We start from the raw sequence: 136,988 nt of genomic DNA on the forward strand, positions 1-136,988 counted from the left end.
GAGGTTAAAGAGAAAAAAGATATAATTTACATTGTTATTTCATACTTTACTAAATTGCTTGTAGTGTACACATCCTTTTTTCTTGCAGTAAGTGTTGTAGAATAGTAATGGTTCATTAAGATTCTGGGCAATGCCTTCCACAGACTAATGCTACCATACTGATTATTATTCTAAAAATCATTCACAGTGCTTGATTTCCTTCAGTGTACTTGTCAGAGGATGTAATTGCAGTATATATCTGCATTTCTAACAGTGTTTTGAGTATAAACCAAACATTATAACTCCTCTTACGTTATCTGTAAATTGGGTAGGTTTCATGTGTTACTTAAATCTCATGGCTGTATCTATCACAGAATGTCTTAAATTTACTCTAGTTGTGAGATTAGAAGGCTGTTTAGGATCTCTGTATTCATGTTCCTTTAAGCTCTCTTTCTTACCTAGCTGTCCAAGCAGGAGTGTAAAGAGTACTCTTCTGCACTGATGCAGTACTCATCTCCTCACACGACAAATATAGCAATTCTCTTACTGATGAAGAACTTGTTGAGAATAAATTCAGTCTTACTGAAAGACTATTCAGGATACTTGGTTTAATAAACCCCACCTTAGAGCATTACTTACCTAATGTGTAATTTAATTTTCTGTATTTATTCAAAATTGTTTTTTTTTTCTTATTAGAAAAATCCTTTCTTTCCTCCTAAAAAAAAAAAACCAACCAACCCTCCCCCCCCCAACAAACAAACAAAACCACAAACAACACCAGCACCAGCAAAACACTGCGAACTAGGGGATAACCTGAGACTGTTTTACAATAAAAAGCAGCTTAACTATCTGTTCTTTATAACTTAAGAAACCACCCTGATTGTATTCAGAAAACATTTGTTTGAAAATTAGTGCAGGTAGAATGAAAGTTCTGTGATTGTGCTGAATATTATAATTATGAAACTTAACCTGCAAATATTTTGCTTTCAACTGGCCTAGAGCTGCTGTTTCCAACATATCCCTATGATATGTTTCATATGTTTGTGGGGCAAGGAAAGGAAATGTACTGTAAAACAAACTGTTATGAAAGCTCCAGCTGAGCATGTGTTTTAAATGCCAGTCACTCGAGCAGGTGGGTGTCTGCTAAAGCTAAGTTGAACCTTTACTCACTGCTGAGAAAGAGAAGTGTGATGGCTTTCTACTTTGATGCTACCAAGTCAGATTTCAAAACCATCATATGTTTCTCCCTCAAGGGATTAACGAAGGAAAACTTAGGAAATCTGATATTTTAGATATTTAGATATTTTCTAGTGCATTACTCTGTATGCTTTTCAAGATCACAGTCCCCTATTCTGCCCTTTTTATGAAACCAGAACTTGGCCCTTCTGTTTTCATTTTTTCTTGAAATTGTTTTTAACTTTAGCTTGTGGAACAATAGCATATGTATGTAGTTCTCCTTTTTTAAAGCTGCCTCTTAGTATTTAGATATCATTTACTACAAAATTGCTCAATGGCACAATTAATTTTACTTTTTATCAGGTAGAAATGCTAAAAGAAAAATGTTTATTGTCTGTGCAAAGTTTAAAAAATGGTACCATTGTCTAAGCTTGTCATTATTTTGCTGACTTCCCTGCTATATATTCATGGTCAGGCACCCAGGATCACACAGGCTTTGAGCTTTACTTTGCTGTGCTCATTTAAGTCCTTTATGCTGTCCCTCAGTGGCAAACCTAGAATGATCCTTTGCATTCTGGTACTAGTATTTGCTGGAGTTACTTAATTTGAACCTATATAATTTTCTCTGATGGAAGTTAAGAATTCTGCTTTATTAACCAGAGAAATATATGAAATAAAATGTAATTGTTTCATGTGTCTTAGAAAAAAACAGTCTCTGGTGTTTCTACCTGCTAGATCCAGACTTTAATGTGTGTAGCAAAAGATGGTATCTGATCTAGATGCACGTTGCATGACATAAAATGGCATGTCATAGGCTGTATGGAAAGTAATGACTTTTTTTAGTCTAAATATAGTAATATATTAGTACTTACTAGCTGTATCTATCAGCGTGTGTATATATATACACACTATGTATGTATAGTTCTGTAGTGAAGTAGCACAGTCCAATCCTGTTCAGATAGGACAATCATAGCAGTGTAGCTAATTTAAAAGAAAATGTGGATTAAATCAAAGGGGGAAGAATTGCTCCCTTTTGTTCATGTTATAACTGAGAAGAGTCGGACTGCTTATGCATTGATCTCCTTGTTTCCATGGTTTCAGATTTACACAGGCTCAAGAACATTGGTTCTCTTATGTTATATTTGGACAGGACACTTTTCAGTGTAGATGCTGACACTTCATCCTCTGACCCTACACCAAGCCTAAGTCCCTGACTGTGGTTAAGTTTTGTGTCTGTGAGACAATACTGGTTTATGGAACTGCTGTGGAAATGAGTAAAGGGTAGGGAACTGGAGGAATTTGTTTTGTTTTTAAGCTCACTGCAAAGAAAAGCCTGTTTGACTTCTGAAATAAATGAAATGAGCATTCAAAAAACACCTATGTTTTGTTTCTGCTCACTCCATTATTTTTAACAAATATGGCAATGCATCATAACTATGTTAAATTGTTATTTTGACTTATATAGCCATAGTTAAATTAAAAAAAAAAAATAAGGGTGAAAATCAAAGGTGGAACAGTATTCAGTTTGGTTTTTTAGCGGTCAACAGTGGCTCAGTAGTTAAATTCTGCAGCTACGAGGAACAGGTTCACACAAGCTTGTTCGTTCTATGAACATAAGGATTTGATTTCTCAGGCAGCCTCCTGGGAGATTAGACTTGGCCACAACAGTAGCCTCAGAGTGTTCTGTTGATCTCCTTGCATCTGGTACATATTAATGTGGATCAAAATAAAGACTTGTTTACACTGTATATGTGTATTTGTATCTTACCTTAAAAATGAAAGCAAAGGTTAGAACAGCTTTAGCTACTCCCACGTTCCTAAAGCACAAGCTAGCCTAATGCCTTTCTGTAGTGCATTTTCTTTACTCATTCATGTCTTTCACCCTGAAGGAAAACCTAGTGCAGATGCGTATGCCTATATCGAGTGCAAAGATCACATGAAGTGTAAATGCAAAGCTTAGAGTAAATCTGTAAAATCCCCTCTTTGCATTTTAAAACACTGTCATAAGTACATGTCTGTAACTTCCCTGACAAATCTGTTAATGTCTGTTACAAGTGACACGTCTTCCTCTTTGCACCACGTGTGTGCACAAACGTTAGCTCCACTCCTTGTGTCACCTGCCACTCCAGTCTGTTCCTATCAGCACTTTTGTGCGGTACTCTACTTATTCCCCATGCTTTAACTTCACTTAAAGACATGTCAAATGGTGATGTTTGTGTGAGATGTGGCCGTAGTACTTTTAATAGCAGGACTGTAGATTGAATGAGTTACTGATTATTGGGACTATGTTCACAAAATTACAAATTATTTGGGAAAAAGCTCAGTGCTCTTTGAGAGGCATTCTATCTTGTTTGCAGTCCAAAGTTCAAGATCAGTGAGGTGCTCAGCATATTTAAATATTGTTTTCAGAGGCAGCTCTGTACACTGAACATGTGGTTATTTCCTATGTATGAATAATCTCATCACTTTCAATCTTTCAATTAGATTTTAAACATATAAAGTAAATGCCTGAATACTTCACTGAATTGAGCACCATATTTCTAACAATTAGTGATGCATCTGTCAAAAACCAATGTGTTTTCCCTTAATCTGAGACAGTAAGGATGACTATTTCATTATTGTGCTTAAGCACTGGCAGAATTAGGTTGTATTTTTAAGATGTGTTTTGTGACCTATTCACTTTACCTTAACGAAGTCCCCCCCCCCCTTTTTTTTTTAACCTGTAAGGATTGAAAGTAATGCCTTACTGTTGTGGGTAAACGATAAATTTTATTGTTGTTCAGAATATCAGGGAGGAGAAACTAATGCATGTTTAACCCACGTACCCCTCCTTGTACTGCTTTGCTGCAATGCTGAACTGTTGTTTTGTGTAGCAAGCAAAACAAATGATTGATATCTATAAAACAGTATTACTCCAAAGTGTTCCATAGCTCATATTCACACTCCTTGCTATAATTACAGATTAAAGGCAAGTTGCACCTCCCTTTTCACAGATTTCTAAAACACTTCCTTATAATACTTGTAATTGTTAATGGAATTACGTCTGATGGCTTTTATACCTAAGGGAATGATTTAAGGAGGCAGTGAATGGTAATGAGCTGATAGCTCCACCAGGTATAAAGTGAGAACATATGCATCTACTTCCAGTAACAAGAGCCTTTATTAAAACAAAATGTCAGTGGTGATACCATGAGTAACATGCTTTGAGATGCTGTTAACTGTTAAAGATATAGTACATCTCCAAAATATCCTCTTCATTCATTTAGTGACAAAGGGTAGTTTTACTTTTATTTGTAACTTTTTAAAGCAATACTAAACAAGAAAAGTATTTAAAAAAAGCTTTGAAGGCAATTAGTGATAATTTCACAGGTGTTGGAGAGGAAATTTGGTAATTTTATATGCATTCCAATAGGTTGTGCATCCTTCTCTTGTGATTTGCCTTTTTTTCTTAAACTTTCTCCATTATGATATCACATTGGATCATTTTGAATACTGGTGTTTAAATTATGCAGAATTTATTGCTTTAATTTACAGTATCATTCTCAGAGTACCATTCCCAGTTTTCAGGTAATGAGTACTGTCTGGTTACAACAGCTTTTAATTGCAAATGGTGTTAAATATAAAGAAGCTCTTTTTTTTTTTCTTTTTTTAAACCAAGATATTATTTTCACTAATTATAGATTCCTTTATCATTCAGTAGGAGAAATGACATCTGTAGAATAATCACACTTTTTAAAAAAACATTTCTCTAGAGAATGTACATATATTATCCACATATTTTTAGAGAAATGGGAGCATATAAGAATATGTAAATAAGTCGTGCTGAACTTCTACTTGTTTTTAACTGATGTCAGTGGAGCTGGGAGCAGACTTGCAGTCAAAATGATGACCACACTATTAGTTAAGTAAATGCTGCTGAATGTAAATGTATGAGATCTGATTCCTTTTATTTTCTGGAGATGTTATTATTTGTCAGTTGAGTTACAGAAATATTTCCCCTGAAAAATAAGCTTTATTGTCCTGTTGGACTATGCCAACTTGTTTTATATGTCTAGTAAAGTGCCATTTTACATCATTCTGTCAGTAGAATGAAGTCTTAGAGAAAATGTTAAGGATAAAATTCAGTTTACAATACTAAAATGATGTAAAACTGCTATCATAGAAATGCCAATTAGGATTTTTTGTTGTTGTTCTGTGCTAATATTTAGATACATGTTTGTTGTTGCTTTTCCACATTTGATGAGATTATCATTATATGTTAATGTATTGTTAATCTTAAAATATTTAGGAATCTTTCTTAAAATGAGTTTATAACAACCTTAATACTTTGCATGTATTTTGTGATTTTTTTCCTATTTCTTAAATTATTACATATATTATGCAATAGTAGTTCATAGTTATTTTGCACTAATTGCTTTTTTAAATATACTTTTTGTTCTTGGTAAATATCTTTGTATTGTCAAAGAGGTGTTGGCAAACTTCTTGTTTTACTCCTTTGAGACTGACTTGTTATTGCATCTTTTTCATCTTGTTTTTCTTCATGTAGTGTTCAGCAGCATTAGTACCTTTATTTTACCTCAGTTGGCATTCTTTTGCTATGCCTTGAGAATGATGAACTATTTCATGATTTTATCAAAAAAACAAACAAAAGTTTTCCAACTGATTCTACCATTCCAGGCTTTTGGGGGTTTGATTTATTTTTTGAAAATGTCAGAATTTTTGGTGGACTAATGTATGGGAGAAAATACCATACAGGGATTCCTGCTATCACTTATGCTTAGTGGATGTTCATTCCTTAAATATGATGTGGAATACTAAGCATGCAGTAATTTATGAAAAATTATGATGATGAAAAAAAAGTGCCAGTGAGAAAAGACAAATAGGAAGTTTAAGGTCTGAGTCAATACTGCTGAGGCCAATAGGACAATTTAAGTCAATCTATACTGGTCTTAATGGAAATGCACCACTTGAGTAGTGGCTATTTTGACAACTCAGATGACATGTGGGAACATATCACACATTTCCATAGTTATACACAGGCTTGCAAAAGCAAATCAGGTATTGGGAAACTCCTTATGTGAGTTATTAAGGGCGTGGTTGCTTTTGTTCTGTATACGCTCTGTCCACGTCAGAGGTTGCATATGGACCACAGGGAAAATTTCTTGCAATTTTCTGGGAGATGAGATGGATTTTGCTCACTAAAATGCTATTCAGTATTTTTCTTATATACTTAATTGGATGAGGATTTATTACAATCCTTTTATGACTCAAGATGGTTATTTTTGTAGTTATTTTTTCTAAATTTTCAAAGAAAAAAATAGTCAAGTGATATACAAAACATAAAAATGTATTAAAATTGCAATGATTTGTGTGGTATTATACTTCAAAGGCAGTGGTGAAGCACAGAAAAGAAAAAAAAAAAAAGATTTGCCGAACATCATGCAAGATCTTTGGATTAACAGTAGAATACAGTTTTCCAAGTTGGTATTCAAAGACCATTTCCATTTGGCCATTCTTTACTTTTTCTTTTATGTTTTCAGATAATGGAGTCCATTGCATTCTCAACCCTTGCAGAAAAATGAAGCAAGGTCTCTAGATTTTTGTTCATTATGCATCCCCCTTTCATTCCTTAATCACTACTTGCCCTTTCTTTGCATTGCATATTTTATTATCATAAGAACACTGTTTATCTGAGCTGCTCAAGAGGTTGTGGTGGTGTTTTTGTTCATTTGATTTTGTTTTTTGACTTAATCATAGAGATTTGTGGAGAATCTTTTGCATTTTTCTGTACGGGTTACACTGGGTAACACTGCTTTTTCAGAGAAAAGAAAAGGCATCAGACTGTTGAACAGCTTGGTTTCATGGCCTTTTCCTAAGGAAGGCTCCTGCACATGTCCTGCTGTCTCTGCCTGAAGCATGACAACCATTGAGCTCCCATGTCAGGCATTTTTGCAAGTAGAGCCAAGATGTGAGTTTCTTGTACTGTTACTGCTGCCCTCGATATCCTTTATTTAGGAAACCATTGCAATTAATCGCTCAGAGAACCCTTCAGCAATGTACAGAGAATGACTTGGCAGGGAAGTGGGGAGGAGGGACAAGTGACCTGTAATTGTTTCAGTATGTTGGAAAGTCTTTTACTTCCCAGCAGGCTTTTAGTGTGTTATAGTTATGGTTAGATTACAGAACTGAGTTTTTATAGGAGCTATCAACCTTTATTTTCTGTTTAAGAAGGGGAAAAATCATTTAATTAAACAGTAGAAAGTAGAACTCAGGATATAAACTTTAAACTTTATGCACCTTTTTGATTTTTCATGGTGACTCATTAAAAACGAGTGGGTACAGAAAGACTGGACTTGAAAAATTGCCTCCTCTTCCACCTCCTTCCCCCCCATCATTCTTCTGTCTTCTCTTATTCTGCTTTATAGTGGATTCTGTGATATCTAAAATGCTCTGGGATCTGTTTTGTCTGTTTTGGTCCTCTTCTCACAGTATATTGATACGTGGAGTGTTAATGTTATGGTGGATCATATTCATCAGTAGGGCATTTTGTAAGCTGTTACCTGTAGTGGAAAATATTTAAAGTGATCCACAGAATATTGATTTTATGAAAACCATAGAGCAATTCAGTTTGAAAGGGATCTTAGGAGGTTTCTTGTCCAACCTGCTGCTCAAAGCAGGGGCAGTCCTGAGGTCAGCCCAGGCTGCTCGATGCTTGATCCAGTCGGACTTTGAAAGCCTCCAAGGCTGGAGACTGCACAGCCTCCCTGGACAGCCTGCTCCAGTGCTCAACTGTCCTAACAGTGAAAAAACATTTCTAGTTCTTTCTATGCTTCAGTGTATGTCTCTTGTCTGCCACCCTCCTGCTGTGTGCTGCTTGTGGCTCTGTCTTCTTGGTAAACTTGCCATTGGTACTGGGGGGCTACTGTTGGCTCTCCCCAAAGCCATCCCTTCTCCCAGGTGAAAAAGCCCTGGACCCTCAGCCTCTTCTCACAGGATAGCTGCTCCCCCCCAGCTTGGTGGCCCTCTGTTGAACTTGTTCCACTTTATCGCTCTTTTTTGGGGGGAGGGAGCAAACTGCAGTACATAGTTGCAGTTAGTGAGCAGTAGTGAGTGTTGAGTAAAGGTGGGGCTAATGCAGCCCACAATGCTGTTGGTGTCCCTTTCTGCCAGGACACACTACTGCCTTGTATTCACCTTTTTCCCTTTTGTAAAAACAAAAGAAAGAAAGAAACAAACAAAAGGACCCAAATGTCCTTTTCCAAAGAGTCACTCCCCAGACAGTCATCCCCAGCTTATATTATTACAAGGAGCTGTTTCTTCCCAGAAGCAATATTTTGCATTTTTCTTGGTGGAATTCCATGTGTTTACCTCTGGCCCATTCTTCCAGCCTGTCTAATTCTCTCTGGATGGCAGCTCTGTCCTCCTGTGTAACAGCTGAGGGTGTCCCCGCAATTTTGTGCCATCTGAAAGCTTGATGAGTAGGAATCCTGCATTCTCCAGGCCATTGGGGAAGATGTTAAACACAACAGGTCCCAGGAGAGAACAAGATGGGAAGGAGCACTGAAAGACTTGTTGAAGTCAGAATAAAGACAGGCCATCCAGTGCTCTCCCCTCATCTACAAATCCAGTCATTTTATCATAAAAGGCAGGCAGATTGGTCAGGCGTGATTTACCCTTGGTAAGTCTGTGCTGTCTGTTTCCAGTCACCATCTTGGCACGTACGAAGCAATATGAAAGCTGAATAACTTCTCAAATGCATGAAATGTGACAGTTTTGTAAAGCTATTGCACTAGGGAGTAATTTCAGTGGAACTGTGATGTGTATGTTGGAAACACAAATGAGAGTGTTTTGAAGGTCTGGAGGGTACTGTTGACCTTGTACTCTTTTCCTTAGATTTGTAGTTTTTTCATGTCTTTGCATTTAATTTCTATTCTTGGTGTAAGGTCCTAGGCACAAGGGAAAATGAGAAAATGTGCTATAGATGTGTTCACTTCAGAATGTGAGTACTGATTTTTGTAGTTAAATATAAAATTTCTGACAGCGTCTTGTCAATCTTGTTAAAGCTAAACTGTCGCAGTTCTGAAATGTCTCTGAGCCACAAAAAATCTTTTCCTTAGCATTGCAGTAAAAATAATGGATATTTTAGGAAAGTCGTGGTCACGCAACTGATAAACCTATCTAAAAGAGTGAAACTTTCCTGCTGTTAACTAAGAAGCAGTTGCCTATAAAAGCAGCAATACTTTTAGAAGTGAAATCTGACATTTTGCATTTACCTTTTTAACTGTGTTTTAGCTATATGGCTGACCTAAAACCAATTTGTATGTTCTGTTACCATGTTTGTACATGCAGTGTTCCTTTCCCCTACTCTTTTGGCAGCATTCTGAATAGAAGAACTTGAACTGCATTTTGCAGCATGATGTAACTGAAGTCAAGGTGGTAATATAAATGATTAAGCACATACTACCAGAAGGGATTGTGAGTAAAGGAAATTATGTACTAATAATTCAATTGGAAAAAATTGCACTCTAGTGGATTATTACATATTAATTATCCAGAGGCGGTTTAATTTATTCGGATTATACTAGTACTTCATGAGGCCTCCATGTATGAAATCCCTAGAGCATGCACTGCAAGAACAGCATGATTATTTCTTTTAAAGCCTATGTATATTTAGAGTCTCCAATGAGAATATTTAAGTTTAACCAACTTTCAATGAGGTTTTATTGGAAGAAATACCCTGCATTTTCTTATTTTTAATGTTTTAATGTTTTCTTTCTATTCCTTTTAGTTTTATGACATAGCCCAATAGGACATGACTAGGCTCAAGCTCCAAGGGAATGACATATTCTGTTTTCTAGTCAAAATGTTTAAATGTCATGTCTCAATTGGGACGGAAACCAAAAGATTGCATATAGATGTACTTTACAGCCTGGCTGTCAGAGATATATGGCCCATAGGTAGATGTAATATATTTTTTAATGTCTAAGGAGAGAATTAATGAAATAATTTTTAAAACCTGTTTGGCAATGGATTATTTTAGATATGGACAGAAATGAGAAAGTCAAGGAATGGTCTGTGGGAATTGTTGGAGGCATATAGAGAGAAGTGGTTAGGAACTTAATTATTAGGAAGTGATTGAATTAAGTAACATCTGAACGAAGGTGTAGCATGTAACTTTTAAAACATAATAGAACAACTGTAGCTAGTAAATCAGTTATACATGTAGTAGCCTTTCCTTTGAGCCTTTCTTTGTCAGTCTAACTCTCAAGTATGTTTAACTTTGTTGGATGCATTACAGAGCAGCTAACTAAAACATCCTCAATATTTCTAAGGGAGTATAACCTAGTGCAGGACGCGGGTTCCTGAACTAGTGACAAACAAATGGTTCATGAAGTCAATCTTCATTCATTAGCATGGAGCTAATGAGCTAAGTTTTATACTCCAATGTAAATATTACTAGTTTAACGAACAATTTCTGTTTTGTATGAAATACAGCAAGTGAACCATATGTCGTATATGCTTAATGAACAAAATTTAGATTTTGATAAGAAATGACTTTTTTTTTTCCTTCCTTTTTGGGCAGAGCTGTTGGCAGACCCTTGCAGTCACATTCTGGGTTAGTGAGTCATTCTGTTGCTTAATGTGCAGTGAAATGAAATAAATGAAGAACACAGGAGTTACAGGCTGGTGACAGTGCTTTAACTGTGCCTAGTATATCTTACAACGCACTGACTATGGGGGTTATTCCTTAGAACACACTTTCACAACTGTAATTGCAGCTCCCTTTCTTATGTCTGTCCTGTTCATCTTAGCTTTAAAATCTATAGTAGGGTTTTAATTTCATTTGCTCATTTCAAAAGTGCAATAAATCTACAGCTAATACAGAGGAAAAAAACAAAACAACAAAAAAAAGTGGTTTTACTCGGGTGGGTGGATGAGCTCCACCACAACCGCTCTCTCACTCCCCCTCCTCAAAGAGGAACGGGGAGAAAATACAATGAAAAGGGCTCAAGGGTTGAGATAAGGATGAGGAGATTGCACAGTAATTATCGTGACAGGCAAAAAAGACTCAGAATAGGGAGATAGTAAGATTTATTACCTATTGCTAACAAGGTAGAGAAGTGAGAAACAAAGGAAAGAAACCAAAAGCACCTTCCCCCCCGGCCACCCTCTTCCACCTCCCCCCCGAGTGCCGCAGGGGAACAGGGGAATGGGGGTTATGGTCAGTCTGTAGCGCTTCCTCTCTGCCGCTCCTTCTTGGTCAATCTCATCCCCTGTGCTGTGGGGTCCCTCCCACGGGATGCAGTCCTTGGTGAACTAATCCAACATGGGCTTCCCACAGGCAGCAGCTCTTCAAGAACTGCTACAGGTACGGGTCTGTACCATGGGGTCCATCCCTCAGGAGCAAACTGCTCCAACCTGGATCCCCCACGGGCAGCAGCTCCTGCCAGACCCCCTGCTCCTGCGTGGTCTCCTCTCCACGGGCTACAGGTCCGGCCCGGAATCTGCTCCGGCAGGGGTCTTCCACAGGCCGCAGCCTCCGTCAGCGCAGGTCCACCTGCTCCACCGTGGTCTCCTAAACGGGCTGCAGCGTGGAACCCTGCTCCACCGTGGCACTCCATGGGCTGCAGGGGGACAGCCTGCTTCACCATGGTCCTCACCACAGGCCGCAGGGGACTTCTGCTCCGGTGCCTGGAGCACCTCTCCCCCTCCTTCTTCACTGACCTTGGCACCTGCAAGGCTGTTCCTCACTCCTCTCACTCTCCCAGCTGCGGTGTGACGCAGCATTTTCCCCCCCCCCTGTCTTAAATATGCTCTCACAGAGGCACAAACAATATCGCTTCTTGGCTCAGCTCTGGTCACCAGTGGGGCCCTTACCTAACATGGGGCAGCTTCTAGATCCTTCTCACAGAAGCCATCCCTATGGCCCCCTGCTACCAAAACCTTGCCATGTAAACCCACTACAAGCACAAAGGTGGTGCTAATGACAAGAAACAAAACTAGATAAATTCCAAAGACAGCAGTAGTTGAAAGTCACCAAGCTGTTTGGAAATGGGATAATATGTAATTGTAATGGACATGTCTAGTTAGAGGCTTATCCTGTGACTCTTATTCCTACTAATTGTTTTTATTTGCAACTCAACTTCTAGTTCTGCAAATCTTGCAGAGTTGGAAATTTAAGTGATTTGCTTTATTTGGTGTTTGGAATTCCTTGGTTTCAGAGTAAAATCACCAAAATTGGAGGTAAGGTGAAAAAAGTTGAGAGCTTGTAGGATATTTTCTTTATGTGAATAAAAATATTTGGACACAAGGGAAAAAAGAAATTATGGTTTAAATAACATCCATCACGTGGATGTCACAATGCAAAAGAATATCTGATGTTCCTTAACTTTTTTTAGAACTAAAGTGATAAATTTCTCCTAGAAAGTGTAAAACACCTTGCAGGGTGATGTCTAATGGTCCATCATTAGTAATAAGTATTTAAAGCAGAGAAATAAACTTATAGGCTTGACTTTAAATTCTGGTGAAAATAAACTGTTAAGAGAGAAACTATAAAAAATTTAATTCAATTCTTATTGATTTGAGAAGAGTTTTAGATATAGTACTTTTATTCTGGTCTTTTTAATGTTTGATTTGCATATTACATCACATCTCTTTAAAGGTGCCTGACAAAGGAACCAGAAAGAATGTTGATATTTGACTGTCTTCTTAATTATGAATGTTATCATTCATTCAATTTCATGCAGCAGCAAACTTTTAATTTATATTTTGGCATTCTGGTTCTTACCAAATTGTGACCCATTTTTAAGCTTATAAATACATTGTTTTAATAATAGGAGAAAGTCTTATCAGTGAGCTGGTAAAACACATTGGAAATGCAAATTTTCTTACATATTTGTGAATTGGGTTAGGGAAAAAAGATTATCTGTAGCAGGACTGTACATGCAGCAGTTTTGAATACAAATACATATACCAACTTTTATTCTTTCTTATGAAGTAAGAAATCACCATCAAAAACAAATAAACCCAAAGTCTTTAGTGATGTAATTACTGGCACTTCTTTAGGTCTTTCCCTTTGTACTGCCAGTGTCTTTTCTCAGTGCCTGGTTGTTCTCATGGTGAATCTTTTTCTAGAGAAATAGGTAGAACACTGAAAAGAAAACAAGGCTATTGTCTCATTTGCTTGTACTCTTTAAGAGAAATATGTTGAGAAAGATCAAGGGTGCCTATTACCTGGCCAGTCAGAAATTAAGTTTATACAAGTTCTTTTGTGGAGTAGCTGAATGGTAGAGACACAGCCCCAAGCTGTGTAGGACCAGTACTTCTTTTATGTGCCAATAATTTTCCCTCCCTATAACATAAACAATTATATAAAGCCCATAGGAAAGTTTTTTTCAAAAGGTAGAAGACTGGCAAGCTTCAGTAGGAAGGAATCATAAGAACAGAGATAGATGTAAGAAGAATTACTGTCTGTGAAGAATGATGAGTCAGTCTACCTAAAACCAGATGATTTTGAAATACATGAGACATGCTGCACACTTACATCGTAGGTCTTCAACATAAGATACGTAACTTGTGTTGAAGCAATTTAATCCAGATATGATTTAAATGTTCCAAATCCAAGCCTCGTGTGTGAAATTATAGCTAATAGCATTTTTTGCTAAAATTCAAAATTAAACTCCTGTGAATAAGGGTTTGCAATATAAACTCTGACAGACTGCGGAAATGTAAGCAAGCCTTACTATAATTAGAACTTTATTGTGATTAGGAAGAAATTTCAGCTAGATTGAGGAGAGAGGATTTTTTGTTGTTGCTGCTGTTTTTGATTCTTTCTGATGAGAAACTGAAACTATGCAAAGCTGATCCAAAAGCTGATCCATTTTGAATAATCAGTCTTGAATACCAGCAGTCTTTTGTCATTGATAGTTGATTGGTGCTGTTCTTATGAGAAATTTTCATTAGGAATCAAAAGCTTCCCCCCCCCCCCCCCCATTTAGAATCAGGTGTTTTTGTTTATTGTGAGAATGTGATCTTACTCCTGGTCATGATTCTTTTTTTTTCTTTAATCTTTTTTTTTTTTTTTTGGGGGGGGGGGGGGAGGAGTTGCTTTTTTGTTGTTGTTATTAAAGAATAAAGGACAATATGCAATAGATCACAATGTAAACAAGGTTATTTTCTTGAAGATTTTTTGCTGTGATTTTTCAGTAGTACTCTGACGCAGAATCTTTATGCTTTCAGTTAACCCTGAATACAGGATTATTTTATCCTTCCTGACCTGCTGAAAGACATTTTCATGACAAAAGCCTTCTGCCAGGAGAAGGTAGAAATTTCTGCTGTTAGCAAATATTTAAAGGGTTTATAAACTCTAAAACTAAGACAGTTTAAATGTTATATTTATTGCTATAATTTGTGTAATTTATTGAGAATCTGTAGAGGTTGATGGACAACTTATTTCTCATCTGTTTTGCATGGTTCCTGAATCTGTCCTTGCAGACCTATGCATTGAGGTCTGAAGTGAAATCCTGTGTGTTCAGGTAAGCAGGTTTAAGAGAATCAATGCTCTTGTCTGAAAACCATATATTTCAGGAACCCCATGTTAAACTTCAAGACTCTAGGTCTATTTATGCACATATATTTAAATATGGCATAAGTGTAGGAACATTGCTTTAATGTGTATGTTTTGTGCCTGTTTTTTCTGATTTATCTTCATAATTTTTCTAGCATCTAAGACTTGCACAAGAATTTGAAGCTTTTTAGTATGCTGAATATGTGCTAGAAAAATGAATGTAAAGCAATGACTTTATGAAGGTGAGATGTTAATAATGGCAGATGACTTCAGGATTTTGAGAGCTGAAAAATACAAAAATCTGTCTTAAAGAAAGACTTAAAGACATGGTTCAATGGGTGATAGTGGTGGCAGGGGGATGGTTGGACCAGGTGATCTTGGAGATCTTTTCCAACCTTAATGATTCTATGATTCTAAATGGATTACAGATGACTATTGGGAAAGAACTGAGGAAGTAGTCCATGCACCTATGAAGAGAATAAAAATGAGTTCATATAACTATATACTGAAATATATATATATAATATAAATAATATGTAAATACAAATTGAAATATATATATACACATATATATGAGTACTTATATATTATATATATTATACATATTAGTTTTCTAGGCATACATTTGTAAGTGTCTTTTGTTAGACGTCCTTCACACCACTTACTGAAATAATAATTCTAGGAATCTATTTTGCTTCACCAGAATCAGCATTTCCTCAAGCATAAGAGGTATTTTTGATAATAAACAGGAAATCTGTTAGAAAAATAAAAAACGTGAGCTAAGCTTTTTTTTTTTTTTTTTTTTTAAACCATATTGACAACCCAGATGTTAAGGGAAATAAAAAGAGAAACTTTATTGTTTTCATTGGTCGGCTATGATCCATCAAAATCTGCATAGAGGAAATTTATGTTGATTAGAAGTCTAATTATGAATCTTATTTTGAAATCTAATTGCTTATAAAAGGTACGAGAATGAACAGATAGGTTGTTACCCTCTGTACAGGTTTGGTAAAATGCCAGCTGGCAGGGCATTGCTTTCCCTAACTAATTTATTCTCCATGCTTCAACCTTGATGAGGTTATTAGGTTGAACATAAGACAAGAGACAAGATTCTACTATTTGGATTTCCCCATTCGCTGGGAATTATTCCTGGTCTACAGAAGTGTAAGGGAGGTAAAACTGTAAGAACCTTAAAAGAGAATTGGGATTTGGAAGTTTAAAAAAAAAAAAAAAAAAAAAAAACTGGCAGCAGTTCAGATTCATCTGAGTTTTTTTTTTTTTTTTTCCTTCTGATCTTAGGTCATTCATTAGTAGGACGATATCTCTACTGAGATGTAAATGTCTAGGAAAAAAAAATGTCAGATTACAAGAGTGCTTAAGTATATAGCGGGAGAGAGTTTAAGGTTATTAATCCCTCAGGTGTGTAAATGTGAATGATCTTGTTTGTATTTATGTGTAAAGGTTGTTTAGCAAAATTTCAGATGTTATTGAAGATTTGAGGGCAAAACCAGAAAAGTCTTGTGAATTCTGTCAGAATTAATTAGTACAATAACACACAACCACATTATGACACTCGCAGTGTAGATCGGGATCTATGTCCCTTTTCAAAACCTGTCACCAGTCCTAATCAGAGGCTGCACCCAAAATGAAGAACCATGTCCTGGAGGAGGAAGTTCTCAGGGAAGCCTGAGAACTGGCGCTGGTGGCCAGTACCTCCTTGTCGGCCGCACTGCAAATCCTGGCATTGTCTCTCTTCCAGGCCTGACACTAACTCTAACCCTTTTGAGCCTAAACCCAAAACTAACAGGCATGGTAGAGAGGAAGAAGCTGTCAGGAAAGATTTCCTTTGGCAGCCTCCCTGTGCGCTGACAGCCCCTTTCTGGCCCTACTAATGCTGGATCTCTGGAATCTCTCTGCCAGCTCTAACCCTCTACCCAAGACCAACAGCCATGACCCAGAGAAGGTTTGCAGGGGAAATTAATTTTGGCAGCCTTCCCTTGTTTGGGGCCCTTTTAGACCTACACATGCTGCAGCATACAATCTACCATTCAACGCTAAGCCTAGGCCCTCAGCTGAGCCTTAACCCAAAACTAAGAGCTATCAGAATGTCTTGCAGCCTACGTCTTCTTTTGGAAGCCCCTTTCCAGCCTAACATACACAACAGCATTAGGCTTGCTTTCTTTCTGAAGCCAGTCAGACTAAGATTAATCGGAGGCCTTAAGGATATTTTATGTGAGTGTACTGGGCAACTTTTACTCTTTTAGGAAACTGTATCAGTCTTTCATCTTTGTACTGAATGTTCTGTAAATTTATATTTCTGTACTCTGGAAGGGCAAACAGTTAATACTAGTCTTCTCAGATACCTGTTCTTACATATTAGAGTTTATACTAAAATTTGTGCTGGGGGTGTAGTTATTTTATGGTATGAAACAAATGGAAAGATCTGTCTAAAGCCTGTGTTTCAGATGAAAAAACGTTTAATCTACAAGTGTGTGTAAATGCTGTGTAAAGAGTATTGTCATATACTCTCCAACTGTTATATTCTCTCCATCCTCCAAAGTAATTGAAATACCTAATTTTGTAGATGTTGCATTAATGATGCATACAGAGCTGTTGTGTATTCCAAGGGTGTAAATGGTTCTACATTTCACTTCAAGGAAGAAGCAGTTTTGTGATTCCAGTGGTATCACAATTACAAGTATTTTAAAAAATAACCACAACTTTAACTTGTAGATGAAGCTTTAACATTTCATAATATATTTCACTATAGTATCTGTCAAGAAACAAGCTTAATTTCTTCTCTATGGCTAGGAATAAAAATAGTATTTGCATATTTATCAAAAGCAGAAAGTAACTTTATATAGTGTGTCTCATTTGTTGGCAGATTATGTAATATGGCTGGAGTGTCTAAGCTCAGGACAAAGTGTGCAAGAGTTTAACTGTCTGTGTTTTATTGCTTAAAACACAACTTGATGTGTTTTTTTCTGAAATTCAGGATGATGTTTTCAAGTCATGGGAAAAACAACAACAGAAAGTATGATTAGGCTACTTCATATGGAAATCTCTAGCAGAGGTGGAGTACTAACTTTTATGAGGGTAACTCCAGTTAGGTAAAAAAAGGCTGAGAGTGTTTATGATCAAGGCCTACAAAAGCACAAATATGGCAATTTAGGAAGGTGATGACAAGCGGGTGATTACTCCCCAAATTCCACAGATTCCACAAATTCTGGAACTTAGGGACAGTCCCTGAAACCACCAGGAAAGACAGTTTAAAACAGATAAAAGAAAATACTCTTTAACACAGTAGGTAAAAATTCAGGAATTTTTCACTCCAGGAAGTTGAGTTTTTCTTTTTTTTTTTTTTTTTGAGAACATATTTTGATTGGAAAAAATACTTTTTACTTGCACTAAAAGTTTAGAGACGATTTTCTTTTTTTAATTTCCCAGAGGAAACATTTCCCTCAGAGTGGCATTAGTTTTCTCTGAGAGCAGCAGTAGCAAATTGCAGGAGCAGTATTTTCAGCAGAACCAACAATCAACTTATTTGTACTTCTATCTCTAATCACTTTTTTATACTTTGGCTAGGAGAAAATAATTTCCTACTTAAATACACACATAGGGTCTCTGCAGAGGGTGCAGTAGGCTCCAGCTGTCTATTTAAAGTTCCATTAAAACACAAAAGCAATATCAACAATGAAAGGGAAATATATTTGGCAAGACCATAGAGCTTTATTGCTAACTGCAGGTAATGAGATAATATTTCTTCGATAAGATTTGAAGATAAGATTTCTTAAGTTGCAAATTTGATGTCTGTTTGCATCCAGCCTCCCGTTTTGATTTTATTATTTGTGTGTTATGTTTTGCTCTGTCCATTGTATTGACTTTTTATTTATTTATTTATTTATTTATTTTTACTTTATTTGCATTATGATAACTTCAGGACACTATCTTTTAGTTGATCAGATGGAGTGTTGCATGATACATTTTACTTAAATTTTATAAAATATTTGGGTCTTCTCACTTCCCCAAAGTTCTTGTCAGTAACCTTCTGGTTAATACACTCCTAGTCTGAGCTTGACATATCTGTTGTGGAAGCTTCTCATGAATGGCTGAGGTATAAAACAACAGAGAATATTGTCTTTCATCTCTAGTAATGTGTCCACTAAATAAATGGACACTTATGTATGACATTAAAGTGGATTTCTAGCTATAAAATAGAACAGTCATTTAAGAGAAAACTAAGCAAAATAATTAGATGTAAATTAGATATGTTCTCTATGTGCTTAATTTATAAGTAGACTTCTCTATTTCATTTTGCTTTAGAAAACATGAGACTAAACGTACTTGGAAACCATCTGTACTGTTTTTGTTTTTTAATCTCTGCAAGCTGTAAAGTCCTAATGCTTTATTGTAGGCATGCAATTTGACAATCATGAAATGAAACTGGCAAAGTGTGAATTACTATAAGATAGCAAAACCCAAAATATTTATGTTAATAGAAATATATATATGTATAACTGCACAGAGTTTACTTTAATATAGCACTTGACTGTGCATATTTTTTCCTCTGAAGGCAGGATGAGAGAATCAATCTATCTTAATTTAGTCCTTTAATGAACTGATGAAAGACATCTTGATATTGGAGTGCTAGGTGTGAGACAGGCCTATGAGAATGTCAGAAAACTTTGCACTGTGCTCTTCAGAACTGTGAGGTGCTCAGCTTCCTTTACTTTTCTGAGAGTGAGACATGTATGGCTAAATGGAGAGTACTGTGACTGTATGCTAGAGCGAATAGCATATACTAGCTTTATTGTTAAGGTCCATTGTTGTCTGCTCAAAAATAACTTTTCCCAATAAGATGTCTCTTGAAGAAATGAGAAAACAACAAAGAAAAAGATCATTGAGAGAAACTGTTGCTATTTAATGAAAGACAACTGAGTCTTGATTATTCCTCAAATTAATTATGTATCTTGACGATCAGGCAAAATGTTTTGCTGTAACTACAGTCATTTCTTGTTACTGTTAATGTAACAGGCACCAGTAGGTCGCCAACACATTTGTTGTTCAAGTCTGGTCTTGTACATATTCAGTTGGACTAGATGATCTTTGAAGGTCCCTACCAACTGTCCTGTCCTGTTCTATATCTACATTCGCTAAATCCAGAAAGAAGAAAAAGGAAAGGTGAAAAGAACAACATATTTTCAATACTTGTTTCTCTATGGGCAGATGGTCTAGGTTGTAATTAAACATGGTGCAAAAGGGTGCAAAGATGCTGGCACTGCCTTCACATTAAGTAACAGTCCCAGGAGACCTATAGGCACTTTTTGCTGAAAGCTGCGGTGAGACGATTTAATGGACTATGTTGCTATTATCTCAGGCATCTCCCCCTCTTAGGTGCTTGTCATAAGCTGGTATTATTTTTGGTTGGTTAATTATCTGTTTGGCATCAGTCATCGTTTTGCTTCATTCGTTCTCTCCATCATTCCCTGGTATAACTGGTAATGAGCTGTGGCTGATGACACATTGCCCTCTGACATGGTGCATAAGACTTGTCCCATATGCTTCCTGCTACCACAGGGATGCACCAAGCAGAATTCTGCTTATGCATGCTGCACTGCCAGTGTAGTGGAGACACACTGATGTTTCATTTAGAAAGTGTATACCGCAGAAAAATTGTTTTAAGACAAATAAGGAAAATTCACTTTCTCAGTGTTTTTCCTTTTTTAATATTCCCCTTGCAAAAGGGGCTATAAGGCAATAAGAGATGTGGCTAGAGATCTTCAATAGTATTGTCTCTTCAGCTTAGTTCTAAGGAAATGACTAATATTGAGTCAAGTATATCTTATAGAAGCATGCTAATTTCTGAGTGATGACCCTTTGTGATGAGGACATACTGACGTGTCATCTTTTTGTAGGCTTACATTAAAAGCTTGTATCAGAAAAGTTCATGCTTGCTATTTAATTGTGAATTATTAGAAATACCCCAGCTTTAGCTTACATGCTAGTAAATAGGATATAATACAAATTTGTCTCCTCAAACTGAGATGCATTTTAAGGTTCTTTCATTTTTTGTACAGTAATTGTTTTCAGACTGTCTGTTTTCCAGAGAATCGTCCCTGGTGATAACTTTCAGATTCTTTTACACAAAATGTCTTCCTTTGAATGAAAATACACCACTTACTTTTAATAATACTTACATCTCTAGCAAATAGACAATATTTCAGGTTGACCCATAAAGTGAGAATTTTAACTTACTTCTTAATATTTGGGCTTTGACCAGTTCTCCTTGAAATACGAGGGAATAAGGGTTTATTCCTTGCAGACATTTGTATTTGAACCCAAGTAGGTTTTAAGTAGTCTGTCCCTATAGAACATAAATTACATTCCTATTCTCTGAATGTTACATGGTCTAACTTAGTATATTAACCTTTGCGTGCCATGGAAAGTTTAATTTTGTGTAACCAGTTTGTATACAAAGGAATAGCATACTTTCTCCAAAGGACTCAGGTCCCAGCTATGGGGTGGTGTGCCTGACTAATTACTGCTCAAATTCTGGTGCTAACTTGCCTTCGGTAAAAGTTTTCTAGGCATCCAAGCACATACAGAAAGCTAGTCATGGTATCATGGTTAAAGGTGTTGGCACCTGTTTGTCAAATACTTTCATTTTTAGACTGAGATATTCAATAAAAGCAATAAACGTAAGCCTAGAATAGCTTTAGTCTTGCCATCAAAAAAAAAAAAAAAAGGCTGTCTTCAAAGTATGTGTGTGTGCAGAGTGGTGTTTTTAGAGAATGTACCTCAAGGGGTCTGGCTCATCTAAAGTTAATTTATTTTCTTATGCAACTTGATTCCTTTTCACCGAGGCTGAAAAAAAAATTAATTTCTATGATACGTTACCCCTTCAAAGTCATAACCAACCCTGCTGATTCATGACAAGATTACCATGCCTTCAAAAGTTCAATTAGCTCAATCTGAAATAGAATTTCCAAAAGCGGTGTTGTCCTTTGAGGTAATATAAATGTCAGAAAAAATGTACTAGCTGAATAAATATCATCCACTTATAGTTAAATACTAAGGCTGCAGGTGGATTCTACCTATGGCACTTAAATAAATAGAACCATATTGCAGAAAAGATTGCAAATAAGCTTTTTAACCCTGAGCAGTCTTTTCAAGAAGAATTGATTATAATAAAATAAGCTTGCAGATTCCTAAACTAGGGTACTTCTGAATTAAGTATTTCTTTGTGAAACTTTTTCTGCTTTGATTGAAATTAAAAGCACTAGACTCCATTACTTGCTGGCAATGGATTTTGTGTGTTGGACACATTTTAAGCTTAAGTTTAACTGAATTCTGACTAGAGCTTCACATAGAGTTAAAGTGAGAGAAACAAGAGCTTTTCAGTTTCGTAAGAATTTAGTTAGCTGTTTTGGTGCTTAGAAGTTTTAGTGTCCAGCAGCACAGAATCCCCAGACCTGGGCTGGGCTCTTCACTTTTGCACATCATGGATACACCTCTGGCTATTCTTTGGAAAGGGTGTTAACTGCATGGTTTGTACAGACTTCCTATCTGTTAATCTGTTAATGAAAAAAAAAAAAATTACCCCTGCTTTCTGGAGGATAGCTGTAATTCTGTGCCCTAAATGGAGCTGAGACACTCTCCACTTAAACTGTGCAAAAAACGAGTGCAGTGTGTATAGGGTCAGGAGGAGAGCAGCAGGTGGTGGGGAAGTCTATGGCTCTAACTTGGAGTGCTTGCTTGAGGTGAATCATGTACTCTCTCACTGCTTTGAGCATTGGACAGTAGGTGATAAAAGTAGTCACTGGAAAGGGAGACTGAGGCACAGCGGGCCTAACTGTGGTGTGTGTGGTTTTTTTTTTTTGTGTGTGTGTGTGTGTGTGCTTGTGTTTTAATTTTATTTTATTCTTAAGAAAAAAAAAAAGTTATGGCAATGGGGGCAACCATAATAAGCTGACGTGGTAGTGTTCAATCAATAGGTTTGTTTGAATGGTGTAGTAAAGTATTTTATTGCATAGTAACTACAATGTAACAACTCTTGGATTAATGGCTTTCCTAGATGGTCTTGAAGACTTTCAGTTGGTTGTCCCAACAGTTGTGTTTCAGCATTTTTTTTGTACTGCTCCTCTTCACAGTGCTGGGAAAATTATATGTGTTATGCAGTATATACACTTACTGTTACAGATCTTAGTATCATACATAAGCACCATAGCAGTGAAAAAGTGGGGGAAAAGTGGAAATCCTTACACCATGTTGCAGAAACAATGTACTAATTGGCACTTGGATTTATGGGGGGTTGAATCACACAATGTTCCCCAGACTGCATATGCTTCATAGAATATTCTTCTGAGTGCTGTGTAGACACACAACAGTATGCTATGTTGCCAACATCTTGGCAGCCTTTCTATATAATACCTCATTTTAAGAAAACATAGAAAGGAGACACGAAGTGAGGAAAAGCACTGTATTTTGTAAACTAACTTGCTTTTGAGAACGCCTTGTTCCAACAGCAGCTTGAAAAAACATGTATTTTGAAAAATACACAGAAAATGATTAATGGTGCATTTTTGCTTCTGCTAGACTGCGATACGAGGAAACATTTTGGGATTCCAGTGTTACAGATGCACAGCTGAAATGCGTGGGGCAAAGAGGAATAATTTTGTAGGGATGCTTCTTTTTCTTGCATTAAAGCAATTAAAACAGGTTCAGCATTCTGATGAGCAGTAATTTCTCAAAGAGCCAAAATGGAGAACAGGACAACCTCTCTGTTTTCTAATCCTGTGCAGTGAAAATGGGGACATTATTAACCAATTACTGAAAATTGCTAGAACAATCAGGCACAATCTGAGTGCTGCAATCTGTTTTGAAACATTGTTCTTAATGGCAGATTTTAATATCAGTTGCCATCTTTCCTTCTACTGATGGTTGTTAATGTTTCCATGGTGCAGAACTGTGATAATGATGCACAGAATAAGGCATAAGACCACAAGTATTTTTCCAAGGAATAATGGAGGGATTGTTCATATGAACAATTTGATTTTAGGTTTAGCGTTGAAAGAAGTTACTACAAGGTAACTTGTAGCTGCTGCTGTTTTCATTTTGAACGTTAAGTGATTATTCCAGAACAATTTAGGATGAAATCTGGTTAGATTTTGATAAAATCCTGAATAAAGATTCACCTGTGAGAATCAAGCTTTATCTTAAGAATCCAGGAAAAATTTCTGGATCTGTAGGACAATAGAAATAATTAGTGATAAAAGAAAACAAACAACACTTCATATTTCTTACATTCATAAAAATGACCGTATTGCTGCAGAAGATTTAGGAATCAAAGGAAATGAGCTAGGTGCTGGTTCAAAGTTTAATTTTTTTTTCCATGATACATTAGCTTTAAAGGTCATGCGATATTAGTCCTAATACATATTGGCTTTTTCTTGCTTGAAAAATTAAAATATTATCTTAAAAAGAAAATAAAAAATGACTATTGTATTTTGTTCTTTCCTCAGTGACACCAGTTTTTCCTTATGTTTTAAACTTGAGTGAGAATCGTATTAGGCTAGTGCACAATCAGAATAAATCAGAACTAGTGGTAGAGTTCTCAAATATCTTAGATCTGTAGAGAACCCAGGTTCATTAGTGCGGGTAAGAAAATTCTCAGTTGATCTGCAATGAGCCTAGTGATACTAACTCAGTTAACAGTGTTAGTGTTAGAAACCTGGAAATTTCCTTTGATCCCATCTATGCAATATGATGTAGGAACCGGCTTTGATTTTTTTTTTCTCTTTTGTATTATCAGAAATATTAAAATGAGAACAGCACTGCAGGAGGTCAAATTGACAGCTTTGTTATTCACAAAAACCTACAACTTTGTGATATCCTAATTTTGTCTGCTGTGGAAATGGTTCCAGTCTTATACAAAGAATTGTGACTTCAAGTGTTGCATAAGAGAAGAAACAGTTTAACACTTTAGTGGAAAAGTTTCTAATTTTTGAATGATCTCAGTAAGAGAAATAACTATCTTATATTTTTCCTACAGGAATATTTTCCAAGTTTCTGAAAACTGTCAAATTTAGAGTAAGCCCTTTGTTCTTGACAGGAGATCCACTTAATTATGTCACATGACTTTCTGCAGAATATAAGCTGTACAACAATAAATATTGTGAAGAGCATGTGAGATGGAAACAAAAAGAATTTGGAGAGGAAACATAGTGCATCAAATATCAGAAGTATTTATATAAATTAGATTAATAGGAAATTGGAGCAATGATATTTTTCTTAAAGCTTCAAATAGCCTGAAAACAATAAACTTCTTTCAAACCAGTCAAAAATATTCATAATTTTGTTTCTGGTTTGGAAGTATACTTTTCTTCAGCTTAGATACATGTTCTGATTATGAGTTGTGACGTCAGAATCGTAACACAAATCCCTACATAAGAGAGTAAAATCAGAGCATGTTGTAAAACTGGCTGAAGTTTAAAACAGTTCTAATTTAAATTAATATGTTTATCCAGAAATGGCTAACTTCTATAGGGAAAGACAGCTTTTTTTTTTCTTTTTTTTTTTTCTGTTGACAATGTTGAAGCACTGCTACCACCAAACCTGTGAACTACTTGATAGGACAATGCTATTTAAGGAGAACACACAAAGCTATCAAAGAAAATACATAAAGAAAGGGCAGATAGCTTACTTTTTTTTTTTCCTTTACAAGAGATGACCACTAACAAACATAGTTTATCTGAAGCTTGTAAGGAATGTGATAGTTTAGGAGATCAAACATGGAAAAGGAAAGTTATATCACCTGAACCTGGTAACTTTGCTGTTTACTGCATAATAAACATTGTTTTGCTTTATGAAAGTCATATTCTGAAGCCTTTGACTTAAGCTATTTAGATGGGAATTGCAGAGTCAAAGTTACATGATTTAGGAATAAAAATAAATGCCACAGCAGAGGTCGATTGTGGGCTTTAGGATAAGTATGCTGTGAAATGTATGCTGAGTTTGATCAGTTTTATAAATAACATAAATTGGTAGAATTTGGTACCAGCTGATGAAAACTTACTAAATATAGGTGCTACATGTGTCATTGCTTGCTAAAATCACTTCAGAATTTCTTGAAAGTATTCAGGACTGAATGCTGCTGGAGGTTCCATGTACTCTTAATGATGTTCTTTCAGTCTTCAACACTCACATTTTAGTTAATTTCATGAATTATTGCATACTTTTTAATTCTGCAGTCTTGCATTTCAGTGTTTTTAACTATGTGAGTACCAGATAATTTATCCCTCATTAACTGCATTAATGTAGCAGCAGTCCTAAGGTTGGGTTTCCAATTATTTCGTGCATTTTCTGAAGCTGAAACACATCAGAGTGGATGGTTCCAGTTGTCAGGTATTTTTTTACTTTAATGAAGTTAAAATTGAGTTCTGTGGTATAACTTCTATATAATGACTTTTGATTTGATTTTGAATCCTCTGTCATCAGTGATTGCGTGAAAAGGCACTTCTAATAATATTCCAATCAGCGAAGTATATGGCTTAGCAATGTATCAGACTGGAATAAGGGGGGGGTATCTGGGTTCTCTTCACTGCTCTGTCATTCAGCTAAAGTAATGAAAGAGGTGCTTCATCTCCCTGTGCTGTAGTTAACTGCCTGTAAAATAGCTGTAACAATGCTAATGCACATGAAATGTTAGACAGCTGTAGGTGAAAAGTAGTATTAAAGGCAAGATTCCTCTATTATTCTCTCATCGGTGCGAATCCACAATCTGTCTGTTATAGAACTGTGGTGTTTTGGATAAACTAAATTACTTGATACTCCTGTGCACAAGGTTCTTCATTTATTTCAAAAGCAAGAAGTAGGTGCATTCTTTTAAAGGAAGCCAAAGCACAAACTGTAAAAATATAAAAAATAAAATAATGTGTTTAAAACACCCTGTGAAATTGGTCAGATCAGTAATCTAAATTTGGTATGGAAATAAGCAGTCCTCTTTCATCTAAAAATATAGAAAGATATAAAATATACAAAATTTAATTCACATGCCTAATTTATTTTTTTTTGTGAGGGTAATTCTCTTTGTCTGAATTTCTGTCTATACTTGAGGAATATGCTTCTGGAGTTAGGAGTTAGGAGGATTGTGCAACTAGAAATTAGTGAAATATTGATAATATACAGTTCTGAGTAAAAGTATGAATATGAGCTGTGATATGCCCCTACCAAATAGAAGTAACATGGAAATAATATGTTAATGAAAATGTCAACTATATCTCCGCTCTTACAAGTAGTGAAAAGTTCTTGATCTTCCTACTTTGTCACATGAAGAACATTCTTAGAACAATTCAAACAACAACAACAAAAATTTGCTTTTGACCTCACTTCATTATGGCTTGGTTTCCAGGGCTAGCTGCTAGTACACTAAGGCTCCAGCAAAGACTGACAGGACAGTAAAAGAGATACTAAACTCTATCACCACACCAAAAAACAAGGCTATAGGATGAGAAATAATACTGTAGAGAGAAACTAGAGATTATTTTTGTTCACTGACTATAAATTTTTTTGTTTCATGTCTCACCAAGTTGGATAGGGGACTCCCAGGACTCCGATCTACGTTACTGGGTGGCAGCATTGTAAAACAGGGTGGCTGCTATTTCCAGTGGCTTACCTAATGAAAACAAAAGAATACAACCAGTGTAAGAGTAATAATAAAAGTAGTATGTAATTACACTAAGAGTTTCCCTCCCATTCACGTCATGCAGTGGTATGAATCATAAATTTCTTTATCCACAGAGTAGAAGAAGAAAACAAACCAATACAAAAACAGCACTGACAATAAAAAATAACAAAGATAATGAAGAGTTCTTTTCTGAATAAAAACACAATATTTTGAGCAGTGTTATTTATATAAAGTAGAACAAGGCTAAAGTCAGGAAAAGAGCAAAATCTTAAATTTTGCATGTACAAAAAGTAGGTCAGTAACTGTTTTCCTATTTCAAATAAGCAATAATAATAAAAACTGTTACATTTCTGACATTTAGATAAGATCCTAAAAATTAATGCTAGAATGACTTGTAAGAGTTTCCTGAAAAATTTTGTTTCTGACTCTATTTAACATGCAGTGTGGTGGTCAGATAATGAGAATGTGAGGCACAGTGCAATGGTCAATTAGGAAATTAAGAGAAACTTTACTGCAGGTTATGTATGATTTCAAAGAACCTTAGGTTGTTGTTACACTGTGTAAGTGGAAAATAATAGTTTAAATCTGTAGATCTAAAGTTCTCTAAATCTAAACCGTGTACGTATGCAAGAAGGAAAATATGGTGTCTAAACCAAAACAAAACCATTCAAATTCACCTACTAGTTTTGCTTCTAACCATTTGTATGGTGAAAGGGTAGAGGGAGATTAGGGGTTTCTTTTCTTTTATCTATTTACTTATTTATTTTAAGAATAATTTAAATTGTTTCAGGTAATATTTTCATTAGCTCTAGGAAAACATTGGGATGAAATAACTTAATAGTACCCATGTAACCTGTGAAATGAGTAGGTCCACAGCCACAATTACTGAAGAGCTTTCATGTGCGAAGTGCATCCAAAAACCTTAAACAGAAAATGTGTTCCAAGTCATGCCCATCTGATAACAATTCAGTTGTCTCAGCTGAAAACATCGATAGGTACGAAAGCTATTTTCTGTGTTGTCAACAAATGGGAAATCAGTGACATTCAGTGGAAGAATGACTATACAAAAATTTGTCTAGATAACTTTGTATCCTGTAGTATAATTCTTGATATACCACATTCTCATTGTCTAAACAATTCATTGCTAAATAACCTGTACCTGTAAAACTTCATGCAGGTATTTTTCCCCTCTTTTTCTCTTTAAAAAGGTCAATGTATAAACACATTTATTTATGTAGAAATGGAAGCAGCAGCTGTTCCCCATATGTTTTAGGAACTTATTTAAATTAATTTTTTAACCTCTGACAAGATTGGATTGGAAATTCTAATTAGGCTTCTGGATATGAGTGTTACAATATAATACATAATGTACATAGCAACAGTGGCAGAAGTAAGAGGTTCCCCATTGCATAAATTTAATTTTTTGTTGTTGTTAATTGTTACCTTTTTGGTTTTAAAATGAGCTTCACAGTTTCTTAATTTTCTGTCAGACGCTATAAAAACTATTTTATTCTTCCTTGGGAAAAGTAAATTAGTGATAAAACAAATATATTTCATAAAACTCCTAAAAATCTCAGCAGTTCTCAGCTGATGTGATATGTACGTATGATGCAGTCAGTAGATGGTGACAGTCAGTATCCTGTAGTACATTCTATACAACTCTGTAGAAACTGTAAAATATGTAGTAACCATCTATTTTTGATAAAATATGGTGTTACTATAGAATCTTCAGGGGAACCTGATTAAATAGTTTTTCCTCATGTAAATTAAATTTGAGAGGCATTACTCTGCTACAATCAGGGAAAAGGAGCTTAAATGATTCGAGCTAACTGGAGTTGGGATTATGTTTCAAACATTATATCTGGTCATGTAGATAGTGATAGAAAAACGTCTGTAAATGTATCAGGAAAAAAATATTAAGCCAAGGTATTTGAGTTCAGACTAGTCTTTTCCCCGCTCATTTTAGAAGCACAAGTACTTCAACTCATTTCTGTATTTCAAGTGCATATGCTAAAATGGCTTCTGTCAAAAATGGTGTGTATAGTTGAGAAAGTGGAAATTTTCATATAAGTGCCTACAAATGTATGTCTGAGAGTATTATTGCCCTGTCTCCAAACACTTGTTGTGCAAAAGAGCTAGAATGCTCTAATGTGATCTGAAAGCTGTTACGTGATCTGGTTGCTGTAGGTAAGTGGGATGTGAGCACAGCAGGGAGCAGCGGGTAGGAGAATTATGAGCTGGCCGAGGCTCCCTGTACACACCTGGGAACACATCAGGAAAGTGCTGGCTGCAGGAAGGGCAGAGCTTGGTTAGGCTTTGGTTTGCAGCTAGGAAAATGCACTGGGAGACCCTGTAGCTACAGGGCAGGCAAAGAAGTGACTCTTCTGCTTATGTCTGAATAATGCCAACAGCATCTTTGGTCCCAGGGACACTCCAGAGTGTGAACGGCACACATTCTGCTGTCACCAATCTCCTTCTCTTCTTCCCTTGTCTATGGAATGTTTTGGGTATCTAATGCATGGTTTAATTGTATATTTTTACTGCTAAGGAAACAAAATCCTCCCTACATATATTAACAAAGATGGAGAATATGCCTAGATGTCATTTCATTTAATACTATGAAAATGCATTAATTTTATATGTAATTGAAAATTAGGATAGCCTCATTTATAAGTTGGCCATGAGGTCTTTAAGGACATTGCCAATGAAAATGTAAAATTTGCATGGCCTCAGCAACCTAATCTGAAGATTTTCTGGAGATTTTTTCTTTTTGACTTTTGTCTTGGAAATAACACAGTAATATGAGAGACTGTGGTTGCCAAGGTAACTGTTCTTTTTTAGTTTAATGGCAGCAGGTGAATGATTGCCTGGATATCCACAGTAATTTGCTGGGGCACTAGTAATTCAGTAAGTACACATTTCTCTTTAGATTACTTTTTCTCTTACAAAGGCTTTAACTCGGATTCGTGATACACAATAATTATTAAAGATTTTCAATACTATTAAATTATTATTCTTCCTATACTGTTACTAATATTAACCTTATTAATGTTCGAAATGCAGAATATTAGAGCAAGGTCATCTTATATTACGACACTTCTTTTCAAAGAAACCTCTGTATTTTTATTTTTTTAAACTTGCTTCCCTGTTACAAGGCCCTTCAAAAGCTTAACAAATAGGCTCGATGTTTAAATCTGAAACCAATGAGACAAAAGCTGCAAGCAGAATTTGTTTTGTTTTTCTTGTACCGCCCTTTAGTGAAATTCATAAGGTGTTTGAAAATAACTGATCTCTCATTATAATTCTGCTGCAGCATTTTCATGGATTTAAAAGAAAATGTGGTCAACAAAGAGTTGTTCAGATCTTACAGGCTTTCAAGATGCATGGAAAAGTTCTCATGAAATGTTTATATATTTTATTTTTAAGTTGCTGTTGGTCTGCATTGCGACTGTACAATGAATTATTCCTGTTTAGAAGATCCACCCTGTTCTGTGTTCTATATTCTACTTCATTGTGCTGATTAGTTTTGTACAAAAAGAGCCAAATTTTCTGGGTTTAGAACTTAAGTGTTCAGTGTACATAATAAGGTTTTAGATTTAATATAGTAATGAGATTTATAACTTTATTCTGTTCAGTCTGTTGGCAGACCTGGAAAATGAATATATTAGGCAGTGGTTTTCTGTGAAGAAAATCTTAAATTTTGGACAACCTACGTAAGTTTAAAAGGTTTAATCTACATATATAATAGGTCAAATACAAGCCTCTGAACACGTGATATATTTGTGGCCTGAATTCCAGCTGTTTAAATACTTCAGAATTGAGCAATTCTCTTCTAATAATCTCTGAATTTAGCTCTATATGTGAAATAGCATTTCTTAAAGGAAGAAGACTTTCTTCCTGAATCTGTTACCAGTATGACTAATACCAATTTCCCAACAATATTTTTACAAGTAAGCTTGCAGTATGTACATAACATTGCTAAGTAAAACCATCAACCATCTTTATGAAGAAAGGGACAAGGCTGGGTCAAAGTTATGCCTCCTGAGAACCAAAGGCAGTTTTTCAGTGGAATTATTCTGTAAATTGTAATGACAATACTCCGAAATCTGGATTTTTTTTTTCCTGTAAATATTTTCTGAACACTTGATTTCTGAAAGGGAGGATTTGTGCTGAAAAAAAATATTTCAGAGCTAACAGTGAAATTGTTTTATAACAAAAGTGTAGTTAGCTCTCTCTTGATCACTGAAATAAAATGTGAGGTATGATATTGTATGGGATAGGCTATTCTTGGCTCATGAGTACATTATTTTGCTCCCCCAAAGAAGGGCTGGAGACAAGTAAATTTGTTTTAAGCATCTATCTTAGCCAAGACTACCATCTGACAGGTAGACTCAACATCTTGACACTACTGTAAATGTTAATGTTAGCTCTGCTTCTGTTTTGATAGCCTTGTCAGACGTTTATTCACCAGTAGTACTTATTTAAGTAGATCAGACTCCTAGAATTAACAAAACTACTGTAATTTCCTGTTCAAGGACACATTTCTTTAAGATGTGTAACTCCAAAAAGAAGTGATAGTTGTTTTCTTCTCCCTTTATGACTTGATGCTCAACATGGCACATGTAAACAACCGGTTAAACAACCCGTGTGCAAGAGTAATGGTAAAATTATATACATCACATTTTCTTAGATGAGTTTTCTTCCTTACAATATAAATAAAACAGCTTTCAGTCTACTTCAGACGAGTTCTGTCTCTTGCTCAGTAACAAATCACTATCAGATCATTTTAAAAAAGTCTGAATATTCATAAAATTCTGTATACGAATAAAGGGGGAAAAATAAGTTTTTTGTATGGACCATGTGTTGTATGCATTGTCCATATGTTGCATTGTTCATATGTATTTTTCTTTATGGAAACTAGATTTTAGTTCATTTTTCACTTTGAACAGCAAGAAAACTCTAAAAAACAATATGTTGGCCAACAGATTTAAGGTATTTGACAGCTAACATGAAGAGTGAGCCTGACTATATCTTGTGCCACATAGACCAATTACAGAAAATCTGGATAACCATTTTTTTAACACTTTTAAAATATGGGGCCAGCTTCTTTACCACTGTGAATCACTCTTGCCTTACAGAATTCATATAATATGATCTGTGTGAGAAACATCATTTGGCAAAAAGTGAATTTATATGTTGTCATGTGTCAAAGCTGCCTAATCGTTAGAAGATGAGGCTGAATCCTCCAGAAAAAAAAAAAAAAAGACCATAAAATTAGAGCTTCCTATGAGATATAAAAACATACGTATGTATTAAAAAATAAAATCATTAATAATTTAATAAATACATGCATATATGTATATTGTAGTATATAATAGTAGTGTATAATATAGTAGTATTATACATTATGTATATACATATTTATTCAATAAAAGTATTAAGTACTTAGCAATCTACATGCTGATTACCTTTGCTTCCATGAAAGAGAAGATGTAAATGATGCCCAGTGTAATCATGAACTAGGACACTTACCAAAGTTCTTTGGTAAAGAGAAGAATTTCAGTGCATTTCTGCAGTGTTTTAACCAAACTGATCTCCATTTTATTAGTGTGTGCTCTAACCACGACTTTCCTTTACAATTACAAAAATTAAATTTAGCTGACTTCCAGCTTGTGTTCAGAAATACTGAAGCCTAAGTGGATTTCATTGCCATATGGGTAGTTATCTTTCTCAAGCATTCTTGAAGAAACTTTCAGAGTTAAAAGCCTTAAACATAAATGCTGACTGCAGAAACAGTAGGAAACCTTTGGATTCACATGGCAGCTTACTGGAACTAACCTGGGACTTTCGAGGTCTGGCTAGTCCAGAATCTTCCTTATGGATTATTCTCTTAACGGATTATTTACAGTGCCCTTTATGTTGGAAGGAGAGGTCACTGTTCCTTAATTGGTTGAGTTCTTTGGAAAACCTATGACTGAATGAATTTTGTTCAGGTCCATCAGGCAGTAATGGTCTATCTGTGCCTAGAATGCCTCCTGACTTAGGATGGTAAAGGCACAGTGGCTTTTCAGGATATGACCGATGTGTCTGGCATTTGTGTTCATCTACTGCTCTGTCTACAACATCGACAGTCAGTATGAAGTAAAGTTTGAATCAAAAATCTTGGTTCAACAGCAAGACCCCAGTCCATTTTGTCACCAAAACCTAACACCAGAGTATATTAGTGTGTGAGATATGCAAAGCATCAGAGATTTCAGTTCTTGAAGTATAATAATTAAAAGGGTATTTTTGCCTGTGCAGGCCTGCTAATAAGAGCAAGAGATCATATAATATTTGCAAGAACTGCAAATAGCAGGTAAAAGTGAGGATCTGAGGGAAGCATGCAAAGGCTTTTCATTGCATTCCAAAAGATAGACGGAAGTATATTCATAGACAAAAGACTTTCAGTCTCAGTGATTTTATTTTAAAGATTCCAGTGGGAGAAAGAAACAGCATTTCAGAGAAAAAGGAGTGGGTATAATTCACAGTATTACAGAAGCTTTATAGATACTTTTTCAGTCCGCAGTCTGACTTTTTCAGTCTATTGTTGTCTGCTTGTTTTTATTTTCAAAAGTTACATAACCACAAATGATAGGGATGTGCCGTCTTTCAGATTTATCTCAACTATGTGCACTTTCTTTATAGGTATGAAAAAAAAAGAATGAAAAAGTATGAAAAGTATGGTTTGAACTGCAGATTTGCTGCAGACTGTCATAATTCTCTGTTAGAGGTGGTCAGTATTTCATTACAGAGGAGAGTATTATGTAACTTGAATATGGAGCAAAATTTAATGTTTTGAACTTCTGGAAGTTTCTGCACAAGTTTAAATTGCATTTAAAAGTATACTTCTTTAGGTGTAGTGGATTAGAGAGGTTTGGATTCTAACTTTCGTGGGAAGCTTCATATGAGACTAGAACTGACCAAACGCTAAAAAGTTATCCTAAGTATTTGCAGTATTTGTAAAAGTGCTTCAGTACAACTGCTTTTATATGTGCTTTTTCCTTATTCAAATGATAGAAAAACAAATTTAAAAGCTATAATGCTTGCAAAAGTAACTTGTTTTTGAGGAGGACAAAAAAAGTATGCGAAAAGTGGGAAAGCAGGTGTTTAGGCTCAAACAGTCAAGGAGCAGAAATGTATAATTTCATCTTTTAGTTAGGGGAGTTGGAGTAGTCAACAGAAGTGAGTACAGTGGGCAGAGAGGTAAGTTGCGGTAGATTTTAACCTGTTTTGGCTAACTGGTGCTACTGCTTAATGTTTAAGAGTGGAGTTAATTGAGCCTCACAAGGGTCAGAGCTCCTAAAACACAAAAGGGGACAACCAATTTTTTGCCTGGCAGTGGGAACCCAGTTGTGTCGGTTAGGGCTCCATTGCACTGTAGCAATAGAAAGAAAGTTATAGACTTTATGTGTGAATTACTGCACTCTAATTTAACCAATGGTGTAGGATTTTTTAATGTAACTTTTTTTTTCTTTTTTCAGAAAAGAAAAAAAAATTAAGAGGGCAGGCTTCCTCCTTTTGCTTACAACCAGTACAGTGATGTGCCATTTAGTAAAGGCAAGCTACAATGATTAGAGAGGAGAAAAAATAAAGGTTAAATCACAGGTTGAACATATATCAGTCCAAATGGCCACCACAGAACAAATGCTGGTAGAATCCTACTTTGACTTATTTTGAGTATTAAGCAGCCGATAGTCTGTCACTTAACTGTTGGATGTGTGCAGATGTCATCCAGTATCACGTAAGGGCCTATCTCCAGCTTTCAGTAGGTATTCTCAAGTTCTGAGTAGTGTGGCTAAATACAATCCAGGCATTTATGAGTGCAGATGGTGTTTTTAACCAGCTGTACCACTGTGATGTAAAAGGAATTCCTTGTAACATAGAAGGGCACCTCATCAGCTGAGGGGAATGTAAGGAGAAGCAGTCTAAATGAGCCAGCAGAAACATCTGTTGCACTCAAATTTATATGAGGCTGTTCAGCTGTATAGAATTAAAATTATGTTTCACTAACACTTATTTTAATAAACCATAAAAGGGATTGCATTGCAAATTATGGATGCTGACTGAATTTTAAAATCAACCTAAATGTTTTTTTTTTTTGTACTGCATTTTCATATCATGATAATATTGTGTTTCCCGTAATAAAATTAGAAATCAAGTAATTTGGCACACAAAGTTAGTAGGTTTACTGTACAACTTTTGAGAAGAGTCATGGTTTGGACTATCATTGATTAAGAGATTTGAAATACATTTAAAAAAAAAAAGAACAGTTTTTGACGTGTCAATAACTCCTGTTTATCCAACTTGAGAGTTTCATTTGTATTGCTGTCATCTTGGGACTAGTCATACGGCTTTTTATATAAAGCTTCTCATTGGCTTCAAAGGTTATTAGATGCAAATAATTTATAAAATGGGTCAATTATTTTACAGTACTTACAATTTACAGTCCTAGAGGACTCCTGTTAAAGCTGATAAGGTCATGACAAGAGTTGCTACATACTTGAGAATAAAGACAAGAGTCATACATTTATCCCAAGGGTGAAATTTTTCCCTTAAATCTTAATGACAGAATTCTTGTTCACTTAAATAACACAAAATTTCAGCCTCTTTTATCTCTTTTCTTTCACATCTTCAGTTTCCTTTTCATTGAAAGCATGTTCACAAAGTTGTCCAGCTGTCAGTCCCCGGTAAATTTTCTATTTTTTTCAGAACAGTAAACTCCACTCTTTACTCAAGTCAACTACTAACGGGCCATCTTTGCTTTATAGCTGTTAGCTGAACTGATTATTAATCTCTTTCATTCTTCTGTCATCGATTTCTTCTACATGTATAGCTCATTCTGATTTCCTACTACAAATGCTGTTTCCAGTTATTGCTACTCTTCAACCAAATCTATCACTAGTGCTGTAATAAATCTATCTCACTATCATAATGATCATCCAGTTAAATGTGATGGAGGTTCTGTTATGTCTGCCTTGACTTACTCATGTAATTTGGATTAACTAGAAAGGTTCTGAATGTTTATACATAGTTATTCAAAAATAAAACTGCTGAAGTAGACTGAAGAATTTGATATTTTTGATATTTTGCATTGAAGTTTTTAAAATAACCACTTTAAAACTAAACAATTTCAGCAATCCTTGATGAACAAATTACTTACTGGCAATGCTTTTCCACATGTTGAAAATTAACTCAAAATATTTGAATATTGATTCGAATGAAACATTGAAATGTGTTCATCTTTTTACTGTTCATTTAGGAAGAATGAAATAATGAAATTAATGGTCTGAAACTTTCTTGTGTACTCTAATAAAAGAGAAACTTGAATGCTTACCACTCCTGAAGGAGTAGTTCTGTCAGGCTGTGTTTTATTTGAATGATATTATCCTTGGGAGCTGTTCTTTAAACTTTGTGTTTAATTGATATAAATTTAATTTTGGCATTAAATTTGTCCTAAAACATGTACATGGGGGATGCTCTTATGCTAAGAAAATACGAGTGAAGGGACATTTGGAAGATGTTGCTTTATGTTTAGGTTGTTGTGGCAGTCTACTCTCGAATACTGCACCTTGTACTTCACTGGTTTCTGCCTCAAGGTGGAGCTGTTATATTTTCAATGGCGATGAAGGCATGAAAGCATTTTTCTTTTTCGTCCCACCAAGTGCTGTTTCTGATTTGAATAGATGTATGGGTTCTGTTGGTAAAGACAAATGGCAAGCAGTCTTCCTCCCCCTCTTTTCAAGATGAAAAGTTCAGCAAAAGCTGAAGTCAGCAATGTGTCACATAGGCGGCTGAGCCTAAGATACTGATTTTTATTCAATCTAACATTACCTTTCATAGACTGAGGAAGATGCATACCTTCCATTTACAGTAGGTATCCCACAGAATTATAACAATATGTGTGTAACGGCTGTCAAAAGCATTTTGTCAGAAGCAATTTTTGTTGTGGCTTTTTGTAATTGGTTATGTTTTCCCAGAAGGTTGTGTGTGTTTGTGTATTGTGTTCTAATTAGGACTATACGAGACAGTTATGGCAGCCTGTCAAATCAATGGGATGCTAGATATATTTTAGTCTCTGCGCTATAGTCTAAATAACCTTTTAAGGACTCTGTTCTCTGAATGTGGTAAATAAATGCTGAATGTTTTATACTTAATAGGCCTTTGAGTAATGCATTCCACATGGCATTACTGCTGGAATGAGACCTTCTTATCACTAAATACACAATAGTGACATGAGGTCATTTCAGCACGAAGAAATGCATGCATCTCATAAATGAACAAAGTCTATCCTGAAGCTGACTTAAACAGGAATACTCTAAAGTAAACGCTGGTTGCAATTCTAAGGAAAATGGGGAAAACCTACAAGTACTCTTATTCCAGTTGTCTTTCACCTCTCAGTTTAAATACTTTGAAAGTCAGTCATATGTCAATCATAGCTGAATTTGCAAACATAACACTAATTTCCCACTTTTTTTTTAAATTATTTTTTTTTTCCTAGTTGATTTATAGAGAAAAATATTTATTCTGGTCACTTTAAAAGTTAACTGTATCACACATTTCAAAAGCTTCTTGTTCTAGACTGAGAGGGGTCTGGCCAAGTCTCTCTGAACAGGTGTAACAAATTACCTGTTGTAGTTCATTCTGCATACTGCATACAAAAAAAAAAAAAAAAAGCCAGGTGGTCTCAATTTCAATTATGGATGACATTTACCAGAAGTGAGAATAAATTATATTGGACCCTAAACAGCATGTAAGCCCTGAACTGGGAGCAACGTCAGGCGACTGTCTAATGGGCTGGACATATCGTATTGGTGCTCGGTGTGCCATGGAAGAAAGTCCACATTTTGAAACTAATATTTTATGCAGAGCTGGGTAATATTTGCTTTGGGAAGACATATGTTCACTTAAAAGTCCAGCTTCTAACTGCTATCAGTATTTGCAAAATTGGATCAAATTAGCTTCGGCTGCACAAAAAAATGGAAAAAGAAACATTCTTGAATGGTGAAGCAATTCAGCATTCTAAAACAGCATAATGATCATCTGAGGATAGATCAAGGATGGGGAACTTGGAGGTCATGTACAAAACTGACAAAAAAGAAATTTCCTTTTGGAGTCCATGTCCTAGGTTCTAAGGTTCAATGGATGTTTTAATTTCATGTAGAATATAAAGTAGGATGATTTAACCAGGGATGACTGGTCCCTATAATCCCATTGTCTCCAGGTTGTTGACAACTTCAAAGGATGTGCTTCCAACATATGTATCATTTAAAGATGGAGAAAATTCACTTCAGGCAAGTACCTTTAGCCATTGGAATATATGGGTAAAAACCACTACTGATAAAAATTCTTCTCTTAGCGATGTAAGTGATACTTCAGTTTAATTCCAGATCTAGTTCTTATTGTTAAAAATTACTAGAATAAAAGTATTTCCAGGTGGATTAAATCCCTTGGATTTTGCTAGGCCTATATTAGATATTATTTACAAAATCTGAAAGATTCTTACAGAATTTTTTGGAAAAAAAATCTTATTCTCTTTGGTCTCAAACAATTTCTTCTACTTCTTCCCAGATTTCTCCTGGGCTATTTGAGCACTGGTTAAACATACCAAATACCTAGCTAATTCAGAAGATCTAATCCTTAGAACAAAAGGAAATAATGAAAATTCTGTACCCTGTACTCTTGTCATTATCAAAAACTAAGCCTTAGATGTCATAAAAACTAATGATCTCTAACTTCTGCTTTCTCAGCATTTAGAAGAAATAATTTGATTGCATGATAGAGTTTTATAGGTTTGTCTAAAAAGAAATTGAAGAAATTCTAAATTAAACTTGCTTTGTACTGAAGGTTTGTGTTTGTTATTATGTCTTTGAAGTAAAATTCACCCATCTGAGTCCAGCTTCTTGAATGGGGAGGTAAATTTCACAGTCCTGTATTACCGCCTAATAAAAAATGGTTGTAGAATGATGTAACGAAAGTCACGTCTGGTCTTGAAACCTGAATGGGAAGAGATTAAAATTGTCATAGCTTGGCCTTTTTTATTCATTTTTTTGCAACTAGCTTGCTAGGTTAGTAGCTAGGTTGTAGAATTAGTCTTGTTAATATTAGTCATTGTTGGTTGTTTTACCAAGTGTTTTTCAGAGTATTTATGGCTATGGTTAATATCCTTGATGAAAACAGATGTTGAAATTCTCTGCTAACTGGAGTCCCAGGTGTTTTCTGTTTGGTTGTGCTGATGGGCAGCAGTCAATACTGCAGCTGTGGCCTTGTTTGCCTCTGAGTTTTCTATGGCTTGAAGGCTGTCTGAGTCCACTTTTTGAGGGGTATTTTGGGTTCTGTTCTCACAGATCTTTTGATGGTTCAGGTCTGTTCTGAGAAAGTGGAGGGCAATTCCTTATAGAAGATAGAATCACAGAATCATTTAGGTTGTAAAAGACCTCCAAGATCATCTGGTCCAACCATCCCCCTACTACCAATGTCGCCCACTAAACCATGTCCCTAAGCACCAGGTCCAACCTTCCCTTAAACACCCACAGGGTGACTGACTACTCTTATAGCAGTATATCAAATTGTCTGGAACTGATTGGAGGCTGCTTGGAACTCAGGCTCACTGAGTTTAGTGAGTTGTTTTGTCAGCTTGTCTGAAGTTGGCTAGAATGAGCATGGGCTCACCATCAGACTGAGAAATGGCTTGATGAGGCCTTGCTAATCATCAGGGGACTAGGCTGTGTGGAGCTTGCTTGTGGGACCACTTATGAAACTTGTATCAGTCTTTGTTTTATAGCTCAGCTCCTAACTTTCAGGGCTTGAAGTAGAAGTAGTAAAATTAGAACAAAACAGACGCTATATCTGTCCCATCTTTCTGCTCAGTTTGTGCTGCAGAACTGTACTTTCTGTCTTTCTGCTCAGCTTTTTATAAGTACCACAGATAGCAGCATTGAAAAATTAAGCTGCCAGTTTCAGTGCACACTGTTGCTTCTCTACACCAGTACTAGCTGGCAGCATCAGCTCAACTCAGATTAGAGTGGCCAGTGTTGTCAGAAGCAGCTTTTGTTATCCTCTCAGCAGAAGTCATCAGAAAACCACAGCAGAAGGTAAATGAGCTGAATAAGCTTCAAACAGACTAATAAGGGTGAGTTCATAAATCCAGGAGGATTTGAATATCTAAAAAGCATACTAATGTTCACATTTCCTGAGATGGGCTTGCTGTACTTCTCAGTCTTTCTGCCAGAATTATGTAGGTGGATAACCCATTTTCACAAAGATATTTCTCCCCTTCTGTCAGGCAAAGATATGCCATCAGGAAAGAATCCCTAAAATTTACGAGCTGCAGACTCATGTGTATTTTTCTGTCTTTACTGATCTTTTATACATACAGATAAAGTAACAAGTAGAATATTCAAAGCATACCTGTATTTTTAGTAATTTGTGTGTGACAGATTTTAGCTTATTAAAGCAGCATTTGTTTCAAGCAATGTTGTACTGTTGTCTTGGTGAAGACATGTTAATCTAAAGAAATCTGCAAGAGAATAATTTAATTATGTTAACAGAGTGACTTAATTAGGGAATTGAAATATAAATGGCAGACATTTTTTCCTGGACTTATCCTATTCTTCTCTTTCAGTCCTGTGGTCTCCATTCCCCCTCCCCACCATCACTAGCCTTCTCTGAATACTTTTCAGACTGAATGAACTTGGAACATTTCCTTGGGATTTCAACATGTTGTGACAATCTACAAATATTAACAGAAGTTATTCAACACAGATTCATCTAAGCAATGATTGTTGCAGAAAGCACAGTATCTAAAAGTATTGGACTCATAGAGTGGGAGTACAGTTAAATTTGACACATGGTGAACAGATACTGCCTGCATAGAATAAGTCCTACACAGAATATTGTTCTGTGAACTGATTTTGCAGAATAAATGTCTTTACCATAGCAGTATGAAGGAAGGAGGATCTGTGGAAAAACAAACAAAACATAAAATGGATTCTTTAGTAAAAACATTTTAAAATGTCTGTAATTGTTTGTGTATCATACACATCAGAAATTTGTAAAATAAAAAAAGAAATAAAGTCTGAAAAAAACAAATGAAACTCATAAGTTAATTTTGCTATAAGTCAGGCTCTTGTCATCATACCTTCACAGTATTTAAAAGTTCTGGAAACCTTTCCCTTATAACCGAGATAACATTTATTAAACATTGAGTTACCCAGTTTTGTTCATATTCTTTCTCTGTGCCCATCACCAAACTATCTGTTTGTCTGATCTGTTCCTATGGGAACCATGTGGTTTTAATTACATGCTATGATGTGGGATTATCTTTTCTCCTTGGCAAGATAGCATAGTGTCATTCCATCCATTCAGTGAAAAAAAATCTTGTTTTTCAGTTGGCACGAAATTAAAGGTTGTCAGAGGATGAACTAAGGGTGATGCATTCCTTAAGTTCTGTTAGAGTGGTATTTTGGAGCTTCTTATTCGTTCTTTGGGATTTGTTGTTTTTTTTCTTTTTTTTCTTTTTTCTTTTCTTTTTTTTTTAATTTCTAAATATATATATATTAATTTCAAATATTTATATTTGAAATTGTGTTGCTGAACTTGGCTCAGGGGGTGGACTGAAGCATAATTGTAGTCATTGCAGATGTGAGCAGGAGTAGAACTAGATTTACTCTCAACAGAACAGGAATCAGGTGAAGCAGAGCATCATGTGGGATTTGAATGGCATATGACAATAGCTTTCATATTCAGAAGTTCTGGATTTTCCTTAAAAACTAATTTGTTTATCACAGTGTACTCTCAGGTTGTAGAAATAGCACTGCTCCATCTCTTTATGTATCAGTGCTAATCTATGCAGCAGTAATATCTTTAAAGGAAAAAAAAAAAGGCCTGCTAGCAGCCTATTTTTCTATGAGGCATTTGTTTGACAGATAAGCCTTTGGAACAGCTGGCAAGAAGCCTGATGCATCCGTGGAGGTCATACACTGTCAGGAGTAGGCCTAGAGGTGGTGACAGTATCTATTGTCTGTCTTTTTTTTTTTTTTTTTGACTTATATTTCATTTTGTCTTGCAATTTCTTGAGCTTTTATAGATGAGCAGACAAAGGAGCTAGACGACAAATACATCAGTGGGACTTAAATACATTTGTATTTCACAGATATGCCAAATACAGTTGTACAGTAGTGGTGTTGAAGGGAGTGTGGAAATTAAAGCGTTTTTGCCCAGGTGTTTTTCTCTCAGCTTTAGTCATGTACGCTGTCACAGGCAATGTCAAAGCAAGAGTTCTGTGAGTGCAGTACTTGAAAGCTAGTCATGACTGACATTCTGGAATGTGCTGAGAAAAACATTAAAAAAGTGTGTATAATCTGAAATCCGTAATGGAACTTGTCTGAGCCTTTTAGAAATGAATAATTTTCAAGGTACAACACAATGTAATAAACTGAAAGGTGATATAATTTCAGGACTATTTCTCTGTTTCTTAAACTGCTGAGTAAATTCTATAAATTACTGCAGGTTCTGAAAGGATCGTCTTTTTTTTTTTTTTCTTTTCTTCTTTCCTCTCTTGTTTGAAAGTATAGGATTTCAGCATGAACTTCTTACAGTAAAAGCTAAGCACTTATATTCACTTTCTAAAGTTTAACTCCTTGGATTAAGAAAGATGTCATGCATTTTTGGTTTGTGTTATGAAATTGCTATAGTGTTTCTGTCAAAGCAGCAAGCCTACTTCTTTTCTGTAAGTTTTTAACACAGCTTCCAGTAAAATCAACATTACTTGAAAAAAACACAGTAGATAGTAGAGAAAGGGGGAAAAATCCTATTTCTAGTACATTCCCTTATGCTAACCATTATTCAAACCTGACATAAACAGAAAAATGTAACAATTACTAACATAGTGCCAATACACGCATTCTCTTCTTATTGATGAGAAGAGGACCTCTTGGTTACCATTTTCTGAGATAAAAACTTCTTTAATTTAATTTAATATGTAGATACATATTTCTGAGTGTTCACTTAGCTTGTGGAATGGAAAACGTTAACGTTATATCCAGGTTTTAGCCAATAGTCTCATGTTTTTGTGTCAATTTTCAGTGTTCTCATTTAAAATATAGACTGAAAAGTCAGTATTTTCTTACATATTATTTGCAATAGGATGAAATGGTTTCTTTTAAAATTCTGTTCGTCATGTTGGATCTAATTACAAAACATCATGGATAATGACATAAAATGACTTGTGTCTTTGCATGGTGGCTTTTCAGGATCAAAATGTTTCCATTTAGGCTTGTCATGCGTTTTCAGAATAATCTGTTATTTGGAATACGGGGACTTCTGTGCTATCAGTCACTATTGATTTCTTATCACTACTGATCTATAAGTTTTAAAACTTTTGGACAAAAGTCTGCAGTTAACAGAGATGAATCTTGTTTATGAATGAAGTGGGATTATTTTCTGTTGCTGAATAATATTGGACTCCACTGACATCAGTTGTGATTATAGAAGTTCACAGTCTCTAAAATCAGATGCATTGTCATTTGTGTTCCAGTACTCTTCATTGATTTTAAAAGTAAGCAATAGCAAAAGCTGACCTAACAGGTTCAGGACAATAATTTTCATACTATTAATCATCTAATAATCTTATAATAGAAATTCAACAATTGCTTTTGCTGATACAAATGTTACGTAGAGAACTCATTTCACTCTTGACCTCATCTTTGCCACACAGTACGTACAAAAACTTATGCCCCTGTTGTTAGCTGATATTTCAAATCATATTCAAAGAGAAAATGTTCAAAGGAAAATAACTGTGTATCCGAAACCTCTCACTCATCTTTGATAGTAAGGCCAATGGAAGCTGTTCGTATTGCACAACAAGGAGAAGTAGGCTGCTTTCATGCATGACTGGTACCTTTCCTTTGGCTTTCCTAACGTAATTCATTGTAGTAGAGTGATACAAATCAGCAAACAACCATATTTTTAATTAAATATCTGTGGTTATAGGAATAGTGTTCCTCCATTTCCTTTCATTGTTTTAGCATGTCTTCGTAAGTACAGTGATTTTCAAACAGCTTGGATTTCATCAGTTTACATGCATTCTTTTCAATAAGACAGCATTAATGTCATTACAAACTTTACATGAAATAGTCTTCTGTGTTAGGCCTTTTTGGATGTCTTTTGGTGATCTGTCTTGGTTTTGCTAATTGCATTTGTTTTTTGATGATTGCTTTTTTTGGACGATTTTTCGAAGTATTGCAACTGTTATAACAACCTGTTGTACATGTAAGCACAGGTTCTGTGGTTATCATTTTATGTTTTTTTGTTTGTTTGTTTTAATTGCAGTTTCAATTTTAAAAATCAACTTTAAATACAGTGTTGTTCACACTGAAATATTTTTTTTCTGGATCATGTCATTTTGCTGTGTTACTGTCTCACTTTTCCTAAAGCAATTGAACAGCTGTCCTTAGTTCAATGACTTCATTGCCCAAGTATCTGCTGTATTTGATTTTAAATTTCCATGCAAAGGATAATCTTCCTTTGTTTTAATGCTTAAGAGTTTAAATGTAGCTGAACTGGATCAGTATTTTAATTCTACTTTGATGTTTCTCTAAGCAGTATCCTACCATAGGGGAGTAACATTTTTTGTTGACCCATTTTTGGATAACATTTATACAGTATTAATTGAAAAAGCTTCAGAAAACTACAAGCTGCAAGCTACCAGACTTGTTAGAAACAAACTAACCTTTTAATTACAAGTCATGATAAAAAGGGATTAAGTAAAACATTGAAAACTTGTTGATAGATGCCTTATTGTCAAATGACAGTGGCTTTCTTTTGTCAGGTTAATTTTTGAAAACCCTGAAGCAAAGCTTTTTCGCTGTACTAATATTAAATATTGATTTCTTTTTTCTTTCCTCTTCCTCTTCCTTTTTCTTTTTTTTTTCCTCCCCTTTCCAGGAGTAGTCTAGTTGATTATTTGTCTACAATAATCATGTAAATATCACTCCCACTATCGTAAATTATTTAGTTATGCATTAATTCTCTCTATTCTTTCTTGATTTTAGTAGGGTTGTGTCTAGGTTATCCAAATCCAGGACTACACTGCACTGTCATCTCTTGAACATACAACTTTAGTTTAGTCTTAGAAAAGGAATATAGGAAAACAAAAGCATTAACAAAGGAAGCAACTTGTTAAGGTGTTTTGCATTCCTATGAAATGAATCATGATGGTGCCTCTTTAAACCTTCAGCATTTATTTTCCACAGCACTTCTTAAACACTCCCTGTTCTGTTTCGTTCTGTTTTAGATGGGTAGATTGCTTTCTTGTATGATTAAAATATTGTCTTATACCTGTATGCAGAAATAATTCAAGCAGTTTCAGTGCTGTACAGGTTAACTAGTCTACTTTTAGTTTTCATTTCTATCTTTAATGTAGATAGAACTTTTGTTTTGTTTCCTGGATTAATTGCCCACCTTTTCTCTCTCCAAAATATCCAGCAGTCATACTCTTAACTGTGTGAAATTTTAGCTAATATATTTTTGCATATTCAGGGTTTTATGTCTTGGCTTAAATAGTACTGTGTTTTGTCCTATTTCATCACAGCTGTAAATACTATATTCTACATATAGTATTTATATCCTTATATATCTTATATATCCTTATACATCTTATATATCCTTATCTTTGTTAACAGTGAGTAGCAGTAACAGTGAGTAAGATGGGTGGTGTTTTGAAAATAAATTGTTGAGAGAATTTTGACCCTTCTAGTGTTTTTAGATTAAATTTTTGTTTCAGTTATTGTTAAAGAAAAGTCCTGTTTGGTGTTTCTTCATTTCACAATTGTTTTTTGTTTCTACAAAACAAACAATTGCAAAAAACAACTTCTAGTTAGAAATACTGCAGTCATTCATATAGGTGTATGTTTGTTCAGATATATAAATGTATCATGTTTGTGTTTTATATATATATGTGATGTTACGTTCATAGCAGTTTGGCATTGTGTACCTTTCTTGGTATTGTTTTCCATCTTTTGTTTACAAAAGGGCCAAAATGATAGCCATCAGAAAAGCTTGCATTGAATTACACAGTGATTCATCTTACAGAAAAGTAATCAGATTGTTGATATGGCTTTTAATGAAAAAATGTTCTAAGATATGTGTATAGCTGTAGGAATGAGAAGCAACTTCACCAAAATCTTAAGATATAGGCATGGTCACCTATAGAAAACCTTTAAAACTTCTAAATATAATGCATGCAATTCTAGCATGGTTAACTATTTTAGTAATTTGCCTGTAAAAATTCTCTTTCTGAAACAGAAAATGGGCAAATTTTCAATACAAAGCTCTCCTGTGGGTAAATTCAGCATCCAAGATATTAAAGCTCATATTAAAGTTAACAATCAATTAATATTTAATGTTGTTAGGTATTTTTAGTCCAGATAAAGAATCTAGTCTGGTAAAGGTTTTATTTTCAAATTTTTCTCTCATGTAGTTTAAATCAATTGTCATGATTCAGGGCCTGAACAATCCTTATTTACCATCTCTTAACTTCAGATCTGATTGAATATGATTTTATACGACTGGAAATGAAAGAGACTGCATGAAAAAGCAAGTAATAGTAGGGTTACAGATTATTTCTGTCAGTGTTCTTTAGATTTTATTATATTCAGAGACACAACATTCATATAAACACAGAGGCAGAAATATCAGTTGGTGGATTGATGCCTAAAGGGATGTGGGGAGGGGATAGAAAGAAAGAAGAAAAAGGTAGGTAGAAAGTGAAATGATCCCAGTTTAGACTCCTACTGTTCTGAATCTGTGTAGTGCCTGTTTTATTTCAAGTGTAAATATTTTTTCTTCAGAATCAAGTTAATTAAATAGGTGTTTCCTGCAGGGTTGTATATTCTCTGAAAGTTGTGTGGCATGACACTTCAGGCTGCTCTCAGCTCTTCAGAACATCGTATTTGCTTTTTGTCTCATGTAAAAGTTTCTTACTCTTACACTCTGAATGCTCTTCTTGAGCTTTCGTTGTTGAGTTTGAAAATTGTAATAAAAAGGTAAAGCGGTACACACTTTTCACCAGTCTTAGGCATTCTCTGGACATTTAAATAATATATGTGCAAATTCATCCCTTCACCACTTCTAAGAAGCTTGTTACTTTCTTGTGACAGTAGGAGGAGGAGGGAGAAAAGAATATTGATTTCTACCTGACTGAATTAAACATATAGTTAGATTTAAGGTTTGGAAGCAAGTTTGTAGTATTTGCTGATAGAGCTTAAGAACAGTTGATGAAAATGACTGTCCTATATGGGGATGAATTGGAGCTGTGGATTTCAGCAGTAATCACACAAAGTAATTGTTATATAGTATATGTGTGTGAGGGGGGAGCAGGAATAAAGGAATTGAAGATTACTTGTAATGAATAGAAATGCTGTGGATGAAGTTGTAGAAGTGCTGTTGAAATAGCTTTGGAAGACATCTATATTTATTTGCTAGAAATATTCAACATCGAATCCTCATTCAGAAGTGGAACCACAATTAACATGACGGGTTACAGGTATTTTTTCAGATTTCAGATTAAAAAGAAGCTGTCAGAAATCAAGCCACAGGAATTAAATGTTCTCTAGATGTAGTTTATAATTATCCTTTTATGGCACCCAAGTAGTTTTTGCTTTGTTTGCTTTGCTTAATTATTTTTTAATTACCAAGATACCAGAGTTGAAAGGAATCCTCAAGAACTCATCTTTGCAAGTTTGTTTGCATAAACGTTTGGGGGGAGGTAATCTTTCCTATCTTTTCTATGTAGGTACTCAAAATCTAGATATAAAAAGAAAAAAAAAATATCTTTTAATTAGTTACTCAGAAACATGAAGACCAGCATTTAAGGGACGGGGAAAGGGAAAAAAATCTCACATACTCACCTCTTCAAATATTATACAAAGAAATGTGATCAGAAGGAGTAGTTCAGTTTCAAAATCCAGCTTTCAGTTTGTGGTACTTACAAAGCTGATGATCGTTCCCTCTATCTTTTCTTTGAGGTGTAAAGTTGCTTACATCTCTGACTACTGTGGCTGTGTCTCAGCAGCAGTTCCTGGAAACATTTCTCTGACACAAATGTGCGCCACGTTTGCATCCCTCTTCTGTGTAAGGGAGAATCTAAACATGCACCACTTTTTCTGTTGCAACACTCCACTCCAAATCCTGATACCACATGGAGGGGTTGAGGATATTGCTGGAAGGAAGCATGGCACATCCCAGGCTGGTTTCCTGCCTGGGAATTAGGGGACCAAGGATGTCCCACAGCAGACTTCCCTGAAGACAAGGTGTAGTGATGACTTCGGGGTTTCTTAGACATGGCTGTTGGTTTTGCTTTTTATTTCGGTGTGTGTAGGCAAATCCAGTAAGTTTTGATAGTTTGACCCTGGAGTTACTTCTGCTATTTCATGTAGCTAACTCATGGCCACAGAGTCACAAGTTAGGGTATGTTTATCTTTGATCCTTGCTTGACAAAAAAGGCAGGGTCCTGTGGTTTTAGTTAATGTTCTGTGGATTGTTTCTATTTTCATCTGTATATAATTCTACTCTTATCTATTTCTATTTTATATTTTTAGTTATTGTGCAACACAAAAGCAAGCAAGGGAATGTGGAACTTGAGCTGAGTTTTCTGCTATTTCTTGACGAGCAGGCAATGGTGTGGAGAGTCCCTCTTACCTGCTCTTCTGTTCTCACAAGTTTTATACTGCTGTGTGTCCGGGAGACCAGTTTCAAGTGGAGGAAATACCCATAGTCTCACAGGTGGGTCGTTATTTGGGATTAGGAGAAAAGTTGGTTTATGTCCGTGTGCTGAAGAAGCCTATAATTTAACACTTGGTACTTTTGGGCCAGAGTTAGTAGAACATGGTTACAATGCCATTTTCCAGCATGTTTTAGTTTGAACTTTATATGTTAGGTAAGCTCAGAAAATGCATAGAAAATTAGGCCCTTCAGGAGATGTCAGTAAGGACTGCCACATTTCTGGATACCGAATGGTATGGGGTAGAAAATAGTAGCTGCCAGAACCACCAAACATTGTACCTGGTGCTGATGGAAGGGTAATTTTTTAAAAGGGTGAAAAGGATTTCAGACATCTCAGATGTGTGGGGGTTAAGTGTTTATGTGTGCATGTAAGGCATGGAAATTACAGGGTGTTCCACTGCTTTTATGGACTTACCTGTGACTGCCCGGCTACTTTGTTATAACCACGAGATTTCAAATATGTATGTGGGAATGGGGGGGGGGGGGGGGGGGGGGGGGGGTTGAAAGAAAAAAGAGGAGGGGAGGTGTCTAAATAAAACCAAACTGAGAATCTGGCTCATAAAACGTCAACTGGACACTTCCCCAAAGTGTAATTAAGTAAACAGTTCCCTGCTGTCACCCATCCATAGCATGACATAGTTTCCATCAATTTACTGGCTGGCATGTGCTTCTGTTTCATCCTAGGTGTGATCAAGTGCTGTGACATTCAGGCAGCTGCTGGCTTGGCTCGGTGCAGTAGTGGGTGGTCTTGTACGGCTTGTAGTTAGCCTGGTGATCCCATCCTGTACTTTGTCACCTCTTGCTGGCAATTGCAGTGAGGATGTGAAGAAGTGGCTTGGAGAGGAGAAAAAAAAAAAAAAAAAGCTATTCTTGCTCCTGGCTCTTAAACAGAGCTGAGGTGCCCTCACAGCACAGTGAAAGGCTGGGCTACCTTTATTGCTGCCTGTTCTGTGGAAAAATAAGCTTGGGAGTTAATACCGATAGTTTGACACTGTTCCTGATGAGTGAATTTGTAAACCTGAAGGAAACTCATATCAATTTGTTTCTATGAATTTGCTCATATTGATTTGGTTTTGGACTACCTAAGTAAAGAGTATAACTGGATAATATGTCAGAGTATTGCACAATAGCCTGCTTTTTTGTTTGTTTTTTTTTTGTCTTTTTAGTAGATTCTCTCATATTTGCTTGTTTGCTTGATTTTATATGTCATGCATGCTTTAGAAGACTTCTAATACAGCCTCACATCCAAAGAGAACACATACGTTTTTATTCCTAGTTCTGTTTGCATTAGGGTGTTTTTTCAAGACTATAGCTGATGTCTTAACTTTCTGTTAATACAGTGGTCTAAACAATGGGAAAAAATCCTTTTCTAAGTCATTAGCTATTGCCTTGTTGTTAATCATATCTTATAAACCATGAAAAGGTATTTATGATTGAATGTAGAAACCTTAACATGCCTTTCAAACTGCATATAAAGTACCATTTATTACTTCGGGGCAATTTTTATTTGTGTGCTAGGTGAGGACTAGTTCTTGAGGATACTCATTACCAGTGACATGGTTGAAATGGAATTTCTATTTTTTTGGTGCATGCACCTGATACTCCTGATGGGTGTCTTGAGCATTTGGCAGATCTGAGCCTGGAAGCAGTGTTTTCCTTTTCTCAGGGAGGAATAAAATTTCAACTTTTAATTTTTGTTCCTGTGAAATATTGTGTATGCTTTTAGCTAGACCACTTGATTATATGGCTGTGGATAAGAGACCTAGTCCAATTGTCCCTTGGTGCTAGAGACAGAAATTGAAAAAGACCTTGTACTCATTTTGGAAGAGCTAGTTATCACATTGACTACAAGAGTAACTTTTACAGTACTTTGTTCTTTTTCCACTGTACTCCTATTTTTTTTTCCATTTATACATCTTCAGATTTATGTCTATAAAAACATCTGCTTAACAGATGCGGCTTTAATCTAATGTAAAATTACATTTTAATATAACATAATTTACTGTCATGAAGTAAATATCAATAGTAAATAGAAAGCAGTTTCAAACACATTCAGAAATGGCTGAAAAATCTTTCTCCATAATGCTTTGCTATAGAAAGTTGGTCTTTTAGCTGAACTAAATAGATTTTTATTTTTTTAAGTGACTATTTCCCATTTGAAAACTTTTGACTTCTCAAGAAAACAAACAAACAAAACCAACGTATACAGAAATTTCTGTACTTCAGCTGGTCAGTAAACCAACTGACAAATAAACTGCTGTATTTTAGGGTCACTGCAAGAATACTTATCAGCAAAATGCATATCTGTATTACGGTACTGGCAGCTGAAACAGCAGTCCCTAAACTCATTTGAGAACAAAAGTAATCATTCTATATATTTGTGCCAGGTAATACTAAGGACTAAATTTTTAACTGAAAAAAGCTTATTTCATATTTCAAATTAATTCATTCAAAAATACCCACATCTCATTCATGCTGTTCTTAAATTTAAAAAGCACTGTAGAATGGAATGTGTTCAAAGCATTAGGTTCACATCTGAAAGATCTTGCTACTGATAAGAGATGCTGAAGTTATACATGTTTTTTAAAATTTTTGAAATTGCATTTAAAATTTGTCCACCAAAGTGTGAAACACTATTTACATGAGAAAATAATTCCTTCTTGTGCAGTTTATATTTATATAGGTAGCTCTGTTCCTATTCCACGTTTTATTCTTAAAAAATATGGTAATAGCTTGAATCAAAACTTTAAACATAAAAGTACTCTCTGCGGTGATTTTTTTCCCTCTTTCATATTTCTTCTGCTCAGAAGGAATTATAACTGAATGTGAGAGGGAAAATATTGAAGGTCTTATCAAGTTTCAGGTCCTGTGAGCCCATATTAGTAAAGGTCATCTATATATTATTTCTGGAGGTATCCATAAATTCTTAACAAATAAAACACTTTACACTGCAGGTGCCTATGCTAAAGGGTAGTTCCAGTGTTTCACTTCTGGAAATAACTTTAAACTTGTAACTCAAAGGAGACGAACATGAGGTACAAGCAGTTACACGTTGGGAAGGAGAGCAAAGCCTGGAACTGTTTTATCGACTACTTCCCACTTCAATTGCACCTGATGCCTCTATCTGGTGAGTAACCACATGGCTAATGGGAACATTATCTTCTGAAAAGTACCCAGAAACAGAAATATAACCTTGATATTTCTGGTCACAACTCAGTGAGGAGGAAGAATGTTGCAAATTGGAAAATATGGCAGATATTGGAAGTATCTGACCAGGAATATTATTCAAGCATAACATTTTTGCCGTTGCAAAAAATATCAATTCCGATTTCACTATAGCTAATGAAACCAGATTTTTCCTTCTATTAAAGCCAGTGGCAACTTCCTGAAAACTGAAAGCACGCTAAAACAAAATTAATCTTTAAAATGAAATTACTTGCAGATAAAATAAAGCAAGAGGGTTGTTGATGGTTAAGCAGAAAAGAGAGAATGATGTTAAAGCTGAGGGAAAGGAGCAGGAAATTAGAATAGGATCCCTGGATCTGTAAAATTGAAGTAGAATATTTGCTTCCAGTTTTACAATTTTACACAACAATGTACAAGAGACATTGTTATGGATTACTTTTTTTTTTTTTTTCATCACATCACTTCTTATACAATTTATTGCATTTGGAAAGAAAAGAATTCTTCCAGTTTAAAAAAAAAAAAGAAAAGCAGGGTTTGGGGTAGGGTGTTACTAGAGTTCTAGTATGAGCTAAATACGATTTCCCTTTCCCTTTAATTTGGAAGATTAAAGCTTATTTATTTATTTATGTATTACTTTTTGCCAGACCCATGCAAGGGTATATGTGAAATAGGCTTGCAAAGCCTAAAATGTAGGTCTCCAAAGCACTTGTTTAGTTCCTGTCTAACTTTAGATGCACCAAAATGTCACATTCTCTGAAGTTATTAAGACTTAATATCTCTGGGTGCCTCACAGAAGCTGGTAAGTTTGTGAACACTTAACTTGATACTGTAACAGGAAACTTCACTGAGGCTTTATATTCAGGCATTTTGTTAAATTGAATTTATGCCTGTTTTAAGGCCTTCTTACCTTGTTAAAGAGCAAATGAAAATCAGACTTAAAGGCTTTACTGTTCTGAGCTATCAATAACTTGAAACTTTTTTTTTTTTAACTTCTCCACAAAGGGGATGAAAATATTTTGCATAATATAAAAGATTAAATTCTGACATATGAATTCCTTAGTATGCTGAGGGGTATTTCAAAATAGATCTCAGCAAAAATAAATTATTCCTACTGATACAACTCAGTTCATCTGATTTCCTTTTAGTTAGGAGGGAGCTACATTATTTCAAATAGATTGGTGTTTTTGAGGACTTAGTGTTCCTGTGGCTCATAACATAAACATGGCAGAATGGGAACAGAAAAAAGAGTTCTATTAGCCAATGCAGTGTGGAGGTCAGATTTATTCTAGGTTGTTTAGATACTACAGCAGAATGACATTAATAACCTAGCTTATTCAGAACATGTCTTGTGCTCCACTTTGGTTCTGAACCTTAGCCAAGACAGGGAGTGCAATGAGTAAGGTGAGCTTGTTCACTCAGCTGCAATCTGGCTGTATGATCAAGAGGTGACCTTTTAGTTTTCATTCACCAGCCACCCTTTCAGAAATGTCCAATAATACTTAAAAGCAAGTAGATGGAAGATCCCAGTGCTTGCTGAAAATAAAAGAAAAGCAAATCCAGCTATATTGGCCTCCTTATAATAATTAGAAAAGTTAATTCTGCTTGAAGTTTGAAAAATTCAGAAGGCCTGTGCTGAGGGTCATTTGAAACCCAGAAACATGAAGAATCATGATGGCACTTTTTGAAAAGTAGTCTCATAAATGAAAACAGAAAATGAAGTTTTACTTTGTTTTTCTCCCCTCTCTCCTGTGAATTACTTTCCCTTTCTGGCATTCTGAGAGCATAATCGTTTTTCTTTAGCAATAAGTTAGTTATAAATCTTGGAACCCAAATTATTCTAGTTACTTTGCATTATCACAGTTGTTTGAAGTTTCAGTGGAATGTGTTAGAACATTGCTAATATGGAAACATCTATAGAGAATCAGAGACTGTCTGGTTTTTTGACGCTAACTAGGTGGGGTTTATTTACATTTTGAATTATTTTAGAGGGTATTAAATGCCATATTTAAATATCTCATTCTACAGAGGACATGTGGTTATCTTCTGTGCTATTTTCCATTGGCTTGAAAAGAGAACCTACATAAACATCATTTAGTTAGTTTATAAATACATGTGTAAGATTGTTGATTTGTACTCTTCGTTGTTCTAGTTATTGAAACATATATTTCACTTATGCTTAGGGCTGACTGATGATTAACAAATGTACCTCATAGCAGTTGTCAAGATTTGTAAGTTCTTCATTCTGAATTGTCCCAAAGAGCAAACATAGAGAACGCTTCCGAGGCTTTGTTGTACATAGTTCAGAGTGTTGCCCTGTGGTATGGAAGAATACATTTCAAGTCTCTGATCTGCAGTAATGTTTTTCATCCTAGGTTTCTTCAGGTAGTCCATGTGAATGTTGGATTTGAACCTTATCTCCATTTCAGGCACAGGGTTGAGTCATCAGTTATAAAGAGTGTGTTATGAAAGAAGTTTCAGATTGTCTTATGAAGTTTTGTTGTGGTTTAACCCGGCTGGCAGCTAAACACCACACAGCCGTTCGCTCACCCTCCCCCCTCCCTCTCTGGGATGGGGGAGAGAAACGGGAAAGTGAAGCCGGTGAGTTGAGATAAAGACAGTTTATTAAGACAGGAATATAATAATAATAACAATAATAATAATAGTGATAATGATAATAGTATTAATAATAATAATGTGTAAGAAAACAAGTGATGCACAATGCAATTGCTCACCACCCGCTGACCGATGCCCAGCCTATCCCCGAGCAGCCGGCCAGCCACCCCTATATATTGTTTAGCATGACGTCAGATGGTATGGAATACCCCTCTGGCCAGTTTGGGTCAGCTGTCCTGGGTCTGTCCCCTCCCAGCTCCTGCTGCACCCCTAGCCTGCTCGCTGGCAGGACAGAGCGAGAAGCCGAAAAGTCCTTGGCCTGGTGTAAACACTGCTCTGCAACAATTAAAACATCAGCATGTTATCAGCGCTCTTCTCATCCTAATCCAAAACATAGCACCCTACCAGCTACTATGAGGAAAAATTAACTCTGTCCTAACTGGAACCGGGACAAGTTTTTATACATTACCTGAACTTTCATCCTTAGAACTTATCTGATTAATCAACAAAAGATTAGAGAGATCAACGTTAAAGTTACTTTGCTATCTAGAGAAGAAAACAGAATTGTTAGCAAAACACAAAACTAACAACCATGGTACCAACCATGGTACTGATGGCCTACAGAACTAAACAGGGACTTGTGCTTCTAGATGTAGCCCTTCAATTCTGTTAGACTTGACAAGGAGCAAGGGATTTGATCCTTATAGAAAAACAAAACCCATTGTAAAATATTGGAATGCTATTACATTCAAGGCAACTACAGTAATCATTTATGTTTTTTCTCTACCACACAGTGTTTCACCTACTTTATTTCAGTAGCAGTTAACCATAGCCTCTTAGTATTTTGAAATGAAACAAACAAAACCTACTAGGTTTGATTACAACCCTATTAGTGTATTAGTTATGAATACAACATAGTTTTCTAATTGGACTAGAAAAATGGAACTACATCTTTAGAAGTTCTAGAAGATGAACTGTAGATGTGCTTATAAAGTAGGGGAAGACCAAGAAAGAGGAGAGCTAAAAGATTCCCAAAGCTCATATGGGTTCTAACTTTCAATATGTATTTATGGATACTTTAAGTTTCTTTTTATATTCATATGCTATCAGGTATGCTACAAAGAAACAAGTAGAGTGGCAACTTCCTTTAAAAAATATTTTTTCATTTCCTTAAAAGCAAGACCTATTGTGTTGCCAACCTCATTATTTTCTATTGTGAAATTGCTTCTGTGATATATAAGAAACAAAAGAAACATTTTACAGCCAAGGAAACCTCACTTTTTCTTTTATGGCATGGTGCTATTGCATTGAGAATAATTTATGTGGGCCTTTTGGACTTTCATGAAAATTTAATAGCTGTGCTGCTGCATATGCATGGAATGTCTCTATCATTCTAGGCTAATCTAAATTGGAAGTCTACACTTAACAGGCGTATTGATAAGCAAAAACTGAATCAGTTTTAATATGAAAAAATATCACAACAGTCTGCAATTAGCTATTTCTGCTAAACCAATTAATAGTATTGGTATTTTATCATATTTAAAAAAATACACAATTCTGTTGTGTGTGATAACAAAGGAGATAAAACCAGTGGTTATTCACATAACTTCTAAACTTGACAGGGCATTCTCAAATAATATTTTCAACAGGTTTTTATTTTGTGAGTTCATCTATGTAGTGCTTGCAGTAAGTGTGTAAATTTATAGCCTTACTACTAGCGGAACATTGTCTTCCAGAGCGTACAACTTCATGCATTGTATTGAAGAAAAAAAAAAGACAAATTATGTTGAAACTAGTGTACGCTGCTAACTGTGCCAATATATGGTCCTGATTGTAACTGACATCAACAAGGCAAGACCCTGGGCTGGGGACACTAGCCCGTTCCCATTTGCAATGATGGCATGCCATCCCTCATGAAGACATGTTAGCATCTGTACATCCTAGAATGCAGCTTGATCACAACTCCTGGTTTTACTCCAGGGCTTCCTACTATGTATCTCACAGTTACTATAACAATAGAAAATAACAAAGGAAAGAACTGAGAATATGTTAATGGGAAGGTTGAAGAATACATGGGTTCAAAATCATAAAATAGATATCACGAGTTCCTCCAGATCCTTCAGGTATTGCTTATGTTCCTGTTCTGTAGTTGCTATATCAATGTGAGGGAAAAATATTAATAGGGCAGATGATATCTTAACAGCTTTCTTTTCCATTGAAGACTATAGAGCACTGACTGTGTCATTTCAAAGAACAGAGAAGATTTTGATCTTGATGGCTGAATTTGGAACATTCACCAAGTGTTTTTTTTTTAATGGAAAAAAATGGTTAGTTGTGAGTTACCTGTTTAATTTCATCTACTTAATCTGTAGCAAAATGTTGTACTTTAACTCAGGTGACCTCTGTGACCGTTGAAAAATATATATATTTCTAAAAATTGTAAAGCAGCTATAATTTGATTAATTGTTTTGAAGGAATTAATGAGGAAGGTAGATATCCGCATTCAGCACCTGTTTTTACTGAGTTGTCCTGTCATCTTTGCTTAAACTGGATTTCCACTCATTCTCTCTAAAAGAAATGGCTGCTGCATCAGTGGTACAATCTACATGTGTAAGCATTATGGTAAAGCAAGGAGTACCTGGCAATGTCAGTGGGTTCTGAAGTCCTATTCATATTGAGTGAAATCTTTGAGAAAAAGGTGAAGGGTATTCTGTTTGTTAATCGATGTATACTTAGTGCATGCCCATAGGCACAGCTGCAGCAGGTCAAAAGGATTTAATCTATGTGTGGATTGTCCCCCTGTACTCAGCTCTGGTGTGGCCGCACCTCGAGTACTGTGTTCAGTTTTGGGCCCCTTGCTACAAGAAGGACATGGAGGTGCTTGAGAGGGTCCAGAGAAGGGCAACGAAGCTGGTGAGGGGTCTGGAGAACAAGTCTTATGAGGAGAGGCTGAGGGAGCTGCAATTGTTCAGCCTGGAAAAGAGAAGGTGCAGGGGCAACCTTATCTCACTCTACAGGTACCCTAAAGGAGGCTGTAGCGAGGTGGGGGTTGGTCTATTCTCCCATGTGTCTGGTGACAGGACGAGGGGGAAGGGGCTAAAGTTGTGCCAGGGGAGGTTTAGGTTGGATATTAGGAAGAACTTCTTTACTGAAAGGGTTGTTAGGCATTGGAATGGGCTGCCCAGGGAAGTGGTTGAGTCACCATCCCTGGAGGTCCTTAAAAGACATTTAGATGTAGCCCTTAGTGATATGGTTTAGTGGAGGACTTGTTAGTGTTAAGTCAGAGGTTGGACTCGGTGATCTCGGAGGTGTCTTCCAACCTAGATGATTCTGTGATTCTGTGAATTGCATTTGCTGTGAGAAATGATCCTTCCATGTGTGATAGTATTTTATTCCCTAACTAGTTGTGCTATAGGGTCTGAAAAGAAAGTCATCTCTTCCTAAAGAAAAAGACAACTCGTAAATTAAACAGATTTGTGATCTTAATTGGTTTCATCTAAGAATTAGTCTAGATTTAGTTCCAATCTATGTTTAGCCTAAATCTAAACTAAAAAAAAAAAAAAAAAAAAAAACAAAAATCCAAACACATTTTGATTCTGCATTGACCAAAATGTCCCCATTTTTTCAGAACTATGCAATAATTACTTTTTTTTTTTTCTTTTTTACACTTCAGGTGACATTTCCCCCCCTAATTTCTTATTAAAAATGTAAGGACTTTCTCATCTTTTCTAATTAGCACAATGGTTTATGCTTAAATTGTGTTAATCAGGAACATCGTTTTAGTCACAGACTCAATAAGTATATAGACCAAAACGTTCTTCTCCTACTACTGCTCTTTTCCCTCTGTATATTAAAAGCACAGTAACAGTGGAATATAAAGGAAACATAATACTTATTGTCAGTTAGATACCTGTCATATAACACTAAATTGAGTTTTAAAGGAGGAAAATAATATGTGAGAAGTTTTGCTGACAAAACCTAACCTTTTCACCTTCATTTTTGAAATTTCTTCCCATTTTGAAACTTAATAGTTTTTACAAAAAAAAAAAAGACAAATTGCTGCTGTAGAAAGAAAAGTGTGACCTTCTAATGAAGAGTGCATATGAACAAAAAGAAATCAGTAGAAATTTAAGATGTTCTAGCATATATTTCCTTGTATTCCTCATACCATTCACCGCTTAACCTTTTTCTGCTTTGATTTTGAGCAATAACTTTTACAAATTAAAATACCCAGTCTAACTATTTCTGCTTCAAGTCAGTGTGCTAAAAAACTATTAGTAGAAAAGGGCAATGATGCATAAAAGGTTTGAATTGGAAATGCAATGGGAATTTTTTTTTTTATAGATACAGAACAGCTACAAAATATGGATAAAATTTTGTTTGCTATTAAATACGACATCAGTGAGTGCTTCAGAGTAGAAAGCTTCAGTGTCATTCATTTCAATATTGACGACATGGAAGTGCTGTAAGAGCTCTCTCCCAGAGACCAAGGGTTTCAGACCTATTGTATCTATTCTATAGTTCCTGAGAAATCAGTCTCCTGTAATGTTGTGATTCTTAGTAGTATCCATTTTTAAAATAACATTGTATAGATCTCTTAACATATCCATCATATTTAACATGGGGAAATGGGAGGAGGGATAAAACTACTAGCTTATAACAACTTCAGAAAAAATTTTGAATGCTTAAGGTAGTGACTTTTCGACTGCTTTCAGAGAAATGCAAATAATTTCATGAAAAGCAGATGAATATTTTTACCATAGCTCTGTAACATGAAACAACAGGTCATTTACACCTAAAAAGCCCAGAAGATGAGAATAAGACAAGCAGTTTTTAAGCAGAGAGATCAAATGTGTGCTGCTTTATTGACAAGTATGCATAATACAGAAAACCTTCTAAGGGAGAGTGATATCGTGGTGAAGACCCTAATAGTTTTAATGCATTTTCTTGCACGTCTCCTTTTTTTAAGTTGATAGCTCTTCGGATTTGAAGTTTTGATATGTCTTTTGTTTGAGGTACTGAAGATTTGTTAATGAGTTGGAAATAATATAAAATCACACTAAAAATATAGAGAAGGCATCCAGATTAAAAAACCAACTGAACAAAATAAATAAAACAAAAATAAACCATATATGTGGTTTATGGATGATATAGGTATATCATATAATGTAAAGGTTATGTGTTGGTTAGCTATACATGCTCATAATATTGTTGCAAAAGTATTCTTTAGTTTTTTGTTTTTTTTTAAATCAAGGTAATTTAAAACTTTTAATATCTACTCCATTAACTCACTTCTGCTTCTAAGTTATTTATATAAATTGCAATATTTAAATGTAGTTAGCACATGCCTTTGGTTACATTCTATCTCTGTGCTGTAATGCATATTGCTATTGCTGTTATTAATAACTATTACCAATAAATTCCTGTAAGCAATGCTGTTGAGGCAGGATAAGGAAAGGACTCTGAAGTTTGTTGCCCTATATAGTTTAATTTTTGATTGTGCAGGTAGACAAGTAATTGTAAAGCAAGATGATAAAGGCATTCTGCCCCCTTCCTGCTTCCTGGTGTTCTCTGGACAAAGTCAGGGTAAAGAGAAGCCACAGGGTAACTCACTGTCAGATTATGAGTGGCAGAATTTCCTGATTCACATGAGGAAAATTTAAAATGTGGAGCACAAATATATTTATTTATGTTCTGGGACTACAGTCTGCAGTACAACTTCTTCCATTAGCAGCAGCAGCAACAAAGTACCAGTTAAAGGCACAGAGCCATGTTTTATTTGTCTATTCCAATGGTGAGGGTATTTTATTACTTTACCACTGTGTCATCTAGGCAGTGAATATTAACAGTATTGCTCATAGTTACAAAGATGAAGAAGTTCATACTTTTCATTCACATAACCCCATTTTCAGAGTCAGATCTCTCTTTGGACTCAGGCTGCTGTTGAACTTGAGAAGCAATCTAGCATGCTTGTGAATGCCAGGGATGTAATAGTCTATAGCTGTCAGGTCATTAATTGAGTGCAATAAATAATCTTTTATTCATGTAGTTCAGTTAATGACTCCTGCATTGACAGTGAAATCACATAATCTCGGTAAATTTTTGAATAGATAATCTGTAAGAAAGTGACAAGAGTGTCAGTTAAAAAGGGAAAATACAAAGCACCCATTTGTGGAACACCGCTCTTTGTATTTTCTCATACTCTTGTTTTAAGACTTTGTGCAACCAGGTTGAGCAGTTAGTGTGTCACAGAAGATGAGCTAAATGCTCTAGGATATAGCTGCTAAATAACAGCACTCTTCCCTTTTCCTCATCAGATGGATTAGCCGTTCCAAAATGCAAATAAACTTTGGCAGATCAAGAAACTGCTACATGCATCTTTGTTTAAGACTGACTGTGGAAAAGTCAGAAACAAGTTTTGTGAGTCTGGTGGCAGAATTTTTGTTAATCATGAAGATTTATTAAATATGTTTCCTGATACAGGATATACAGTCTGGTAATCCTAAGGCAGCAAACTGGCTGTGGCGCTATGATCTTGCTGCTGATGTGCACTATATATAGATGACTTAAAATAATCTTCCCCTTCATGTTCTTATATGTGCTTCACAGAGATGGAGTCAGACGCATTTGCCTTTGCCTGCTATATTATTCACTTTGTTAGGCGTCTAACCGGAGTTAATGGTGTAATCATTACAAAGTAAAAATGGAAAAAATATTCAAAGTACAAACAATATAAATACACCACCTAATGAATATCATTCAAGCTGAATTGGATTAAATCACACTTCTGATTATTCTCATTGAACATGACTGTAAATGACACTAAGCTGTCTTCCTTCACATTAATATTTTGGCCCTGTGTAGAGCATCAGGCTATGAGGGTCTTGCTTTCTGAATGTCTGTTTCCACCCACAGTTGGAAAATAATTTTAGTTTCTTCAGGACTTAAAAACCAGTTAACATATATATATATATTTAACCTTTCAAATGGGCACATTCCTCCTTGTGTTATAGAACTATGTAGGAAGAGAAAGGAAGGAAATGGGAAATGTTAGAACCTATGGATTTTCTGTGACAGCTAAGAGCTCGTCTTCATGCAGCAGATTCAGCATTTTTTTTTCTATTATGATGAGATATCAAGTAGGTGCTCTAGTGAGCACCAACAGTTTTATCACCTGCTGCAGAATAAGTTGATAGTTTCTCTGGATCAAGCCAGTAAACTAGTGGCAATTAAATATTGGTAGTTATTATTGGGAAGTCAAAATACTTATTTCAGGTGATTGTCATGTATTAAATATGATGCTCCTCAAAAATGCGAGGAAAATGCTGTATTTTTTTTTTTTTTGGCTCCTGTAGAGATTATGCTGCAATTCCATTTTTTCATACTTTAAACATTGTGTCCTGTGATGATGATTGGTGAGTGATCTCCTTGTCCTTATCTCAACCCTTGAGCCCCTTCCATCTTTTTTTCTCCCTCATTTTCTTTGAGGATAGGAAGTTAAAGAGTGGTTGTGGTGGAGTTCAGCTGCCCAGTTGGGTAAAACAGTCACAGAAATGTGGCTTATGAGTTCTGACTGCTATGCTCAACTCTGGGATGAATGCCAAAGTTTATACGAACCCACATGTAATTCTATTTACACCTCAAGATGTTTAAAAATAAAAAATCCCCTTGTTGTTACTAAGAATTGAGGTTTCTCCATAGTGTTCTGAAGACTAATAAATCACTGTTTTTAAGGTATTCCAAAGATGGATGTTGTTATTGAAAGTTAATGTTCTTACCATTTAACCCTTCACAGGTACTATTGTGAAGTCAGGAAGTCTTTATTTATTTGTTTGTTTTTTATTAAATTGTTGAGAGTACAGTATGCATCTCAGTAATAAGTCTTGCTGTACTACTTTGTCATTTTGCAGCCCAGTGAAATAATTAAATTGAGAGTTTAGGAAAATGTTTAATACTGAGCGACTATATTCCTAGATAATAAGTTTCTTATAGCAGCAAAGACTACTAATTACACAGAAATCACCCCCAAATTGATGCTTTTAGAACTGAATATTACAATATATCTCTAATTTATCATTACAATAACAATATATTTCAAAAAATGTCCTGAAGCATTTACAAACAAAGTTGGTCTCTCCTCCTCTTCCAGTTTAAATACTCTGATTTAGCTTCTGGTAGATACTTTCCGTACTATTACTACCAACAATAATGTCTCAAGTCTAAGAGGAAAAACTATCTTCAACCTATAAGTTGAAAATTAAATAAGATATTTAGCATATCGTAAACAAAAATCAACTTTTAGAGGATTTGGGAACAGGTTCTTTCTAGCCTTGTTTCTGTTTCAAAATATTGCAAAGTCAAGAGAAACCAAACGTATTTACATGTGATTCTCATGACTTTTCTAGTTTCTCTTTAATTTAGCTGGAATTTTCAGGTGGGAGGGAAAATTAACGTTCATTCCTTATTCTGTGTATGTAGCCTATGTAATCCCATGTTATTACTGCTTGACAAGTTACCCTGATGGGCATGTTACACAGACTTTTTCCATGTTTTTGAACAGTTGTTTAGGTGTTTTGTTTCTTTTTTTTTTTTTCGATTGTTTATTTTACTTTCTTATTTCACTCTATGGAGGGGGAACAAAAAAGAATTTGGGGGGGTGAGTTGTTCTACCATGTTCAAAAGAGCATTGGAAAATCCTGTAGAAGAGAGAAGGGTAGATAGTTCAGGAGGCCTCGTCCAATTAGCAGCAGGAAAATATTCAGTGTTCTGGATATGTGTTTCAGAAGGCCCTTTGAAATACAGAAAAAAATATTTAATTTCAGGAAATGCTCTTCTTTCTTCTTAATGGCGACCCCTTAAAATTTAAAAGCCTATAAAATCTGCCATTAGGTGGAAAATTTAGAAAATAGAGTAGCATTGTACTTCTAAATACTGCACTTGTAATTAGATATTGGGTGGCCTAGCTACTACTGTTTATTGAATTCTTTGTTCTTCATCTACTCAAGTGCTTAAAAGATAACAGAAAATGTCACTGCTTTCCCTGAAGAGAATTGGAAAATCTAATTTGTCTTACAATCTTGCAGTGAAGCTAAAGAGAATAAATTAGGAAGTATATTTTTCTACATTTCATGGACTACTACATGGACTCCAGCTGCCTGCAAAAGCAGCTATCAGTGATGGCAGCATATTAAAATGAGCACTGCATGTGCAAAATTGTATGGAATGTTAAACTGGACTTCAAATATACTGTTGAGACAGCTGATTTGAAAAATTAACCAATTATAATTGTATCTTTATCGCAGATATTTCATATATATTGAAAGTTCTTTCTCATTATTGAAACAATCCCACCTCCCCCCCCCCAAAAAAAAAAAGAAAATCCCACAACAACCACCAGAAATTGAGTATATTTCTTCCAGTATAACATTTTTCTGAGTATTTATACCTATTCAAATTAGCAATCATATGATTTACATATGATGCCTTCTTAATGAGAGATACATAAAGTTTTTCATGTTATATAGCAAAGTTTAATGTCTGAAATGCAGCCATTTCCAGGAAGGAAACATAACCATAATTTGTCAGTAACAATGTAAATACAATACTACCTTATGTAGTGAAAAGTAAAAATAATTGAACTATTAAAGAAAATTTAGAAAACCCTAGGAGAAAAGTAGTTTTGATTTTCAGATCAAAAGATCTAGAGAAAAAGACCTTAAAGAAAAAAAAGAAAATATCATTGAATCTTCTTTAATTTATCTATTCATTTGTCTGAGGATAAAAAAGCAAGCAAACAGACCACAACAAAAATTAGATTTGTGGAAGATAGAAGGCCTCCCACCAAAGCCATAGAAGTTATACTAAAAATTCAAAGTAATCTTTGTAGAGTAAAAGTAAAATTGACTGAAAAACTTTTTTTTTTTTTTTTTTAAGCTAATATCATGTTTGTTTTAGTAGGGTTCATTAGTTTTGCTAGGCTGTAGAGTTTTTGCTGAAGTGTGCAGTGAAATGCAGATAGTTTCCCCGCCACTCCCATGCACCACCCATTTAAACACTCAAAATTCGACTGAAAAGAAAATCATGACTGATTAAATTAGGGAATGCCAATATATTTTAAGCAGAGAATAACTGAAAGAAAAGCATGCTAAAGAAATTATGCAGTTACAGAATATTTTTCATGACACCTTTGGAAGAATAATGAGTCTGGAATCCAAAGGATAATGCATTGCATTTTCCTGCAACAGTTGTAAGGTGTGGAACAGAGGAGACTAGGAATTTGTGTGTGTAAAATTTGTATTTGCCTTTTCCTGCTTGTTTTCTTTTTCTCATATTTGTCATTTATTTCTTATTCTGCAATTTCAGGATGCTTTGTCCTCCTTAGGGAGCTTAACTGTCCCTTTATGTATACAACCAAGGACTCCGATCTTGTGCGTCTCCTCGCTGTCAAATATCAAAGTACAGACTATGCAGATATTACAATTATTTGAAAGGCCACTTATATTCTAGGGTTTGTTTTTCCCTCCCTGTGCTGAGTGAGAGTAATTTTTTATAACTGCTGAAGAAGCATGAGAAGTGTTTTTACTTCCTCTTAATGAAAACATTCGCTCTTAGGGTTATATTATTCATAGTCAAAATTTCTTAAAAAGGCTTGAACACTTAGAAACTACTGAGCACCAGAAAGTTTTCTGAAAATTCATTGCTCGAAAGCAGTTATGTGATTTAAAGGGAAGTTTTGCAATGAAGTTTTCTACATTTTGTAGTATATGCATATATACTTTTCAGTACATAATCAGTAGCTGTGACTATCCACACCCAGAAGTGAGTTCCTAATAAATATGTCATCCCAATAGATCTTGCTGGGCCGTGTTTAAAGAAATGAAAGTAGATCTGAATTTTGAAATTCATTTAAGAAGGAATACAGCATTTAGTGCGTAGTTAATTATTTAATTGTAGGCTGACATAATATATATGCAGAGGACAGCTGAAAGTAAACGGTGATAAGGGAATTCTAACATGACAAAATGTCTTTTAACAGAACTTTGGAAGAGTATCAAGACTGGAATGAAAAGGGCAATGGATTACAGTCTTCTGCAATATTAATGTTTGGTGCAGAAGAGCCCCGCGCTCTGTGTACATGCACTTATGTGTGTATGTAGCTACTGATTTCAAAGTATGCTTATATAATGCGATGGGGATTGAAAGCCAGGAAACAAGGAGCGAGGAGCTCTGGAACCATTCCACTACTTCTTCAGGAGACAGAAGTTGTGGAGAGCTGAGTAAACGGGGAAGATTGGAACAGTCTGTGGGGTATGGCTTGAAAGAAAAGCTAAGATGTGCTATACCAGATTACCCCCCAAATGGGAAGGACACTGACGGAACTCAGCCTAGCTAAAATTCAGGTGAATCATGAGATTAGAAGGAAAGTAACCCCTCCATCCCTGGTCTTGTCTGCATTTCTGTGCTGAGGTGTTTACATGCATAGAAAATGCATGTATGTAAATAGCTGGGGTATTTTGTTACTGAGTTCTGTTAAAATTTGTCATTGAGAACTGTCTGGCTCAGGTGGTGTGTTAGTGTTTACCAGGTTGGTTGTATTCTCTTCTGCCAATGATTTCCCAAGTCAGGACCCCTGCAGTTTCTTCCTCAGTGTGCCAATTCAAAGAATTCACTTAGGATGAGATTATTGCAAAGAACTTTTCTCAGTATTGTCTTTATACTATGAATATCAGTCAGCATTATATGCTCTAGCAGGTTCTTTCTTTCAGAGGCATTTGAAGAAGGATTTAAAGCTAGTTTTGATCCCTGTATCTAGTTGCTCCTCAAACTCTTTTTTGCCTTTCGTAACTACATTTTCAAATTTCATCTGTTGGGGTTTAAGATCCTTTCTTCAATCTGTCTTTGGTTTAAAAAAAAAAAAAGTATCTTACAGGCTCAGTTCTTATTTCTATCTGAAGTATAGAATTCTAGCTTTTGAGTATAAATGTTTCTGGGAAAATTGCTTTAAACCTTCTCCAGTTAAATGAAAATTCAGGACTTTAAAATAAAATGAAACCAACCTCTCGAAAGGCACAACCACCTCTTTGAGCATATGAAAATTCATTTTTTAAATTTATGAACAAAACCTCTCCCATAACAAAAGAACTTCTGAAAGTATAAATGTTTTGCAAAGAAAAAACAAACACAATCTAAAAAGCTATGAGCACATAAAATTGTCATGTTATTTAAAATAATTTTTATTAAAAAAAAATCTTGAAGAAAGGTAATCATGCAAAAAACTTATTGTACAATCTATAACCTTTTTACTCGGTTTCTATTCATTGTCTTTTTCCCAGCTTTACCTACTTGAATATTAGTTTTTTTTAAATCTCACTTGCTAAAATATCCTAAGCCTATTTTTATTCTTCTAGCAATAATTACACTAAATAAATTACAGCATTGCCCTTTCATAGATAATCAGAGTTGGCATGGACTATTAAATATTTTTCTTCATATACTCTAAATAATTTTTGCAAATGGTCTTTTATATACTGATATACCCTTGCATGTAGCTTCAGGATGCTGAAAATTTTCAAGCTTACTACAGTTTATACTTATATTTGTCATATGACAAATGTAATATTTCCATATCTATTGCCTGCAACATTTTAATGACTCTTTCCAAAAAATGTTTCTATAAAGCAAGACAAAGTAGTGTGTTAAAATTGTATTTCTACCTCTCCAAATTTATCTGTGTATGCCTAGACAGACTGTCAGTTGACCAGATGTCTCTGCAGTACACTGAATTAGTGGTATGAATTATCCAAATTCTTGCAGAACAAGCAAAAATGCAGTGAATAGTCCTTTAATGCAGCAGAAACCGTAACACAGCCTTTACAGATATAGCTGTGTTATTTTTATCATGTTAAAGACTGATTTGAGCAGTGGATACATTTCAATGTATTTGTGATAGTATGCTCCTTATCAGTAGATTTTGGGGCTCAAGTGTTACAAGAGTTTTGTACCGTAATAATGAGCTAGATACTGTCAATATGAATAATGTATTTTATGCTGGAGACAAAGAAAAATTCCCAGTTTTTATAAGACTCTAATTACTAATACTAATCCACTTGTACCAGAATATGGAATTCTGTTTTCTGGAGTTGAACAATTTGAGTTTTCTTGGCTAGGAAATTCCACTAATCAGCTGTGCACAAAGCAAAGACTTGTAGTGTTGTCAGCTAGTCATAATTGTGCCTGAATATTTTAAGAAAATGGTAACCAGATTTCATCAAAGAGCATTGCAGGTCCAGGTACTCGTGCAACACAGCATACTGGAAGGCCAACCCTGTGACAATCTTTGACACATGGAGCTGCAGACTGTAGCAATGCAACTGCTGAGAAGCCCAGAAGCCCAGCAAGCAAGCTTGGAAAAAAAAAAAAAAAAAAATCAAAGCAGGATTCTGCTGAAATGTTGAACTGGAAAACACTGGTGAAAAGATACCTCCAGATTTTCCAACTGATTCTAAAAATCAGAATTATACTTCAAGTAATATTGTGTTACTTAATAATTGTTTCAATAGCAAGAACTCACTGAAGATAAATGTTGAACAATTTATAAATTAAAGCCAAGGGTGTTTATCTGAACTCTGCAAAGAATCATTTTAATTTTCTTGTCTTTAAAATGTTGATTTTTTGTCAAACGGGAACAAGCACTGGAATAAGTGTGCCCTTTTTCCTCAAGGATATTCTCTGGAGCTGCACTGTCTTCAGGTGGTGGCAGTTCACTTGGGATGAATTCATATAAGTGCCTTAGATACTGAGGTTTAAAATATTTGGGGTAAAATAATAATTCCAGTTAGTTAAAGGATATAGGTACAGCTTTATCCGATTTAGTATGTATATACACATAAATATAAATCTAGGTATCTATTAGATACAGTTACAAGTATAGATAGATCTATAGCCTTACAGGAACATCCTAGATCTAAATGAGAATATCAAAAATGCTAGTAAATCTTTCAGTTCGTCTTACCTCTTCTACCTGTTTCATAAAACTACCATGAAATTTCAACACAGGAAAAGCAAAAAGAAGGAACCTTTCACTACTAGCATCTGAAGTCCCTGCTGACACAGAGATTTCCTAGCAGTTGTGGCCCGTATTTTTTCCTGTTTTAACATGCCTTCCTTCACAGAATTGGAGACATTAAGACTAAACTTGCTTTGCTTAAGTACTTTAGAATTCATCATGCTGATCTTCATTCCCATAGACCTTATGAACTTAAATGATACAAGTGTAAAACAATCCTCCCAGGTACTATGCACATAAATTGCAATTGTGAACGTGGTTATCGCAAAACGCATGACACATGAGTGCCACAGGCGAGAGAGCACCAATTAGGCAAACCGTCTTCCAGATGGTGCAGTCTCAGATTTTGGATAATTGCTCAAAATGATAGAGTGAAGTGGGGGTGGAGGGACCTTGCTACAGTCTACATATATTAAGATATATTATCTAAAAAATAAAATAATAATAATAATAATAATAAATCCTAATCGTTAACCATTCACTTGCACTTAAATTTTAGGAAGGTAGTATTTGAGAGAATTCGTAATATTGAAACACTCATGACAAATGCATAGTAGAACCAATTTCTTTCACAACTGTGTTTAAAAGGAGCAACTTGGCAGCAATTCCGTTCAACTTTCAGATTGCTTGAAGGTGAAAGAAGCATTATTTATCTCTGGTGTGCTTTATTAACATTCCATGATTATGAGAATATAAAGACATGCATCTGTGTTTGTTTCAGTTCTCTGAGAGAGGCTCTTGCTCTTTCTAATTTCTGACTACTCAGAGTTGTGAAGTGAAAATATCTGTAGGTGTGGGTTTGAAAAGGCTCCTGCTGTAATTGCTGTTGTGGAGAGATCTAAAAGCACTATGCCATTTTCCCCCCTCATTTCTCAGTTTATCATCTGTTATAGCGAGGCACATTAAGTGCAAATGTGCATTGTGGTTTATTGCATGAAAATTCTTGCTGCCCTTGGTTACTTAGCCAAAAAATCAAAAAGTGATTAGAACCTGTCAGAAGCAAGCACAGGGAAGAAACCCACTGGGTAAGAAACAATCTGTAACTTATATTGGTGATGCACTGTAATGGGCTAAGAAAAAAACTCAATATTTTTCCCCCTTCTCGGTTTCTGTTGAGTAGAAAAGGCATTTGTAGAAGTTATTCAGGGCTATGAGTACAACATCCGTTGTAGCCTGGCTCTGTGTACTCTTTCTGTCTGAAGTGTGCAGAACTTTTCCCAGGGAGAGTTCAAGGGCAGGCAGAATTTCTAATTCAGCAGATATATCCTAATCGTCCCAGTAAAGGGTTTTAATGTCTTTGCATGTTATTGAAGAAGCTGTGCTACTGCTCTGTCTGTTGCAGGAGGGGAAAGATCAGAGTGGCTTTTTGTCTCCACTGACCTCTGCAACATCCAGTTCTTTGGGTTGATAGTAGAATTTGGATTTCCTCCTTCCTCCCTCTGTAAGCAGAAGTAATATGACTTATTTCATCTTACTTGTCCGAGAACTTCAAAGTAAAATAGTAAAAAGAGTAAAAAGTAATTTTGCACAATAATATAGTTCAAAACTACCTGTTCTCATTTTTGTCACTGAAAATATTTTTTCTAATGAACAAATCTTCCCATAATATATACTTGTCAGAATATCTCACATTCTATAGCATTTAGAACTGAATTTTGATTTTCAGGGCATACAGTTCTTAGCAAACTGGTCACCGTGTTTGCCCGGAAATACCTTTCCTACATTCTGCAGAGCTTGCAGAGTACATCCTCTCACTTCATGGATGGCAACAAGAGGTGGTCAGAAAGCCATGTGCTCATTTTTTTCTACCCACTGCCTTCTTTTCAGTTTTGGATTTTTGTTGTTGTTTTGTTTTGATTAAGAAGCAGATGGAATATGATTTTCTCAATGTTCCTGTAAACAAAAATTAATGGGCTAAAATGTTCATAGGCAAATTGCCATGGAAATGTTCTCTAAGAAAGTTGTACAGTTGCTATACAGAAAAGTGCTAGTAATTGGCATCCAGGGTAAAGAGAACTAATCTATAGCAAGCTTGTGTAAATCCTGACTTAAAGCTCGATCATGACATTTTCTAGCATTTTGGAAGGAGATGCAATATAAATGCGGAGCAAAGTGGGGACAGGATTAAGAGTTAGTCTACTCTACCATGCAACACAGGAGTGCATGGCACACTAACCAGTACTAAAAGAGGTGATCTAAAACCAGTATCTTCTTCACACATGTACTATATACAGAAAATTGTTCCCAATTCAGGAAGACCTCAATTTAACTAAGCACTGTGTGGTCACACACATTTGTCACCTCTGAATCTTGTACCAGCTAGCTTTGTATTTGAAGTAGTACTGAAAAATCAGATCCAAACTACCTTCTGCATGCTGTTCACAATTTTGTAGACCTTAGTCATGTATTTTTTGGTCTAAACCTCCTCCAGTCATTAAAAGAGCTCCATATATTATTGTACTTTTCCAATTGTATATCATTTTTTGAGATACTTAGCCTATAATACTTGAGGTAGGACAAACCATGAATTTTATAATGGTGGTCACATTTTATTTTTCCTCACTAACGATAATCTAAATCTTCAGTTTGCCTTTTTGATTGCTGTTCAGTAAACTGAAATTTTCAGAGAATGGTTAATTATAACCCTGCTATTTAACATCTGTAGGGGCAATGTTCAGCTTAGACCCCATTGTTTTATATGTGGGATTATAACAGTTCAATGCGTATCCAACATTCAGTATAACTTGTCATACAACTATAACAGTATTCTTGGTAACTTTGGCACCTTGCTATTGAGTCTCTTCTGTTTCTAGGACATTTAACAGTATAGTTGTTCTTATTTCCATCACTGTGGCTTTTTATTCCCAATATTTTTTCCCTAAGTTCTAGCCATGTAATTGTCAATGCACAGACCTTCTCTGTTTTTTCATGGATGCTTAGATTCCTTAATATCTATTGATAAGGGAACTTGTCAAAGCTATTTCAAAGACCAAGATAACTCTGTTGGTCAGATCTCTCTTCAACATGCTTGTTATCTCTTTCAGAGAACTGCAGAGGATTTTCAGGGTATTTCTCATTAGAGATTTGTTTCAACTATTCTTCAGTATGTTTATTCATATGACATTATTACTCATATACCTATTAGAACAATCTATTAATTGTTAATATAATGTTAATAAATTATAATGATATTGTGATCATCTTTTCTGAGTACATGAACGATTGACTTTTTCCATTGAAAACTTCTCAGCGTTAATACCAGGAGCAATGACTGGGGCCGATGTTAAGATACCAGTATTATAACTACATAAATACAATTTATATGTAGTCCAAATATTGTTAAAGATGTCATAACTGTTCTTTAATAACTATATGGCCACAGCATGATTTGTTGCTACAATTATTCCCTTTTACTGTGGTTTTGTAATGTTTCAATAAAACATTACGCAAATGACTGAAGCCAGCCGGGCAGGTGGCTATTAAATAGGGACTGCTTATTTCAGGGCTGTTTGACTTGAAATCAGGAAGTGAAGAAGAATTGAATGTTCACATTGACTGAAATACAGTCTTATTTTGGAAGTAACTTATTTTCTAAGTAAATCTTTTCTGATGTAACAAGCTTCTTAAAGCTGACACAAATGGAATGTTTAATTAAGCCAATTGGTCTGTGATTCTTTTTCCTTCCTTTCTCCATTTTGAAAAGTAGATACCACAATGCACCTTTTCCTGTCTACCAAGACTTCTTGGAGAAAACTACTAACGGCTCTGATAATTCGTTGGTTGTTTGATGTAATACTGGAAAATGATGTGTATCATGCCCAGTCACTTTGAAAACATCTAATTTATCTAGATATGATTCAACCTGTTCTTTCCTTCCCCAGTACAGCTGTTATGCCTTAGATACAGGTATGAACAGTCATAGCAAAATTGAAGCAGACTTTTTAATACAGGTTGACTAACATAACACAATAAATGCTTTTGATTTTTAAATGTGGATTATCAGTTCTGTTTTAGAATGGATTAGCAGCATAAATTCAACCTCAGTTAATCCAGAAATTTCTCAAAGCTAAAAACAAGTTAGCAATCAACCTAAATCATACCACCTCTATTCCCCTTATATCACAATGCTCTTAACTTGGAAGAGAAGAACACCCTTTGGTACATATTCAGATTTCATATATAAACTCAGTCTAAGAGTCCCTGTTGTTCTGCAGGGTCAGTAGAACTGCTGTTTTAGATTTTTTTTTTTTTCCAATCAGTAGGATCAAATCTATTACATTTTTCATTTTGCAAATTAGTATTCCTCTTCCATGTCTATGAAAGTGTTTTACAGTACTTCTTTGTAATATTTCAGAATTTGAAGCATATGACCTTATAAGCACGAAACTGAGGCTTTCCTATCCTGAATCTTGCATTACTCTTATCTACAGGTGAAATTAATGCTGTAAAAGGTCAAAAATATATATATTTTTTTGTTTTATTAAAATTAGAGTGCCGTTTTGCAGTCCTTTCTTAATAGATACAAGTATCCATGAAAGGTACTAAGCACTAGGGAATCAAACTCTGTTGTTTCTTTTTAATCACATTCCTTTCTTGCTGTTCTCTTGTTTTCATGTCTTACTTGCAAGAAAAAGTTATATTAACTATAGAAACTTTTATTTCAGAGAGCATTAACAAATACTCCTAATTAGATGTTAAAATTCTGTATATAATCCAGCTTAAGTTCCTTTTTAAGTAACTTAAGCAAAGTCTATGAAAATAACAGTACAATTTAAGCAGTGTTGCCCACAAAACATGCTTGTACCAGTTTTGACTAAACAGTTTCAGATCTTAATGAACACAGGTTTTTCAAAGACCAGGACTTCTGAACCCTATCCTTGATTTTTGATTATTATTGAATGATCTGAAAAAGAGGTTTCATTCATAGTTGTGCAAAACTTGGTGGTTTTATACATTTTTCAGCTTTAGTCTACTTGCCTTTATGCTTATTGAATTTTACTTTGTGTTTGGATTCAGTTGGATAGATACCAGAGCTCCAAGCAAAATATTGGTTTCACCCAATTTCACACTGAAACCATGCAAAACCCACAAAATCTGAGTGTTCTTGATGTGAAAGTGTGAAGTAGCTTGGCCCAAGTTCACACAAAATGTGTGTGAACCTTTCAGTGAATGTGGGCTGAGTTTCCAGTTTGTAATGAAACACTAAGCCAAGCAGTTTTTTTTTTGTGTGTGTATGTGTGGCTTTGTATTTGTTGTAGGAGTTTTGCTTAGAACCCCATATCAACACATTTCTGATACCTTAAAAGTAAGCTTGTACTTCTGTTCATAGCCTTCAATGTACACAGTTCCTTTTTCAGTAGAAATCAGAGGAAATTGTTGGATGCAAGTCCTTTTGTCATTTAACAGAATGTTTTGTATTCAGGAGTTTTTCTCTTTCTTCATCAGTCCATTTCCTTCAACATTAAGCTTTGTTCACAATTTCATAGTAAAGAGAAATGCCTGGGCCTAGATATTCTATTGTGTTTTTGGTTTATCTGTTAGCTGGGGCATGTCCTCAGTCACTGACAGTTCAAGGGGTTCAGTGCAATAGTTATTGTGAATTCCTACCTAATTTGATAACTAAAATCTTCCTTTTACTGTTACAAATTTTATGATTATTATTTCTGGCTGGAGAAATATTTTGATGGATGATGTAGATGTTTACCTTTGTGGAGAAAATGGGATAAGCTAACCAGTGATAGAAGAATGCTGCCTGTCAGTAATTTTAACAAACAAGGGCAGTTTTGTTCACCAATTGAAAAAAAAAAGTCAATTTTAATCTGTTTTAATTATGTTCTAAATTATCAGACAAGTCTAGTGAAAGGAGTAGCTCAGGTGAAAAAAAATATTTATGCATTCAATTTATGCATTCATAGTGGGACTAACAAACTATTTTCTTGGGGCAACTAGTGTTTTAACAATATTTAAAACAAAAAGTGAACGAAGAGCTGGTTATATGTGAGTTATTGATTACTACCCTGATGAATGCTGAAAATCAATATTCTCTTTTTAATGGAAGAGAAATGTAGAGGGATTTAAACTGTTAAATTGTGTCCCAACTGCTTTAATAGGACAGTAACTTAATAACAGGGAATAAATTCTCTCAAATAACTTAATTCAAGGTTAAATTGTGTCAGAAGAGGTATTGCAGCCTGTTTTGGTGAAGTTCTGTTGTTACTGCTTCAGCACTCTAACAAAAGCTAGTTCAGGTGTCTCAGCTATTAAAAGGCAAAAATATGAGAACTGTCAACTGTTGCTATGGAAAAAATAATACAATAAGGAATGTAAATAACTGTATGAGTAATACATTATTTTGATTGCAGTTTTCATGGAGATTCAATGGCAGAAAAGTTTTAATTTAATCGCTGTTTTGTGATCCAGAGAGTGTGAGATCTTGCATACAATTTCTAAGTAAGGCAATAGCTACAGGTATTTTCATCAGTGAAAAAAAGTAAAATAACATAAAAATCCCATTCTAGGTAGAAACAAGAAAGTACTCAATTACAGAATGATTATCTATACGGCCCTCATTTTTGCCTGTGCTGAGATTTGCAAAGATTCAGCTGATGATGGAATATGTTGTCTTCAACGTTTGCTTTTAAATCTGTAGTAGCATTATATTCCAACCTAAATATTTATGTTGGGAGTTCTATAGACAGCTGGGCTAATCAACACAATATGCTTATCACACATTTTGTGGCACTTGAATTTCATTAGAGTGGTTTCAAAAATTTATAACTTTATAGAGTTTATAAAACTGGATATTTATCATTTTACCTTGCAATATTGCTATTTTTTCTTAGTCTTAAAAGAGATTACTTTTTTTTTTTTTGTTATTAGGGATTTTTTGCAAGTTTCTATTGAACTGAAAATAAGTGAAAATTACATGCATTTATAATGAAAAAAGATCTTTTATTTAGGAAAAGCTCTTTTCAAAGCTGTCACTAATTTCTGTTGTGGCTGGGTGAAAGCTGTAGGACTTGATACTTTTAGTGCTTTTTCATTCTAGATATCCCCAAATATCTTTTAAGTGTCTCCTGGCTAAGGTTGCTGGATTTTAACTCCCCATGTGTGGAACACAGTTCTTAGCTCAGAGCGAAGGCTCACAGCAATTATACACATTGACTAGTTCCTTCACTTGGAGGACTGTGCTGAGTGAGGCCTGGCTCTGTGCTCTTGTTGTACACCCCTTATTGCACCTGGTTTGGCCCAGATCTCATACAACAATGCTTTCTAATGGTATGAAGCAAATGACGGTGAACGCTTGCCCCAGCTCAGTGAATTTTCATGTCTTTGTCTCTTAGTCAGCACTGTCCTCTTGTATCTATCCTTTCTTCTGGCCACAATGGAATCTACTTTTAAAATAGTTTTCTGATCCTTGTTGTTCATTTGATCTGAGTAACTTATCTTATAGAACATATAATTGCCAGTGATTTGGGTTACTATAAAACTAATTTACTATTAGTTGTTCTAGAAAAAATATGCTCTTTTTTGAATGATACAGCCAACTATGTCATAACAAAATCACAGTAACTTTGTCAAAGGTTTTACAAAGGTAGAAAAGTTAATTTTAATTGTCACATGGTTTCAGAAAAACATGCTGTGCAACAGAAAATAAATAGCATTCACACTAGCTTCTGGATAAGGTGCCATTCGATGTGTGAAAAATAATATTTAATCTGTCATTAAGCTATTAGACTTGCTAGATCCAAATACACAGATATATGCACTGAGTGATAAAACTGTTTGTCACATGTCAATATGGTTTTGTCATAACTAAACTTAATCTGAAATAGTGTGTGATGTTTGTGTTGGGTCAGGAGAACTGAAGAAATGAGTGGTATCTCTGTCTCTATTTTTGTCATCAAAGTGCTGCGTGACCTGGAGCAAGTCCACCTAATTCGTGTGTAAATTCCCGTATTTACAACAAGAGGATCATGTTACTCAAACTTCTTTTTATAAAGGGCTTTGATGAAAAGCATGCTCAGACCTAAATATTAATCATTGTTATTGCTGTTAGAGGTGTGGGTTGCAAATCTGGACTCTATTAACTTAACAACGGAGTTCACAGTAGCATGTAATCGGACAACTGTAAAGAGTATTTAGCAGATTGCTTTCCTTCTCTCTACCAGAAGGACAGACTTTGCCTTTTTCGACGAATGCCAAGTTTACTCTTCAATGCCATTCAGGAAGATGATTTACAAAGTTTTCAGTTGTTGAAAGTAATTCTTTGAATGATACTGGAGTGTTTTTGTTTGTTTGTTTGTTTTTGTTATTGTTTTACTAAATTTTTCAGTGTTACCGGTAAGTCTCTCTATTGTTCTAAATGAACTCAAATTCCTATATATACCACTTACATATATTTAGGTCTTCACCGGAGTTGGTGGTTGCTTTTCTTTCTGTACATCAGAATGCCGACCCTGTTTCAGGTTCTGTTTTCTACAGGTTGCTCTACAGCACTTTATTTTTTTTATTTTTTTTTATTTTTTCCTGAACTCTTTCTAGTTTATCTGCTTGAATGTAATACATGCAATTCTCCAGTAGGGGCCTCATCAGTAGCATGTATAGAGGGTTTAAATGCTGTTTTTAGTGAGTGAGGTCTGATCTTATAATGTTTACAGTGGGCTAAATCACACATCGCTATTAGTACTATGGTAAACATTTGCAACAGAAATCAAGGGTGTGATCCTTGGACTTTGTTTTGCTTCTGCAGAGGGAAGGAACGTAAACATTTTTTTCAATGCCTAAAGTTAAATACTAGCTCCACTGTATCAAAAAAAATATGTTGTTTTGGCAGGGTTAAGATTAAATTCCAGGAATTTCCTATGCCTTTGACCTGGGTTTTGGAAGGGGAAGACAAAGAAGGACAAAAATAGCAAGGTACTCATTTGTCTTCATCATCAAAATACAGATATAAAACAGAATCTTTTCCTTCTGCTGACTTGCTCCGCTAGCTCTTGCTCGGGCCCATGGGAACCATGGTTCCGTATCCTTCCCCTGTGAGTGCATCAATACTCTATGTAGCATTTGCTGCATGAAGATATGTATGTTGTTCCAACATGCATTCTCTTGTGCTGCTCAAGTGATATTTTTGAGGGCAGATCTAAAGCAGCCCCATTCCTCAGTATCTTAGGAAAGTAGAGACTGTCCTACAGAATGCAGTGGGTGATTTCTGTAAGAGGGTAGAGACAGATAAATTGGATCCATTCCAAAAGTACATTTTTCCTTGCCCTTGCTGGCACAAAAAGATGCATGCACATGCAGTATTCACCCTTTAGATGTTGTGGAGAACTGTTATCCCATACTCCCAGCATCCCTGTTTGCTGTATTTGTGTTTCTCAGATGAATATTCGTTTTGTTTGTTTTTCCCTTTGTGAACTACTATGGAACTGCCATGAGCTTAGGTGCTTGCTTTGTACACTACAATACAGCAGTTACACTCATTGTTGAAGGAAGATAAAATACAAAATTCTCTAGTAAGCAGAATTAGGTGGAGTTCCAGTTAGGGTACGCAAATATGTAGGACTGGTGTTTGCTTGAGAGAGAGAGAGGTGTTAATCTGCCTGGTTAATTTTATTAAAACCAAAAATTTGAATGCTATAATCTTTATTCATCCACTATCTCCTGTGCAGCTACTAGCACCTAAAATTTAAGTCTAAAAATTTAAGATTATTAAAAGTAGATCACCTAGAAATTTACTCACAGCTAGGTAAAGTCATTGAAAAATACCATGCAAATTTCCCACTGTTTATAATCAGAGGCACTTGATCCTAACAACCAAATGAGCAGGTGGGTCCTCCTTAAATAGTTTTAGGTGAAGTTAAATGAAGGTGCTAAATGAAGGTTAAATGAAGGTTCCCATTTCTTCCTTTTCAGGTTTGGGTCCTTGGTATTTATGTGTGTTCTCTTGCTCTGTTCTACGTCTGTATCTCCATACAATAAAAGAACATAATATGGGATATAAGCAGTGAACTGGATAATGTACTGCTTTGATCTTTTTTCCTATGAAACCTTAATCTATCTGAACAATAGGCTTTTCACATTACATTAATTAGTTCACTATAGTAATTAACATTAGTTAGTGAATATTTAACATTAGTCATGATTTTAACATGAAACTGAAGATCTTTCATCTTTTGTTATCTTATTTATTCTTAATAATGTTAAATTTAATTAACAGTTCTGCTTGTTAAGAAAATTATGACTCTTAGGGACAATGGCTATGAGAGAAAAACAAGCAATAACATTTTGCTTTATGTAACAGATCTCTACTACTACTACCTAGTCAGAGCTAGTATACATATATTTGCTGTTATAACTTTGCACCTGTGTTGCAAAGTTTGTCTTTCAGCTGCACACATACAAATTGTGAACAAATTGAAGCCACATTTACTTAACTAAATTCTCTCTAGAACTTTTAATTCTTTATTGAATTCTTTTTCCATCCATCACTTCCTATAGCTACATTTTTTAAAAGGCAACCTGACTGTTCCGCTCTATTTAGTATATGAACAAACTGAAAGCAACTAAAACATTAGTAATAATTATGCCATTCATCTTTAGTAGTTCTTAATAGTTATTATTCTATTTTTCTTTATTTAATGGGAACTATTCAGTTAGACTCACAATGTATGATATGATTTTGACAGTAATAAAAAAATCAGAAAAATCACAGCACACCTTCAATATGTACTTTAATGTAACACAACCATAATATGATGATTAGTTCTCTTGAGATTGCTACTTGCTGGAGCAATGTGCTGTAATTAACTAAATTATAACAAATCTGAAGGAGGTAGTAGTGAGTTATCTTGAAACACTATAAACCAGTCATGCTGAGAAACAAATAGGCCAAACCAAAAATGATTATCTGCAACTAATTAAGATGATATGGAGACATGCATTTACAAACTAAATGCTAATGGACTTTCTTTTTCTTTAATGAAAGTCTTGATGCAGTTCATTAGGACAGTGATTTTGTTGTTAAATGTTTGCTTGTACTTTTTAATACCTAGTGTTTAAAACTAGTGTTTAAAAAAGGGAATATAAAACTTTAAATCTGGCACACCGTAAAATTTTGTTTATTTCATGCTAAATCTAATTGCACATACTGTGTATGTCAGTGGTAGGACAGAAGTATTGTTAATGAGTTGGCCAGTATGTTGAATTCGCTCACTTATTTAAAGTGATAAATTAAGTTTCAAGTTCGCTTTGCCAGCTTTGCTCAGAACAGTAGCTAATTAAAACTTGGCAGTAGAGCTATGATTGAAACATTGGCATGATATCCCTCCAAAAGCAATTCAGGAGTATACCACATAATAAAATGTGACGTTGTATGTATTGGCAATTAAGTCTTAACTTTCTGTCAATTTTGATTATTGTGTTGAATTTGTACTCTTAGTGACATTAGTTATCATTCTTTTCTTCTACAGAAATCATTCTGTATTTTGCTATAAAATACAGATTTTCCAACTTGTTCTTTTGTCATTCTACAATTTTTCAATGCATTTATTGTGGCAAAGGAACAGACTTCATGTCCCATGGATGTTTATGCAAGAAGATGAAATATCTCCCAAATGATATAGGCCATTTCATACTTTTATTTATTTTTTTATTTTTTAAAAATCTTTTGGAGGGATAGGGAGATTTTGATTCAGTCAGCTTCAGCTGAATAATTTTTGAAAAAATAAAAGTCTCCTTTCTTCATGTGCATAGGCTGCTTTAAATATCTAAACATTTAAATATCTAAATATCTAAATTTTTCCAGGATTAGAGAAGTCCTCAAATACTGGTACAATCACACAGCATTACCTGGACTTGACTGAAATTAAGCAGAGGTTTTCTCTCCACATAAACAGACAGCAGATATAGCCCCAGAAAGTCTATCAGCAGTGTTATCTTTTGTGGTGCAGAGATTCCAGGGTGACCGTGTTTACAGAGTTTGAGCAGATTCTTGGTATTTATGCAAAAAAAACCACATTTGTGAGTTTTTATTTTTTTATCATAAAAGAGAGCCAAACTAGCACATATTTACTGTAGCTCAAAAATGACAAGGCTGTCTGAAAGGAGTGTGTCTCTCAATTTTATTAAAAATCAAATAATCATAAATTAGAAATTAATAATTTAGATTATTTAATTAATTTCATCTTTCTTACTGTTTTAACATAGAAAATTGAAACTTATTCCAAAAATAATTAAAAATTGTAGGAAAGGAGAACATACTCCCTCTCATTTTATTGCCATGAACATCATATTTCAATAGAATAAAATCTTTGTCTGCTTTCAGACTAGACTTAATTTACTGTAGAGGTGACCAAAATCAATGATGCTTTGCATCTTTTGTTGCTCACTGTTCTGTTTGTCTCTGCTTGATTGCTTCATACTTTCTATCCTAAGAAACACTTTTGACCTTCCTCTGAATGTCCAATATTTTATAGGGAGTTTCAAAGAAAGAAGCATACATTTGCCAATCATAAATTATTCAAATATAGCTTTATTAGTTACCAGCATTGGTTGGTATGGAATATTGATCTGTACATTTCACTTCTTGACTGTTTCCTGACGTGTTTCATTCACACCAGTCTGCTTCAGAAGAATAGTTCTGATTCTCCAGTAGATGTAATTCTCCCAAGTTTCCAGTGTAAGCCTATTCTCTAATTCTCTATCCTCAAATTTTACTTGTCCATAGTCCTGAGCTTGGTTTACTAGTGAACTAACAAAGGATGATAGATATCCTAGCCCATTTGGGGGGGGGGGGGGGGGGGGCGGGGGGAAGAAAGCGGATTATCATGTGTATCCCCAGTGATCACTGCAATTGAGGACTTTCCAGGATTGTATATATGTATGTGCATTTTTATTGACATAGTGATAGAATTCATCTTGATCAAACATGATAAACCACTGTTCTGACATCAAGAAGCTAAGACTTGAAGTTTAAGATTTGGAATCATGTATGAGTATTTGGAAGTGGGGCAAGGATGTTCCTGCATGGGCTTTGAAAGACTAAGTACTTGGTAGGGGAATTCAAAACAGTCAATACACTGAGCGATTGAAAGTTTTTATTTCCACATCTATAGCTAAACAAAAGGAAACACAGAGAAAAATCCACATCAAATCCTTTTTTAGAGGTGCAGGAAAACCCCTCCCTCTAGTCAGGCTCAGCTATTGCAATCCTTTTTTCAGAAAACTGAACAAGATTTATTGCTTTATTTTTGAAAAAATAAATACACAAATTCTGCGTTTTTTCCCGATTAAAAAATAATCTAATGGCAGGCTTGCCCTAATTTGCTTTTTCTGTACAAAATTGTGATCTCTGCTGTTTTCCTGTCTTACTTTACAAAAAAGAACCACCATATCAAATGGAGAACTGAACCTTCAGAGCAAGAGTTACTACACAGTTAAATGTCCTAGCCACCAAGGTACAGAATCTCTCTTGAGCTTGGCTGTGTTGATTTCTTTCTCATGTAATGTGACAGGTTCAACTTGATGAATGACCATTGGTTTTTAATTAAAATAGATGCAAATTGAATGGATTTGTATAGCAACTAGTCTTGAAGCTACTCAACCCTACCAAAGTTGTGGCAGTTTGGGGTGTGCTCAGAAGCATTTCTGTAGACTGGGAAGGTTTGAAGGGAAGCATATAACACAATCTAAAGAGCACAAGCACAGTTTTGTGGGGAATGTGCCCAAGTTCCACTGAAGTATGTGCTTTTAAAAGTTATTTACCTACTGAAGGTCATTTATTCAGAACCTCATATAATTTTTAAAGTTAAAGAAGAAAAATAGTTATTGAGAAGAGTAACTATAAAGAAACTGGAGAACAAACTAGCCACAAAAGCTGGTGAACTTTATCATTTCTGAAGTCTGATGTGGCTGAATTAAGCATCAGTATTAGGGCTACAGTTATGCTCTACAGAATGTGTTGAATCAGACTAAGAAAAAAACTGCTGGTATTTTCTTGCTCTACAGCTGTCTAACCCTGTGGCTTTTCCTTGAATTTTCCTGTCTGTGACATCAACCCATTTGTCATTGCTACTTCTACTTATTTTTCTTGTCATCATTTGTGAATGTCCTTACAGAACCAGTCTTCAGTATTACATCGTTTTTAACCCTTTCCTTGTGCCTTTCCTTATGACATTCAATTCTCCAGATGGTGTGTAATTATCTTTAATATTATGTTAATATTATTTTTTTCTGTCATCTGAAGTAGCAAGTGTTGCCATCCTCAATGATATTTATGTACTTGATGAGCTTCCATGACACACACATATGACATTGCATTTCAAAAGCTTCAATCATTTCCCCATCTTCTGCCATCTGGATTCATTTTACTGACCTAACTTGATATAGTGTGTTGTAATCCCTCAGTCTCAAGTGCTTTTTTATCATATGAACATAAAGCAGATTTTGCCATTATTTTCTAAATGATATTCCTGCCCTCAGACATAGAAAATTAAGTAGCAGGATGAACTGTGTCCTCCTCTATTTATAAATAAATTGGAAAATGCCTATTTTTAAGTGATTAGGTTTTTAGTTTCTTTTACTTAGTATCTAGTTGAAAATTGAGTATGAATAATACCTCTTAAAACTAACTTGCTTTTCTAACAAGTGAAATAAGTAGATCTTGATTTCTTCTTTTTTTTTTTTTATTTTTTACAACTCATTAATGAGGCTATTATGAAACATTTATATTCATAGATTTTTTTTTTTTTTAATCAGTGCGAGTAGGGGAAACGGTAGAGTGTGTGTGATATTACACAATGTTTCCATTTAGAGAGAAAATTGTGAATGATATCAATGACATGCTTTACCTGCACCTACATTTGTAGGTGTATATTACTATCTTGTATTCATTTTGGCTTTATTTTGCTGCATTGCTGTAACTGTAATTACCTGTTAAAGTGAGATTGCTTTGAACCACATGCCCGGATCCAAATTCCTCTGGTCATTAAATGGATTGAGAGTCTGAATCTGGGTACAAAGCAAACAGTTTTCCTATGAATACCCATAAAGGTGTTCATATAACTGCATGTTTAATTGGCCTACTTGAAAAAAGTAATCTCTTTTCATCCGTCATTTAGCAAACAGCTCAAATGACACAGCAGAAATAAACCTCTGCTTGTTAATACAGGCAAGACTTCTGAACTTTAAGCACGGTTCTCTTCCATGTGATGTTGCTAACAGCAGTCGTTTCTGAAACTGTACTGATTCTGATCCAGAGAATCAGTACTGCACAGTGGGAATGCAAGAAAGAGAGAGATGGCAGTTATTTTCAGATCAACAATCTAATAGTGCCATTGAAACATTTAAGAAGCTTGGATATTCTTTGCAGAACTTGATCATGATTGGAAAAAAAACAGTTTGACAACAATTTTTTTTAGCAATCACTTACTTTCTGATGGCTAATCACTTTGATAGCTTCCAGTTACTCTTCATGAAAAAGAACTAAGGAGGGGAAGAAATTTAATGAAATTTGATGTGCCAGGATGAATACTTTTTTTTTTCTTTCTTTCTTCAGGTTCCCTTTGAAAACTTTTTTCCCCTCTTCTCACTGTCATTTCAGCTAAGAGTACTCTAAGCTTCATGAGCATTTGGTCTGTGGTTAAAACTGAAAGGAAGCTTTCTTTTTTCTTTAGTGGAGATCATACAGAAAATTCTTACCTTAGACATGAGCACACTTTTTGACATAATCATTATAGAATGAACCAAAATGCAGAGCAAGCCTTAGGGTTTGGGGCTAGGGTTTGTCTGTTTTCAAAAATTGTTAAGAATTTGCTGGGATTTTTACCAACTCCTTCCAACAGAAGTGCTCTGATATCTTTTATTTTTTGTTTTTAAATATTTTGAATATTTGAAATATTCAAATTGATAGTTTTTATACTTGTAATGAATTCCTCTGCTGCAGGTTGAAATGAGGAAATACAAGAAGTGGATGGTCAGAGACTGAACAGAATCCTATTTGAATCAGGAATAATCTTTATTATTCTTTATTATGTATTCTTTATTCTTCAGCTATGCCATATGATGAAAGATTGAATCTTGACATTTTCCTCATACTGATCTCACTTAAAGAGGGATTGATCATGTAACACTATGTATCCCAGCAGCCTGCAGTAAAATACTAAGCAGAGCACTGTTGCCCTAAAGATGAGAGATCTAGTACTGACAAAAAGCAGAGGTGAAGAGGAAAGAGACAGACAGAAAATGTAGATCTGAAGGAAGGTCTGGGCTTTCTGGTTTCATAGTAAGGATGAGGAACACATCTACTATTTCTGGGAGGATTCCATCGAACTATGAATATTCCTCCTTATTAGTATTAATTCTCACTTTCCAGACATCTGATGTGAGAAAAGTATTTAAGAAAGCCAAACAGTGCTTCATTCTACTTTCTTGGTCCTCTTTCTCATTAATCTTGTCTTATTCTTTGCCAATGGTTCTAGGAAACACCATTTTAAATTCTCATGTTAATTATTATTAAAACAACAACAACAAAAAACCCCCAAAACAAATGAACAAACAAAAAACATTACTAGCAAACGCATTGCTATTAAATCATTTGAACAAGTGACTGGGACTTGGAAACACACGAGTGACAACAAGCCTCTTCCTTTCTTTTACTGTGTCTATATTTTGGCTATTGTTATAACTTTGCAAAACCAGTACCTAAAGTTGCATACAATGTATAGAAAAAAAAAGTCTGATAGTCATGATGCAAAGTGCTTGAAATATCATAAGAAAAGTTATCTTTATAATTTTAACTGTAACAAAAATGCAGAAATCTAGCTCAGATGCTCAGGTTGTAGCTCATGAAAAAGCCATGGAAGTGGCACAAAGTATCCCCTAGTGAAAGTAGGGTATTTATTATGCATGCCCAGGGATACATAAGATGTTTTAATTCCATATCTTAGTTTACCAGTAAACAATGTTCTTGTGTAGCTATACCTTTTGATTCAATTGGTCCCAAATCATAGCCAAAGACTACAAACCTCTGGAACCATTTTTATTTATTTATTTATTTATTTTTAGAGGGTCTCTGTAACTTCTATAACTTTGAGTGCTGAACAGTAACAGATTGAACATTGTACTGGCAACCCTCCAGTTGCCCAAGGGCTGCAATCGATCTCCATATGCATTTGCATTATTTTACATTGCTTGTATGTCTCTTTGAAATCTCTGTTGGATGATAATGAAAATTTTACCACTAATGCATTAAGAGCTTTCACTGTGTAACAGTGGATGACAAAAGAGAAGAAAGTACTTTAACATACCTGGCAGTATGTTTATCATCTTTGAAGGTTATCCTGTATAATTTTACCCTTTACTGCACAGCAGGTAAATTCAAAAACAAAAAAGCATAACCATGAGTGCTAGAAAAAGCTAGATGTGGTGGTGGTTATGATGATGTTCCAAATCTTCCATAATTTTTCTCATTGTATTTTTTTTTCTTTCATTTACCTTGTTTTCTCTCTCTCTAGAGTAGAGCTGTCTTCCTTACTTCTTTTAATGAGTTTCTTCCTCCTTATTCTTTTTTGATTTTCTTAATTCCTTTCCCCTTTCATCTTTCTGTTCTGGATTTCCCTCAAAGACATACTCTTAGAACTGTTCAGGAGTTTCCTAGCAATAACAGGCGATCTTTAAGACATTTTTAATTAATTGAAAAGAAAGCTGATTGCAGGAAGTCATGAGTTTCAGCTGGGTTTTGAGGAAAGTCCTTGAATGTCTTGGATAAAGTATTCAAAATGAGAGGAATCTGGATTATAATGATGTGTTGTGACTTAATGTGATACTGAATAGCTGTGAACAGCCTCCAAGAAAAGAAATACTGCTTATTTTAAAGAGATGTTTCCAAAACAGTACTAGCTTCAGCTTTACTGCAATTATAACCAGTATGCTTCAGTACTGACTTCAATAAAAACAAAGTTAGGCAAGCATTGAACTTATATTAAAATTATAATGTACATATGACCCTCATTTTTTATTAATGGAAGTGCAAGAGAGTATAAGATAAAGAGGAAAATGGATCAATTTTAAAGGAGAAAGAAGTGTAAATCAGATGACAATAGCGCATAAGTGGAGCCAGAGATGTGACACTGTATGAAATGAATTGCTTAAAGCAACTCAGATGAAAGAATGCTTCATAGTAAAGATATTCATGTTGGTTTACTATTGAATTTTCAATGAGACATTTTGAAGTCATGTGCTTTATAGTTATAATCGTTTGTTCAAAGCCAAAAATGTTATAAACCTAATTTTAAAATTTCATTAAAAGTATCTCCCCCCTTCCCCCCCCCCCCCCGCCCAGCATATCTAAAATCAAGTTTTTCAAAACTTTTCAAATAGGAAAGAGTGCTGATGTTTCACTTATCCTACCATTCTTAAAAGTACAGCAATTTACAAGTATCAGAAGTCTTTCTTTCTGTATGGCTGTAGCAGAAATATTTCCAATGTATGGTATATTAGACCAAGTTGAGACTTCTTCCCAGACTAGGCCTGCTGATCATCTAAACAAAGGACGCTAAACCATCTATGGACTCAGAAGTCTGAAAGCCCTACAAGTTTCATAAGCCTTCTCGCAGCCTTGATGACTTGAATGTCTCCTGAAAGCAAGAAAACATATATATAACCCAATGATTTTTTGATCGCAAATTAGTATTTTATAAAGAGTTTGAAAATGGAGATTATGTATGTGATAGGAATTGTATGTACACAGAGAAATATATATGTATTTTTAAATAACTGTTTAAGAAGTTTTGCTTTTTACTAAATTGCTGTTAAGCCAAACATCAGCTTTGCCACATCTGAAAACAGATATTGCTGTTTTGGGTTAAAAGTTAAATACTGCTGCAAAGAAAGTTCAAGTAGTTTTTAAATAAGAAGTTCTATTTTTCTTCTCTCACCTCATATATCTCATTACGGGGAGACAGAGATGTAAGTACACGTTTGGGTATGGTTATTAACTTGACAGTGGCCCTTTAAGTCATGAGGATGTGCAGAGTAGTTAGGAATGTGAGATACTGTAGGGTACCAAATATGTGATGTGATGTTGCTAAGCGACTCCCTTATTGTTTTAAACAAACCACCCAGAGCTGGCAACAGCTGTCAAAGCTCTTGGCTCTTGACAGTAACACAGACCTCAAAAGGATCTAGAACAAAGATCTACCAAAATGAGCTGTAATATGAAACGCAACCCAACAGTGCTAGTAAATGTAAGAACCTATTTGTTAAGTTAGCAGATAGTTGTCTGTTAGAAGTCTCTAGCAAAATACTTTTGTGACAATTGTTCCATTTGTTTAATTAAACAAAAAAAATCTGTAAATATATGTATTTCAAATTCATTTTTGGCAAGAATGCCTTTCGTAACTGTCAATGGTAGCAAATCTGTTTGTGTATTAGATGATATGTCTGCAATCAAGAAAGGAAAAATGTTACCTAGAGGATAGCTGTGTCCATGTGTGTGTGTTTTCAGATTAATTTTTGATCTGCTGTTGTGTGTGCATATTTTGGCATCTCAGAAACAGAGGTGAGCTCCTCCTTGTGGGTATGACAGTCCATAAAAAAGGTGTAGGTGTAGCACATTACCACCTATTATAACGGCAAAACTTCTAAACAGGAACCAGTCGCCAAAGCTTTAAAGGAAAACCCAGATCTGTACTGAAATAACCCAAGACCTGTCAAAATTTTTCACACTAGAGTGATAAGTGAGATAGATAAGTGAGTCTGTAAACAGTCTAGTAGTCTTGAAATACATCTGGAATGTGAAAAATTCCGAGTACCTCCATGCCAGTTTTATCCCTGTCTCCTGAGTGCTTGAATGCAACCCAACATAAATCCAGCAGCCAGGCAGTGCTGTGCTGCTGCTAATATACGTCTCAGTGCAGCAAAGTATTTCAGATGCAGCATCGCATTAGCTCATCTGCCTAGCTCTTGCATTATTCACACCCCACCAAAACACAGGTGATGTCAGCGTCTAAATCTCAGCTAATATTCTCTTGGCTCCTGTTTGAGTGCTCTGACCATCAAATGTCTGGCAGGTGTCTTGCTGTATCTCTTGGGGTAATTGCTTGGTTTTTATCTGTACTCATCACTAAAAGGCAGACTTGTCTGTGTAGCTAGTTAAAACTGTCACTGGAAACTTCTGAGATCTTGAGTCACTCTCCCTGGTGAAAGGAATGTTTAAGCACACAAAATAGATAATTTTCTACTTGCTGCTTGCCCTATAAATGACAAGACAGCAGAGATGAGGCTTGACTGTACTAGGCACCAGGATATATATTTTTCTATTTTATTATGTCTTCTCCTATCTCCTAGTTTAGTTTTATAATTCCACCTTGTAGGGAGAATCTTTTCCAATATAAATTTAATCAAAACTGGCCCCTGAACATGAAAACAGCTTTACTGGTTCAGACCAGGGGTATAAGTAGCATGACATCCTGACCTAAAGTGGTCATATGCTGATGCCTGAAGAGGAATACAATCAGTATAAGAAGATATGATACTTTCTCAAGGTATTCTTCTGTTCTTTGACTATACCGTGGTTCACAAGATTTCTTAAGCTTGATACAGTTTTTGTATTTATGAGTCTAGTATCAATATAGTTTTCTGTTTTATAACCTTTAATATTTCTCCTTGCATGTTCTTCCCTATAAACTGCAAAATTTTCTGCATCCACTATGTCTTCTGACTAGGAGCTGCGCAGTGTAGTGTAGCTCTATACGTTGAAGCCCATCCTTTGGTTTGTTTCAACCTGTTTGAGTTGTGCGTTCTCTGTACTTGTGCAGACAGAAGCAGTGGATAATCTAGTTACCTCTGTACCATTTCCATGCAATTTGTGATTTTGTAAACTTCTAACCACTCTTTTTCTTTAAGCTGAACAGTCTCATCCTACTCAGTGGTTCTTATGGAAAGCATTACTTATCTTTGCTTGAATTTTACAGTTCTTTTGTATCCATTTTGAGATTAGGAGATAAGAGTTTTGTACAATTTTCAAGCAGTTAGAAGCAGCGTTGTTTTTTTTTTTTAATTATTTATGATGGATTATTTTGTTTTCTTTCTTAATAACTCCTAGCATTTGAGTTTGACTACTGCCTCACACAGGTCTGCTGTTGACCTTAACAAATCATTGTTTTCCATCAACAAGCCATTTCATTAAAGCAACAATGATTAGTACCTCACAGGACAGTTTTATCCCCTTTTCAGCTTATCTAGATGTTGATATTTATTTATTTTTAACCCCTTGTATTTTCATTATCAGAGAATTAAAAAATAGAGTAAGATTCAGTATTGATTGAGGGAAGAGGAGAAGAGGTAGTACAAATGTTTTTAACCGTCAGTTGTTACATGTGAAGTAGGACTTTCCCTTAGTGGGCTCAAATGGAAGGCACCAATTCAACCTGCAGTCTCTGTGGGAACACTGCAGATTATTTGAACATCTGCTTTGAGAACTCACTTGAAAAATAAACATGCACAATATAAGAGGAGCATCTGTGCTGTGTGCTGGAGACCACTGGTAATATTGCTGGCACAAGCAAAGGTAGCAAAAAGCTCAAATAGGTTACATAGAGGCATTCTGTTGAATAACATGTCATTTTGCATTTGTGTAGTGGCGCTGTATTTTTGTTGTATGCTAAGTTGTATACTATATTATTGTTATATACTAAGTTACAGGTGGGCTAACAAACACTCCAACCTGATAGCGGAAATTTAAGTGCCCAGAAAATTAAGCAAAAAAATATCCATATATAATAATTTTGTCTCCCTTGTTTTTGTGGGACTAATACTCCGTCTACATTTAGTTTCTACAGAAAGATAAGTAAGCAAATAATAATAATAATAATAATAAATTATGGTGAGGACGCTGCAATTGTTATATAACAAAAAGCTCTGATCAGATGCTCTCTCCATGCAAAACATTATTTGGGCTTCCTGAGTGTTCTGTTTGCTTTCTCACTTTACTTTGAGTCTTCATCATGGACAGAAGTATAGTGAGTACTGACATATTAGCAGAGTCTGTCTATTTTACTTTTGCATTCATAAGTTAGCTGATGGCCAAGAAAGTGCATTTATGATTTTAATCCTATATGTATAGTATGGTACTATCTGTGCTAATCCTGCAGAGGTGAAGGTCACCAGATGATTTTGGATCTCCTCTTTTTGAAATTCCCTTCACATTTAACAGGTCTGTCTTCTAATATATATGTATTTTAATGTTTTGTCTTTCAAAAGACAAATGAAGAGATAAGTCTCACAGAGTACTCAACACATGATCACCACCTCTCCCAATCAAATTACAGAAGTTTGCATACAAGTGAACGAGAAGGAAATACAGCTCCGTTTAGTTCAGTTTTAGCATAGAGAAAAGAATACAGAAATTCTTGGCAGATAAAAAATGATGGCAAAGATACTTGCTCACTCATCTTTGTAGTCAGGGCTGCAGTACACAGGAAAAAGCACTTTGCCTTGTCTCATCTCCTAGGTGCACTCTCCAGGCTCTGGTGGGAGGATGCTGACATCCTGACTTTAGATACAAAACTGAAGCACTGGTCCTACAGTCAGTTTGACCTGTGTTATTTGGAGGATTTCAAAACCTATTTGGAGGATTTCTTGTTTTGTTTAACTTTTCTTAAATTTGTTATAGGGTGGAAGGAGAAATAGATGTTAAGTTGCTTCCCAGGCTTGTGTTATGAGAGGGTCCAGATATTTCCTATGCTAAATGAGACTGCCTCTGGATGTGGTAGATTGGACTTTATTTATGATATTTCCCGTAGTCAGATTTTTCTAATTGACAGCAGATCTAGTGTGTCCTGTAAATATTAACTCTAATTCAAAACTGGTTTAAGATGGCTTCAGGAAAGAAAATATATATATATATATATATATATTTAATGACATTAGCACAGATGGACAGGGAGTGTAAAATTATGTGGTTCTAGATATTTCATATACATAAAGTTATATACATATATTGAAAATTCAGTGTCTAGTGTCTCCTTTTACAGAAGTTAGGATTTTTTTATTTTTTATTTTTTTGTATTTTATTCTGTGTTTCAGACATAGTTATATAGGGCATAAGACCTAGGCTGCTGACTTTGAAGGACTGCTTGCATAAATGGTAGATTTGGCAAGGATCACAGCCTAATATTCTGTCTAACTGAGAAACTTTTAAGACCATCCTGTTTACAATTAGTAAGAAAAAGGTAGTGTACTAAAAAAAAATCTTACATTTATGTCTTCAGCCTTACATGCAGTTTTCTATACCCTGGCGTGAGTAAGAATCAACTTTTAACACAGCCACGTCAAAATAAGATGTTCAAGAAGACACTTCAGCCCTGTTGTCCTAGACTATTTGCCAGATTCTTTGTTTTAACACTTTTTATTCTTCTTTTGCTTTGCACTTGAAAAAGGAAAGACTGGCGACACTACAGCTGTGAAAAGCCTATCATTTCGCTTAAAGCACATAAAACGTTACACATTTAATTGTAAATTTTCATGAAAAGAAGAAAGGAAAAGAATGAATTCACATATCTTTTTATCAGGTGATCAAATAATTACTTTTTTTTTTTTAGTAAATTCTTTTTGAAAATGTCTAGACTCCCTTTCAATATATTAAATCTTCTCTGTGGGTTTACTTACTGTATGCATGCAAATCCTGCTTAATGTGGCAGTAATCATATTAATAAATTATCCTGTTTCCTCAAGTCATATGAGCTATTAGTATAAATGTCTAAACCTAAGATTTAATTTATGACTTCGGAAAAAACATCTGTAGCACATGCATGATACTGTGCTTTGTAGAATCAAGTTAATTAGGAAAAAATGAGTAACGTGTAATTAACTTCTAGCAAACTGTAATTCCATACACTTGGATACTTGCTTTTTGTATCATAATACTGGAAAGAAAACATGGATGTTCACCCTTATGTATTTTGTTTGTACATTGTAATGAAAACTTTAAAAAGTTAATCCTAGTCATAGTCATATTATAGGAAATAAGGAACAAACCAAAACATACTCATGTTTCAACACTCTTTTTAAAGCCTGAGGGTTACAACAGCTTAAGGTAGTTTTCCCATAAACATTGTTAATACCCAGCCCCAAAAGGATTTAATTTAACATCATACGCTAGAACCATATTTGGCTCAGTTATGTTCCATTCCTCAAGATGCCATCCCGGAGGGAACTGCTTTTTCAAAGTAGCCAGTTACGTCAACAAGGAAACTTCAAAGGAACAAAGTTGTAGTTACAGCAAAACTGTAGAAGCAATGTTATTTTAAAATGCTGCTGTTTACAAGCATACAACAAAAGTGTGAGGAAATCTACCCATCTCTGCAGTGCTAGAGTTGAGTAGAGTATAGGTTTTGCTTTCCACATTTTCTCAGTTCATTTTACTTCTCATTTTCCTTCTACTTTACTGGAATCTGGGCTATTGGAGCTCTCAGTGCTCTGAGAGCTTGCTGTGAACACAGAACGGTACAGCAGACTAATTGCACCATCTCCTGTACCCATCAGTGGTAAAGAGGGTAGCTAAATGCCACTTGACCACATCAGCACTTCAGAGGGAAGTGGAATTTTCCATGGATGAGAAATGGAATCAAGTACAAGCATATTAGATCTTTTTTCCTCTATTGGTTTTTCTGAAGGATCATTTGGGTCCTTTGGGTCCAAGTCCAATTGACTTTATCTGTGCCGTGTTTAGGAGGTGTGATTGCTCATCAATTTTAGTTAAACTACAGCAGCATGGGATGTCACCTATTCTTCAAAAGCTCATTCATCTCCCTGGATGCCTGTGCAGGCAGCTGTCTAAAATGCTGACCCTCTGTTTCAAAGCTGAGCTCTTTAGATTAAAGTTGGCTTAGGTGTGTTAATTACATACCCATCTGCAAATATGCAGTTCGCTGAGGAAGAGCAGGGAAGGAGAAAGCAGGACCCTTCATTAAGCAAGGGGCAGAAATGGCCTCGGGTTGTGCTACAGGAGATTTAATTTGGATATCAGGAATAATTTCTTATATCACTGTCTTATATTATATTTGGAGGTCTCCAAAAGCAGTATGAAGGCACTGCCTCCTGGTTTCATTTACACTTAGTCTAGCCAACATATGTATTGACTCACATCAAATATATCATCATTTGCACACATGCAAGTTAAAGTAAACCAAAGCCCTCTATTTCTAGTGTTAATTGACGTTACTGGGTGACAGTGAAAAAGGGTGGGTGAAATAAAACCTCTTAACTACTTGAAAATGCCAGAGTATGCAGTGATGTGGGATGATTTGGTTATGTTTTGCTGCCCAAAAGGTTATAGCTAAACATGGAAATTATTCTGGGCAGTTATCAGACTCTGTTGTGATGGTACTTCTCTGAAGAAAAATGAAACAGATTACACTCTTCTAAAACAACCTCTTAAAAATATGAAACTTACAAGACTGACTATTAATAACCCTGGATATATATTTTTGAAATGAATCTTTATGCACAGCTAAAAGGATATTGGTTACCCTTTCTGCCATATGTTTATACATTCTTGATCCACATCCATCTGGCTCAGAAATCTGTCAGAGTGAGTTGAAAAGGGATTCAAACTATCTTAGAAGCTAAAAGAAAATTTGTACTCTGGCTTATGTAGGTTATGGGAAAAATGCCTTTTTAAAAATTGAGTATAGTATTTGATATTAAGTAGATTACGCATTTACAGAAATTTTCATTAAACAACTTTCTTGCATCCTTAAGGGGAACATATGTATTTATACATATGTATGTATATATATATATATATAATTAAATAAATCTATTAGAAGGGTTTATCAGTTGGAATTTATACCAAGAGGTGGTGATAAAGTGTCAGCATTTGCTATTTGCTGCCAAATGTGCAACTACCAGAGCTACGTTCAGGTGCTAAATGGTAATCACTACAGCTGCCTGAAAGGTTCAAAAATGTGCATATTCTAGGTAGTGTTAAAGATTATTGGAAGGATTCCTCTCCAGCATTTTCAATAGCATTTTTATTTTTCAAATGGTTTTAAAATGAAATGCTTAAAAACCAAAATACTGGAGAGGTCTTATGTTATAGAGCTTGCAAATCTTGTTTCAGCACTAGTGAATCCAAAGTAAATGACATGAAGTGGTTTTAATACATATAATTTTTATTAATTGTGTTAAGAATTTTTTTTCCTACAACAGTACATTTTTTGTTTCTTCTTCAGTTACACTTAATTTCTACATCAGTAGAAACTTAATAGTAAGTTGAAGTGATTAACTAGCTATATTATTTAAATCATGGTTTGAAAAGTGAATAACAGGATCTCTGAAAGTGTCCCTGGCCATCTCCCAGGCCAGCGTAGCCTTGTTTTTATTTTTAATTAATATACACAAATATTATTTCATACTGAGTTTTAAATATTCTTTTTTTCTTCTTCTTAGCAGAGGAGTATCAGGATGTCAAGTTGCACATGGTCATGATTTTTTCATTTGTCCATTAAATTGAAAATAGAATCAGATAATTTATATATGCTCTCATATTTTAATATATTCTAGTATTAAATCTTTTCCTCTGTTGGAGTTATAAAGAACACTTTTTGCGGTCACTTCAAGCGTGTCAGAAATTCATAGAGAAAGAGGTAATACATTAATTTTGCATTTTATTTTTATATTTACCAGTCTTCACAAAGAGTAGTTATAGCACTAAGTATATTAAGATTACATGGGTGAAATGTGCTTATAGGATCCAAATCACACCTGGCATTCACTGCGAAAATATTACAAGTAATTACTGGATGAAATCAATGTGAGACAGGCATTATTAAAAATAATAAAATTTAAACAAAATTTTAGTTCTCCACAAAGTCTGAGAGCTAGAATGTAATATTGTCTGTTTAGTGGCATAATGGTTCCAGCCTGAAAAAAAGAAATTCAGATGTCTGTTCTGCTAGCGCACTACATATTAACTTACAGGATGGCCAGACCATAGGACAGTAGCAATTGTAGGTCTTTTTTTTTTCCCCAGGGACTGCCTGCTTCTGGTGTCTGTCATGGTCAGACTTCAAATTCCAGTCAGTAAGACAGTGAGGCTACATTCCCTTCTGAGTTAACAAACAACTAAAAACTATGTGATGCCTCTGTTCTTCTGAGAAACCAAAATACCCTCAGAATTCCTTTGTGAATTTTAAAACCAGTGTTATGAGCATATGGCCAGCTTCAGACCAGCAATGACAAAACCTCACTAGTAAGTTGCAAGTGTCACCATTTGCATTATTCTATCACTCTGAAATGCTTTCAATTGTATTTGTTGTGAACGCAGTCTATTGTGGAAAGACGTGTGAAGGGTATATAATTATAAGGATCTCTGCCATTGATATGCAACTCAGAATTCAGTCTCCTCAATTAAATATGGATAATTAAAATGCTCTCTATTAGCATCCTGTAATTATGAGTCTTAGCAATTCCATCATTATCAACTCCTTCGTCTACATATTAGTACCCTTCTGGTGAGAACTTTGTATCTAGAGTCTTCACTAAGCAGCAGAATTTTGTTTTATTTATTTATTTGTTTTTAAAAAGGGAAAAAAAAAGTTAATAATCTTTCAGACATACCTTCTGTCTCAATTTCAGCAACTGTATCACATGTAAGAAAACATGGGTTTTGATCTGAACTTAATATATTTAGTGAGTTTTAAGTCATGTTACATATGATTTAATAGATTCCCATTTTAATAAATCACCATCCATCTTTACATGTGCATTTTCAGTAGTACAAGAGGATTCTTATACTGATAAGAGGCTGGTTTTTACTGTTATATTGTACAATTTAAAAATACTAACTATATTGTGTCTAGTTCTATCCATATAAATATTATACTGCAGTCAATGTAAATGTTTGGAATAACCTAGAAATAATACAGCTTTTTTTTTTTTTTTTTTTTCCACTTAGAAAATTGATATTTAGGGTTTGATTAATTTTGCATGACTGTTTGGTGTATAGACAATCTTAATTCTGGAATCTGAGAATTTCTCAGCTGAGGTTACTTTCTTATCTGATTTCAAGAGTTCATGTCCTCTTGTGGAGCGTGATGGGTTACTGATCAAGGTCTTCTGACCTGGGAAATATAGCATTGCCTGTATATAAAGTTACATGGCTCATCTGCCTAATGTTCCATTGAAAGTGGTGAGCAACAATCCTAGCTTCAAACTCTTATTTTCTGGATTTAAACAAGAGACTGCAGTGAAGAGGGCACGGCCTTATTAACTGTATTTGTCTTCAGGGAATCAAACAACAGTTGCCTTGTTTCCTTCTGCTTACACTGTGCATTCCCAAGGGTTTACTTGGGTAGTGCTCTAATGTCATATCTATTCTCTATTAGTAATAAAGTGTCACACCTGCTATGCCAAAAGTGAGACCCTGAAGAAGTCTTTCTCCCCAGTATCTTATTATCCAGGGTAACCCCACATTCAGCTGTGATGGCTCAAGTCTGGAAGCAAATGAGTCCCTCGCTGTCCTGCACAGCATAGCCCACATCGTGACATCCTCATGCCACCTTCAACTTTGATCAGGTTGCACCTGCTTCCAAGTTGTAGCATTTTCCAGGATATCTTAGATGGTAGCCCACTGATAATATGTCAGACACTACATAAATTCTCAAATTTCCAGTACAAAGATAATGTATTGACATAGGACTCAGAAATTGCTCTTGAAGTCAGTGAGAGAAAACAAAATGGAGATCCTTTAGGGCTGGTATCAGCAGAGATCTTTCTCAGAGGAAATGTCAGGTCATATCCATAATTAACAATTGTACCATGTGAAAATTATGTAACATAATTGTACCACATACAAATTATTAGTGATCCCACCAGGGGATACTACAGAAGTACACCTAGAACTGCCAATGGTGGGGTGGGTTAAAGCTTACTGGGATTCTTTCATTGGAGATGGCTGTAGTAGAGACTGTAGTAGAGACTGCCTTCCAGGGGCAGGGGACAGAGCACTTGGCACAAGACGCATGGCTATCCTCACCAGCATGCTGAGGCTTGTGCTTCTCATGCTGCCCACCCATTGTTCAGCCTCCGGTTTTCATCCTACCCAGCTCTGCAAGTAGCACTCCTTCCCGTCATGGCCTGCGCTTGTACTGAGTGACCCCGATGGATACAGAAGAAAAGTGGTAAGGGGTGTCCCTAGAGGAGGTCTGAAAAGAAGGTTATGTTGGGGGTAGACAGGTGAACAAACCATAAATCTTTAGGGGCCTTGCTAGGAGTACTGCGTATGCTTACGGGCTAACTTGTTTCACTGCTCAGCATTTTGGAAAGAGGGTCTTTAACACTGTACTTTAGTTGGATTTGGGATAGTGCAGCTTGTGACTGCTCTCAGAAGAGATCTAGCACAGTTTCTCTGTGCCACAGCTGTACTTTGGGTGTTCCTACCTTCACCTTTCTTGACAGCCGTGTGTGTGGATGTATATATATATACCCTTCAATTTTTCATAAGTCAAAATAAGAACTTGCTGTGAGAAAAGGGAGTTGGGGTCTGTTTTATAATAGGAAAGTTAGACGGTTACTTGACCTTTTCTGAAAGAGTTGTAAGGGAAAGGAAGAAGCTTCACATACAAAGATGCTATAATTTATAAATAGATTCAATGAGCTTGTACTTCTTTCTTTCAGTCTTTGTTTCTTTCTGTCACTCTTTTTCTTTCGATTTCTCTCTGAGGTTTTTTTTTTTTTGTTACTCTTATTCTTACTTTCCTCTCTAGATGGTGCATTTGAAGCAATTGCAAATGCTGAAATATGCTAAAAAGATGACTTGTTGAATTCTGGGGAATAGTAATAAACATTTCACTAAACTGTAGCTGGACATGTGATTGTATAAAGCTTTAGTGTCAGAAAACATACTTTTCAATAGTATCAAATTGTATAATTGTATATGGGTGCCACACTTTCCTAAGTATCTCAGAAAGCATTAATCAGCACAGCCTGAATAGGATTTATTTTATTATTTTTTTTTTGGCAGCACTGCTTTATCTGCTTTAATTTGCTCTGCACATGTTTCTATGACAACTAACAGAAAATAAAGTCTTAACCAAAATTCAGTAAAAGCAAGATGAAACAACCTGCTTTGATTCATGCTGCTCTGATAAATGTGAGTTTGGCAATCAGCTGTGAATCACAGATATTTTCTGGAACAGACAGAACTTCTGTTTGCATATATTTATTCTCTCAGCTTAAGGAAACAAAAGGAGGTGGTTTATCTAAATTATTTTTTTCTCTTACTCCACAAAAGAGTCTTGTTTGAAAGACTTCACATATACAGATTTTTTTCCTTTTAATGCAAATGGTCTTTGTCTTGGCTTTTAATTCTTTCCTGCTATTTCTATTTTCTTAAAGATTATTTCAAAGATATTTTCAAAAATGTCTTAGCTGAAAAGATGAGACAAAAATTATATAGTTTTGTGCCATGATGTTTTATTTCCTCGAAGGGATATATATTGTGTTTGCCTGTGATTGCTCACCTTTCTCCCAAATGGTAGATAGACACTATCTGGAAACAATGGTGACACTTCTGACTGGGAGCATCAGGTCTCACAACTCATCAGTAGGCCCTGATTGCCTATACGGTGCCTTCAGACAAGCTAATAATACACATGAATCATTGCAGTATTTCATGTTTGATTCTCTGTGATTTTTCTCTCTTTATCAAGTTTATAAGTACATCCTTTGTAAAATAGATGTCTTAATAGATTTGCTTTTGAGAAATATTTTCATGTTTAAAAAATGTGGATTGCTACCTTCTCAAATACAGTTATTAAAATCTACTGAACACATATTTTGGAAGGTAATTTTCTTTCCTCACATAAATATAACTACAAATGGCTTGCTCTGAAAATGAAATATTGCATATTTGTCATCCTCGTTATGCTTGTTAGTTCTGACTTCTTCATCTAAATCATGTGGTACTCCTTCTGCTCTTTAGTTACCTGATGATGGCAAAAACTAGCTTTAAGTAGGCAGCATGACTTTAGATCTTTAAGAAAAGAAATGGAGACGATCATGGAATTTCTTGTACTGTTTCTCATTTTTTGACCACACAAGTATTAAAATTAAGCTATTACATAATTTGTGAGCACGGGGATTTGCATGTATGGCTATGTTTTTGTAGAGTCTGAGGTCACATTATTTTCTAGCTTATTGAGTCATGTGTGAAGACATAGCGTCTTCCTCCACTGATTTACTTTTATGTGCAAGTACCTCTTAGCTGCACCTGCCTTACTCATGTGTAGACATATATCTGGGACAAAGAATTTGCTTCCAAATGTAAGAAGCAGTGCTTTCTGTAGAGATAGTAGTGCTCAGTGCAGGAGGAGACAAAGTTCCCAAGTTGTTCTTCAACATTTAGAAATTTGTATCCTAGAAGTAGGTCTTGACTTGCATTTTGTTTTCAGAAATTAAACACAGGAGGGCCAAGGCCAAAGTGAATTCATTTTAAGTTCAGTAAATAATTATTCTATGAGGTTGTTCACTGAGCTCCACAAATGAATTTGGCAGAGTTGAAATGGGCTTGGAAAATATTTCTCAAGAGCATATTTCTGCCATGCTTTCTTGTGCCAAATGTAACTTTTCAGAATAGTTCAATTTAATCCATGTGACAAGTCAGAAAATGTAGTTTAAGGGTAGCAAAAAGTAGTTGCAGACCTACATTTGCCCTATGTTTGAAGGGCAAAGGGCTGCTATTGCTTAAACCTGAAAGATGCTGAGCGTACTTGCCTAATGCAGCAAGGTTGGCATTCGCTTTGAGCATGTAGGCAGTCTGACTCTGGTGGGATTTCTCCAGTGTTCCCTCAATGGATCACAGTGCTACGCTTGGCTCCACTGTAAGACCAAGTCAATTTAGCCATGACTGGTTATTAGTTCTGGGTGATGAGAACAGGCCTTTGGCTGTGTGCTGGATGTACTAAGGGGATGTTGCTGGGTGCAGACTGAGTTGCAGTCCCTGTACCCTGTGCACTGCTTGTTTCAGTTCTCACTCACCAAAGTAAAATAAATTGGAAGATACTAAAGACTATAAATCCCTCTTCCCAGTCCATACAACTTAATGCCTCTTAGGGCAATATGACTATCCGATGTCTTTTAAAGTGCATTATGCATTATCTGCAGAATTGAGCTGGGCCTAATTAGAAGGTCAGAAGGTTTTTTTTTTTTTTTTTCTTTGTTGAAGGCACTTGGATGGCAACCAAAGTATCATAACCCTTTGCTGCTTTTGAATCGTCCTGGAATTTTATTTATAGTCACCCTTGGAGTGTTTAATTGTTCATTTAAATTCAGAGTATAAAACCCCACAATTAAATGATTATTTTGGAAAATAAGTCTCTATGACTGTTTATAAAATTGGGTTTCAATTGCATATTCTTTTGCGCTTCGATAGCACTTTAGATTTTTTTAAAGTAAAACAGATACAAGAGAGATACCAATATACTTAAATTTTAAGATGTATTTTGCTTTCGTTGGCAGCATCTATAGACAGATTATGGACCAACAAGAGGTTAGGCAAGACATACCCGACAGTCATATTTCATTGCTACTTCTGCTAGTCCTAGATTGTAAGTTTTCATTAACAGTTTTCCTATTAGTAAAAGCAGAATTTGAAAGGGGAAGAAAAAAAAGAGAAGAAAAAATAGGAAATAATAAAAAAAAAGGCACTGGTACTGACTCTCCTTCATAACACCCACAGGACCTGAATCGCAGACCACACAATTCCTACTCCTGCTTCACAGCTCAAACCCGAAGGGAAACTGCCTACACTTCCGTAGTTGAAACTAGACAGGGAGTAATCTATGGCACATCCGCGGAACGCCTATTAGTTCTTGTTACTTCTACTGCAGCGAGTGTTCTTAAAACAGCCCATCGCATTCAGCCCCAGCATTTGTGTGCTTGGATTTTAGCTTGAGCAGCATGCTGTGTCTCAGAGCATCTTGTTTTGATTAGGTGTTTTGCTGTGCTTAAAGGAAAAGGCAACAGCCAAGACAGCATCTTGTCTTGTCGTTTAAACTGTGGTTAAGAGTCAGGCGATGTGTAATCACACTCTACTTATGGTGATTGCTTTGGCTTTAACGTGATTTATTGAAGATACAAATTGCACCTTCTACATGATTATGGTACAGTTGTGGGGTTTTTATTGCAAATAGCAAGGCTGGTTATATACTACTCTTACCCTGTCATTGCTGTGATTCCTGGGATGTATTTCATTAAGAACAAATAAATTGTACTCCTAAGAAAAAGCCAAAACTTAACATGTTTTATATATGAAAATAACAGACTGAGATAAGCAACTGTCTTGGCCCTCTCTGCAGGTGTTAGGAAGCAGGATTTCAGCCACAATCTAGTCCATAGGGAGGGATAGAAATAGGAAGGAAGCTGAAAGCAATCTAACAGACAACTTGTCTTTCACAAGGTTTTCCATGAAGTATGAGAAGTTTCCCCTAAACCAGAACTAGTTTGTCTACTTATATCTGATCCAAAAAAAAAAATGGGATTTTTTTTATTTTATTTTTTAGTGGTTTGGACTGTCGCCCTCTAATGACTTATTTGTGTAAAATAAATTTAGATTTGGAAAATCATGAGTTGAAATATCAGAAGGGAATGGTAGGGAATGAAACATGCATGGCCTAGAAAGACAAAGGATTGGAAAAAAAAGACATTCTGAATGGAGTGAATTCTGTGAAGGTTTAAGGCTTAGTTGCAATTTTTCTTTAATGCCATTAAAAGGCCAAATGATTCTGGCCTCTTTTTATTTTTTTTTCCCCTGCCATAAGGCAAAGTTGGCAAAGTGACATGCAAGATATGTTATATGTGCAAAACAGTATTTAGAATTTCCTGCGCTGCAGCAACATATGGACCTTTATTTGGAAAAAGAGGTAGAGACCAGCACTGATATTCTCTACAATTGTTAAAGTTATGATAGCTAAAAATACAAGCAGTTGCTATAGCAACTGGAATTCGAAGGCTCAGATATTGCTGCTTCTTTTATCCCCTTTCAAAGATTTATCCCAAAAAAACATTTCTTGCCCATAAGTAACAATCCTTAGCTGTCATATTAGCTGTTTTACATAATTTGTCTCCTGTCTGCTTATTTATGAATTACTTTAGCAAGAAAGCGCAAGAGAATATATTTAGTAAACTGTAAGTATATACTTCATATATGTTGATGATATACATTAGGGTTAAGGGCTAACTAATTCCAACTATCCAAAAAATTTAAGCACCGTAACAGGTATATACAAATGGCTTAATGCTGTTATAATATATTTAAAAATGTTTGAATATTAAAGTCATGATATAGAATAAGTGTAAATGCATGTTATAATGATGAAATTCTAATATTTTTAATCCAAAATATATTTTCTGATTTCTACATCTGGACATTTTTTTTTTGTATTTTTTATTTTTTTTGAGCTCCATAGATTCATCCAAATTACTTCTTTGACACTCTTCAGCAGCAAAATCTGATCTTTTGGTTTATGTCTGCCTTTTTCTAACTCTGTTCCGGGGTTGCTGTTGTTTTTGTTTGTTTGCTTGTTTGTTTTCATTTCTCTCTTATGGCTTGGCAATATTTTATTAGTATCTTTGGCAGTTTCATTCTGTGTTGTTTTTTTTTTTTTTCCTGAGCTATGCTGTGGTATAGTAAACTAAACAAAATCTCACTGAAGGGCAAAGCCATCTTAATCAATTAATAGCTTTGATTTCTGTAGTATACCTGCATATCTGTTATGTCAATTTGTAGAAAAACAATGCTCACTAAAATATTTCAAAATTTCCTATTAATCACTTTTCCCTCTGCCCCCTGTTTCACACTAGTAGTGTCTGCATGCAGTTTCAATCAACTTTATCAGATGATTGGTGGTAGTAGAACTTCATAGCTTGAGGCAGGCTCTAGAGACATAAAGTCTTGGAAGGGCCAGTGACTAAATGAGAAGATGAGTAGTCCTAACAAAACAAAACACTCTCCTGCATGGAAGGTACTGTTCAGTCTTTTGATGCAAGATCACATTTTAGGATGTGAATCCTAACAAGGATATTGTGAGTCCAGGTAACAGAGTTAGAGGTGTCAGAATAGTTTTCAGAAATGTTTCCACAGATTTGGATAAGCTAATGAATTGAGTTATTTTTGTAGCTAATTTATTGACAACCACCCAGTTTATTTCATCCTAGGAGGATTAACCATAAAACTAAGAATTTGAAAAATGTCAATCACTTTCAAACTTGGACAGAATTCCTGGTATATTTTTTTTTTTTAAATACACAATCTTTCAATTTGTTTCTATGTACAAAAGAAAATAATGAATATGGTGTTTAAGCTTTAAGGGGATTAAGCTCATCTCATACATGTATAAGAAAAAATCAAGCCCTTTGTCTATATAAAATTCAGAAATATTCTGCGTGCCTTCTGCTTACATCCAGGTTACTTGGTACATCAGAGTGACATTCTCCCAAGAGCTTAGGACTGACCTAATGCTGCTCTTAATGAAGTCAGAGATACTCTTACCACTGAAAGATTTAGGAGTAGGTATTATTGAATACTAAGCACTTGAGAAGCCATCACAAACACCTGTTTCTGATTTTTGAGTACACATTAAAATGAAGGTGTGATTGGTAGTAAGAGTAAGCTTATCAAGGCTGCTAATGTGGATTCTGCCACGTGTCATTCATTCTGCTCTCTTGGTTGAAGCAGCAGTGAGCACCACAGAGAAGCAAGCAGGCAGTGCTGGTACACATTGCCTTACTGCAATCACTCCTGCATTGCAGCCAGCACTGCTATGTCTTCCCTCTTACTGTTTCCTAGGCCAAATACTATCAGTTAAATTCCTGTGTTAAAACTAATAAGTTCTTCTCTGTAGTACAGGAACATCATGATTTTGCTGGGTAGACATAAATTACTGCTAAAAGTATTTTAAGATTACTTTGGGTATAATAAAGAGGAGAAAGCAGCAAGAATAAAGACTTTCAATATCTTCATTCACTGCTGGCTATTTATATAAGTTGAAAGTAAGCATGACACATTGGAATGGTGCATACAATGTGCTCTGGTTTTAGGACTGGCACAAAAAAAGATATGAAATATTTTAATTATTTTTTTTCTCTTATCCTTGAAATAAAATACTTATTAGAGCTAAAGGTATGTGGGGACTTTATTCTATCAGTGAGTAGGAGTGTATTCAGTTTATGTTGTTTTAACCTACTCATCTACATGGGTAATTATCTGCAAACTTTAATCTTTATTCTTGTCCTTTGTATTTTGTGACTGATCAATACTGTAGTGCTTGCTTACCAATAGTCATTAGCATATTATTCACCTTTCTTTATGAAAAGCTTAACTGCAATGGAACAAATCCCAACCAGGCTCAGAATTTAAACCACCTTTCCTCAAGCAAAAAATCTCTTATAACTTTAAAAGGAATTTCATAAATTACTATTTTGTTAACAATCAAGAACTAATGGAAACATTTTTTATCCCTTAAAATGAAGTGAATATGGTGAATATGTAATTTACTAACTGTGGATCTAATTGGATGCAATAATTTTTTTAATGCTTTCTAACAGATTTGTGTATCATCTGGTAAGTATTTTGGATTAGCTGATCACGTGGTTTAGAATTGTGTTCAGACATTGAGTCCGAATCCCTCCACTGTTGTGGAAGGAGATTTGGAGTTTAGCCTAGCGAAAGCCAGGGGAGACTTGCATTTCAGCTTCACCAAAGCCAGAGGAGACTTAATCTTCAGCTTCCCTCTCAACTATTTCTACAAGATTTTGCCCCAAGATAACAGTGATCTAATGGAGATTTCAGACACTAAGTCTGAAAAGTTCCTCTTGTAAAACAAATAGATGCATAGAAGCCTAAAAAATACTTCAGGAAGAAATTCCAAAACATTAAGTCATTGGTGAAATATCTATAATCTCTTTTCTCCAGATAATTTCTATCAACAAATGCAATGCCTTAGCATTCAATACAATGTATTATTTCCCTTTCTCAAAATGATCATTCTCATTGTCATGGTTTTGACTGAGACAAAGTTAATTTTCTTCATAGAGGCTTACACAACGCTGCGTTTTGGTTTTGTTGAAAATAGTGGTGACAGCACGCAGATGTTTAAGCTGTTGCAGAGCAACACTCGCACAGAGGTGAGGCCTTCCCAACTCCTTGCGCTGCCCTGCCAGCGAGGGGCTGGGAGTGCCCCAGGAGCTGGAGGGGACCCAGCTAGGACAGCTGGCCCAGGCTGCCCAAAGGGATGTCCCACACTGCCCGGCCTCACGCTCAGCGGTGACAGCCGGGGCTGAGGAGGAGGAAGGGGAACGTTGAGAGTGATGCCATTTGTCTCCCCGATAAACCACTGAGCGTGAGGAGCCCCACTGGCATGGAGCAGCTGGCACCTGTCTGCCGGTGGGAAGCAGCCAGTGGGGCCCGGTCAGGCTTTTCTTCGTGTAGCTTCTGTCTTCCCCACCGAGCTGTCCTTGCCCCAGCCCCTGAGCTCTCACGCTTTTACCTCCCTTTCTCTCCCCATCCCACCTGGGGAGGGTGGGCAAATGGCTGGGTGGTGCCTGCTGGGGCTACACCACAATACTCATGTATATCGATTTATTTTGGATTTAATATACATTATTGCACATATGAACTTAATTTTGTTTGAGGTTTAGTTTTCATGTTCCTGCTAGTACAAACCGAATAAAATGTTAAATGTTATCTGATGGAAGAATGAAGTGCCTTGTCTATTCTGAGTACCAGCCTGGTTGTCAAGGTAACAGAAGAGGAACCTATAAGCATGCAGAGCCTAATTTTCCTTTCTATTCCTGTGTTTTTAAGTTTAGTATTTGTTTAATACAACTTAAGAGCAGCACTCCATTTCAAATTTTCTATTAAGATAAGTCAAACCCCATACTTCCAGAATTGCAAATTAGATTTTCTCCATACTGCAAGGCGATACTGAAACTCAGAATCACAAATAGAAATTTATATATTTGTTTAAGGAAATAGTTAATGCCCTAAAAATGTGTTTTTTCATTATTCTAGGAATGTTTTAAAATCAGTCAAAATTCTGCAGATAGTGAGATAGTAAAGACAGGATCTAGAGCCACAAAATGAATGATGGTCATATCTTTAGGGCCATATATAACCCTCGGGACCTGGAATACTTCCTGCCTTTCCAGGACAATTATGCTGCTCCACAATTTCCACGAGATGAAATCTGGGAACAGGGCAGTGGGGGATGTTAATTAGATCTACAGTATGGACAGGATGATCACAGAAGCAGATCATACTGTCCTACTGTCTAAAAATTACTGTATTTAGTTTGCCACATCTTCCTGGTAGTCCAGTTATTGGTAGTCCCCTCAAGGACATGATGTGTTTCATCTCAATTCTTTTTACTACTTGAGCAGACTAGAAACCTAAATCATTCCTCTGTTAGCAGATTGCGCAAACATCAGCAACAACATTAAGGATGGATGCTTTCAGTCTGTAATGTTTTCTCTCTTCTGTTTCTGAATAAGTAACTTAAGATCTCCATTCTGAAAACTGCATTATCTGTTTTAAGATTTGTTGCATTCAGTGTCTTGGAAATCTGTGACAGACTAGGTCAAGGATTGCCTGGCATAGAATTAATAGGTTCCACAACTTCCAGAAAACGACGTAACCAATGATCCAGACTAAAAGTGTGGTAATTATTTTGAAAGAAAACAAAAAGAACAGTTCTAGTAATTAATATATGGTACAACATATTTTTGTATGAAATAAATAGAGATGAAAAGTATATATTTCTATTATGTGTTTTTTTATAATATATTTATCATTAACTTATTTCAATTTAAGGAAAGAAATCCCTTTTTTCAGTGTAAAACAAATACCTATTAAGCTATATTTTAGTCTGGTAACACATGAACTTTTTTTTTTTCCCCATTACCTCTTTCTCCACTGTGTTATTATATGTCTTTTTCCTAATTGACTCTCTGAGTCCCTTTAAGGCAAGTCCGTTCCCTCACTTTATTTTTTATTTATTAATTCAGGATAACTCAAAGTAATTGAGTCAAGCTTTTACCACTCATTAGTTTATTATTTCACTTGCAGTTTATTACTTTTTTGCTGTCTACCAAACACTGTTGAAAACACACACCTTTGGATCAATGTCTGTTGAAGACCAAGGGTATCTACTCCAAGGATGAGCTTCCTTACAGCCGAATGCAGCACTGAGCAACAGCTAGTCTTCAAAATGAGATTTTGCCATAGGAAACGTCTGTAATTATGCATTAACATATGTAAATTTGCAATTAAAATATTTTACCATATTTTAAGTTGAGATTCATCTGGAAATACCACCAATTTTATCTTTCGTTTACCTATAGTTTATTTGCACTACATTTTTTATGCCACTTTGAATATTGCTTATATGGACATACAACATTTTTCAAGAATTTTATGAAAGAAAATCCAAACCCTGTAATGCATACTTACACTTTTCTTCTCCTACTTACTTTCAAAGTACTAGACCTGTTGATTACCATCACTTTTGTAATTAGCGATGTTGGATAAGACTAATGATAAAGAGTGAATTAGTGCAGTCCCTAGCCAATGCTGGAAAGATTTAAGAGTCATTACCTGTCTAATAGAACTTAAAATCCCTAGTTTGAAAATCCCTAAATTGAGATACAGATATATTTTCTGCAATATAACTATTAAATCCCAAAACTATGACTGAGAGGAAAGTAAAATTTTATCTCGAGTCCTATGATGCCTCAATATATTACTAAAACAATCCCAAATCACCAAATTTTTAATAGATTTATTATCTGCCCCATAATTCAAAGGAAGGGACATTAAAGGGATCCATTTTTATGTCAGGAATTCTCGATTTTTTTTTTTTAGCATAAAATTTTGCAATTGTTAGTATACTATTTTTTTGTTATTCTTTTTTTTTTTTTCTTGTGGTAGTGAGTTGTAAGTTGGTTTTCTTATTTATTTGTTTTTATTTTTATTTTTTTTAATTTTATTTTTAGGGGGGGAGAGTTAGCACAAAGAAGAAAGCTTGAAGTATTTTCTAATTTTTGTCAAAATATATAGATGTTTTGTGCTAATCTAATTTTATTTACCACTTTTATTTGCTTGCTGTATATTTCTGTGAAGACATATTTTTCTCAGTATTAATTTAGTCAGGCAATCTCATTACTTGGCCTAGATGAATTCTTTCATAAACCAGCTTGCTTCAGTCATGAGGCTGAGAGAACGACATCAGGTACTGAACGAATTATTAGAATCTTTTTGCAGAGCTCTCTTTATGCCAGGCATATTTTTAGGATGCCTGTTTGGTGTTTAATAGATAGATAGCCTTTAAAACTATTTGACTCATGCTAGTCCAATTTACCATGTTATTTCATTCTATGCCAGTATGATACATGCATGTTACAAGGGGTACGTAATAAGAAGTTTGGGTGAATTAATCCATATTATGTCCTAGTATTTCATACATTTTAATTGTTAAAACTTGAAGCTTCAACAGAGAAGGAAATTTCAACTTTGGGTTTGGAAAAAAACAACCGTTTCCTAAGGTGTTCCTTGCTCATTTCTGCAGGACTTGCCTATTAGATTTGCTAAGTAGTTAATTATCTATTTCTTTTGATAATAACTGTTGGTAAAATGCTTTAAGATAAGTTAAACCACAGCTGTATGTTCCGTTTTTTATTTGTTTTTGGTTTTGTTGTTGTTTATATTAAGATACATAAAACTTGTAAAAACTATGTGGAATTATTAAGTTGAAGTGACAACTTCAGGAAAAGAACTATGAGTCTTTAGAATCTATGTTTATCTGTATTAAAAAAAATGATTGACAGAAATGTAGGTTGTCTAATTGTTTTTATAGCTTTCCATATCTGTGATATAATTTGTTTACCTGTAATCATTTAATCGGATAAGTAGGATGTAATATTACTGGTAGCTATGTAAAATATAGACATCAAACTGCTTGTATTTGCACTTGTTATTACCAAAATAACTGGAACTATGCCTGCAAATTGCAGATCAAATTGACAGTCCTTAATATATCGATAGCTAAGCCACAGTATTTGACATTTTTTACTGTACTTTATGACACCTCAATTTTAATGTAAGAAGATGGTCTTGTACATATCAACTTAAACTATAATTTTAGCAATGCCATTCAGTCACTTAAAGCCTGTAAGACTACTTTCAGCATCAATAGGCACATATGCACAGTATTTTAGATTTTATTGCACAAAATTAGGCATCAGGGGAATTTCATTTGATGAGATAACCTCTCTCCAAACTGACCAGTGATACAAAATATACTACATCAATACCCTACACCTTGAAAAATGTAGAAGTTGAAATGAAAAAGGACCAAAATTATCAAAGTTCTTTCTAGAAAGAAAAATTGAGTGACCTGGTTTTATTCGGCCTAAAGAGAAAAGACTCTCAGATAACGTTATTTTTTTTAAATAGATAAAAGGCAGCAACAAAATTAAAGTGAATTGTTCATCATGTAACATAGATGAACGATTGAGTAAGATTGCAGCAGGGAAGTCTACTACATATTACTGGAAACTTTCTAAGGATGAAGATAATAAAGAACTGAAATAACCTGCCTGTAAGGAATTTCCACTTTAGAAGTCTTTAAGAAATGATTGCACGTAGATCATCCAAGTTGATTTTTGCCTTCAGGCAGGACAAAATAACTACTTTCATTCTCATCTTCTATGATTCCTGTATCATTTTCACTGATCAGGCAATGTACATACATACATACATCAAACATCAACCTTTCCTTCTTCCATCCTAAACTTCATTAGCTGTTTGTTATCTAATTGCTTTAGTCACCATTTTGCTTTGCTAGCTACTGATTTTCCATATTTTGATCTGCTTTAACCAGTTTCTCTTGTTTGCCTTCTATGTATGTAATAAACAGTCCTTCCACACCATGGTTTTTGAAGCTGTGGGAAAGTAAAGACACATCCAACAGAAAGAGCAAGAAAAAAATGAGAAAGGTGAAATAACCCAAATATACTACCATAACTGGGGTAAAGATCTCCATTCTTGATCTATCCCAGTGTGTGTTCAGAGATATGTCAAGAAAAGTAAAGTGTGCAATGGAAAAATGAAATGGAAGCTTGAGTCTTAATTCAGGAGTGAATGATTCTGATTTTATGGTGCTTTTATGAGAAGGGTTGCAAGAAGGATTCTGGGTTTGAGAACAGGAAGGTCTTTGTTACCAACACCCTTCAAAAGTGATTTAAAAGCTATTTTAGACTTTGATTGTTTTGCTTACTTGTGTTAAATCAATTTTACAGCTTATTTTGCTAAGTCAGTTCTGAGGACTAAATTTATGGCTGTAACATATGGATCTTGACTTTGTCTCAAGTAATGCTGTCTGCAGAGTACTGAAAAAATGTTGTTCTAACTTATGCATTATTGGACTGTTAAGCAAAAAAGAGCATGCAAAATTTGCACATCATTTTCTCTGCTATCCTTGTAATGTCAAAACAGAAAAGGATAGATAGGAACTAAATAACCCAAGTTTATAGCATCAGTTAGTGATAGAGAAGTATAATCACCTGATCATGTTCAAATATACATATTGAAAGGACATGTGAGTTTCAAGATATAAGAGCTGATTTTTTTTAAGTCAAAAGCTATTCATATGTATTTATCTTTTAATTGTTGAATTACAGTGCATAGCATACAATATGAACTAGGAACGATACCAGAACACAGTACATAAAAAGATTTCTTGAATTAATGTCAAACAGAGACAATCTAATTTGTACAGTAGCAGTTCCTGCACTCTGTATTTTCTCTTCAATAAGTACAGCCTCATATAATGAAATGAATTCTAGCAAATAACTGTGAAAATGTGCTGTATTGGGTTGGATTTCTTTCTTGACAAGTGTAGTTTCTGGTCCTCCAATTGTGCAGTTTTAGAATTTTGTCAGATAATCCCATTTTCATTTGACAATGAAAAACGTGCATTTTTTTCTTTATCACAAACACCTATGTAGAGTGCACAAGTACCCTGAATATATTTTGCTCCAGCTTTAATTTGTTTGTGATAGCAGTAACTGTTTACCACACATCTCAAGCTTTTGTTCTTTGAATTTAGATATAACTAGACATGCATGTTGCTAACATTACAGTACAGTATCTGTAATGTAAGCTTGCTGTGTACAAGCAGCCTAAAATAGAAAACACTAAAATGAATGTGGTTCATTTTATTTATTTATTTATTTATTTTCTCTGACTGAAATTCTTGAGTGGATTTTCTGTGCTGCACAACACCAAACAGACAGAGTAGTGTCCTTCTGACGTAAAAAATGATTTGCAACTCTGAAAGTGAATTCTTCTTTTGCTAAAGCATACTAGATAACAGATTTTGTGACTTTGTATCATGAGCTGCTTTGAGGCAGAAAGTAATGATGCCATTCAGTGCTAGGCAGGTTTACATTCAGGCAATGATGTGCTTATGGTATTAGCACAGTATTGTACATGACTTTATCTACTGTCACTTAGTTGCCAAGATGGCCAGTTACTGTAAAGGAAAATGCACGACTCCTTGCAATTATTCTTTGTCTTGACTACCTTAAATAACTTTGCATCATTGGCTACTTTCTCATTTTGAGAGTGAATTAATTAATGAATATTCATTAATAAATATGCTGAACCATATAGACCCCTTCTGGTTTCCATTACTTCTCTCCACTAGAGAAAATTATTCTTAATTTCCATCTCCTCTTTTCCCCATTTATTTATTCAAGTGAGAAACACTGACCTGGTTTGACACAAATCACTGAGGCAAGTAAAATACTTCATAGTGTAGAAGCATTGCTACTGAGGTAGATTTTATGAGAACTACTCACCCTGACTTAGATGATCCAGAGAAAGGATTAGTATAGATTTGCCTATTATGAAATTTTCATGCCAAGACTGTACAGGGAGACAAAGAAAATTCCCCATTAATGTCTTGACTGCAGTGCTACTCAGAGTGATCCCAATAACATGAAAAAAATCACAAAATAGTTGAGAAATATAAGTAGATTGCAGTAGTTATTTGCTGAACTGAAATCAAAAGATTTATTGTGTTGGTGGAGCAGCAACAGTTCTCCCTAGAACAATACAAGTCTGGACAATTAAAGTACTTTTCTTCTCCAGTCTGCAAGAATAGCTAGAATATATAGATGTGTCTGTAAGGAATGCTACTTTGTCAAAGATGTACTGTTATGTCTTTTGACTACTGCTAAAAATGAAATGAAACAAGAAACCTCCAAGACTGAGACAAGTACTGGTATTGCCACATTCATTTAAAGTGAGATGATGGCACAAGAGTATTGTGGGAAATACAGTAATGCATCATTAATGAAAGAAAATCAAATGTGAGCTAAAATAGGATGAAACTGTTTTCTTCAGTTTGATAGGTTTTTTTGTTTGTTTGTTTGTTTTTTCTTCTAAAACCAGTAAGATGGTGATTCTAATGGATTCTAATAGTTTCTGAAACTGTTTGAAATATATTAGTTTCATTGTGGAGTAAATTTGCTGTTTTTTTTTTTTTTCTTGTCTGTGCTTGAGGGTTAAGGGTGAACAATAATGCTCCAACTCTATGAGGTTACATGCTTAGTTGCAAGTATAGGCAGAATATTTAGAAACACAAAGCAGGAGGGAAAAAATCCTTGAAAGCTTACTTTTGCAAACATACAGGTAAAACTTTTGGTGTAAAGAACTGTGGATATGAAGAAGCTTCAAGGTCCCTTCCAACCCAAACCATTCTGTGATTGTGGGATTCTGTGGGAATCATTCACAGAGCAGCAGGCAAGACTCCCAATAGTAGGAGGTAGATAATTGTAACAATCTGTCCAAATATTTCACTATAAATTAACTAAAAAGAAGTATGATGAAGAAAGAGTAGTATCACAATTCATTGAACAATTTAACTCAATTGTGCTTCTGATGTGGTATGACATGAATTAAGGGCTCAAATTTCCTGGGTCAAGGGAGTGATTGTGCTTTCAAGGTGAAATTTCATAAGGTGGTTGAGCCAATCTAACAGTAGGGTGGGGGAATGACTACCAAATTTAGCAACGATTGCTTGTTGTCTTGTTACATCTCCCCTTTCTAAAACTTTAGCTATAATGCCATACATCTTCCTGAGAGAAACTGTGTAAGTAAAAAAAAAAAAATAAAATTCCATGGAGGTAGAACAGGAAGGAAGGAAGGAAAATTAAAAAGATTTTTCCTAAGTGGACACCACAGCATTTAAAAACTTCATATACACATTCCTTAATTATTTAGGGTGATATTAAAACTCAAGCATATGTATTGTATATATATCTATACACATAAGCATAACAAGTACTTTCATTATGCAGAAAAAATGATGACTAGTATCTTAAAGGATTGCTTTATGACATTTATAAGAAGCATAACACACTCTGAGGTTCTTTAATATTTTAACGTCCTTTAACCATTGGCTATAAGTTAGAGAAGAGGATTCAAAATTTGTCTGACTGTACATTTATGCAGAATTTCCATGTAAATTACACAGCATGTACAGTATGATTATCTATAAATGGTGCTCAGAAAAATACCAGTGGAAGCTTTCTCCACACCATGCTTTCTGTTTCCAGCAGAGTAACTAATTGTGGAATGTTTTTAAATTTCCTACTTATCACCTTGTTGAAATGTCAGTTCAAACCAAAAGCTGGTGAATTGTTATTGGTGTCAAATGACTACTTCTTCTTTGCAGGAAGAGTTGTATTTTGGTGCTTTTTTGTTTGTGTTTTTTTTTTTAAAAAAAAACAAATTAAAAATTTAAATTTAGTAGAACTAGTCCTGTCAGTATGACTGATGCAGCAGTTACAGAATTCTGCTTTTTTAAAGAAAAATATAGTCTGACAATAATGCAATTGTTGGTAAGTGGAACAACAAAAGCTTAAAAATGTGAATTGCAGTTTTTAGCATTATAAAATACATATCCAGATGGGGCTTTGAAATGTCAGTGGTGTTCCAGGAAGACTTTATTTCCTCCTCTCTTTTTTAGGAAGCTCATCTTGTTTAGTTACATATATCTTGTGGGTCAGAAGATTCTCTAAACAGCGTATGATGTTTTTCAGATCTCCAAGAACATGGAATGCATTTTAAGACAAGCTGAAGTTATATTTCAATTCAGTATTTGAACCAAAGTGCATTATATGTGTTTTTTCATATGATTATAAACACATAAAGTAACAGCCACACCATTAGTATTCAAATCAGTCCCCAAAGTTTGGCACCAGAGCCATTTTTCTTCTTGTGACTGTCTAATGTTTTAATTAGACTTAGAATATTCTTCAGAAATTCTTTAGACTTTTGTATAAAATTTTAAGAGAATGATTTTAAACCAGTATCATTTCAATTATGCATTAATTTTCCATGACTACATGCTGTTGACTTCTTTGCAAACATTTCTGTCTATAAAGTAAAGCTGAATGGTACTAGTGGTGATACCATGTTTTCTACCCATCACGCAAGCAGGAACATTTGTAGTAAATGCACTGTATTTATATATTTGTATGTCCACTAAGGAAACAAACCTAAGACTTTACCCTTTATCTGGCTGGACACAGTTGAACACAGATGGAACAGTAAGTGTTCACAAAGAGCTGCCTGCTACCAATATACAAATTAGTTGGAAGACTTTCCTCTATAAAAACCTTGTTCCATAAAAACAACTTCAGTATTTGTAGTGAGGATTCCAAGAATGTCATTTCATATCTGTTTCTAGGTAAGAATTATGTTTTTTTTTTTTTTTGTGGATTTTTTTTTTTGCTTTGTTGGATTTGTTTTGTTTGTTTTATGGTGTGCGTTTACTTTACAGTGTAATAATATTAGGAGAAAAAATAATTTTAAAGCTCTAATTTGCCTGTGTGAAGCCTATGCCATATAAACAATTCATTTTGACCCAACATCTGCTTAGTGTTTTCACCTTTTGAAAATATGTTATTAGAGTAGCTGCAGCATACAAATTACTTTTATGGAGTAACAAGGGAAAATACCAGATGGTATTTTGCCATAACAGTGTGGTTACTTCAAAGCTAGTGGCACTACTGCTACTGTGCAGTAACGTGGTCATGCAGCTAATGACAATACAGATCCCTGCTGTGCTTAGTTTTTCTGAGGTTCTTATAAATGGTGTAAAATCTCATTAGAATCATAATGCTTTGAGCAGACTTGAAACTTGCATATGTTTTTCTATTTCCTGATAGTGTCTTTGTGGAAAGATTTTTAATACTACATTTGCACAACATTTTTTTACTGTGTATACTTTCTAGTGTGGTTACAATATACAGTTTCCAAGGCTACTAGATGAGACTGCAGAACAATTAATAGCAATACACATTTCTTCTTTTTTTTTTTACTTTATTGCATTGGAATATATACACATAGAATCTTCTAACGTGATGTGATTGAGAAAATCCTTTATTTGTCTAAGAAAACAAAAAATATTGACAAAATGGAGGTAGTGAGAGAGGTAGTAGGGTGTGAAAGGACCTACAAAAATATTTCAAAGGTTGGAAAATCAGCCATACAAGGAGAGGCCAAACGAGCTCCATTTCTCAAGGACATATTTAAAAGGTGATTTGTTCACCTAGGATTTCATGCTTTCAGTCGCTGTTTCATGTCATTATGCTCTGTAAGCTATATACTATTCTCTGCGGTCAGTTGTTAAGGGACATGCAATTATTCTGAGTACTTCAAAAAGTGTCTATTTGTAGTAATACATAAAATTATTTTAGCACTAGAAATATCAAATATTGTCAGCCAATATGGTGGAAATCGTATTCCAGCACCTACTATGATTGTAATCAGATTTGAAAAATGACACCCAATAATCTCTTTTCTAGAATGCAGGTGCTTTACAGCTTATAAAAGATCTCTGACTGTGGCTGTAGTAACAGAAGTGTTTTAGAGAAAGGCCCAAATATTCAAGGGGCTCCAAAAAACAGTGAAGTGTTCAATGTGCATCTCTTCAGAAGCTATATACACAACTCCTAATTTTAAATATAATTATCCATATCATTTTATGGCCATTGTTCCAAATGCTAGTTAGAAGTAGAAGAAAAAGTGTGTGAAACCAGTGTGTACTTGTGCTTATTGGTAGCTTGAACGAAGATGCTAGCATTTGAATTGAACTACATCTCCAGGAGGCAATGTCTCTTTGACTTGCACTTATTTTTTCCTTGAAAGTAATTTGAAATAGGCAAATAAACAATCACAAAATTTCAGTTAATTACTGTACTTAATTTTAACATTTCCTGGTAATTATATTTAATAGCACATAAAGGGTTTCCATTTGTTTCATTATACTTAATTTGATAAACTTCATTGGAGAGGTTTCTGAATGGAGCACTGAATCCTAAATGTTTGAGAATGACAAATTACACACATTATATTTGTTTTTCTCACTCATTATAAATTATATTTTCTGGCTCATTAACATTATATAAGCACCAGATCTCATCATTTTAACCATAAAATAATTACATAAGTAGTTGGTTGAGCATGAGCATGTTATTCCTGATGTCACATTTCTAATCCAAAGCCTATTTAAGTCAAAAGAAAGACTCGATTTGACAGGCTACTTTGGATTCAAGCTAAAGTAAGCCTGTATCATTCTTCACCAAGTGTTAGCATTCAGGTGAGGGAAGAATTAGTCAGTGTTGCTCATTTTCAAAAGCGAAGTATAGTTCTACTCAGTCTTGAGAACCTGAACATCATGAAGTTCTTCAACGAATAAGATTCCATCCTGCTGGATTTTAATGATCTGAAAGTTAGCTGTCAATGTTTAATAAGTCCTTAGACTCCTTCTTGTAGTAGAAAAATATGCATCTTCTCCCTGAGACAGGAATGTAAAACAGATGGGCTGATTTGAAGGTATGTAGTTACTGAATGATTGTTGGTAAGACTGAATCTGATTTTTAACTTAAATTGTCATAGCTTCAAACCCAAATGGATCTTTGACTATTTCTATAAGTTGTGTGTTAAAGTAAACAGCCTATTATGGATCTATCAGTGAAGAATTCCCCAGTACAAGTGAGACCTAGACATACCAGAAAGAGTCCAAGAGAGGGCTACTGAGGTATCAGTAGGACTGGAGCATCTCTCTTGTGAAGAAAGTCTGAGAGAGCTGGGATTGTTCAGCCAGGAGAAGACGAAGCTCAGAGGGGATCTTATCAATGTCTATAAATACCTGAAGAGAGGGCACAAAGAGAACAGAGCAGGGCTCTTTTCAGTGCCCGACACCCGCAGAAGAGGCAATGGCCACAAACAAACACAAGAAACTCCCCCTGAACAGCACTTCCGTATAGTGCAGGTGACAGAGCACCGGCACAGGCTGCCCAGAGAGGCTGTGGAATCTCCTTCTTGGAGATCTTCAAAAGCTGCCTGGATGTGGTCCTAGGCACCCTACTCTGGGTGGCCCTGCTTGAGCCTGGAGCAGATGCCTCCAGAGGTCCTTTCCAACCTTAACCATTCTGTGAATTCTTGGGATAAAATGGATTATAATTATTAGCCATCATAGAGATTTGAATTCAGGTCTCTACTTTCCCTATTGGGAAAGATGCCATCCTGGAGAGAGATTTTTGTCTTTTCTTTATTTCATCTGTAATTATTCTGTACATCAAGATACAATTTTTGTAAGGAGAGCACCTCATTCCAAAATAGACCATAGCCTGGTGTTCAAGGTCCTCTTTGTGAGATAGATATATATTTCCTTAGTCAAAAAATGTATTGAACTTTACTGTCTTCTGTATAAAAGGAACACTGTCTAAATGATGCAAAGTAAAAGAGAATCATCACTTCCTGGTTGTATGTACATCAGAGCCTCAGGGAAAAGTGGGATCTGAGCAGTGGCTTTTAAGATCTAAGTTATATACTTGGGAACTACACTGAAACTAAGTTCTTGGTCTCTTTGTTGGCATTGTTTTTCAGGCTTAGTCACCTTCTGTTTCTGCTTTAAGATTTTTTTTTTCCAAAGATATTTCTTACACAGTGGAAGTTCCTAAGGGAAAGTTGTTTCAATATTTCGATTTAAATTCAGCAGAGATTCATTACTAATAATGGTATTTCAAAGAGGTGACACTGTTTCTATGTATCTCACAACTGATGGGCAATTCTCACTTTATATTTTGTCAAAGTCTTATTTCCTTTCCTGAAAATGCATTTAGGATTTAAAAGACAATGACAAACAAGAACAAGAAAATAACCTATTTCCATGCTTGATGTTCAGACATTAACAAAATCTATTTGTTTCTCAGCACAAACCTTTGGTAATATTGTATTGAGCATATATGTATTTCCATTCTATTGCTTATGAATAAATGGAGATAAATAGTGGTAAAACAAACTGGGATCTTGTGTGAGAAGACTCTGAATAACAATGATACCACATGCTAGCTGTTCATCTTAACTTCCCATCTTGTTATTGCAGTCTAGAATTATCCTCTGGAAGAATTATGATAAGGGAATTTAGAACACGTAATTAATAGAACACAGTGGTTGATCATGTGCTTTTTGATGCTACTAAAAGTTGTCTATCCATTGAGGGTGAGGCTTAGAACTGGAATTCTCTTTTTCAGATATATTTAAAGACTGTAACTTTTATAATGGATTTCTTATGTAGAGGTTTTGTTCCCTGTTCTTAAGGTTTCCTAAATGACTTTACCATTTTTTAAAACAGCACTTTTGTCATCTGGTGATATTTGTACCCATATGTTTGTGTGACTGGGTGTATTCATGTACTAATTTAATTTCCACTTGTCTCAAGGTCTAGCAAATAGAAAAACCTGTGTTAGTTTTGAATACATATGTCATATATGTGTATATATATATGTAGTTGTGTGTGTATCATTTCTTTCTCTGAAACCCATCATGGAAAGCTTGAATAAGTGTAACAAATTATTTCTACAAAGGACTATAACTATGTGTTTGGACTAATTCCCATTTCTCTGCTAAATGCAAAGAATAATTGGGCAATTGGATAAAGTATTATTTACCACTGAGTCCAACATTTTTCCTCTCTGGGGTAAACAAATTATTTGGCAGATTTCAAAAACCTCTTACACTTGTAAAACCTGAATAGTGGTCTCCCATATACATAAATTTATGGACTTTCCAAACCAAGCATCCATCAGCAAGTTGTGTCAAAAGTCAAGTGTGTGTTGCGTCAATGTCTCTCATTTATAGATGGATATAAGATGATGGAGAGTTAATAGCTGACTTTGTGTTATGTCACTTTTCAGTATGAGGTTACTGATTCACATTAATTGAAAGAAACATTAATTTAGCAAATCCAGATTTATAGATTTGCTATTTTTTCCATGAATTGCAGAGCTTTTTCCAAGATCTCAGCTTTCCACTTTCTCAGTCTGCCTGGTGATCTGATACTCACCTGCAGGTCTCCCATTTGTCTTTGTCTCTTTCTGCATTAAATTCTACTGAACACTTTTTAAAAAATGTGGTGACCAAGGGTATACACAGACTGTTATTGTGCTCAGCTGGTGCATGGCTACTTGTTAAGCTGCAGCAACTTCATGGTGTACCTGAATTTTAAGTTCCTTTAACAATTATGTTTTAATTAATCCCTTGTTCTGGGTTTCTAAAAGTGAGGTGCTTATTTTGGGGATGGGGAGCAGAGAAGTGGTATTGCTATATTTTTGTTATGTGTCTAGTTTAAGGGGACTTTTCTCCAGAGTAAGGGGACTGTTTCCTGGGTACTGACAGATACAACTGAAAACAGTAATTCCTTCTGAATCACACACATTTAGTTCTTTCTTACATGACCCATACTACAGAAATGAGTGTATTGAACCCATAATGTAAAGACAGAGATTGTTCAGGAGGGAAGATGTGTGCTATCAAGTTCTAGGAGCAAAAAGTGAAAGTTACTTAATAAATATTGAAGTATGCTGGTACAATTTAAAGCAGGAAATAAGGTTAGTGTGATTGTTCTTTTGCAATCATTTTAGATAAACATAATAACATTTTATTCCACTGGATCCCTAAATTTGGCTTCTGGTAAATCTGAGCTTTTTAATGTCAACAGATATTTTTGATATTTTAGGCAAACTGCCATATATAATTTCACATCACCAGTGTCTTAAAAGCCAAAAGAAAGATGGGCAAACTGATACAAGATGCAGAGTAGGTTTTTTTTATTTTGTTGTTTTTCCCAAACCACCTGATTTCCTGATATAGAACAGTAATTTGAGGTCATAATAGAAAACTTATGAGGAGGAATTTTCTGTGAAATTATTATCTAAATTATAGTAACATTTCCAGTGTTTTCCAATAATAACTTTATGGTGATACATGAGAAGAAGGAAGACACTTAGGAATATCACCTCAAGCCAAACTGACGTACAAAAAGAATAGTTAATCTTCTCTGGACATTGTGGACAAAGAAGCTTACAAATAAATAAATAAAAGGATCACATTTGATCTCTGAAAGGATTTGACAAGCTAGGCACGCAGGAACCAAATATTATTAGTAATTGAAAAAAAAAAAAACCAACATCATTTATAACCTTTAAATCTTGAACACATGATCAACTCAGATAATAATCCTGAGAGAACAAGTCTTTTTATTGTTTGTTTCTGACATGCAGCTGTGAGACTGGCCCAAAAATGCAATTTAACAGACATGAAAATACTATTCTGAGAACTAATGAATAAGATGTACACTGTAAATGGCATATTAAATGTTAAAATGAAAATTCTTTTTCCTTCTGTGACAGAGGAAAACAGAAGATGTGAATGGAAATGTCATGCTTCCATAATTTCCATAATTGTCTAGGATAATTATGCTTTTGAATATCTATATTCCTCAGAACTTTTTAAAGTGTAGACAAGTGAAAACAGATTTTAAAGGATCTTGTGATGTTCAGAATATTTAGTTTATATTGCATGCTGTTTTTATAATGTTATGTTGTGCTATGATACTGTTACACAGTATGATATTGAACTTCCAGTTAAAAATTCTTTTCAAACTTTGCTAAAAGAGGACTTGGTAGTTACTTATCTTGAGTTCCTCAAAATTATAAAAGTAGTCAGCCTTACCGTGATCACTCTTAATATCTGTGCAAAAAGCAAGCTCTGGGTTTTAATTCACTCATTATCATAACTAGTGGGATCAGAATCATAGAAACATTAAGGTTGGAAAAGACCTTTAAGATCATCTGGTCCAACCATCACTCTACTACCAATGTCACCCACTAAACCAAGTCCCTAAGCACCATGTCCAACCTTTCCTTAAACACCCCCATGGATGGTGATGCCACCACTTCCCTGGGCAATGCATGCCAATGCCTGACTACTCTTTCTGAGAAGAAATGTCTCCTAATTTCCAACCTAAACCTCCCCTGCCAAAACTTGAGGCTATTTCCTGTAGTCCTATCACTAGTTACCTGTGAGAAGAGGCTGACCCCCAGCTCCCCATAACTTCCTTTCAGGTAGTGGATAATGCAATTCATTCAAAAGGCAAAACTGTTACATTCTTAATAAAGTTCCCCTTCAATGTCTACATATATCTATACATTCCAAGTGTGAGAGAAGTAGATATTTAGATTTAAAAATGCTGCAAAAATGAATATGAATCATATGCCAATAAATTGGGACTTCAGGTCTTGAGGGTCTCCACAATGGTCAGCACTCAAGTTTTGTGACTGAATATTTGGTGTCTCTTTGATTGAATTTGCAGTCACTGTAAGTTACTAGTTCGTGTTGGAGAGTCACATCAGTTTATTCATCTGCTGACGTGTATGTCTGGCATTATAGACTACTACAGATTGGATGAACCTGGAATTTTCGATTTAGCATGAGTTAGAGCAGTTCCCTTTTATGACTTGAATATCTTCTTAGCATTCACCTTTCCAGACAAATTTTCTCTTAGGTCATATAATGATGCTGCCTGGTCTTTCTAAGTCACAGAGGCCTACTGATCCTTCTTCTTGAGGTTTGTAGAAATTTTCCATTCAGTGTGGGGGTGAAACTTAATCCATGCTTTCTGATTATATGCCTCATGAAAGTAAAGTAGTGATTTGTCACATAAGGCCTGACTCCTTAGAAAGCAATACAGTCCTTTATGCTCCTACCAGGTGTTCCTCACATATTTTCTGGAAACTAATGAAGTAACGTAAATATAAAAAAGTTATCTTCCGTCCTAAAACCCATGTTAAATCATTTGCTGGTCTCTTAATATATGAATCTGAAAGATCCTTGTGATGACACTAAATTCTTTTCTCCTGATCTTCAGATGCTGGTCCACAAATTCTAGTTGCTCAGCCAAAAAAAAATTAAAATATTTAGATCTGAAGTGTCTTCTCTAATTGGGCACAGCTTGTACTGTCCACAAGAGTATGAAATGTCCTGCAGTTACTACTTACCTTAAAGTTCTGTTGCTCAGATTTACTTCAGATGCTAGTTCATTTGTCATTGAATTCAAAGATGCGGGTTGTAATGATATCCCAAGGAATTTTCCATGCAAACTGCACTAACACTCTTTGCTAGCAGTTTACATTGCATCACAAGCAAATAGTTACTGAAGTTGAGGCTTTTTGCTTGATGATGAATTCCACTGCAATAACCTCTGCCTTTACACTACCTACATGTATACTAGTGTCTGGGATTCATTCAGAATCCATTCTTCTGTTGCCTGCAAGATAAGAGAAGCATGCTTGTGTGACGGAGGCTGCCACCCCCTCCAAGAGGTAGCAAGAAGCTGGCAGAATGATTGTTCACTTTGCATCCTGCCTGTGACTAAAGTACTTTAAGTGTTGACAAGTGCAATGTCATAAACTATGTGATGTATTTTGTAGATTTAGCCAGTTTTCAGTTAGAAAGTTGCACAGCCCTTCTTTTGTGCAATCCTAGCGTCTGTCTGACCACCATAATACGTATTATAGTTATAATACATATGTCTGCCCAATATAATTCAGCTGTAACCTGGTCTTTGATTTTTTTCTGTCATTACTTTGCTCTGGAGCAGATTGGGAAGTTCCCATGTTAGATGATCTTAAAAGACTATTCATTTCAAATTCCTTCATTATTCACACCTTCATAAGCTTTATTCTCATTGCTATCTATGTTATGCTACTTTTTCTCTCATTATATGATGTTGCAAAAATACCTTTCTCTTCCTAATATGGATAACGTCACAAGTACCCAGAGGTAAGATATCTCTGTGTGGCAGTAGAAAATGTAGATGTGAAATAAAGTGTTCTTCTACATTAATATCCACAGGGGGAATAAAGTCTGAACTAGGAAACCTGTTGTGACTTGTAGCCAAAATCAAATTGTTCATGTACATTTAAACCAACTTCAGCCTTTTAGCAATGAAAACATCTGTGACTGTGATTGTACATACTATAACCTGCTGTATGTGTTATGTGCTGTGTGTATGTATACTTCAGCCGTTATGAACACATTTCCATTTATTCTCCAGAACGTAAGTTGCTTTTTTCATTGAAAGTTTTCAGGTTCGTGGTATGAATCTTCTTGTGCCTTCAGCTGATGACTGGATAGCAGGCAATAACATTTCTTTTAATATGATCTATGTACTCTTTACATATTTGTCTGGGATTTTGTATCCTTGGTGTATTCTGAAACTGTGAATTCTTTCCAGAACACCTCTTCTGGGAGGTGTGTAATATAATTACGTGGACAAGGTACATGAAGACACAAGTAGTCTTTTTCTCACATGAGCATATATTGTAAAATCTCTAAATGACTTAGCAGGTGGTAGTATTTGAAGTCAGGGAGACAGTGGCCTCCAGTCCATGCTGCCATCTGCATGTGTTGTTATTCCACACACTGGTCCCTGCAGCAACAATCAGCCAAACCCATACAGCCATTGTGGATCAAATTCTTTCTCATGCAGGGTGCCATATAGGATTTATCTGGCATCTTGGGTGCCACACAGCTTCACAATGAGAAACTTAACGATAGGTGACCTTATACACAGATGTGGTTGATCATGGCTTCATATTATACTTTTTAATTAATTTAAGTGAAAGTGTTACTGTTCCTTGATCTTTTAAAATGTCATTGATATATCAAACTGTACCAAATTTTCCTCTAAAAGAAAATAACTTTGCTCATGGACACATTACTCCCGTAAAAGAACAAATAACTGTCTAAGGATTGGCAGCCAATTCTTAGAAGAATTCCAAGATGAGCCAGCTTTCTCTCCCTTTCCATGCATTATTACATTTCATGGAATGAATTTTGAATAAAAAGACGTACTCAACGTTGTCTAGTAGTAGACTTGTGGCAAAAGTTTAAGCTATTCATTTTATGGCACTTTCAATTGACAGAGTTAAGATACGTCTATAAAGTCAAAAGCAAAGTGGCTTCATATATTTTTCAAGGTACCAGGATGCAAGCCAGTTTTCATCTGGCAGCCATGTAGGACTGCACAGAGCCTGAGCTAAGTAATTCATCTTTTGCATCGTGACCACGTAGGCATGCCCACAAAGGGATTGGTTTGTTTACAGGGGAATAGATTCCACAAAGAGTAATAACTAACCCCAACTAGGGTCATAGGAATTTCATATGACACTGAGAATCATATGTGGCAAAGAGTTAGTGCTCTAGTGTAATGAATCTCTTCAATTAAGGGGCAGTTCATCATTGCAAAACTGTTCCTGTGTGGTTTTGGACAGCTGCATATTTAACCACTACTCTAGGAATTTGGTATATCATTAATCAGATTTAGATTTTTTCTTGGAGCCTTGACTGTCTTAAAGTCATTAAAATACCTGGCAAGATATGAACACATCATCCATTACTGTCCTAATATAAATGATTTTGATAAGTTTGGAAGGAAGATGAGCCAAATAAAATGTTTTCTTCTGCAAAAGTGCAGTTTTCAGGTAACTCTGAAAAGAATGCCTAAAGCTTGCATAGGAAAACAAATGGCCTTTGTCAGCTTTCAAAAACATCCATGCAATTTTGTTAAATGTTAGTGACAAGCTCCTTCCCAAGTCAACAAAGTCATTTTGTGTATGAACAAATTGTTCAGATTCCTTTATGCACAGCAGTGTTTATCTAAAATTAGGATAATATGAGCCTGGGGCAAAATGTCTACAGGGAAGTGGTCTCTCAGTTAAACTTTCATCCTAGAGAGTGGCAAAAGATATTTGTGTTAGTTTTTGCAAGTTCAATCAATTATACATGTTCTCCAATATTTGGAGTAGGGGCACGTTCTACCAAAGAAGCTCAGATTCAATACAAACAAGCAATAAATAATTTGTTCTCTCATTTGCTGTGTTTATTTGAACAGATTTTTTTGAAATATTCATCTGAGCTCAGATGCCTGTGAAATGTTACATCTCTGGACTTTTCATTTCAGGTAAAATCTGACAGATCAATACACTCTTTTTTTTTTTTTTTTTTAAATTTCATTTCAGAGTACAACTATAAAGACCCTTAAAAATGGGAACTAGAAGTGAGTGTGACTAAAAAATGGCAATGAGGAGATAGGAGATTATCTTCAAAACATTTTCAAAAACCAAAATCATTTCCCTGCAAAATTATTTGTGCATTTGCCAAGACAAATTACAAATATATCAGCAAAAACACAGTCACTGATATTTTCTATCACTTATCTCCTATCTGAGGAGAATGTTCAGTGAATCATCAGTGTTTTCTGCAATAACACTGGTTTTAACAGATTTTAAAAAATAATCTACTTACTTTCAGGGTTATCTTTTCTTAATGGGATTTTCAGAGATCAAGTTAATATGAAGGAAAATGATTCCTTACATGTCTTCCATTCCAACCCCCAATTTTTTTTTTTTTTACCTCCATTAAGTTGCAAACTAACTGTATCATCATGTTGCTTTTGCTTCCTTTTGTATTGTCATAGCCACTTTTGGTTCATGCCCTTTCCTTTGCATTCAGATCCTATCTTTGTTTCTCATTTTCTTTGCCTTATGTAGTGATGGGTGGAAAAATTATGTTAAAAATATTCTCCCTAAAAAATTAGTAACAGGGTAATACTTCATTTAAAAAGGTAAATTCCAGCATATAGGGTATAAAAATTTTCCCATCAGAGACCAGTTTATTCACATTGGTGCTAGAAGTATAAATCATAATGGAACCTAAATCTAAGGTTTCTCTAGAGCCCCTATACTGTGATCAGGAAATAGGCAAACCTTTACATTTAAAGCAATAATATAGTCTTTCTCTATATACTATACTAATGAAATACCTTAAAGCTCAAGTCTGTATTAATAGCTAATTCAAAAAAAAAAAATCTCACAGTAAAAAACATATGCTAAGTCTCTTCCACCGTTACATTGGAAGTACTGGTACAAAGTGAAATATATGTAAAGGAAATAAGAATAGGGAAATGAATTTTTGCTCCATGAGAATGCCATTTAATTTTATATGCCTCACATATCCAATCTCAGAGACAGTTAAAACGTGAAAGAATTTGGCTTATTTTCTGGCAGTGATATAAAGCTTACAAAAACAGATGTGATGCCATTTGTCAAAAACCTGGAGACACTGATATTTCAGATAGAAGTAAGTGCAAGTGAAATAGATTTAGCTACCTGAAAAAAACAAAGATGTCATTTTCTTCATGAGGGATGTCAGCATTTCCTGCTAATATAAATAGGACTCAAAGGCATTCTTTCCACAATTCCTAGTGAGAATGTGTATCTTCTGCCTACTGCCAGCATCCTTGAGTGTGTTACCTTAGACTGTTCTGACTGATGTCCTGCATGCTAACACATGTACTCATTTGTTAACATATCTGAATATGATTTTGATATTTCCTTCTGGAACCTCTGATGGGCTCCAGATGGGTGCTAATGCCTAAGTGTATCTGCCTGTCTGTCCTGACGTGAAGGAAGTGAAAATTAATTTGACATTATTGTATCCCAGGAATTATTGTATCCCAAAGAAAAAATCTGGGTCCATGGACTCAAATCTTCACTCCTGAAATCAGCTGAAGAATTGGGTGCGGTATAATGATACGATAGAGACATTTTGACCAGTTGACTAATGGAGACAAGATTTCAAGTGTCTTTTATGAAACAGTGATTAATGCAGTTTCATTTTCACTGTAATAGACTTGTTTCCTTATTCTGTGTGGATTTGAAACAAATAAAAATAGATGCTCTAGTCAAGCTTTTAGTATAAATTACCATTAAAAGCTTGGAAGAGTAAAATAAGGCACAAGTGACAGAAGATCCCTGCCCAGGAATAAGCAATTAGGGAAATTAGTTAATAATCAGATGACTGTTTAAAATTAATAGCTGTCATCAAAGTCAGAGTGGCTTAGGACAGAATATATAATTTCATTTCAATCTCATATAAAGCAAATCTCTTAAGTTTTCATGTTTTTATTTTAATTTTGAGACTTTAACATGAGAGTTTGTCCAGAAGTTGACTCACCACTGCCTTGCCATGTTTAACAATCTACAACTCATTAGATAAACCATATGTGTTTATGCATGACTAATGTAAAATGAAACACATTGGCTTAATCCACTCTGAAAGTGATTACTACTAATCCATTTTTTAGGCTGCAGTTTAACAGGCTAATCATGTCTGCAGTCAGTTTTGGTGACTCACCTGGTTAAATATGGTCCAACATCATCATTATTTGCTATTTTTTATCCAAGCCTTAAAAGTCATAAAAGTAAGAAGTTTAGAAACAGAATGATGATACATTGGTTTTCCCTGTTTTCATCTTCTCCTTTTGACTTGAAGATTAAGTAAAAAGTTTGTTTGAATTTGATGCCAAATTTATACAACAAATACCTTTCAGTGACTTAATAAGTCTTTTTGACAGCTCACATCATAATACATAGTTCTTTGTTCTGGTAGTAAATTAGTGCTCTTAACTACTAGTGCATCATGATTCAATGCAATATCCACAGCAACTTTTAGGACTAAGCAATCAGTTGTCTAGATCACCAGGGTATGGATGGACTTCATTTGGTGAAGTAAGGCATTAATGCAAGTCATGTGGTATGTGAGGAAAAAGGAGAGGCTAACTTTTGATCTCTGTAGCCCTTATAAATCTAAAGCTGGTTCTCAGAGCAAAATTTAACATAAATTATTCTTATGGAAAGTATTAAAAACTGTTGGGAGAAGAATGAGAATCACTGTCAAGCCAGCCAAAAAGGTATGTGTACTTATCTAAAGAGTTAGTATTTTCCTGAAGAATGTTTCACCTTGGTGGTGTTTTTACATTCATAATAATATGTTTAAACTCTTTGTATCACTAAATATTATTAAATGATATAAAACTTATTTCTTATTGAAATGAGCTGAGCTTTTGGTTTTCAAAACCGGTCTAGTTTACTATCAGTATTTTATAAATCAGGTGACTAAGAAATGAAGGTTGTCAGATCACTTAGTAAATCAGTGGCTTAGCTAGGACTTAAATGCTGAATTCTGATTTTTTTGATTATTTCAGAGTTCCCCACTTCAAGTAAAATATAGTTAATATTACGTATATTCTCAATTTATCTAGAGAAACTTTGGATCGTTGGAAGAATCTTCTCAGAAATCTGGCTTTGGAAATTTTAGTCATATAATAAGGATTATTTTTAGTCATATCATAAGGATGCATTTATTCATCATAAGGATGTATATTCAACCTGATGATTCAACGCTGTAAAAACTAGAAATATGCTATTGTACAAAATGCAGCAGTAATTTAAAAATGTGAAAATCTGAGAAATTTGGAGTTTGCACCTACTTACAGTAGGACAAAATTTGGAGCTTTTTTTTTTCTTTTTTTTTTTTTTTTTCTGTACTGATTAAGGCATATAGTAATTCACTTTTAGCTGCGGTTAGGTCCAAACTTTTCAGCACTGTAAGCCTAAAATTAGGCAGCCTATTTACCAGGCCTCACTTCAAATGTGTTCAGCCAATGGATGTTCTGTATTTTTTATATAGGGAGATTTCATACATACTCAGAAATTTAATGTCGGGTTCTAAGAGCTTTCTTTATTAGAGTCAAATATTTTTTCAACTTGGAATTTGAATTCATTGCAATGTCATTATCACAGTAACATTATACAGGCCTAAATATAGGCAATTCCTTCTTAGAATCCTCTGGAAAGCAGTTTGCTCTGTGTTCAGAAACTGTCTTACAGAGTTGTACAACCTTGTGTGTACTGTTGTCCCTACACAGTGTCTCCAATAGCCTCTGTAGAAGGAGTTTAAGTCATAGGCAACACGGAGGTGGAAAAGGGTATGTATTTCCCACCCCCTGCCCCAAAGGCTGCTTCCATCCAGCTATAAGAACCATGCACCTCTGTAAGTAGCTCCAAGCTGGTGGGATTGATGCAGGAGCATAGAGGTCTCGTACCTAATGGCTTAGCTGATTTACAGAAATATGCTTGGCAGGTGGAACTGTAGGGGAGCTGGATCATTGTACTGTACCTAAGTTAGAAGACAACGTAGGGATTTATTGACCTGAGAGAGTTTTAGAAAGAAGAAGAGAAAGACTGTAACTATTTTTTTATTTTTATTATTATTATTCTTATTATTTTAAGTAGATTGTATCATGTTTAATTCCTGTTTTAAAAGTGAAGATCATCTCAGATTTCCAGGTAGTTTATAACTGGGTTGGTATGGTAGGCAAAATATGTTGCTTTTTACCTGTGGTTTGTTTGAAGAGTGCCTTAGTGCTCACAAAAAATTGGGTAAGGGGCAAGAGTAAGTAATGAGCAGTGCAGAGGTATAGTTTTCAAAGTAAACAGACAGCATGGTGATAAAGGAAACAATTTCAGTGTTGCTTAAGTGAGACTAATGCTACCCCTTGAAATGCATATTTATAGCTAATATGCAAATGAAACAGACATAACTGGCTCTGATTAGGTACAGGACACTGAACAAATGGAAAATTAAAAAAGAAGGCAAATAGTCTTTATGTTACATAATGTCTATTAAAAAAAAAAATCTGGCAAAACTACAATACTTTTGAATGGAAACATCAAGAGAAATACTATTTTCGTAGTGATTTACTGGAAAAATCCTTGAAGAAAAACAATTCCTTTGCATAGAACATTTGATGCTAATGCCATAAGAATTTTCTTAGTGATGGAGTTTCCAGTTAGGTAACTCTCTAAAATGTTTCCTTTCAGTTACATTGCAGACAACCCAAATATGGCTAAAGATTATTTGAATTTTATTAATAGCTCTGGATAATACTCAGAGGAGAGGAATGATAAACCTCAAGACTAAGCAATCATTATTGTAGTGAAGGATGTCACAAGGCAGAAAATAATGTGAGGCAGGATGCAGAAGATAAATACTTCACAGGATGATTATTGTTCTTTAAGCAGATGATGCATGGAGGGCTATCCTGATTTTTGTGGTAGGGTAAGTATTATACAGCACAGTAATGTTACTTTAAGAGTAATGAAGACATTTGCCATCCCGCAAATTAAGGGAAAAATGTATTGTGCTATAACTAATGAGCTGTCTGAGTTATTTTTAACTCAGTTTATTAAGAAAAGATTGGAGCAAACCGCAGTAATAAATCTTTAGGATACATGCATCCCAGATTGATTTGCATTCAAGGTCATGACAAAGTTCAGCAAAAATGCAGATCTCAGCAGAATAGCTCTCCACATACCATTGATTACTGTGCTTCTTTCCTTTTTAGGTAGCACTAAAGTATAACAATATTTTTTATATCATGCTAGATATGATGTTAGGAACAATATATGCTTATGCTTGTTTGTCTTCCAGTATTTCTCAGATGTCCACTTGCAGCTTTCTAGTTTAAGTGGAAAACATGCAATACTGCACTTTACAATAAATCTCTAAAAATCAAAGTAACCGCTAAGTTATAAAGAGTATTCCTTCTGGGGATTCATTCACACCTCTTGATTTTATACATCCCACTAAAATGCCTCATACAGAACCTTTTCTACCTGTGTCATGAATGGAAAAAAAAAAAATTTTGGGGGGGTAGTTTAGGGCCTGTCTCTGACTCTGGTGCACATCTTCACTACATTCAAACAGCATCAGTGATCCAATTTCTGTGACTAAAAGTGCATAAAATGGGTTCCCACTTGTGCAGAATCTTAAGTTTCTCCATTAATTTTATGTGGAGAAAAGCATCCCACCTTATTTATTTAATTTAGGCTTTGAAGTTAGATATTTAGATACCCTCTGAACAGTAGTTATCCATAGCACAAATCTGGATAGTTTAATTAACATGATTTTTGATGGCTTAATTATATATCTTTCTATACTTCCATCAGAGGACAAATGGCAGTAATTTAGATATATCAAAAAGTAAAATCTGAGCTATATCAAGTCATCGATGAAATCTAGAGTGAGTATCAAGATTTACTGAAGCAGAATTGTCTTATTTTTAGCACTACACTATACCACTCATTTAAAACATTTAAAATATTGTGTATTTTTATATAAATATCTTCTCTGTGAAGGAACCTCAGGATGTATCCTTATCAATGTTACTACTACTAAAACTCTGGGAGTAGAACCAAATCATTAAAACATCCATTGACAACGAAATCACTCATAATCTAGTCTCCACAATAGATAACACTGACTAAAGAACACAGGCCTCTGTACAAGGCTACTTCAAAAATACTGCTACAAAAATGTAATAAAACAGAAAAAAGCAAAGCAAAAAGCAAGATATGAAAGATTGGTAGGCATTTGTAAAACATCTTCATAAAAGACATTGAACTGTTAGGAAAAATAAATTTAAAAAAATAGTAATAATAATAATAATAAAATAATAAAGACAAACAAACCACCAGAATCTAATAGTGGTCAGTTAAAAAGAATGGAAAGATTTTTCATTTATTTCTTTTGTTTTTATTCAGTAAAGCCCTCACATATGACATGTAAAGCAAATGCTAATCACAAACTATTTCATTTAATTCCTTCCAACAATTCTACCTTAAGAGAAAATTCTCATAAATCTCTCAGGGAGTCTCCCTCACTGCAGTGCCAAAAACCTATAATGTATGTAACATGGATGAAGAAAGATGAGGATGTGGTGTGTCAAATGAATCTATTTCTTAAGTATATGCGTGCATCTGTAAATTGCTTTTTTCTTACAAAGGCTGATGATACACTTTGCATATGAAACATTTTCCTGCCAGACAGTGCCGTTTTGCTGAACTTAGAATTCCCCAGGAAAAAGTTATACTTTTTGCAGGAAATTTCCATTTAGTTCTAGGTCAGGTCAACCTTAATCTCCATATTGTCTGAGTTCACTTTCTTTGGTCTTCTTCACTTCTTTCATTACATGGAAACCACAGAACTCTGAGACATCACAAAGAATGTGCCCACTTAGGTTCTACCTCTGTATTTGGATAAGTATGGATGATTACTAGCCACCTGCATGTTTTGGCTTCCTTGGAATACACATGAAGAATCAAAGAGAAACACAAATTGGATCCTCAAATTGGATCCCTAATGAACTAGACATGTGACCAAAAAAAAAGAAAAAAAAAAGGCACCTTTTCTCTAAACAGACTTTTAATCTCCCCTTTTCATCTGTACATTTAAAAAGGGGCAGAACAGGCACTAAGAATTAGTCTGTCACCCTATATAAGCATGACCTTGCTCGGTTTTTATATTACTTATTTGGGTAGAAATAGCAGTGAAGATAGCCTCATTTGTGTAAGCTAGAGAAGGTAGGGTTCCTGGGGAGCAGTGTTGCCACTCTGTCTTCATCGCTGTTCTCTCTGCTGTCTAGATGGAAGCTACCTTGAGTATGTCTTTGTGTTTTGTAGTTATGGCCCCAGTTTCTCTATAGCCAAACATTAATTTCATCTGTATTTGGCACCTTATTTTAGTCTAGGGTGTCTTAGTCTTCCATCTCCCTTTCTTCCTTCCTTCTCTACTGGTGGTGTAAATGACTTTCCCATGGAAAGGAGGAAACTTGGGCTGGCTTATGTGTATTTGCACTGCACTACACTCTTGCTAATAAATCTGGAAACACTACCAACAACCTTATGAGCTAATAAACTAAACTGGACTTAAGGTGGCACTGTACAGAGCCAAGTTGGAAGTCTTAACGTGCAATTTGGATAAACTAGTCAGGGATAATTCAGAACTGACTGTATTTTGAATTATTGCAGCTGTAACAACCTAACCACTTAGTATAAGTCATAATGCTGCAACACTCACCACACTACGTGGACCAAAACAAGCCCTTGTTGCGTAGTAAGAGTGAACAATACCCTTTGGAGGTGTGAATTTGAAGCAGTATTTGATGAAGTCATTTCATTTCCCCTTGTTTTACAACTTAACTATTACTCATGAGCTGAAGTCAGGGTATATTTAATTTTTTTTATCACTTTTTCTATGTCAGCTTAAATATAAAGTGTATGGAGGTAAATGCATTGACAGAAAACTAGGAGACTTACTGATACATTCATTCATTCTTCATTGTTCTCTGTTTTAGCAGGCAGAAGGGAAGTGTCATAATGATTGGATTTATTTAATAATTTAAGCACCTCACAGAGCTAAGGAGGAATAAAGGTGAATAAACTGAAGACACAAAAGAAAAAAAAAAAAAAGAATCATAGAATCATTACGGTTGGAAACGACCTCCAAGATCATCTGGTCCAACCATCCCCGTACCACCAATATCACCCACTAAACCATGTTCCTAAGCACCAAGTCCAACCTTTCCTTAAACACCCCCATGGACGGTGATGCCACCACCTCCTTGGGCAACCCGTTCCAATGCCTGACTACACACTGTGAAAAGAAATGTCTCCTAATTTCAAACCTGAACCTCCCCGGTGCAACTTGAGGCCATTCCCTCTTGTCCTATCACTAGTTACCTGTGAGAAGAGGCCGACCCCCAGCTCCCCATAACTTCCTTTCAGGTAGTTGTAGAAAGCAATGAGGTCTCCCCTGAGCCTACTCTTCCCCAGACTAAACAACCCCAGCTCCCTCAGCCACTTCTCATAGGACTTGTGTTCTAGACCCTTCACCTGCTTCATAGCCTTTTTCTGGACATGCTCCAGGGCCTCAATGTCTTTCTTGTAGTGAGAGGTACAAAACTGAACACAGTACTCAAGGTGCAGCCTCACCAGAGCTGAGTACAGGCAGACGATTGCCTCCATGGTCCTCCTGGCTACACTATTCCTGATACAAGCCAGGATTCTGTTGGCCTTCTTGGCCACCTGGGTACACTGCTGGCTCATGTTCAGGCAAGAAACCAAGCACTCTATCTGCAGGTACTTCTCTGAAGTGACTGAACACTTGAATGTGTATCATTTTAAGTAGTAAAAGTCTCTAGACATCTCACTAGCTGCTTTTGTTCAACTTACTAAGTGCCTGAGGCAATTCTCATTTGTCTCCTAACTAAAACTACTCAGAATTCAGATGCTACTGGTTTCATAGTTATACATATATATATTGAATATATTAAACATTCATTATATAAAACAAGGAAATAGTCCTTGTAGCAGAGACTGAATACAGGGCTCTTTCCTCACAGCTGAGATTGCCACATCCAGTATATACTCAAGTTCAATCTTGCTATAGCATTGCATTATAGCAAATCTTGAACTCTGCTTTATCAAGAGGTGTGATGAACACACCCCAGAGGCTCACTGCTAGGCTATCGATATAAAAAAGGTGTAAATTATCTGATGCTAAAAAAAAAAAAAAAGAGTCTGAACTCATGTCTCCTACTCGTGCAGGTGTTCAAACATGAAAGACTGAAAGAAATACCATCTCTTCCCCTTCCTCTTTCAATGGCCAGAGCTGCTAAAAAACTAATGATGTCTAAATAATATTTCTATTGTTTGTTTATCTGAAAGAATTATTGGAAGATGGTTTCACTTTGTTTTGTCTTGTTGTTTTTTGTTTGTTTGTCTGTTTTTGTTTTCCTCAAGTGGGTGCAGAAATATGGTTGCAGTGCTAAGTAGGACTGAGATTTCAGAGAGACATCTAGGGTTTGATCAGCTAGCCCAGCACTTAGGAAAAGCAGAAGCAATGCATAAAACTTAATTTGGTCAATCAGAGATTATAAAGAGCCAGTGATTTGTGAGACAGCACTTTTTTATATTATTTTTTTTTTGGTTTAAAGGCAGTGAACATATTAGATGTGGTATAACTGATAGCCATACTCTAAACATAAGCATTTTTGCTTGTATTTACAATCTACTATTATGAAGTTTTAAATAAGTTTACAATTTGCTTGCCTCTGTCAAATCATTGCTTTACTTATTAATAAATAATTAGAACAAGAGTTATGTGTTATATACATATGTATGTGCACGTTCTTAGACTTCGATGCATAAAGAAAAGATTCAGGTTGTAAAGTCAAGTACTCAGAGGTTAGGAAAGGTATATGTATTGTGGTTAGAAATCCTGAAGTTTTTTTTTTACTTGACTTAAAGTGTTTCAGAAAATGACCAGTTTCAATGGCATTTTTATTCTCAGTTATCCTTGCAAGTGAATAAAGGATCAAGGATCTCTCGAGTAATTCCATTTTCTTTTCAAAATAAAAGAACTCCATTTGAGATTTGAAATTATTTAAAATTTAATATTTAATCAAAACATCAAAATGGAAAAAAAAATCCTCTGAATTGTAGCTCTTTGTAGGTGTTTACTTAAATTATACTAATCAGTTAATTCCCTTTTATATTTTTAGCCTTGCAAGAATATTTACTAATTTGACTTTTGTTTTTGCTTAAGAATAAGACAAAATGCCAACAACAAAAAAAAAATGCAATTTTTCTCAGTTCTGACTATGATACAACCTAATGATACAGAACGATGACTTTCTTTTTGCAAAAGATAATTTCTTCACTCTGCTGTTGGGGTGCCT

General features: G+C 35.2%; 1 long non-coding RNA gene across 1 annotated transcript; it reads left to right on the forward strand.

Annotated features, from left to right (window-relative positions):
- Window positions 1-48,956: 48,956 nt before the first annotated feature.
- On the forward strand, window positions 48,957-108,477 carry LOC136790715 (uncharacterized). The gene is made up of 3 exons (XR_010831138.1): window positions 48,957-49,226; window positions 52,181-52,353; window positions 108,215-108,477. It is a non-coding gene; the product is annotated as an uncharacterized lncRNA (long non-coding RNA).
- Window positions 108,478-136,988: the final 28,511 nt, after the last annotated feature.

Source organism: Anser cygnoides, chromosome 4, assembly GCF_040182565.1.
Source record: "Anser cygnoides isolate HZ-2024a breed goose chromosome 4, Taihu_goose_T2T_genome, whole genome shotgun sequence".
In the NCBI taxonomy this organism is placed as follows: domain Eukaryota; kingdom Metazoa; phylum Chordata; class Aves; order Anseriformes; family Anatidae; genus Anser; species Anser cygnoides.